The 144,179-nt window shown below is 38.2% G+C and overlaps 1 protein-coding gene and 1 long non-coding RNA gene across 5 annotated transcripts; one reads left to right on the forward strand and one right to left on the reverse strand.

Moving 5' to 3' along the window:
* Positions 1 to 7,742: 7,742 nt before the first annotated feature.
* Positions 7,743 to 108,071, forward strand: CALCRL (calcitonin receptor like receptor). 4 transcript variants are annotated; one of them, XM_077883519.1, is made up of 17 exons: positions 7,743 to 8,157; positions 8,544 to 8,657; positions 27,305 to 27,372; positions 63,895 to 63,989; positions 64,160 to 64,244; positions 65,295 to 65,387; positions 67,644 to 67,779; positions 70,270 to 70,380; positions 70,474 to 70,586; positions 72,218 to 72,309; positions 89,038 to 89,164; positions 92,312 to 92,465; positions 93,927 to 93,987; positions 94,073 to 94,139; positions 99,209 to 99,427; positions 99,581 to 99,622; positions 105,014 to 108,071. In XM_077883519.1, the coding sequence occupies exons 6-17, from the start codon at positions 65,337 to 65,339 to the stop codon at positions 105,227 to 105,229; spliced, it is 1,389 nt and encodes a 462-aa protein (XP_077739645.1). In that variant the 5' UTR covers positions 7,743 to 8,157; positions 8,544 to 8,657; positions 27,305 to 27,372; positions 63,895 to 63,989; positions 64,160 to 64,244; positions 65,295 to 65,336; the 3' UTR covers positions 105,230 to 108,071. The 4 variants fall into 4 exon arrangements, with proteins under 4 accessions (XP_077739645.1, XP_077739646.1, XP_077739644.1 ...); XM_077883520.1 differs by lacking the exon at positions 8,544 to 8,657 and adding an exon at positions 49,629 to 49,799; XM_077883518.1 differs by lacking the exon at positions 8,544 to 8,657.
* LOC144304899 (uncharacterized) lies at positions 47,932 to 49,928 on the reverse strand. Its single transcript, XR_013371887.1, has 3 exons — positions 49,720 to 49,928; positions 48,968 to 49,027; positions 47,932 to 48,692 (listed from the first exon to the last, which is right to left on the reverse strand). It is a non-coding gene; the product is annotated as an uncharacterized LOC144304899 (long non-coding RNA).
* Positions 108,072 to 144,179: the final 36,108 nt, after the last annotated feature.

The following is a 144,179-nucleotide window of genomic DNA, read 5'->3' on the forward strand; positions in this document are numbered from 1 at the left end:
TAGTGGAGTAGCTTTGATGTAAATTTGCTGGACACTGTGCTATGTTTTCCTATCTTGCTAATACTCACTTTTCTTTCTTCTATGTGGAATTATCTAGCTGAAGCCCCAGGAACCAGTATCAGTTGACTTATATTCCATACAAATTTCTTCCAAAAGTATCTGAAGTAGTTCACCAGATAAAATATTTTGCTAATAATGTTATAAAGAAGGACGGGATTAAAAACTAAATCACGTAGGTTTCAAGTTCCAGTTCTACCAATTTCCAGTTGTATAAATTTACCAAGATTCCATTCCCTCATCTGAAGGGTGAGAATAAAACCCTCACAGAGTCAAAGAAAGTAGCTAAAGCCCATAGCATAATTCTGGAAAAACGCCAGCTATCAACGTTAGTTTTCTTCCTCGAGTTCCCCTAAAACAGAACAGGCACTACTAGATGTCAAGAACGTAAAGATAATACTAATTAATCACTATTCGTTATTGAATTTGTCTTTATGCTTTACAATCAACCCAAAATAAGGGAGTCCTTTCCAATTACAGTGTTTTTATTTTCTGAATATCCACAAATACCATAAGAAGGGAATTTTAAGGATACCACATATATAAGGAACCATGGTTAACACCGTGGACGTTGACTTCGGCGAATAACTGCAGAAAGACATGGAAACACTTGAGAGGAGAAGTTTTTGTACTTGTCTCCTCCCAGCGGCCCCAGCACCGCAGCCAGACCCAACCCCACGGAGACAAAGTGTAGGGCCTGACCTGGATGGTGAGACCCATCACATACAGGATGAAATCCCAATTCCTCACCATCATCTACAAGGTCCCACAGCTTATGTTCTGATGTATCCACGTGGGTCTCTCTTCTTACTGCCTGTGGCCCAGACCCTCCTGACGGTCTAGACGTGGCACCTGGACAGATCTCGTTCACTCACAATCGTTTTCCGGCAAACCCCGTGTGGCAACCCCTTCCACCCCCCCTTTACTGAGCCAGCGCCCTCATCCCGCAGTTGCTGGGAGAATGATCTGCTAAGAGCCCTCACCTGCATCCTTCTGCAAATTGTCCTCAGCGGATGCTAACTCTTCCTCTAGAAATCACGTACCCCACTCCCCGAGGGCCTCACACACGGAAGACGGATTCCCTGGCACCAGGGGAGGCCCACTCTGCCAAGCAAATTTCACTCCAGAGCCCTCCCCTGGTCCAGCAATTGATAGTTTGGGTCAAATCCAGATTTTACTCGAGACCACAGGTTTGCTCACCTCATCCTTTTCCCAAATCTGCTCTGTTCCCCTAATGCTTTTGCCTAAAGCCTAAAGATCACTCTTGGAGCAAACCACTGGCATCCGAATCCTTCTTTCTAATCTATAGACTGTCTTGTATTTCTTCCCTTCTAGGTTCCAGGGTCATTATTACCTTCAGAGACGGTGGTTTTCTGCAGGAGATGTGTTCTCCCTCCACCCTGTCCTCCTACCTACCTACTCAGCCTGATTTATGTCAGTCATCAAATGCACTGCCTTTTTTTTTTTTTTTTTTTAAGCAAGCGGAGCATCTAAGCAATATAAACAAAACAAAATAAGTGTATATTTCTTAATGTCTACCTAGGGATAGAAAGCAAACTCCTTGAGATCAAGGACCACGTCTCTACACCAGACCTCGTACTTGCAATATCTTTCCAAATGTTTGGCACATGGTAGGTGATCAATTAATATATGTTTAATAGACGATTATTGTTCAGAAACCTTGCTTTCTTATGATACAAATGTTTATAGAGATACATCTTAGAGGAAATAACTATGCCCTCAAATAATGTCTCCTTCAAATGTCAGTTGTATTAAGCCAAACAGGATCATGGCCAATTAGTGATTGATTTTTTTGTGTGTGACAGATAGTGACAGAACATAGATTTTTTATGCTTGGATACAGTGTGGGACTGATTTAGCACAGGTCAGAGACACCTTCACTCTGTTGTAAGCTCTTGAAGGTCTGGTTTGGATTCCTGGTCAGGTACATGGGAGGTAATTCCCTGTAGCCTAGCCATGGGCCTCAGAGCTGTCTAGCTTTAGATCACTTCAGATATTTAAATATACACATTAAAAAATAAATAAATAAATATACACATTACATGTGTACATGAGACGTATGTTCATTGGAAGACAAAAGATGGTAGGTCTCTTTTGTTCATTGTCAAGACCAATGTTTTTCCTGCTTGTTTGTTTTTAAGATTTTATTTATTTATTCATGGGAAACACAGAGAGAGAGAGAGGCAGAGACACAGGCAGAGGGAGAAGCAGGCTCCACGCAGGGAGCCCAATGCAGGACTCCATCCCGGGACCCCGGGGGTCATGACCTGAGCCCAAGGTAGATGCTCAACCGCTGAGCCCCCCCAGATGTCCTGATGGTAGGTCTTTTTAATTTATATTTTAAAATCTATACTATGTTTTCACATTTAATTATGATTTTGCCTTTGCATCTATTTTATGATGTCTTTTCTCACTATTTATAAATTGATACTTTAAATGTATAGTGCACAGGAAGTCCCTCCCCAGTGTAACTCTAGTTAGTATGTGCGCCAGAATATTTTCTTAGTAATCTTCCCTAGTTGTTGGGATTTATTTTTTTAATCGGAGAGGAAAAAAAAAAAAAAAGAATTTCAATTTTCAGCTAGGGAGCAGCTTTTTGCAATTTGAGAATGCTCAACACTAGATGGCAGGATGAGACTGTAGATACTAATTCCTCAAAGCCCCGTGTAGGATCTGCTGCTTTCTCAAAGGTGTTGAAAATTCTGAGGGAAATCCATTGTATTATCCTTTAATATCCGTACTGCATATGGTTCCACATTCCTTTATGCTTAAAATTTTTCACCGTACGTAGCAGAGTAAACTATTGAGGAGAAAAACATAAACTATTAATAACTTTACAAGTTATAGAAATATGACAATAGCTGAGTAAAGAATCTGGAGTGGGATTGATTTCATGCAATTTGGCATCTTTAGAACTGAAAGCGCGGGCGTTTAATCATACGCCACTTAGGTCCACACACAGAAACTCCAAGTTAAATAAACCATTTATTCTTGTGACCAAGATTGATATTCTGCAAAGCAGAAGCAATATGGCACCAATTCACAATAAATACGTATCCACAGACAAAAAGGGCATCTCTTTCAACGCCAACTAAAACTATCCTAGAAATAGGGAGAACTATTTTAAACTCTTCTGGGAAAGGAGACTTAAGTCTCCTAAAGGGATTACTCACCGTCCATATTTATGTGACGACTTGTCAGTGCCATATGGATAAGCATGGCTGGGGGGGATCATAGATCTATAGTATTTTCTTCATTCAAATCATGTCATTTTTGAGTGTGGAGATGGAAACTGGGACTAACCTAGCAAACTGGGGCATACGATCACCCTAACGAAGGATGTGCACTCTCAGAGAGTCCATTTTGTACTCATTTAAGTGAGCGTCTATAATTTTGTTGTATCACAGCATCAGTTCTGAATTCATCCATGATGTATCTCATGTGCCTGCGTTAGCTCTTTATTCTAGCAAGGGTGACTGCTTCTGGAGGAGGAGAGGCTCAAACAATCATGAGTATCCACAAAAAATATTGATTTTCATGGGAGATCCAAATCCATCAGAACTTAATAAGAATGATTAAAACCACAGGCAGAGTCGTAGCCAATTGTCTTCAGCGTGTTGTTGGACCCTCTTGGGGAAACACCTCGTTCGACACTAAAGCAGATACTACCTCTAGGTTAGGGAAACTGTTTTCTCTACCCACGGGCGGATGTAATGTTACTCATTTCAATTTTGAAGCTTTCTGCCTCTTCCAACTTGTAGTCTTAGTAGATATTTAAAAAAAAATGACATTATAATTTCCCTCGAATATGATCAACCATGTGCACAAACAATTAAAAATCAGCTCTTTGGTTTTAATAACAGAAAACAGCCTGTTCACTCTGCGTGACCCAGCCACTGGATCCAGGCCCTTGTACTGAATGAAGATTCATTTCATGATGTGAAATAGCTTTAAGTACGCTGAGCACTTGTGAGGTAAAGTGATAAAAGGTCAGGTCAACTTATTACCTTAGTAGAATTTCTCGATGCAAAGATGATAAAAAGTATGTGTCTCTCCTCGAATTATTGGTACATTTTTAGTCACGTACGTATGTGTAGCTTTGCGGACGGCGGGGATTATCTCCGTGTAAGTAGTGACTCCAGAGCACCGACAACGCAGACTCACCACCGCAGGGCTCATACCTGAAACATAACTTGCAACATAATCATAGAAACCGTTCCTACAGACCTCTCTAGCATTGTCCCCAGGGGCAGTCTGTCCCTGCTACATTTCTAGTAGAAGCATTTTGTTTTGTTTTTGTCTTGTTCACTTTTGTAGCAAAACCATCCTGCAAGGCTATAGCTGCACAAATTCAAAGTTGCCGGCGCAGCTGCAGAATGAAATGCATCGATCCACATTTTGGTCCATTTGACTGAGTCTGGATTAGTCAGTCACTAATCCGGAGACTGTGGGTTGGCCTCCTCCGGAGCTAGAGTCCAAGTGCCTTTCACCCGGCAGCCGGTGTGCATTCCCGGGGCATGATGGAACTCCGAGCCCGACCCAGGCCATGTGGACAACCCTTGTGCAGGGCCTACCCTTGTGCAACCCTTGTGCAGGGCCTACCCTTGTGCAACCCTTGTGCAGGACAGCGAGGCTGCCGAGCACCATGTGCATCACGTCCCAGGCACAGGTTGTTCCTCAGTTCTGCAGAAAGCCTACTGAGGCGCTCTGCGAGGCGGGTGCGACTCCCCGGGGGTAGTGACAGCGGTGACCACGGAGAGGCAGGTGCTGGAGGCCTCACGGGCGTCAGTGTGTGCTACCCACGGCTACCCAGCGAGGCCCATCTTCGTTTTCCCCAACTCCCCAGTACGACTACTACGCATCTGGCTCACAATAACAAGCTTGGTCGCTAGGATGGGTGGCGAGTGTCTTCAATCTGTGTGGAGAAAGATGATCCTACGTGTGTACGAGGTGCACGATGCTGGCTAACGGAGTCATAGCACACAGCCTAAAAATCACCTCGCTCATTGCCGAAATATTTTCATTTTCTTAAATACGTGTCATCATCTTTCAGCGTGAACTTGAGAAATTCGCATTCTCCATCCTTTGTCCTGTCCCCTGGATCCCAGAGTGGCTGCCTGGAAGCGCTCGAGCCATTTGTTTCGTTGGGAGCTCACGACACGGCGACTCTTAAGGATCTGGTCAGTGGGGCAGCTGGACCATCAGCTCTAGGGAAGGCTTACAGGTGCGCCTGGAAAGCGCCACGCGAGTGTCTGCAGGGGCTCCAGCCACGTGCCCGACGGCTCACTTGGGTGTGAACGTGATAACCCCGCTGGGCCTTGGGGTGGCAGCCGATGACAGCAGAGGGAAGAGCTTGGGTGGGACAGCTCTAGGACAAAAGTTCAAAGCACAGACTCTGCGGTCCCTAGGCTTCACTAGTGTGGGGCAAATGAAGTAAATGAATCTTTGAAAAAAAAAAAGTCAATGCTTTCATGAGCTTATTGGGAAAAGTTTTAGATTTTCATGACTCAGGGTCGCCAGCTGCGTTCACCCTTCCAGGCGTCGGTGTTACACTCAGTACAGAAGGCGAGGACACAGGGACAGGCCCGCTCGGGTAGGACACTCTAGGGTGGGAGTCCGCTCTGACTTTGCAGACGGGAACAGCAAGACCTATGAAAAGCCCCATGAAAGGTCCCACACAGAGAGAGGGTCGGAACCGGGCCTGGGATTTCGGGCCTCCGGGCTTCCCGCTTCTCCAGGGGACTCCTGACCCTGCGCCCTCCCCACGGTGGCAGGACTCAGGGCAGCCGTCCTCAGGGGTTTCGGCCGCCAGCCTGATGAAGGAGCCCTTGTTTGTGGGGTTCTGTGGGGCTGGGCCTAATCTGCAAGGTTGACTTTTCCTCTTAGGGGCTGGAGGAGACGCTCAAACGAAGTGCCTCCCAGCAGCCTGGCGGGGCCTCCCCCCAAAGCGCACCTGCGCATAGTCGTCTGTCACCCGCACCTGCACTCCTCTGCGTGTTCCTCTCCTTCACTGGCACGCGTGCATCACTCCGTTGCTTGCAGGGCTCTTAACTCTAACTGGCAGACATTAGGATGTGCCCTATTTTTATATGCGTGTGTTTTTATTCACCTGGATCCCACTGATCTTAAAACCCAAGTTGTATAATAAGGTTCTTCCATGGATCCGGGTAATAAGAAGTGTGGGCAGGTGCAGACTGCCTCAGAAACATAGTGTCCCTTTAATTTACGTTGCCCTTTCCTCTTTCACTCGCGAACGAAAACCGTGAGCGTCTCATTTTGTTCCCGAATGTCAGTAATCGACTAGTTGTCCAGCGCCTCTGAGCTCGGATTTACCAAGATACGGAGACTTGAATGATTATCAAAGTCTCTTATCTATTTCTAAATGTCGCGTAACTTATCGATTCAAATTCTCAGAGATACAAGCGATTTTAGGTATTATTTGATTCTCCTCTTTTTTAGTCTACAGATGAAGACATTGATGCCCGGAGCTGCTTAGGTTTCAGCAATGATGCTGATTGATGTATCTCACACATTTACTGGATTATTAAAAGACAAGTGCATCTCAAATTTAAAGCATTCTTCCTCGATACTGTCCAACGATTTATTAAACACACTTGGAATAAAACTATGTGTTGAGGGAAAACATTTTCTATAAAATTAGAATATGTTACGTATTTTACATGATCACTCTGTAAGTCATCCGCATTTCTGGTAGGGTTACTCTGAGGGATACAGGTAATAATATCAATCACTTTTTAATTTCATAGGTGATAATGACAGAATGAAGTGCAATATTTCAAAACGTGTGCAGTCATTTTAAATTTATAAATATGTTCTCAAAAAGCTACTTTCCCTAATATACATGCCTACATGTAACGACAAAACAATCCCACGGATCTGTACACACACACACACACACACACAGAGCACGTGTACACACACCGGGGTTCATTTATGACACATACACACTCAGTTATGTCTTGGACAAAGTAAAAAAAAAAAGTGTAGAGACCTACAGGAAAACATTTCATCGTTTAATTGTGAGAAACCGGTGTGAGAATAGCTGTGGTTCTGAGCTCGGTCAGAGTGGGGTCACGGAGCCAATCGTGATGGGTGTTGGGATGGTTTGTGTGTTCACTCACGAAGGCGAGTTAGATAATAGTTCCTCGACGCTTTGCAAAGTGCAGTTCAACACACACGCACGCATATGCACACATATGCACAGATGCACACGCGCACACATGCACACACACACGCACACACCCGCACACGCATGCACGCATGCACACACACGCACACAGATGCACAGATGCACACACACAGGCACACATGCACACACGCACCCACATGCACACACCCGCACACGCATGCACACACGCACACACACACATGCACAGATGCACACATGCACCCACATGCACACAGATGCACAGATGCACACACACAGGCACACACACATGCACAGATGCACACACGCACCCACATGCACACATGCACACACCCGCACACATGCACACAGCCACACCCACACCCACTGCCCTGACGCCTGTGATCCCCGGAGCAGGGGGTGCGCTCGGATTTCCTCCAGGAGGCAGGCAGCTCAGTGGCAAGTTGTGACAGCCCCGTCCAGGTGAGCCGCAGCCCGAGGTGCTGCAGCATCTGATGTCTGTCTGTTCACGCTGCTGCTCCTCGCTCCAGCCCCCCGCGGGAGAGGAGGGCTGCCTGCCTGGGGTATGCTATTTGGGGAGGAAAGTAACCTAACACTAACTGCAGGCGGGGTCAGAGTGATGTAACAGGAAGCTCTGATGTTTCCCTTCGGCTGCTGAGCACTTACAATGTGACAACACTTGCAATCTCCTCAGAACAACCCTGTCTCTGCAGCAGAGAGAATCACCTCCTGATCTGGGGACATCGAGCTCTGCTAACCGGACCCCAGCCTGTCTGCGGGGTCACCTGGCAAGGCTTTGCCTCTTCCTCACCTTGCCCGGGGCAGGGGGTGAACCTCTTCTGCGGAATCTCAGAAAATCAAATTCCATCCTGAGACTATTTCACCAAGAATTTCCCTAGAAGCTGCGCCGGGTAAGTACATTATTCAGAACAAATACATGTCGTGTGAGAAGGCTCATCCTTTAGTCTGGCAGGGTTTCTGTGGTGGGACGTGGTGGTCGGACTAATGTCCAAGCATCTTCTCATCTATTGCAAATGTTAGGGAAACGACAGGGCTTTACTCCAAACTGTGTACAGAGCCTATTACTACGAGGTATTCTTATGTACCGTGACATTCCGGAAGACAAACTGAGCAAGGAATAAAACTCCAAATGGATTAAAAGGCATACTTCGAACAAATCTCTTAATCAGGGAACGATGCCCTTTAAATTTTGCTCTGCTATTAGTTAAGCTTAAATTTTGACAGCTGGAAAACATTTCCCCCCCAAGAAGGGTCTTTAAACTTTTTATATTGTCAGTACTCCGAGGAAGGGGGATGGAGTAACTACTTATGGGGTCCTGCAGCCTCAGTCACTCTGCAGTTGGGGAAAATGGAGAATTAGAAGAAAAGTTGATCACTCTGGATTTATGAGGTTTGTCTCCCATTCGCCTTTCACCTTTATTTACACATACATCTCTGACTATTGGACTAATAGAATTTTCATTGTTCATTGTTGCCAGATGTGGTTAAGTCTCTCCCTTGCTAACCCTGAATGGTTTCCGCTGTATTGGATCAGGGAGTGGGCTACAAAAAACCAAAAAACCGAAAAACAAAAACCCAGCTAGGGTCAAGGAAATGTTACTTCTACATTAACTGTAATTTTGCGATTCTTTAGTTAATAATATATTCCTTCAATTTGTCTGGTATCCCTCTGCAAGCTTTGGGGGGCAGGATGTGAAATAGAGATAACTGTGAATAAAGTAACAAAGGTTTCCCAAATATATATATATATATATATCAGATTATTAAACAGAGAAAGTGTGTATTTTTTTTAATGAATGTCCAGAAAAAACTTACAGTAATGTTGAGATGAAACATCTGTTAATGCTTCCTTCGCCAGTACAGATTGTGCTGGATTGTGAAGGAACGATCGTCTACCTAAGTGGTGGTATAGACACATCACAAATCTGTTGCTAAGAAAGATTAGATGTCAGATTTGAGTTCAGATTATATGGACTGATTTAGTTTATTTATTATAAAAGTTAGATTCAGATATGGGTTCAGATTATATTGACTGACTTAATTTATACATATACATATATGTATATATTCTTATCTACGTAATGATACTCTGCAAAATGTCCTTCAATGGGGAAATCTTGCACTTCATCACCCATAATCTGGCGCATTAACAGTGGACTACAAACTCATTCTGAGTAACTCCCTCGTAATTTTCTACTCAATTTTTCCACAAATTACTCCAAATAATGGAAACGTCAATTAAGTCTTGTTTTTTGTGATTCTTAAAAATATTATGCCTGAGTTCTGATTTCCTTTCAATCATTAATTGTATTGAATTCTCTGATACATGTGCAGGAAAGGAAAATGTGTTTTTAGAAGGTGACTTTGTAAATAACCATTAGATAATTGGGGAAGGAAATGAAGAGAACACATTAAATGCCTAATCCAAAGCCATGGGCTAGTAACAAAAATTAGAATAGCATTTTTTTAATTAGATGATTTTCTTAGCAGGAGGTATTATATTGAGTTAATATCATATTTTATAATAAGGAACTCTCCAAAACTTCTCTAATTGTTACTTAATTGCTAACCAAAACCCCATAATTTTCTTCCGTAACTTAAGTTTTTGCAACTGTACTAATAGTATGATTTATGATTTTTATTTTCAGAAAATACTGTTGAAAACCACTAAGCAATGAATTTTGAAGGTCAAAGACTTATTATTTGAGAATATCATTGAGCGTTTGAAATAAAGTTTGCTTTCTTTGATGATAAGAGAATATCAGAGGATCAATGCATGCTTTCAGCCATAAAGAATTAACTTCTTTTTCTAGATGCTCTAGGATCATAAAATCAACGCAAAGTTTAAGGCCAGTTCTCAGTATGAAACATAGGATTCAGAAATCATAAGAATGGTGTGAGCTGAGGCATGTTCTACCTGTAATATTCAGTTATCTTAAAGAAATATGCTTTCTGTTATTACTACAAGATCTTTTTTTTCCTGATAGATCTTAGCACATTCCAAAATATTCTTTTGTTAGTTAAAATATGTAGACTTTTAGAATATATAAAACTGATCATCCACTCTGAAAAAAGAAGATTGGAAAAACAGGAAAATAAAAAGAAATTAGAACTGGTTCTGTAATTTTTAAAATTGTATTAAATGAGTGACCAAGGTGTATATACTCTACTCACTGGTGATGCCTAGCATAAGTTTAAATGGAACCAAAACCCTAGCATATTTAAGAGAACCTTCATATTCATTCTATGTGTTTAAACATTATTTTACAAATAATGAATTTATTTCAGTAAGAAATTCAAAATAATATCAAGGCAAAGAAAGATGACTTTATATGCTTTATGTTAATGTGGAAAATTATTTGATAAACACATAAAACTAATCAAACTTCAGTTAATATGTTGTCATATATTTTAACTTACATCATTTTTGTGACTACTATAACATCATTTTGCTTTCAATTCTTAGCTCCGTGGTTAAAATTTCATAGTAACTTAATTTTTAAGAATTGTCTTAGAGATATTTATACAAAAGTTACCAAAAAGCTGTTTAAAGGATCAAAACGTACGTTCATGAAACAAAACTGATTTCATACTCTAAGTATGACTGTCAACGCAGCTTTAAAAAATGTTTTTAGAGGTATCATGATTATGATATCAACTTTTCAAGAAACAAATATATTTAAAGGACATTATTTGAAATCATTGGCTTTATTCTCTAGCTTATCTTTGGGATTCAGAGATAGTATTAATCCTAAAACATAAGCTGTCCCATTGCAACGGTGTTAATGAAGGACACTCAGGGTCAAATTTTGTAGCTCCTCTAAGTTCTTGATTTAATCAGACTATCAGAGAATACACTTAAGATGAAAAGTCCGCACATAGCTGTTTAAAACATTTGTCTCTATCTGGGTTTGAAGCCCATGCATGAACTATAAACATTTATAATTTCTTAGGAAAGCTCCCTTTTTCTACCAAAGTACTTCCACCATGCAGCACTATTAAATTATTTCAAGAAATCCTCTCATTTAATATAGGAAAATGTTCTGATGAAATTAGATGGAAAATAAAAATTTATGAGAAACACAGGATCAGGGCTACCTACTAGATATTTCAATCATTTTCCTTGTTTAGAATTCCCACAGGAATTCCTGCCCAAATCCGTCAACAGCAGTTACACAACTCAAAGTATCTGGATAGTTTTCATACCTTAATTTTGGTTTACCTACTGATAATTTGGTTTATAAATTTGAAGATATATAGTCTTAATTAGTAAAGCATTGAAGCAGTGATAGATGGAATATATTTAATTGTAAAATTTGGAATGTAAGTATTGAGCTTGTGTTATTTAGGGAAAAAGAACATATAATTAGATATATGATAATTAAGTCAACAAACCATGGAAATGATAGGAAATATATTTTATACATTATATTACCATTCTAATTTAAACAGAAAAGTCCTCAATAAGTCTAGATTATTTTTTCATGTCTAATTAGTATTATAATATTGTACATTAAATTTGATTAAGTCAACAATCTACATTTTCCAATATTTGTGTAATCTTAAAATCAAATTAGTTTTTAATTTAATAAATTATTTACAAAAAATGAAGAAATGAATTTTATTTTTAACTACACAATAAAAGTCTTACTATCATTTAAAAATAAAATAGAATCACTGGCTGTAACTGAGAGTCTATGTTTATGAGATTAGTAGTATTAATTATCAGCTGATAAATTGCAAATATTTTCCTAGAACAGGTTTCTTCTTTTTTTCCTTTAGTTTGTTTACTTATAAGATGCAGTATTCTACAAAACTAACACACTGATATATTATCGTTTGCAAAAATGATCAAAATAGTGTATTTATTTTTTAAATGTAAAACAAGTTTTATCTTTCATTCCTTTGTGCTTTTAATTAAATGCATGTTTTTTTTACCTTACTAGCAACTAAAAGGACAAAAATCTCAACTCAACCCTACATAAATATAAATAAGTAAATATATATATTTATATAACCAACCTACCACTATGGTATAAAGGCTATAGCTCTGCTTCATTGAGGTTGTTGGGTAGAGCCCAATTTTCAGAGAAATCTTCTTCCCCTTACCTTGGAATGTATTTTTTAAACTAAAAAATGTTAATATGGCATAAACTTTTGTATGAATCTGTCATTATTTTTTGAGTGTAGGTTAACCTGAGCTCAACTATGTTTCTTGTAAAAGCACAGTGACTCCTGAGCATGTCGTTTGGCACAGTAAATAACAGCGCTCTAGTAAACGGTGCCTCTCTCCTCACAGCTGAGTCTCAGGGGGTTCATCAGCATATTCATGAGCACACAGGCTTGGTTTTATCAATCAAAACTAAGATAAATCTGCCTTATATCCAAGTATCAGTTTCATAAATTCTACAATGAGTATTAATTGAATCCATATTCATTGATTAGCATAATACCAGTTGTTTAGGTGTTTGGGGCATAAATCTCAATTTTGTCTTCTTTCCAAGGATAATTTGAAGGGGAACTTTGGTAAGTGCTAGAGAAGAATGAAGCATGTTATAACTGAAAATAAGGAGGATCAAAACTATGTGAAAAGAATGTCAAACAAAATGTGTATGTGTGCACGTGCACGTTTTCCTAACTATGTAGTTGTCTTCAAATGTGAGGCAAGAGAGCAGACTTAACCTCTACTTAAATAATGGATTCTATAATGTGCCCAAATCACACAGCGATTCAAGTGGAGGTGGCAGGAAATGAATCCTGGCAATCCAGACTCCAGAGCTCTTGCTCTTAACCCCTCTGCTTCCCTTTCCAATTAGTGGCTGGAATCTGGTCCCCCCTGGTGTGAATGGATATTGTCCCCGGAAGCTTAGGTGGAAGGGCAAGCAGACCTCAGATACATTGAGGGTTTGGTTCTAGATCATCTCAACAAAGTGATATAATAAACAAAGCTGGTTGAATGAATTTGTTGGTTTCCCAGTACTTACAACAGTTATGTAAACAGTATAGTACAAGAGCATTATGTTTAAAAACAACATATATACCTTAATGAAAAAACACTTTATTGCTAAATGTATATGCTAACCATCACCTGGAGCTGAGTGACCTGTACTCTCTTTGCTGGCGGAGGGCGTTGCCTTGGTGATGATGGCTGCTGACAGATCGGGGTGGTGGGGCCGAAGATTGGGGTAGCCGTAGCTATTTCTTAAAATAAGTCAATAATGACGTCCGCTGCATCCACTGACGCCTTTCATGCATGATTTCTCTGTAGCACGAGATGTTGTTCGATAGCGTTGTATCACAGATCTTCTTTCCAAATTGGAGGCAGTCCCCTCAAACCCTGCAGCTGCTTTGTCAGCTAAGTTTATGGAGTTTTCTAAATCGTTTGTTGTCATTTCAGCAGTCTTCGCAGCATCTTTATTAAGAATAGATTCCATTTCAAACCATTATCTCTGCTCCCCCACAAAAAGCAACTGCTCATCTGTTAAAGTTTTATCTTGAGGTTACAGCAATTCAGTCGCATCCTTAATTTCTACTTCTAATTCTAGTTTTCTTGCTCTTTTTTTTTTTCCTACCACATCTGAAGTGACTTCCTCCACTGAAATCTTGAACTCCTCAAGGTCAGCCTTGAAGGTTAGAATCAGCTTCTCCCAAACTCCTGTGAATGTTGATATTTTGAATCATGTGTGTTTTTAATGGCATCTAGAATGGTGAACCCTTTCCAGAAAATGTTCAGTTTACTTTGCCAAGACCCATCAGAGGAATCACTATGTATGGCAGTTTTAACCTTATAAAATGTATTTCTTAAAAATAAGACTTGAAAGTTGAAATGACTCCTTCATCTATGGGCTGCAGGACAGATGCCGTCTTAGCAGGCATGAGAACGACATTGATCTCCTTGTATGTTTCTATCAGAGCTCTTGGGTGACCAGGTGCATCTTCCATAAGCAGTAATATTTTGAAAGGAATCATTTTTTTTTTTCCGAGCAGTTCTTGACAGTGGGCTTAGAATATTCATTAAACCATGTTGTAAACAGATGGTGCCATCGTCCAAACGTTATCGTTCTATTTTACAGAGCACAGGCAGGGGAGGTTTAGCATAAATCTTAAGGTCTCTAGGACTTTTAGAGTGGTACATGGGCATTGGCTTCAACTCAAAGTCAGCAGCTGCATTAGCCTCTAAGAGGAGAGCCAGCCTGTCCTTGGAAGCTTTGAAGCCAGGCATTGACTTTTCCTCTCTAGCTATGCAAGTCCCCCCTTTTTTTTTTTCAGCTATGCAAGTTCTAAATGACATCTTCTTCCTACAGGAGGCTATTTTATCTACACTGAAAGTCTGTTGTCTCCTGTAGTCACCTTCATTAACGATCTTAGGTGGATCTGGATAACTTGCTGCAGCTGCTACATCAGCCCTTGCTGCTTGACCTTGCGCTTTCATGCCACAGAGATGGCTTCGGTCCTTAAACCTCAGGAACCAACCTCCGCTAGCTTCAAACTTCTTATTCAACTTCCTCACCTCTCTCAGCCTTCATAGAATTGAAGAGGGTCAGGGCCTTGCTCTGGATTAGGCTTTGGCTCAAGTGAATTTTGAGGCTGGTTTGATCTTCTATCCAGACCACTGCAGTGGGAGATATGTGACTCTTCTTTTCACTTCAACACTTAGGGGCCATTCTAGGGTTATTAATTAGCCTAATTTCAATATGGTTGTATCTCAGGGAGTAGTGAGACCCAAGGAAAGGGAGAGACATGGGGGAAGCAGTCAGAGTACACACGACACTTACTGGCAAGGTCAGTGGTGCCCCAAACAATCACTATAGTAATATGAAAGAACACTGATCCCAGGTCCCCATAACAATGTAATAATAATAAAAAAGTTGGAAACACTGAGAGAATTGCCAAAATGTGATACAGAGACATGAAGTTAGTAAATGCCAGAGAAATGGTACCGATAAGCTTGTTAAACACAGGATTACCACAAAACTTCAATTTATAAAAAATGCAATAGCTGAGAAGCACAATAAAATGAGATATACCTGTACATAGTAAGTAGAATCTGCCATTGGTAATTTCCCATCTTTCTTTGTGTATGCATTTCCTTCCACTAAGTTCTTTCATCTACGCCTGCTTAACCCTCACCTTTCTCCACAGTAGTTACCCAGTGCCCAGTAGTTACTCTCCAGCCTCCAGTAGTCAAGATTAGCTTGGAAAACAAAAATTTTGCAGAATTCTTTCTTCTTCAGAAAACCTCAGTGTTGCTCTTACAGCGACAATTGATTGGATGGGACTCAGACACATTATCCAGATAATCTCCTCTACTTAAAGTCAACTGATCTTAGATGTCAATCACATCTACAAAAATCCTCCATGGCAACATCCAGACTAGTGTTTGATCAAACCAGGCACCATAGCCTGGCCAAGTTAATGTATTCAATTAACTGTTACAACACGTGAGGGACATTTACCCATATTTGCTCTGTTTCCCCCCAAATTACTTAGGTTTTTAGATTTTGGAAGTTCTTTAAAAATTTCTCCTCAAATGATAATTGGAATTGCAGTGTGTTCATTAGTTAAATCGAAAATGATTAACATCTTAATAATGTAAAGTCATCTAACTATGAGCATTGAGCATGGTATATATTCTCCAGTGACTGAGGCCCCCCTTTTTTTTTTTGGATGGGGGTGGAGTCTGATTATAGGTAGAAGAAATATTTAAAATATTTAAAACAATGATATTATAATTAAGGGGGCTTACAGGGTATAAGGTTCCTATATTCCAAAAAAAAAAAAAAAAAAAAAAGTAGCATGTTTCATGTTTTTTCTCTACATGACTCATAAAACCTTCCAGAATCGCCCCTCCTCTTATTAAATTAAAGTCTGTTCTTATTGCAGCCTATCTTATTTGGGGAATTTTCTGTTCACACCAGAATTTAATTCTGTCAGAGAACAGTTTGTTTTTTAAGTTATATGACTTATTGTTCTTGAGAGGTGCAAGGGTTCAACAGGATGATCCTCAGTTCAGCAAGCTCTCACAATGTGCCAGGCCCGATGCTTGCTGCTGCAGGTTAGCAAAACAGGACCCCGCTCTGGACCGCCTCAGCTCCACCTCAGTGCTCAGCACAATTAAAATATGCACCCTTCATCTCTCCTGCTGGCTGCCACTCTACTTTTCATCTTGTCACAAGGTCAGGACTGAATGCCTGAAGTAGGGTGTTTTCTAAAATGACAAGATTTGATAAATGAGATATTTTTCATACATATTGATTACATTTTGGGAACCTTGGATTATAGACGAAACTTTTGTAAAACAAAACAAAACAAAACCTCAACCCTGAAAGAAAGAACGACAGTCTAATGGACTCTACTTAGCCCACCATAGTATGTGCTTCGGTGAAGACGTTCTGAAATACCTTATTTTCAACTGCTTCTAATATGACTTTGACAATTCATACTTTAACAGAAAGATTTCCTTGCATCTAAATCAACTGCAAACATCATGGCTGGGTGAGAAATTGTTCACTTTTAAGACAGAAAGAATGTGATTAAAGAAAGATAGTCTTAAGAATAAAGCTTTGAGAGTGCACCTGGATGGCTCAGGGGTCGAGCGTCTGCCTTCGGCTCAGGGTGTGACCCCGGGGTCCTGGGATCTAGTCCCGCATTGGGCTCCCCGCAGGGAGCCTGCATCTCCCTCTGCCTGTGTCTCTGCCTCTCTCTCTGTGTCTCTCATGAATAAATAAATAAAATATTTTTTTAAAAAAGAAAGCTTTGAAGAATGTTTGGTTTCATTAATTTGAACAGGAAAGTCTTCAAATGAGATATGAGCAAGTATTAAGGTCAAAAACAAACTGACAGGGGTGAAGCCCCAAAAATTATTTTCCTAAATATTGTTTAATATTTTAATTAATTGGAACTCTTCACATGAGTTAACCTCCTTAATTAGGCACTTTCCAAAAGGATTTCCTGTGCTGTGTTCCATGTTATCAGTTCAAAATTATTAGAAAACACTGAACTGAATCTTTTTGATCTTAAAATTAATACATGTCCATATTTAAAGAACTAGATTCCAGCTTATTTCCTTCAAAATAAATACACCAAAATTAACAGAGAGTTTATGTTTGGGTCATTGTATAACTCACACATCCTTTGAAAATCCACTAATTGTGTGATTTTTTTCAGGTTAACCCTGAAAGCTGATTATTCACTAAATTCTAACTTCATAAAAGACTACATATTCAAAGTTGCAGGCTCTCAACTCTATCGACTCTGGTACTATCTGTACCATAAAGGACTACATGTTCAAAACTGTTCGTGTTACATATAGTTTCTGAAGCCAGAGTCCTGAGTAAGGTAAATAAATCTAATTAATGAGTTTCTAACTTAGAAATAGGAGACTCTGGCTCAATATGTCTTCGAAGGACTTCATTGAGTATAAATATGATATAGATTCTGAAATAGTGTATGCTTAAAAAGCAAAAAGTTACATTTCTACATTTAGACAACATTCTACTTCTAACTACTCAAAGTCTTATAGACTTCAAGGACTGGTCTCCATTCTGGTCTATGTTTTTATTCCCAGATATAACTGCAGAACTTTATAATCATGGAAGGATGCAGCCTGTAAATATAACGTAGGAGCTTTTCTATCTTTTCTATCAATCCTAACTCAGATAACTCTTTAGAATTAAACTAAATTTGTAATAAACAACAAACATCGTGCATCCTATTTATTGATATAAGATTATAATAGAGATTAATGACAGGAAACCTATTTGAATGAATCAACGGAGTAACTTTCTGAGTTTACCATGTCTCTTCTACTCTTCATCACATACCCACCATTACAGCACCTGAATATGAAAGAAAATGCTAATCTTTCTTATGTGTGGGCCCATAGTTCCTGAATTTCTGATATCAATTGGTATAAAATTTTTAAAAAGATAAGCACCTTATCTGAAGTAAGATTAAAAATTATCCATGGGTTTCCTGCAGGGAGCACAGAATGCTCTTGCTTCAGTAATCCATAGGCCAGCTCCCCCACCCCCCTATAGTCTTTGCTCAGGTACAAACTGTTCCTTGGGACCTAACCTAGACACTATTCAAAGTCAGCTACACCTGCACCACCATGACCCTTTGGCTCATCTTCATCTATTTTGGTTTGTCCTAGCTTTTTCCCGTAACACCAATCACATTTCAACAAACCATCAACTATAATTTACAAATTTTCTGTCCGTATCTTTAACATGGAAGCTCTACAAGTACAAGCACTTCTGCTGTTTTTTCTTTATTCACTAATATATCCCAAGCATCTAAATAAATGGCAGCACCTAGTAGGTGCTTAAGTATTGCTTAATAAGTGATTAAGTGAGTAAATATGTTTCTTTGTCTCCACAGAAAACTAAACAGCGACTCTCTGTGATTTTTGTATGCAGTGTACAAGAGATGCTAGAGCTGAAGCTTTGGAGGTGTTAGAAACACAACCCATGGCGAGGGAGAAAATATTCAGAAACTAATTATCATTTTATTATTCTTAGGTCAACCTAATACTTATCACTCCACTGCTTTTGTAAAGGGAAATAAATTAGTAAAGATGCTTTCTGTAATGTAGTTAGTGTTCAGGTTTCACTGAATTCCAAGGAGTGACCTTTCAAACTAGGGTAAATGAGAAGGTTGCTGGGCATTTTAACACAAAATGTTGAAGCATTTCCCCAAATGGCCAAACAATGGCTGAACTTGGCAGGATTTCTTGTTGAAACTGGCAGACCTGCCAACTGTGGCCTCCCAACAAGAGTCTTGCTCCATTACTGATTGCCTTTCTGGACAATAACCCTAAAAAGTCTATAGAAGGAGAAAAAACTCATAGCAGTGACATTGAAAAAAAGTGAATCAATCTTTTAAAAATATGTATATATGTAGAATCCAAATTTAATTCACAAAAAATTATACAACTGTTTGATAAGTGATGAGTTATGTGTGTGAAAATCTATGATTCATGAAGCTTCTAAGCGTTGATTTGTAAATATTGAAAGACAATTCTAAAAAGAATGCCAACTGTCAATGCCCTTTCATTCTTGTGTAGTTTTGGAAGTTTTCCAAGTGTAGAGCCAAAGAACTATTTTATAAATGGAAATCTATATTTGTCATCAAGTAGAGTCACGGTTTGTTTGAAAACTTCATGGTGGATTTTCACAAAATATATCTTCTGAATGGACTCCTCTCACAAGTTATAACAATATTTGTCTTAAATTTAGATTCTCTATGTGTTGAGATTCATATAGCTAACTTGATTTGCTTTTAAAATGGACTGCTAATCATTCATTCACCTAGAAATACTATAATCAGATTTTTTTTCTTCTGAGCCCAGATATGCATGTCATTTATGGAAACCGTAATCTTCCTTTGAGAAAAAGACTTCTCAAATTATGCTCATAATATTCAGAGAAAATACATATATAAAATATGTTAAAGTTATTTTACTGGTTATTTCAACATATTATCTGACTGACTTTTAAACCTCAAGCAACAAAACTTGTCTGGATTAAACAACCCTCCATCCCAAATGAAGTATTGCTCCAAACATTAAATTGTCAAATAGCTTCTTCTTGGCACCATCCTTTCCTGTTCTTTAACTTTTCTTGAACTTCCTGGCTTTATTGGATATGGTCATTATTGAATAATGTGCTTATAATCAGTTTCTGATTACAAAACATAAATGATACCAATGCCCTAACAAAAATGTATTTCGTTTTAAGGATTAGTCTACATTCAATTTATTTCTGGTGTGTTTACATATAGCATCACAACCCAATATTCTATAACATATTTTCTTTGTCCCAGGTAGCTTAAAATAGACAAAATTAATAATAATAAAATTAAGCTGAGACCAGGAGACAACTGACAACTTTTAATCTAGAGAGGCTTGGCAAAATGGTGGGGGAAAAGCACTTAAAAATAAACTTTACATCAATAAGAGCCAATAAAAGTTTCAACGCAAGTACTCCGTACTAAATTATTGTACAGGGGAGCCTTGTGGGTTCAGTCTGAAGAGCATGTGACTCTTGATCTCAGGGTTGGGAGTTCAAGCCCCATGTTGGGTGTAGAGATCACTTAAAAAATAAAATCTTTTAAAATAAAATAAGAACTTAAAGAATAAGGAACTCATTTAAAAAATAGACTGCAAAAAATGACTAATTTCTTACAGGGAGCAGACACACTTTATACTTTCTCAAGCTAGTAATCAGCTCTTCCCATGACAGATACTCCCAGCAGTCTGATTCAGAAAAAGGCAGTGCCAAACTATTTGTTCTCTCTCATCAAGATTCAGCAGAGACACCACATAATCTTGAGAACTTTTTCTAATAGTGCTACTTGTAGGATGAAAAAAAAGGCTGTTCTGAGGTTTGAATAATTGCCTGACATAAGAAATTGCTGACAATTTAAAAAGGTTTCACTAAATATCACAGTTGGCTCTCCACTGCTTAGTGGATTTAAAGGTATATCCTAATATTCATATATTATTTTAGCGATTTTTCAGCCTTTATATCCGCTAGATCACCTTGACTGTGTTAAGTATCTCTATTCTAGAAGATTCATAGTAACACCAGAGACAGCTAGCTCGCCTACAGGATAAAATATGATCTTAAATCAGCTTTGAAGTTCATGATGTTGCCCCAAACAAATGTGTGTGTGTGTGTTTTTAAGATTTTATTCATTTATTCATGAGAGACACACAGAGAGAGAGGCAGAGACCCAGGCAGAGGGAGAAGCAGGCTCCATGCAGGGAACCTGATATGGGACTTGATCCTGGGTCTCCAGGATCACGCCCTGAGTGGAAGGCGGACACTTAACCACTGAGCCACCCAGGTGTCCCTCCCCAAACAAATGTTATTAACAATTCTCTAATTAGTCCTATTTTAACTAATTCCTCTTTCCAACTGTCCTCACCTCCGATGTCTCTAAAGGAACAAATGTGCTCTCCATCTTCACATGCCTCCCACCCTCGGAGTTAATCCAGAACACGGTATTTTGTTACAGGTCTGGTGATAGTGTCTTTGGTAAATGACAAGATGGAGGGTTTGAAGATTCCCCCAGAAGCTGATAAAACAAGACATGAAAGGAACAAGTTAGGGAGTGAGGGGCCAATCTGGAGAGCAGAGAAAAGAAAAGGTTCAGAAAATTTTTTATCTACAGAACCAATCTCTATCTCTATCTCTATATCTCTATCTCTATGACTGTCAGAATGTAATTGACTTAGAAATTATCACTCACTGCGTGAACATGAAACCAGAGTGAGAGATGGGCTTTAAAAGTAAAAGAAATTAGATCAAGAAAAGGGGAGTGAACCAAAGAGAGAGAAAACGAAAGAGAAGATGAAAGAGGCAATAAAGGGAGATAAGTTGGTTCAATAAGATATATTTTATTGCCATAAAGGTTAGAAAGTAAAAATCCAGCCCTGAACTGCATAAATTAAGATGGGCGGAGACGCTGTGAATACATGGCCATGTCTACGTCGTTGTATGCAAATACCTTCCAGCTGCTTGGTCTAACAGCTCAGATAGCAAGACTTTACCTGCCCTTTGGTTTGGGAAATTAGGTTGAGGGTTAAGCCTAGAAGTTATTCCTTCTGATATGAAGCAGGTGTGAGAAGCAAACACCAGCCCCTGGATGATAATCATACTCTAAGGCTTGGGCCCAATTGGTCAAGATAATGTCTGCACAATTAAGGATTCATGGAGTCTGACCCACTGGCAAGTGTAGTCTGTGTAGGACACTTTCTCAAAAGGCAGCCCAGACATGGAGCTGGGTTAATCACAGCGCATCGACAGCAGCAGGACTGGTTGGTAAGATACAAACGACCGGGCTCATTTCGGACCTACCAATTCAGGCTGATGGCTCAGCGTGTAGAGGGGAGAAGGCTTGAATGAGCCCTGTGTGCCCTGAAATCAGCGTTCCCTCTCCTGAACTCTGGCTATGCTGAGAATGAGACATAAAAACACAATCAGGTCCAAATTTACAACAACAAAATCAAAGCATGAACCAGACACATGTTTAAACCAAATGATTCTCTTTCTAAATAATAAAACAGCCAGCATTGATTGCATGAACTACATACAAATAACAAAACATATATGTTACTTTCTCTTCCAATTTTGGCTTTGAAAATTACTAATTTTGTGATGTGGGGGTGCATTTTCCCTGCCTGAGTCATCCTCACTTAAAAGTCTTGAGAACCTGGTAATAATCCAAAATACAACTTTATTGACCCTTTCTTCCTTGACTGGACTCAGGGGTAAATACACACACACACACACACACACACACACACACACATGCAAACTGATTTATGAACTTTTCACCCCTGGCATTCCAAAATTTCCTCCATATAACTAGGAAAGTAACCTAAAGTCAAAATAAGTCATACACTTAAGTCATATTTGCAAAACTTTAAGCTTTTAAATTGTACATGGACTATGTCTTAAGTGTGAAATATTCCAAGGGAGTCTAATCTGAACAATATTCTGACCGAAGGAGGTAAACTTTCAAATTGGGTTGGTAATGTGTGAGGCAGCCGCATTCCCGCCCCAGTGCCCCGGCCTCTTCCACAGACATTGCATTTTGATATCTTGCTCCATAATTCCACAACGAACACCTAATTCCAGGGTACGGAGTCACACTCTCCATACCGTGCCTACAAAACTATTTTATAATTGTAAGAATCGGGCACACACAGGATTATGCATACCACAAATATATTATTTAAACAAATCGATGCCTGTCTACCTGGAACCCGGCGTGTCCATCATGTTCCTCTCAGTTAAGTCCCACACATGGCCCCAGAAGTTAGACCATTACCCCAAACTTGCACTTGTCATTCCTCTGCTGTACTTTAGGGTACTTTAGGGTACTTTAGGGCTTTGTCACATATGCACATGCTTTAAGCAACGTGTCTTTTAGTTCTGCTGTTGCTATTTTTGTGAAAGTCCCATCCCTCTGAACCAGAGCCTCCAGAGTTTGCTTCTCTCGTTTAGCATTTTGGGGACGCAGCCCTATTAATGCATGTGCGATTTCTTCCTTCCCACGGTTGCAGCGCCCCACACTATGAGGGTTCCAGCGTGCATTTCTCTTTGCTCCCGCTGAGACACATTTGGATTGCTTCCACCATTTTACTGTTACAAACGATGAAGCAACGAGTGAATTTCTCACGAATCTTCTGGTACACATATGCCTGAGTTTCTTCAGGGAATCTACGTAAGAGTGGGATTTCAGGACTTTAGCAATCCAAAGTGCTTGTACCAATTTATACTCTCATCAACAGGGTCTGAAGTTTCCACTGCACCATGTCCTTTCCAACACTTTCCATTATGGTTAAAACTTTTAAATTTCTGCCAGTCTCGTGGGAGTAACATAATATCTCATCGTGATTTTAATGTACGTTGCCCTGATTATGCATCACCGAAAATCGGTACATGAAAAGAATTAAAAATTTTCTCTGAAACATTTGTTTTTAATGGGGTAGCAGTGACTTGAGGCTATAGAATTATGGCCAAGCCATTTTTGCTTATAATTATTTAAAAGAAGGACTAACTATCTCGTTTTTGTTAGGTGGTCCGGGGAAAGGAAAGAGTGTATTTTAGTACATTTAGAACTCCGAGTGTATGAATAGCATTTCTCACCGTGACAAGACCACGAACTGATAATCCCTAGAATCATATCCCTAACTTCCTATTTCCTTTATTCAAAAACCCCATCAAAGACACATCAAAATCTCTTTTAAAAATTGAGAAAGAAAATGACTAATTCCATTTGGATGCATGTGCACTTTTTCTGTAATAGGCTTTATTTTTTAAAGCAGTTATAGGTTCACAGCAAAATTGGATGGAAGGAACAAAGCTTACCCCTACTGCGCCGTCCCCATTCATGCACACACACCCGCCCCCCCCCGCCACTGTCAATGTCCATCACCAGAGTAGCATAGTTGTTACAACTGATGAACCTGAGCATAATCACCCCGAATCCACAGTTCGTAGTAGGGTTCAATCTTGGTGTTGAACATCTATGACTTTGAACAAATGTATAATAACATGTGTTGTATGCTTTTTATAAACTTTTGCATAGTTAAGATCATTTATGGAGCTTATAAATCTCTTGAAAGAGCTGGTGTCTCTCTACTGTGGTAAAAATTATTTCTTATTCATAAAAATATTACAGAATATTGGAGCTTGTGCCTTTCACATAATCCCTCATTTCTGAAACCCTTTGATTGCCCTTGTGCACATCAGCTGAATTTAACCAATATATTTTTTCAATATTCTGATTTCCTCTTAATCAGTATGCTTAGGTTTACATTTTTTGTAGCTCAATTGTTGTGTTAAATCACATTACATGAAGAAGGTTTATCTGTTATTCTTGTTTGCTGTATTTCTTTTGTGTTTTCAGGAGGTTTAGTTGATTTTGATTTCATTGTCTAATCAGTTCAGCCAATGGCCCTACTTGAAGAAGATAGGTGTTCTTTTGAGTTTTATCTGGGCTTAAACCTAGAGGCTTTATCTCTTCTTTGCATCTTTTCTTCTTGGATGTTAATTAATTTCTGGTGCTACAGATACAGATATTTTTCAGAGGACAGTAGAAGTCAGACCATGCTGACATATGCATTATGATATTAAAATGTACAACACAGGGGCACCCCGGGGGGCTCAGCAGTTGAGCATCTGCCTTTGGCTCAGGGCGTGACCCTGGGATCTCAGGATCGAGTCCCCCATCGGGCTCCCTGCATGGAGCCTGCTTCTCCCTCTGCCTGTGTCTCTGCCTCTCTCTCTCTCTCTCTCTGGGTCTCTCATGAATAAATTAATAAATAAAATCTTTTAAAAATGTACAACACATTGGGGTGCCTGGGTGGCTCAGTTGGTTAAGTGCCCAACTCTTGATTTTGGCTCAAGTCACGGTCTCAAGGTTGTGAACTCAAGCCCCACAAAAGGCTCCATGCTCTGCGGGGAGTCTGCTTGAGATCTTTCCCTTTCCCTCGGCCCCTCATTATGCTTTCTCTCGTTCTTTCCCTCTTTCTCTCTAAAATAAATAAATAAATGAATATAAATAAACAAATTAATTAATTAAAAAAAACATGTACAACATGTTTACTAATCAAAATTATGTCATCAGTAAATTTTCTGATAGCCAGAAGAAACTACTGACATACTTGTTTTTCACTCATCCCAAATCACCAAAAGAATGGAAAGATTCTTTCATAGTGTTTTCAGCTGGAGTGAAATAAAATCTCCAGGGCCATGCAGAAGAAAACCAGTCATACTTCACAGTCCTTTCTATTTCATGTGCTATTTTTTTTTTTAAGCAAGTTGGGAAAATGCTCAAAATAAACTTCTTTTTCTTAAAGATTTTATTTATTTATTCATGAGAGACACACAGAGAGGCAGAGACACAGGCAGAGGGAGAAGCAGGCTCCATGCAGGGAGCCCGATGTGGGACTCGATCCTGGGACCCAGGGTCATGCCCTGAGTGGAAGGCAGATGCTCAACCACTGAGCCACCCAGGCATCCCTCAAAATAAACTTCAACTTTGAACCTTCTGAAGTCCATATATAGGCCAGTAAAGCCGAGACTGACAAGAGTTTTTACTTTTTTCAAAATAGCTTGAAGAAAATCCAGATTCTAAAACTGTGCAGTGTTTGTTGGTGTAAAAATAAACATCTACTTAATAAGACAAGATCATGATGCTAATTATAACATATACTACTACACAATCTATAATAATATATAATAAATTATTAAAAATATGTGAAGGTGTATAAATTTACAAAGTAATCCAAGAATCTTTTTTGAGTCACAAAGATTTGATTGCAGAGACTGCATTTTTTTTTTTAAGATTTATTTATTTATTTATTCAGAGAGAGCGAAAGAGAGGCAGAGACACAGAGATTGCTTTTGACATAGCTTTCTTCACATAGTTTTCACGTAAATACCCCTAATGGCTCCATAGACATCCTGGGCAATCATCCAAAGATTATTATTCGAAGTAGCAACAAATTGATGATTCATAAAAGTAAGTTCAACAAAAGCCTCCCGAATCACAATATGAACTAATGGAGATGAATAGTTTGCGAACAGAAATTTAACATTTTTGAAGTTCAGTAAGCCCAATTACCATGTAAATGTGCAGCAGGATAAACAAGTAGCTATATCTTGTCTTCAACATTAGTTTGGGTCTGAAAAGATGCATATAAACTCCATTTATAGGGACGCGTGAGTGGCTCAGTGGTTGAGCATCTGCCTTCAGTTCAGATAGTGATCCCAGGGTCCTGGGATTGAGTCCCACATTGGGGTCCCCACAGGGAGACCTGCTTCTCAGCCGGTGTCTCAGCCTCTCTCTCTCTCTCTCTCTGTGTCTCTCATGAATAAGTAAATAAAATCTTAAAAAATATAGATTTAAACTCCATTTATATACATTAAGTCTTTGTTTGGTGGTGGGTGGATCTTACTTTTTGGTAATGTCCTCTGTTTAAAGAAAGTTAAATGTTAAACTGCCATCATCCAGTCTCTGCTCCCTCATTGACAGGTTTATGTCACTCTTTGCCCATCACTCATTCCACTTGGATCACCCAGAACTCCTCCCTGTACCTTGAACCTGTGATATTCCATCCTCAGAACCACTGACCAATCCTTCCCTTCTGGAACATTTCTCCTGAACATTTCAGGGCATCCACTTCTTCCTATTGCTAAGATCTTAAACAACAGGGACCATCCTTCGTGTTTGTGCCCCTTAGAATCTTCATTATCAAAAAATAAAGTGCCAAGAACAAAGTTTTTGATTACTTCAGGTTAGCATGATGGCAACCTGGCAACCTCAAAGTGCCTGATACCTCTCCTCCCAACTTCCCATTAAAATTCAACATTTAAAATACAGGGGTTTATGGTTTTAACAACAACAACAACAACAAAAAAAACCTCACTAGTATATAACTTTAAGTTAAATTCTAGGGAATCCCATTATTCACTAATAATATTGCCAAATTCACAGGAATGTTCTCTTGTCATCCAGGGTTCTACGATGATACACCAACCACTTGTGCTGCCACCTGTCAAAACTTTGGATGGCCCTACTTTCAGGTATTGCACACATTACAAAAGAACATTCAGGACCTAAAGAAAGGAACATGTTTAATTTCCAATGAAGTTGAAAACAATACGAACATGTAAACAATAATAAGAAAGATTTCACAGAATGATTTATAACTTAATGTCAAATAGCTCCTGAATAAAGGGAATTTTGAAAGGGAGTCTAACAAAATACTGGCAGAGATGGACTTATGGACAAATATACAAGGTCATTTCCTTGGGACCTTTGGATACGCATTGAGCCCCCGAGTTCTTGTTCCCTGGGCCAGAAAACTAGGAGCATTAAATTAATTTGATCGGGTCCTATCAGATTTAGTGATATTAGTGATATGCTAATATTTGCCACAAACATCACACACAGACACACACACACACACACAGGTACACACATGCATGTATATAATATCTGTGGCTAACCTTATTATAACTGTATATATGTACATAGAAAACAGAATTATGTCTGATGTTATTAAATAATAGGGCTAGATTGCTCGTTTGAACTAAATAATGTTCTTCTCTAGAGTTCTTTCTTTTCTGAATCACACTGGTGCTGTTCTATTCCTACAAGTGATTGTAAAACTTGATTAGGACATCACTTATAAATAAGCAAACAGGAAAACGGCGGGGGGGGGGGGGAGGTAAACTGTTTCAAAGATTTAAGTTGTTCTAGGGACTATTTTTAGAACTCCCTGGCCAAAAACAGTTTCCATTTTAATCCCGGGCATTAATTACAAGCTTCAGGGGCAGGGATGCTTCCAAAAAGATTACTGCTGTAGACAGATGTGTCTTCTTATTTATATTTAGCGTTGTACTTCCCTGTCAGATAACATATTAATTATGCAATTATTATTACACCCTAAGGCCCCCTTCCTGACAAAATTAGTTTTCCTGTCCTAACTTATTTTTAGATTGCAAAGTAGTTAACAAGTCAATCATGTATCATCCCGATAAACGATAATAGCATTCATGAAAAAACGCTCCTAAATAATTTTACCTTAAATTCGAAGCTAAGTGGTATAATTCCTTCTTCTGATTTTCAAATTCCCAAGTCATTCGGCTGGACCCAAAAATAGGCCCTCTATAATTATTCTTTTTCCCACAGCACGTCTTTGGGAACTCATCATTGTTGTTCTATCCTTTTATGTGTCAGCTTCCTTAGCACATTACATTTTATATGAGTCACTGTTCCTTAGAGCAAGGTTTGAATGCTCAAAATGCCTACTTATATCTGACAGCCGGGTTTTTTTTCCTGAACTTTTTTATGTGAAGTGGAGCCAGATCAATTTTTATAAGCCCCAATTTTGCTTAACGAAGACATATAGGAAAGAGCATAAAATGGAAGGAAATTCACTTACTAGGCAAAAACCAGTTTTGACCTCCACTGCCTGTGTGTACCAGTGGAAACTATGAGGATGACATGATATTTTTTCTAAGGGTCTTTCCAACTTACAAATTTTAACATTTATTGGATACTGCGAAGGAGATAAATCGGATGTGGCTTGAACATGAAAGGTACTAATTTAAACTGTTTTCATTAGATTGATCTCTGATATGAGTATTGGTGCGTTTCTGGGGAGAAGTTTCCTGCCTCTTTTGCACTTTTTAAAATCTTATGTGTAACAAGGACAGTTTAAGGCGACGTGTTTAAATTCCAGCAGGAAAGCTGCTGAAAACTGTCTCTGGGGAGGTTAAAAAATAGAACTGAGACCCAGGCCTGCCGTTTGCTATGATACTAGTTTGACTCGTGTGTGTGGTTCAACGTGAACCTAATGAAAGAAGCACAGGACTGGGACTTGGGGAGCGACCACGGCTGGAGGAGAGGAGGCACGAAGTCTCCTAAACTCCTACTTTCCAAGTCTGTAGAATAAGCAGCCTTCACTGCGAGACTTGCTCAGGTCCACTCAGCTCTGAGATTCTAGAACCTCTGAAAGCAATTCTGCTCAATTAAGGACCGGGACGACATAAAGTACTATCTGAAGTTCTTCGCGACCAAGTGATTTGTGACAGTTCAAGGCTAACTTCGAATATTTTTGCGCCGCTTTATTTAGAAAATCATCACTTAGGCTCTGAAACATAATCGATGGCTAAGAGGTGGGAAAGAGGGAAAAACTAAGGAGACTATCTCTGGCTGGATTGAATTTTGGCGATAGAAGGATCTGTTTCTAGTTATCACTAAAGGTTAATAATCTGACTAAAAGTTCTTCTATGTCTCAACATAGCAGCAATATTAATTTTTAAATTTCTAATAATGTGACAAGTCCACTTTCACATTTAACTCTTAATCCAAGTGAAACTGAATCTCAGATATAAGTGTTTCCACCAAATTGATAGACAGGTGTATTCACACTTTCCATTAAATATTTAGTCTTTTCTATTACTGATTTGAAATTTAACTAAATTGTTGTATTTATTAAGTTCTATTAACAAAATTATTTTTTGTTTTTGTTATTTGCTCAGTTAAATTTTAGAATTATTTATCACCTTGGGGCGCCTGGGTGGTTCAGTCAGTTCAGTGTCTATCTTCGGCTTACATCGTGATCCCAGGGTCCTGGGATCGAGTCCCGCATCAGGCTCCCTCTCCCTCTGCCTACTGCTCCCCATTCTGTGCTCTTGTGCTCTCTCTCTCTGTCAAATAAATAAATAAAATTTTTTTTCTAAAGAATTATTCATTACCTTAATAGCATGATATTTATAGATTATTTGGGAGATAATTAAGCAATTAAGCATCTTCATATATTTTAGTTTTACATCTACTAACACACAATGACTATTTATTGAAAATTATTTTATGGCTATAAAATAATTATATATTTTCTTCTAAATGGCTTTATCTGCAGGAGGAGTATTTATTCTTGAATATTGGGTAAGACTTCCCCAACAGAGCAGGATGACATTTTTCTCAGAAAATATGAATAGTGCTGAGAATCAGTAGTGAGTCAGTTTGGTTAGAATAGTAAGAAGTAAATTGAGGTAAAGCTGGAACTTGATGTTTGTAAATTGTATTAAATTACTCCAGAAAAGTTGTATCTCTAGTATTTTGAACCATGCTCAACAGATCAACTCCATGCATGATTGTCCTACCATCCCTTGTAAGTGTTACAGCAAACTGTCCCATTGCTCAGAGTTAAAAACAGATGAACTAGAAGACAATTTTTCTAGGAGATATGACCTATTATAAATATAGGTATAAAAACATATAAAATACATTCTTAAATGTAGTTTTTAAAGAATCAAAGGATTTAATTCCTAATAGTTAGAATGTCCCCCCAAATACCTGTTCTCATCTTGCTGTATAATGAGACATGTTTCCAATAAAAATGACTGAAATAAAAATTATGAATTCAACAAAATGAATTTAGCACAACTGATGAGGAACAGTTGTTATATATACTTGTTATTTATGTTAACTTACATATGTCACATGCAAATTTAAGAATGAATCTAAGTCAAACACCCACCTCAAAACTCAGTGTTGCCATGATCAAGTGCCTTGGTATCCCTTAAAAATATGTTTCTCTGAAAACTCCTTTCTAATTCACTTTTAACCTAACTCTCATCCCTGAAATAGCCCTTTCCTTCCTTGACCTTCATAAAAAGTTGTATACATATAAATTGCTTTAGAGCATAGTAGACTTCATTGCAGATTTTCATAATGAAAGACTCAGAAGAAACTGACACGCTAGCAATGCAAACTTCAAATCACTTCAAATTAAATGGTGAACATCGCCATTTTTAAATTTTCACCTATCCCCCCAGTATCTTATATATTTCCAGCCTCTCTCCACTGTTCTGGATCCACTCTGACTTTCTTTATTCTTTCTCTTTATCACCTATTTGCCTGATTCCTTTCCAGAAGAGACAATAATACATTTTCTGATACTGATTTATGGAGACAAAATTTTTTTATTTGAGCACCTGCTAACATTTATGGCCATGTGCCTGCTCCACTCCAAGTGTTACTATTTTATTTTATTTTATTTTATTTTATTTTATTTTATTTTATTATTTTATTTTATTTTATTTTATTTTATTTTATTATTTATTTATTTATTTATTTATTTAAAGATTTTATTTCTTTACCTAATCTCTACACCCCTGCTGGGGCTCAAACTCAAAACCCTTAGATCAAGAGTTGCATGCTGTATCAACTGAGCCAGCGAGGGGCCCGATGTCATCTTTAATGTATTTTATCCAGAAAACCCAGTTCCTTCCATAAGATGATTTCTGATGCCAATGTTATGATAATAATTTAAGTTGTTATGAGAATTTTAATACTCACTTCATATTTAATAGCTAAAAAAGTTGTCATTGAAATTTAATAGAAATCACACTATATGTAGTGTAGATAGTATGAATTTTCATAAATTTATTTACTTATCATCTGTTCCTTTTCACATTTGCTTTACATTAAATTATAATTTAACCCTTAATCATTTTTCTGACTGTAGTACTCAGCATAATGGTTCTCAAATGCAATGCATTTTTATTTAGGTAGAATTGAATTTCATCATCTAATATGTCTTACACTTTAGACCAGTGATCTATAAACCAGGGTGTGGATACTCCTAAGGGTAGGCAGCAACAGCTTATTTTATAGGAATCAATTTTTATATCTTTAACCTTCATTTAAACCCCATTGTAACTCTTGCCATTAGAAAATCCCCAGGGTTCAAGCTGTAGGCCAGTTCTTCATTTTTACCTCTCCTTTCTTATAGTCTTCCTTTTTTTTTTTAAGATTTTATTTATTTATTCATAGAGAGAGAGAGAGAGAGAGAGAGAGAGAGAGAGGCAGAGACACAGGCAGAGGGAGAAGCAGGCTCCATGCAGGGAGCCCGACGTGGGACTCAATCCAGGGACCCCAGGATGATGCCCTGGGCTGAAGGCGGCGCTAAACCACTGAGCCACCCGGGCTGCCCTATAGTCTTCCTTTTACTTCTTTACGCACACACACATGCACACACATGCACACATATATGTGGGCATTCTTTCACACTTTGAGTCTTACTACAAAACATTTCTGCAAAGTGCTAACAATACGTTAGGCCATAAATAAGAGGACAGGGACAATGTTGACATTGATGCCACCCAGGCCTCCTTCAAAATGAGTTCACCCTTTTCTTCATTTCATTTAACTATGTATTAATAATATAATTTTACTTTTGCATTTAAAAATCATGTTTCAAAATTTATAATAAATTTACTATGATTTGATCTAGAGTATAAATCCTAAAGCCAAACTACCTGGTTGAAATCCTGAATCAACCACTTTTTAATCACTTTGTGAAGTTAGTAAACCTACTTGTTCCTCACTTTCCTCATAGGTAAACCTGAGAAAAACATTGTACTTATCATACATGCTTTTTAATAAGGTGATCATAAAGTCCAAAAACCAAATATTACTTTTTAATCTGTTATAAGTGAGAAATTATTAGTATTGTATTTTAGAGAAGGAGGAAGAAAGAAGGGGCAGGGGCAGAAGGAGAGAGAGAATCCTAAACCTAGGGAAGAGCCCATCCTGGGGCTTGATTTCTCAACCCTGAGATCATGACCTGAGCCCAAATCAAGAGTCGGTTGTTTAACCAACTGCGCCACTGAGAAAAATCATCTATGATGCATCATTTATGTTTTCAGACTTGGTGGCCACCCTGTACCTAAATTGATAGAAATAGAGATAGAGGTCTTTAGTACTATCAAGGCTTGGTATTTGGTAAACTTTTCAAAAGTGTTAGCTACTATAATATCAACATCATCATTATTATTATTTCTAATAAAATCATAATGGTAATACAATCAGGTAGGATTTTTAAAAAGCATTCATTGGAAGTCATTTGGATGGGAAAAAATTTTTAATAAAATTTCGCCAAGGTACATATTTTGTTGCATAGAAGATTTTGAGAAACGAAGACTTCATTGAAAATCTTCCTATAAAAAGATTAGAAGAGGCTTGCATAGTAGCCATGTAGTGACTTCAAAGGAAAAGAAAGACAACAAACATTGCAGTCCTTAAAATGTCCTGCTCACTCAGTGATCGATTTTCTGCCTCTCTCCATCTTTCTGGCTTAATTACAGTAAGACTAATCGGATCTGGGGTAGCGTGACTAGATACTACATATATCACATGGAAGTGTGCCGTTGGTGCTACTAGTAAGTAAAACAAATATATGGCTTTACAAGCAGTGGGTTGGAACATAGCAAAATGTTTCTCTTTTGTTATTAAGGATAATAAATCATAGGGAGGTTAAGAAAGTTCCTTTTGAAACCGGGGCTTATAATTCTATGTATAATAATTTATATCTGTAATTTCTGATTATTAACAAACAGCTTACTTTTTTTGATAATGAAGTTTTATTTTTGATAATGAAGAACTTAACACATTCGCAAAAAAACATAAAGAGGTTGCCATTAGCTATGGGAAAACTCCCTAACCTTCTACCAAGATGCATGGACTCATAAAGTCAGCAATCAGCTGTACAGAGAGTATCTTATGGAGGGATTGTTAAGATATTTAACAAGCTTGTTCAGTGGGATAGATCCATCCTTATGACTAAGAATCAGACCCTTCAGGCCAAATTCCAGCCAGAATCTGTCAGACTCCAGATGAATTCTAATAGTTGATGGGATGTGGATTTCCCCTGTCTAGGAAAACCCCACATTAAAAAAAAAAAAAATTGCCTCCCCACCCCCCACCAAAAACATTATTTGTTTTGCTCCGATATCTTATTATTGTTTCATTTGTCTTCCATCCTATCTCCCAGACCCTCCTTAAGCTTCCTTTCAAACCAAATTACTTATCTTTCTTTGGTATATATTGATTTTGACAAAATCTTTCATCTTCCCAGAACATGCACACCCTAGCCTGAGTGTGACAAAGTAAAATTACCAATTACATCATGCCACTTCATTTATACCTATCAGGATTATAAACGAGCTGCTTATTAACTTCCAGCCCGCTCTTTCTAAACTGCCCATATTTATATCTCTCTGGGATTATCTCATTTTCTGTTTATGTTACTCTATTAGTCACAATATACTTATAAATGCCAGATGGGGGGCGCCTAGGTGGCTCAAAGCAGCTGCCTTTGGCTCAGGTCATGGTCCGGGGTCAGCCCAGCCCAGGGCTCTCCTTCCGCCCCTCCCCCTTGCTCAAACTCAAAAGCACACACACAATCTCTCTCAAATACATAAATAAAATCTTAAAAAATAATAATAATAAATAGTGCCAGTTGGGCAAGGCTTCCTCTTAGTGGCTTGCTCCGTTAATGTATAGAATTCTGCTAATGTATTTAATGATATGCTATTTATATGTCTACTAATCATTAAAAAGCTGAAAAAACATTGACATGTATTGCTTCCTGGAAGAGGGAGCAAAATTTCTACCTAAAGCAGTGGAAAAATGCCTAGGACCTAGGAATTAAAAAAGGATGTGGCATATGAGGAAAGCACAGTCATTTATTGTATTTTACAGGAAATTCCTGCTGTGGCTAAAAGTTCTTTGCTCTCTCAGACTGCTGTAGATAGAAGACAAAGGAAAACCAACACAAATTGTTGTAGCTTTTAATATGCTGAATCTGAAGTTTGCCTGCCATGAGAAATAGACTCTGGATTTAAAGGAAACTAACGCTATGATTCAATAAACCTGGCAAATAGACCTGGTGACAATTAGTTAATTCAAGACAGCCTTTAGGCCCACTTTTATTGTTTTAGGCTGTTTTATAGGACATCCAAACCTCCAGATGAAAATTCAACTCTCTGTCAACTGTTTTGTCTACATGACACCAAAGAGTAAGAGAAACTTACGTAACCAATAGCTATCAATTCCCACCATGAAGATTGACCTCGTTGGGCATGTCCACATTTAAAAAAAAAAAAAATTTGGCTACTGTTCATGAGGCTTTCAGCAGGACAGCCCCTATCTACGAGGAAAAATTATGCCCCGCTGAAGTTATTATTTTTTATTATCTCTCAAATAGAGGAGACTTGGTTTTTTTTTCACATTTACTGCAGAATTGGTAACAAATTCTAGGTTTAAATCATTTGGGATTCCACTTTAAAGAGTGTGCTAATCATAGTTACTTATTTCCAGGAAAAGTTTATTATTCCCTATTTACTCTCAATTTTTTCCAAAGTCTTTGGACATTCAGTAAAGGATCCAGAAAACAGTGCTGTGACACATAGACTCCACATCACTGGAAACACTAACACACATACACACATAAGGTCACAAAATACTTTAGAATGAATTTTCTCATCATAAGTGTAAATTTTCTGAATCATAGCAGACCTTAGAATTTATGGTTATATCCTGATCATAAAAATATTCCCCAATAATATCCTATAGGATAAGTTTTGTGTTTTCTTTCCAAGGGAAAATAATATTGGATACTTCTATAACATCTCAGATTCTACATGACGTTTGATAGAATATTCGGTGGAAAATTATGCATAAATATTCATACATACATAGATGTAACCTTGAAGAATGTTAGCTGAACTTCAAATGCGTTCTGAGGGAAAATTTCATGAAACAAAAACGAAGGGAAAGAAGTGTGTTCACAAAGATATACTAAGCTAAAAAGCATCAGACTATCTTTTTGGTCTACATTTTGTAATGCCTGGTTTGGAAAGGCCTGTATATCCTTGTAGCCATAAAAATTCTTCTAGGGGCACCTGGGTGACTTAGTCGGTGAAGCATCCAGCTGTTGATTTTGGCTTAGATCATGATCTCAGGGTCCTGGGATGGAGCCCTGTGGGGGCTCCCCACTCGGCAGGGCATCTGCTTGAGGATCTCTGTCTCTCCCTCTGCTTGTCCCTCTGCCCCTCCCCCTGCTTGCACACGTGCACATCTCTCTCTAATAAATAAATCTTAAAAAAAAAGAAAGAAAAATTATTTTATTACCTTCTATTATTATTGCCTATTACTGTCTTTGAAGGTCAAATTAATCTTTGCTAAATTTTAGCAGGGAATAGGGAATAGCTATGTTTTCTCCCATAAGCCCTCTCTATCTAAATATTGTAATGTAAATAGAATTGGAATTTCTATTGGATTATAAATCTGTAACTTAGAAGTCTTTGCTACCATGTCTGGCACAGAGCTTTCAAAAGCCTCATATTCGATACTCTAAAATATTAGCTTTAAAGCTTTATAGGACCACAGGTATCCTTACAGATTTTTGATACAACCCCCTACATTTTTTAAATGAAAAAATTGAGAAACAAGCAAATAAAAAAACCGGTTAAAAGAAAGAAAATAGTAACCTCGTATCACAACCAAAATTAACATCTGTTTCTTTTCAATATACTTGTATTGACTGTTGTACACAATGACTGCAGATGACATCATCATGTCTTTTAGAAATTATCTATAGATAACACTCCATTCTTCACATAGACTTAATCTTTCTCCATGTTCTTCTGGATGTTCTCTAATATGGTGAACTTGAAACTTTAAGCATTGTCTCATGAAGGATATTGTTATCCTTAGGATATCACTCTCATTAGATTTGATAAATAAACCCCCTTCATTATGCTCCCAAACAGCCACATCCTGTTAAATCTAGACTTCAAGAAATCACACTGTTTTAGGTTTCATGTCCCATCCAATGTCCCCTAAGTTCGTCAAGTTATTTTCTAACTGGGCTCACATCATATGCTGATGCGTCTTAAACTTCAGGAGAGTTGTTGCCTCAAGATCTCTCATGCGGTTTTACAGCCAACTCTGTTCAAATAAGCACTGTGATCGTATCTGTTGAAAAAAATCTGAACTATCAAATTTTTGAAATTGCTCTCCATCACCTGACATGATGAAAATGCTACCCAATGAACAGACAGTGCACACGTGTGTGTAGAGACTTTGTGGCCATGGTGTCTATTTCAGGTCTCGTCATTTTATTGTATTTCTTTTCCCTTTATGTAACAACCTACTTCGCACTAGGGCCTTAAGAAACTCACCAGGCAATAAGTTTTTATGTTGAAAAAGGTTTCAGATAAAATGTATTTTATATGGAAAATAAAACCAGAGTGAGCAGGGGCATCAAGCTGATGTCAAACATTGGTGAAATAGAAAAAATAGAGACAAAGCACAGACTGTTCATTACATATAACTCTTTTAAGTCATTGATTTTTAAATCTGCCTGAACCTATATATAAATATATATTTTTTACTGAAATCTCAGTAATAAAGAACACATGACCATTTGTAGTTATAAACGGTTGTGCACATTCTATCTTGAAAATGCTGTTGGCTCCGTTCACAGGATTTTGCATATCTGGGATGATTTCTCTGACACAGCATAGGGTAACAAATAGGGATTTGAGTTAGGGGGCATGTTGCTAGTCTCTCTTCTGCCTCTGACCAGTTGCATTAATGTGGTCAGAACATTTCACTTCCCTGGTCCTAAGTGTCCTCATCCATAAAGTAAATGTTTTGTACCTATTTGATCTTGTTTTGTGAAATGATGATATTTAAACAAAATAATAAACACAATACATATAATTGGTTTGCGTCAAATACAAGCTTTTATTCCTATTATTATTAATGAAACCATTAGGTTCTTTTAATTTCTATGAATGGCATGGAGTTAAGTTTTGGCGGATTATGTTCTATTTTGAATCATTTCACTACTCTGTTTCACTAGAATTCTATGTAAAATATGGGTACTTACTGTGGGTAGCTAATATGAAGGTAAAATACTGAGTTGAAAGTGTCTTCTATAATTAATTCTCTTCAGCTGTTAACTGGTCATACATGTATGGCTTATAGATATCTCACTACATAATCTTCAAAAAAAATCATGTTACATACTGTTTGGCTTTTTATGAAAAAAAAAAGATACTTTCTGGAGTCAGAAAGATCTCAAATTGTATGTGATTGCTAAAATGAACAACCTCAAGGCAAAAATTGCATAGCATTACTTATTATGGTCCATTTTTTTTCTCGAAGTATATTTTAATGCTCTTAATATAGGCAAAGAAACCAAGTTGAATATAAGAGAACAGTAAGGATTATTTCTTTTCATATCCTCTCTGTAGGATGTACCATGGTGGTGCACACACAGTAAGCAAATGCTCCACGATAATGGATCTTTTAGTGAAGGTTTTGTTCTATAGGGGTGGGAGGGGGAGCATATGTTTCATATAAACTTTGAAATAGTGCTGATAAATATCATAGCCAGTGACTATTTGGGAGAGTGAAATATAACAGGGTCCAAAGGTAGTTCTGGTTAACAGGTATATTTAGGAGCCAGAGAGTCTCAGGTTGGAATCTTAGCTTGCTAACTTCATGAGTGAGATGACTTTGAGCTTTAATTTCCTTACCTGGAAAAAATAAGAGAGAGAATGTAATAAATTGAATGTGATAGTGTGCTTACGGCGCCTATGACTATGCTTAGCAAAGTAAACAATAAAGAGTAGTTATTACTATGTAAATTATCCTATAATCCTGATTGTAATTGTTATAAATAACATTGAATTAAACCTTGGTTTACAGTCATTTATTTTAGATCGTATTTAGATAATATATCTATTTTTGATATTTTGATAATGGATTAATTGAATGCTACCTCAATGAATCCTGATAATTTCTGCTTTCCTTTTATTAATTAGAGGAACCAGGATGAGATGCCCGGTCCAAAGTTTACTTCCTAGTACCTTGCACCAGCATCTATACACTTGAAAAATATACAGAGGGACTTTGAATGTTACTGAAGAAGAAAATAGTAGTTGTTTTCTTTTGTGAGAACTAACCTGTGATGAGGAAAACATAAAGACCGAGTATGGCCTAGTGCCTATACTTTACTGGTCATTTGAATTGGTTTGGGGATTCTAAGGACCTGAAGATGGAAGCGACATTTTCATGAGAAAATTAGTAAAACTCTGGTCAGGAATTGTTCAGGGGGCAGTACAGCAGAGGGTCAAGTTAGAGGCCTTTTTTCTTTAGAGGCCGTTTTCTACCATTTCTGTGCAGAACACAGAAGGATGCTGGTGCCTCTAGATTTGAAGACTTTGAGAGGATTAGGATAGTCTTTGTGATATCATTGCCAACTTGAAGTAGTAAGTCATGGCAAGATTAAGGTCACTACAGTGATTCTTAGGGCAGAGGACATAGACCAAGGAAGTTTGAATGCTGGAGAACAAATGGTGTGGGTTGATCCTTTGAAAGAGACTGGCTTGTGAAGCATCTCTAGGGATTTCAAGGGACACTTGAGACTTTGCAGGATGCTGAAGGACCTGGGTTCTAAGGGGGAGACAAAATCAGAAATTTGTGGATTATTGATAACATGACTTAATATCCATAGGCTTCCAGGGTCCAAGAAGATTTCAGCCACACGAAAAAGAGTGTTTTAGTCTTAGTCTTAATTTAGTCTTAATGACAATTAAGATATTTCAATAGTGTGGAACCAAGAGGTTTCAAGGCGTTTGGATTTATGGAAATAGTATGTGAACTATGGGATTACTCACTTGATTCAAAGTGTCTTGTGGTTTCACGTGAGTCACCTGGCAATAAAGAAAGTGTGTGATGCTTCCTAATAAAGTCATCTTCAGATCGGAAAAAATGAGGGTAGCGACTTCCACGTGGGAGGTCTTGCTATTGCTCTACGAAACCCTAAGGATTAATCTATTCATGGCTTGGATAGCTCTAGCTAAGAAGGCAACATGTAAATTCTTGTAAGTCAGCATTCACAAGTCAGCAGTTAGTGTGTTCAGAGGAAACTCTCCAATGGCTTTGAAACCCTTAACTCAATTATTTCTTAAAACCCATGCAAAGCTTTCAATATTTGCTATAAGTCTACTTAGAGATAAACTCCTAGACGTGTATTATTGATATATTGATGTGGAAATAATTTAAGACTAGATATTAGAAATTTTCTTTCATTTCTTGTCTGAACACAAGCCTTCCCCAACACTCTACTGTCTTATATCCCTTTCAGGTACATTTCAGAATTCTTTTTCTTTTTCTGAATATACCACTCAAACATGTAACACTCTCGAAAAGTAAACTCATATTATCTCCTGTTGGGTTTGGACTCCCAATTCGGTTGTATGAACCCTTAAGGATTTATTTTCCTCTTGGAAGTAGTTGACAAGAATTTATAGTCAGTTTCAATGTATTCTTTTAATAGATGTTTTTTGGCCTGGCGCGCTCTTTGTAGCTGTAGGCAAACACATGAAACTTGGCAAAGGCATCATGCATGCTCTTCATCACAGAGACAGCTGCCTCTCCCTACTGGTCCCCTTCTTTTCTTTTAAAAATTTATCAAAAGGAGAAGAAAAATTATGAAAAAGTATGAGTAGTGGCCTATTTGAGCTACACTTTCAGCCAGGTTCCTTATAATGTTATATCTACACTTTGAAAAAATAATGTTTCTATAAAGAAGAGATTTTTCCAACATACACATTATGAACATTAAGTCATAATATCATGAAAAAACTTTGATCTCACCCAGAACTAGTTATTTAAATGATTTTTTTCGTCAAACTGAAGCTTGATACAAAAGACTGACTTCTATCTTGCATTCATTATCTTGGAAAGATATGATCTTTTAAAAACATGAAATAATAGATTTCATTAACTTCAATCACTCCATGAAAATGATTTTTAATGTTCTTATACTGAAAGCTCTCTTAGAAATGTTACCATCAAAAATTAATAATAATAAAAACAAAACAAAGAAATGTTAGCATCTATTAATTTTATAGATTTTGGAATCACAACTGAAGGTTCAATGATTAGTAGGGCAAAGGTAAGCTGGTATTTGAGCCAGTCTCTGCTTCCAAAAAAGATGAGCATGTGACTCCAGAACTAAGAGTTATTAATTATAGTATTTTTTGAACTGTTATATTTAATGGCTTAATATTATGCTATTCATCTTTATAATGCTGTCAGACAGATACTATAGATCCTTCAGAGGTAGATTTATGCTTCTATTAAAATAATCTAAGGAAGGCCTTTTAATGCCTTTTAATTTAACCGCACGTATAGTACGAATTGTTCTTTTGCAAATTAAAATATATTTCTTTGTTCTAAATTGTGAATAAATGAAATGGCCCATCCATCAATAAGAAAGTGTTTTAAATGAGATAATTTATAATAATACCATTTATAAAGTTCTTGGAAATTGTTCCAAGGTTTCTAAGGTTTCACTTTAGATTCAGGTTCTGAGAACTGACTAAAACCTAACTATGTTAGTCTGCTAGAGCTGCCATAAAAAAAGAAAATCGCAGATTGGGAGGCTTGAGCAAATAAATTAATTTTCTCACGGCTCTGGATGCTGAAAGTTCAATATGAACGTTTTGGCTGGTTTGGTTTCTCTTTAGGCCTCCCTTTTTGGCTTGTAGATGTCCACCTTCTCACTGAGTCCTCACATGGCCTTTTCTCACTGGGTGTGCATCCCTCATGTCTCTTCCAGTTCCACACTTACAACCTCATTTAATCTTAATTTTATCTCCTTAAGGACCCTGATTCCAAATATAGTCACATGGTGGGTTAGGGCTTCAACATGTAAATTTTTGGAAGAAAATTTAGTCCATAAAGCCAACAGTTTCTAAGAAATTATTTCAAAAAAAGATGTAATAGGTAAGAGTTACTTTAAAAACTTGTTATCCTAGATAATAACTGAATTGAATCCTTAAGTAGAAAAAAATCATGTCCTCTATATGCCAATAACTCCCTTATTCATTCATTCATTCATTCATTCATTCATTCATTCATTCATGAGAGACACAGAGAGAGAGCGAGAGAGGCAGAGACACAGGCAGAGGGAGAAGCAGGTTCCATGTAGGGAGCCCGACGTGGGACTCGATGCCAGAATCCTAGATCACACCCTGGGCTGAAGGCAGCGCTAATCCGCTGAGCCACTGGGCTGCCCATAACTCCCCAATTTAAATTGTTGTGTAGGAACATCTTACAAATCAGTCCTTCAAAAAAGGAATTTTTTCAGCCAAATATTTCATGAGCTATACATAATTAAAAACCCTTTAATGACTGAATGTCAAATTCAGATCAGAGATACTAGTAGTTTCCTACCAGAGACACTATTAAATGCCACAACGGTTTATGAAAAAATCTTCTGTATATCAGTAAGCATACTTTTCAGATCTATCTTTCTCAGATTCTTCAAAAAGATTTCTCTGTCCTTCATTCCTCAATATTTTTCAAGCATGCCCCTTTAAAGAACAAATTTATTTTGTTTGCTAATCGTGGCCTGAAGATAGATCTGCTTCCTGACAGACGCATTTTGAGAAATGACCTTGGCTATGCTCATTGTTTCCTAGGGGTTCCCAAAACCTCTTTTCTGGTCAGAAATTCAAAGGCAAGCATATAAGCACTGATTTTAGCCACATTCCCAACATTTAGGAAGCATTTATCTAAACATTTATCTAGATTGTCTAACGTGGAATGGCCTTAGATCCTATATATATATATATATTTTAATAAATTTATTTTTTATTGGTGTTCAATTTAGCAACATATAGAATAACACCCAGTGCTCATCCCGTCAAGTGCCCCCCTCAGTGCCCGTCACCCATTCACCACCACCCCTAGTTCGTTTCCCAGAGTTAGGAGTCTTCATGTTCTGTCTCCCTTTCTGATATTTCCCACACATTTCTTCTCCCTTCCCTTCTATTCCCTTTCACTATTATTTATATTCCCCAAATGAATGAGACCATATAATGTTTGTCCTTCTCCGATTGACTTACTTCACTCAGCATAACACCCTCCAGTTCCATCCACGTCGAAGCACATGGTGGGTATTTGTCGTTTCTAATGGCTGAGTAATATTCCATTGTATACCTAGACCACATCTTCTTCATCCATTCATCTTTCGATGGGCACCGAGGCTCCTTCCACAGTGTGGCTATTGTGGACATTGCTGCTAGAAACATCGGGGTGCAGGTGGCCCCGCGTTTCACTGCATCTGAATCTTTGGGGTAAATCCCCAACAGTGCAATTGCTGGGTCGTAGGGCAGGTCTATTTTTAACTGTTTGAGGAACCTCCACACAGTTTTCCAGAGTGGCTGCACCAGTTCACATTCCCACCAACAGTGCAGGAGGGTTCCCTTTTCTCCGCATCCTCTCCAACATTTGTGGTTTCCTGCCTTGTTAATGTTCCCCATTCTCACTCGGGTGAGGTGGTATCTCATTGTGGTTTTGATTTGTATTTCCCTGATGGCAAGTGATGAAGAACATGTTCTCATGTGCATGTTGGCCATGTCTATGTCTTCCTCTGTGAGATTTCTGCCATATATATATTATAATATATATATATATATATTATATATATATATATATATCCCATATCCTGTCTAGAGCTCGTACACTTTGACCAACAGAATGCACAAAAACCTCGGCTCAGCGGTTTAGTGCCTGCCTTTGGCCCATGGTGTGATCCCGGGGTCCTGGGATCGAGTCCCACATCGGGCTTCCTGCATGGAGCCTGCTTCTCCCTCTGCCTGTGTCTCTGCCTCTCTCTCTGTGTGTGTCTCTCATGAATAAATAAATAAAACCTTTAAAAAAAAAAAAAGGAACTTCAATATACTGCCACTGGGGCTCTTGCTACTTCATTTTTTCCCTGTAGGGCTTGATTTGTTAAATTATTCTGAACTGCTGAGGTTATTGAGACAACACCAGTGTCCACTCCTAAACCAAATCGATCAACCAATCAACGAACACAATATATTTTATTGTCCAGGGAGTGGAATTCTAGAGTAAATGGAGGGGCTGTGGAGCGGGGAGGGGATGCGGGGGTTAGGGATGCGTACAAAAAGAGGAGACTCATTTCTCTGGCTGCTTTAAAAAAAACAAAACCACCCGTACTTACTAATTTCCCGATGAGCACAACTCTCCATCCTATGAGCTTCAGAAAAGACAGCAATTTGGGGATGATGTGTTTGTCAGCTTTCTGTCTGTTGGGTACGTGATAGCAGATGGCATATATACGTTGCCAGTCAGACACTATTTGTAGCCAGGATCCACATACGTACTTTGATTTTACGTATTATTTATTCCATGATGATAAAAGAAAGATCATGTTTTCAATCTCCTGCAGATTTGGCAGCGAATAATTATGACCTTTCTTTATAAAAGTGGATTTAAACGAGTCCATTATGACATGACACTCTCTACATGAAGATGTGAGCAGTGAGTTTAAAATGTGGTCATTTTTTTATAAGTTTATTATTTAAAGTAACTTTTTTTTTTTTATAAGTGAAATATTGTTGACTAGTACTGGGGAATTAAAAAGCCTCCTTGACTAAAATATGCTAATTGACTTTCTTAGGCAACTACAATTATACAGCTTTCCCAAACATGATGGGAAAGATGTTCCTCCCAAAAGTGAAATTTTTGTATGAATAAAATATTTGCTTACTGATGCCCCAATTTAGCTTTCCACTCCTCCTGCTGGGTGACGATGATATCCAATATTAAATTTGCATTATAATAATAACTAACATTCATCAAGTGCCTACTAACGTGCCAGAAAGTGTTCTTTACTTACTACGTCAGCCCTAAATGGGATATAACATCATTATCCATGTTTTATGTAGATACCAAGGTTATGGAGGTAAAAGAATTTGCCTGTTAGATACATAATATCGGTTTATATCAGAACTGAATGAAATACAGACTTCATCAATGACTAACTCCAAAAAAGCAATCCTTCTCACCTCTCCTAAGACGTACATGGGAACAGAGCGAATTCTGGGTTGGCCTCTGTGACACTTCATACCTCTTGAGACGTAAATCAAAGTTTTGTGTGTGTCAGCACAACAAGTTATGGCTTCAATCAAAAAGATTATTTCAAAATCAGGCCAATGACAACTACTTTGTGCAGTTTTCTATCAGAATTGCTGATGAGGAGAATAATTTCTTATTCTTAATCCTTATTTCTTAATCCTAATTTCTTATTCTTGATCCTTATTTGCTGGAAAGAGTTTGCCCCAAATCTGCGTTTATCCTTTCTGATGAAGTTTTGGAATATAGGTGAGGTTTGGTGGATGAGGTCCGGAGCCCACGACCAAGATGGCTTTGGTGCAAAATGGTGGTTTTGTTGAAGCCTGAGGACTGGGCGTCAGGCTGGAAGAGCCCCGGGGTTGTGAGGGGAGGCTGAGCATATCCCTGGGCGTTGCGGGAAGTAAGGAATGGGAGGTTTTCAACAGAATTTCTGTAAGCTAAAAGGACCGACAGGATATGGGAGGCCTTGCCCTGGTCAAGTTAATTTGTTCATCTCCCGAGTGAAGCATTAACACTAAGAAGGTCGGGAGTTCCCTGCTGGAAGTGAGGTTATTGATAAGAATACTTTTTTTCTCGTAATTCACCAAGACATTTTGTGAACGGAGGGGGGGTGGGGGTCTTTGTGGGGTCCTCAGCTGGCCTCCTGTTCCCTCCTCTCTTTTGGTTTGTGAGTAACAGTGTTAAGTAAGATCATGGTCCTCCAACGTCCCCTTGCCTTCCTCTTATGGGAGGGGACAGAAAGAATTTATTTGGTAAAAATGTAACAATGACAGGTAGCCCAGTCATCAGATGGAGCAGTTACCTTGTAAGATTTCAGATAGAAGAGCTGATCCGAATCACGTGAACTAATAGATGATGTCAAGGAAGACAATGAATGTTGGAATCTCTGAAATGGGAAATTCTGATATTTCATTTCCTGCTTTTCTCTCTCCCTGTCTTTTGTTATTTTTTTTTTCCCACCTCACTTCCCTTTTGGGGTAGCCTTTGGGTCCCACACTCGGGGGCTAGTTCTCTCCCCCTGCCTCCATCCCTCCCGCTCTCGTGCCCTCTCCCTCTCCCTCACAGTCCCTTAGAACACAATAATACTGTCCTCCTTGGTCCAGAGGAAAACCCTGGCCTTAACTAAGATTAATTCCTCAATCAAAACAAATGAGCTTGAAAAGCTGATCCAGGGAAGGGAGGGAGGGGGGGAAATCTTTGCTGCTTAAAACACTTTCCCAGGGATTTCAGGGATGTGACCCATCATTGTTTGGTAAACCGAGTCAACTAAAGGCATTCACATGTAAAACACTGCTTTACAAAGAGCTCTCAGTGGCTGGTGCCGCCTTGGGACTTGGGGCGGAAGTCGGGGAGGAAGAATAGGGGAGGACAGACCGTTAGCTGAGTGTAAACACTTTATGGGATCTGAATTAATTTATGTGCGCTCTCTTCAAAATATAATTGCTAAAAATAAAAAAATAAAAATAAATAAATAAATAAATAAATAAATAAATAAATAAATAAATATAATTGCTACTCAATTTTTAGGGAAGAATTTAGGAAAAAGCAAATTACGGATCTCCATGAAACATTTTAATTATGAACTGTACGGAGCATGGAAAATGAAAGGCTAACTTAAAAATGTTAAAGAAAACTGCATTTTTAATCTCTTTTTTTCTTCTTGGTCTAGCTATTGTTATTCTTTAGCTATCCCTGGAGTATAATCACCAAGCACTACACAGTGATTAAAACGCTTAATTTCTTTTACTCAAATTGTATTGGTAGCTTTTCTGAGATGGGGGAATTTGTAGATGAATTATAGTAAAATATAAAAATTGTTCTGGATTATCACAAGAGCAAAGAAAACTAAAACTAGGTGTAGAAGAGAGTTTTTAAATTTTCAGTTGTACAGAAAATAGTCCAGTGCAAGGTTATAGTGAATTCATTTATTTATTTCTGCAGGAGGCCTTTGAGCTTCTGTATCATCATCACTTTTTGAAAGGAAGGTACACAGTACATGATAGAATTTTATGAGCATCATATTAGCATTATTTTGCAAACTGTAATATTTGGTTGTCTGTATATCTGAAATAAATTAGTGGAGAAAAGTTCCTTTTTTTTAGCGTGGCCTTCAATACTTAATATATTTGCATTGATATCTATATATATCTTGAATATAATAACAGTATTTTCCACTCAGAACAATAGAACTAAAGAACAAAAAAGAACCTTAAGAATCTAGTTCAATAGCCTTATTTTACAAGTAAAATACAACTGAGACCACCAAAAATAAATAGGTTTGCTCATATATATATATGAGCCAAGACAAGAGTGTACAGAGGTGAGAATATAAGTAACCTGAATGCACTATGTGCAAGAAGCCTTGGGTCACATCTGCTGCTACAACCAGCCCTCTCTCCATTTCCTCTATAATACTCAGGTTTGGTTAAAATTTGAACCCTGGGTTTGTTCATATTCAACCAGATGCTACTTGAATTTTTTTAAAGTGACATTTTACCTAAATACGCTTACTGCCAAGGAAAGCTTTAGTATCAGTCTATGTCTGTATCTCATGGTATCCCAGTTCTCACCTTATGCCCAAAGACTTCTCAACTCTTTTATTTTTAGATCTGGATTTTTTTTTTCTCTTAGAATACAAAAGTCAATGCTGTCATAAATTTCTAGGATTAACAGGAAAAAATATCCTACTAAACTTGTAAACATGCACCATTTACGAATTAGAATAGTTCATTTGAAACTATTCGTAACTTCCCCTTTTTGATTGCCATGATGTAGTCACGTACCAATCTTTAAAAATTTTTTTCAGAAGAATGAGAGAAGACTTTTTTGACTAGTTTAATAGTGTTTTTCTTTCTTTTACAAATGGGTGGGACAGGCATGCGTGGCCTGATGGGTCAGAAGGATGTGTGACCCTCCATCTCCAGGTTGGGTGTTCGAGGTCCACAATGGATGTAGAGATCATTAAAAAAAATAAAATTAAAACAATTAAAAACCCCAACAAACAGAAAAACAAGTGGATGGGATAAACCATCCTAAATTTTCTTTTATCCTTCCTAAATACACATGAATTCTATTGTGATCAGTTTTTGTAAATCATTAAAATAATGGTAACTTTTAGAACTATGGATACACTTGGTAATGGGTATTGTTTACTTCTTCATGAAGAAGGACCAATACTACGCACCAGGTGAGGCCGTGGAGACCTGGGGATCAGGAAAGCAAGGCCCCCCACTTAGCCCTCACATTTAGTGGGGAAGATGAGGGATGGGGCCTCCCTGAGGCCCGTGTTGTAAGGTGCCGGATGGGGACGCCTGCAGAAGGAGCATGAAGCACAGGGTGGAAGATGCAGGACGTGGGGGCGACTGCGGGATAAGCCCAGAGAGGGCTTCTTAAGGACGCGGGGAAGGCCACGTCCTGCAAGGACACTCGTGAGATCCTTCATAAAGCCTTATTAGCTTCATGGCATAAAATAGCTTATTTTTTCCCCAAAAAACTCTACTCTTTTTACATCAGACTTGAAGATTCTCCAGTTGAGTAGTCACCATGTATTTTTAAGGATGTTGATTCCATCAGTCCTTCCCTGAGTAGGAAATAAAACAGGAAACAGGTCCTATCTTCTCATTTAGCTCCTCCTCCTTCTCCCTCTCAATCTCATTCTCTCTGCCCACCCCCCCCCCCCCCACACACACACACACACTGCAGAACGGGACCAAACCACATTCATTTAAGAGGCTTTTTTTGTTGCTTATTTTAAGTACTCTCCGTGGCACTACAAACAATGGTTAAAAACCCATAGAAGGCAACCAAGGATATTAGGCTCCCCTATACCTCCTCTTTTTTCCTTCTCTTTCTTACCTACTGTTACGCTCTCTCGTCCAGAGGCGGAGTCCTCCTAAGATGCACTTCATGATGAGGCTGGATAGCAGAAAATTTGTTTCATTTGTAAACAGAGTACTCTGTGTATCTTCACTAAAGAATTTATTCCCAATTTTAAATTTTTTTTTTAAATTGGGATTTTAAAAAAATTCCAATTTTTTAAAATTGGGAATAAATTGTTTCCTACAAGTAATTTTTCCTGTTTTCCTACAAGTAATTTTCATAAAATACTGAGAACTAACTGAAAATATATGCAATTTTACACAAGAAAGTAGTATTTAGCTCAAAAATCATTTTGTTGTTTTATTATTTCTTTGCCACACACAGACATACCAACTTTTTATTCCCCCCCCCCCCCCTTGGGAGGATGGTGGGTGGCCCAGAATCAAGCCCTGACAGTAAGAATGAAGTGATAAAGCCCAACTGCTTCACAGCCCCGCACTGGCACTATTTTACAGTAAGGGACCACATTACGGTTTAAAACACAAAACAATGAATTTCACTAATTATTAACAGTATTAATTCAATCATTTTAGTTGTTTTGTATGTGTGTGTGTCCTTATGCTGTATTTTGGACGACGAAATAGGCTTATTCAAGAGCTGCTGCAGGCTTTTCTTTCTCTGACCTTGAGCCTCTTAGGTTTTGCACCTGCCCCGTTTATCTGCGACTACTGACCCCTGGCCTCGCCGGCCGTTAGCGGGCAAATAAGACCCAGCAGCTGATAACGCACCGGGTGGCCCGGGCCGGCGTGTGCAGAACATCAAAGCCTCGGCTTCCGCCCGCGGTGAAGAGCGATGGACTGAACCGCAGGTGTGTGTTCACCTGTTAGAGGGACGTTCTAGCACGTGGAGGAAGGCGCCTCCTCCCGGGCGGGCTGCAAAGGCCTGGTGGGAAGGCGGCGGCCCGGGGGGACCTCGAGCTGACCTCGCCCGTCACCCCCTCCCCCCCACAGATGCTCCCAGGGGACCTCGAACTGACCTCGCCCGTCACCCCCTCCCCCCCAGGTGCTCCCAGGGGCCCCGGGGGACCTCGAGCTGACCTCGCCCATCACCCCCTCCCCCCAGGTGCTCCCAGGGGCCCCGGGGGACCTCGTGCTGACCTCGCCCGTCACCCCCTCCCCCCCAGATGCTCCCAGGGGCCCCGGGGGACCTCGTGCTGACCTCGCCCGTCACCCCCTCCCCCCCCAGATGCTCCCAGGGGCCCCGGGGGACCTCGAGCTGACCTCGCCCGTCACCCCCTCCCCCCCAGATGCTCCCAGGGGCCCCGGGGGACCTCGAGCTGACCCCGCCCGTCACCCCCTCCCCCCCAGGTGCTCCCAGGGGCCCCGGGGGACCTCGAGCTGACCTCGCCCATCACCCCCTCCCCCCAGGTGCTCCCAGGGGCCCCGGGGGACCTCGTGCTGACCTCGCCCGTCACCCCCTCCCCCCCAGATGCTCCCAGGGGCCCCGGGGGACCTCGTGCTGACCTCGCCCATCACCCCCTCCCCCCACAGATGCTCCCAGGGGACCTCGAGCTGACCTCGCCCGTCACCCCCTCCCCCCCAGATGCTCCCAGGGGCCCCGGGGGACCTCGAGCTGACCCCGCCCGTCACCCCCTCCCCCCCAGGTGCTCCCAGGGGCCCCGGGGGACCTCGTGCTGACCTCGCCCGTCACCCCCTCCCCCCAGGTGCTCCCAGGGGCCCCGGGGGACCTCGTGCTGACCTCGCCCGTCACCCCCTCCCCCCCAGATGCTCCCAGGGGCCCCGGGGGACCTCGTGCTGACCTCGCCCGTCACCCCCTCCCCCCCCAGATGCTCCCAGGGGCCCCGGGGGACCTCGAGCTGACCTCGCCCGTCACCCCCTCCCCCCCAGATGCTCCCAGGGGCCCCGGGGGACCTCGTGCTGACTTCGCCCATCACCCCCTCCCCCCACAGATGCTCCCAGGGGACCTCGAGCTGACCTCGCCTGTCACCCCCTCCCCCCCAGATGCTCCCAGGGGCCCCGGGGGACCTCGAGCTGACCCCGCCCGTCACCCCCTCCCCCCCAGGTGCTCCCAGGGGCCCCGGGGGACCTCATGCTGACCTCGCCCGCCACCCTCTCCCCCCCGCGGGGACCCAGCCCTCGCTCCAGGGACAGACACCCTCGGGGCCAGCGCGCAGGTGCGGGTGCAGGTGCGGGTGCAGGTGCGGTGCAGGTGCGGGTGCAGGAAGCGGCCCCCCCCCGGGCGTGAGGCTCACGGGCCCCCCAGGTCACCTCGGGAGGTGCTGAAGCCTTAATTTTCCTCCAAGAAAAAGAGTTGGGCTTATTAGGTCCCCAGGGAGGCTCGCATGTGATAAATCCGGTTTATTTTTAATTTCATCAATGAGTTCGCCCTGTACAGACATTTTTCTTTCCCTTTAACGGGGAAAACAAATCCGACTTCAGTGGACAGATTCCACACTTGAGTTTCTTTGGGAAATCGTCCGCGTCCTCGGGGATTTTGCGTTTTCGTGACGCCGCAGGGCGGGGGCGGCCGGGCTGGGGCTGGGGCTGGGGCTGGGGCTGCGGCTGCGGGCGGGCTCCTGGGGCGCGGACTGGGGGGGCGAGGGGGGAGGGGGTACAGGGGGGAGGGACGGGGGGCTCAGCGCGGCCTGCTCTGCTCCTGCTCTGCTCCTGCTCTGCTCGGGCCCAGGTTCAGAAAAAGTGCCTGACACGACAGTTTAGCAGGAAAGCAGCTATTTTAAAAGTCTTCTGGGAACATGTTTGTGCAACAGGAAAAAACACACAATTGGGTCGATAGCGGCCGCCGCGCGTGGCGGTGCTCAAGGGCCGCGGGCCCTCCGGCCTCAGCCCTCCCTCCCTCCAGCCTCCGCCTACCCCCTCCGCCTCCTCCTTCCAGCCTCCCCGTCCCCCCTCCAGCCTCAGCCCTCTCTTCCTCCAGCCTCCCCCTACCCCCTCCAGCCTACACCTCCCGCCTCCAGCCTCCCCCTCCCCCCTCCAGCCTCAACCCTCCCCCTCCGGCCTCCCTTCCCCCCTCCAGCCTCAGCCCTCTCTTCCTCCAGCCTCCTCCTCCCCCTCCAGCCTCCCCCTCCCCCCTCCAGCCTCCCCCTCCCCCCTCCAGCCTCAGCCCTCCCCCTCCGGCTCCCTTCCCCCCTCCAGCCTCAGCCCTCTCTTCCTCCAGCCTCCTCCTCCCCCTCCAGCCTCCCCCTCCCCCCTCCATCCTACACCTCCTGCCTCCAGCCCCCCCTCCCCCCTCCAGCCTCAGCCCTCCCCCTCCGGCCTCCCCCTCCCCCATCCAGCCTCCCCCTCCCCCTTCCAACCTCCCCCTCCCCCCTCTAGCAGCACAGACTTAGTCCCGGGAGGGAACCCTGACACGGAGCCCTGTGGGGTGGGCCCGCAGGCCCAGGGACAGGACAGGTGAGGGCGCACCCATCCCCGTCCCCATCCCCGTCCCCGTCCCCGACACCCTCCCCGCCCCGCGGGACCTGGGCCAGGGCCCCCTCGCTCCTCGTCCCGACCCCAAGTGGTCCCGCTGCTGCTCCCCGGGGGGCGGGCGGGCCTCCCCGCCTCCAGCAGCCTCTACGCGGACCGGGGTTCCCGGACTCTGCTAAGTAGTCGTGTCCCCACCCGTTACTCTTACTCTCACTTCTAGCCTGCGTGGTTACTGTCTTGCTGCAGGTGCTTGGAAGTCACCGGAGCCCCCACTGGTCTCCCTAGCGCTGCCCTTGCCGCAGCCTTTGGCTTAATCCTTCCGCTCTGTGAAAGGAAAACCTTGCCAAGAGCCCTACTGCTTAAGGCCCCCACTACTACTACCACCATCACTGCCATCACTACCACCACTACCACCACCATCACGGCTACCATCACTACTACCACCATCACCACGGCCACCCCCCCACCAGCACCACCACCACTACTACCACCACCACCATCACCACTATCATCACTACTACCACCAGGACTATGACTACCACCATCACTATTACCATCACTACTACTACTACCCCCACCGCCACCACTACTACTACCACCATCACCACCAACACTACCACTACTACCACTACCACTACTACTACTACCACCACCACCACCACCACCACCACTACTATTACTACTACTATTTTTTGTAGTGGACTTAGCAAGTCTTTGGAATACATGTCATTCATCCGCAGGGTGGTACCCATAGCAGACATCAGTGATGGATCATCAGCGCCTGTCACTGAGTCTAGACCTAAGCTGGTCGCTGCTGATCAGGGTCCCACTTGCCACCACAGCAAATCAGAGAGGCATTCTACCCAAACATCTCTAGCCTTAAACAGCATTAAACAAAACCTCCTCGATGTGACCAAAAAATACCATCTCCAGTCTGCCTCCCTGTGTCTCTGGAAGGCCTAATCACTTGTGTACCTGCATCTTTAAACATCTGTCACTTCAAATTACTGATTTTTAAAAACTGCACTCAAGCGTCCTATTCTTTATGTCTCTCTCACTCTCTCCACGTGCGTCTGCACGCACGCACACTCACACATAAATCACTCCCATGTAGGACGCATCATTCCATTTGATCAGACACTAAAAAGACATTTATTGACTTCCTGTAGCACTCCGTCATCCATATTTGTGCACACCTATTCTTCTAAGGTTTTAACCATCTCTCAGAGCAAAAATTAAAGCACCTCTGGATCCCCAGCACGTAACATTCCTTTGGGAATATACTAGGTTCTAAGTAAATGTTTACAGTAAATGAATACATGAATATATTAAAAAATACAAAGATGGAACTATGTTTAATGGTTGTAAGAAATAGAGATCCTGTAAAGGAACACATTTCAGTATTCTTGGAGTATCTGGGTGGCTCAGTTGGTTCAGTGTCTGCCTTTGGCTCAGGTCATGATCCTGGGGTCCTGGGATCAAGCCCCATGTGGGGCTCCCTGCCCAGCGGGGAGTCTGCTTCTCCCTCTCCCACTGCCCTTACCCCCTTGTGCTCTGTTTCTCAAAAAATTTTTTAATTTTTTTTTAGTATTAAAACATTCTGTTTACTTCCTTAGAAAAATAATGGAAAATGTGGTTAATTTTAAATAAAGTGTGCATTTGCCTGAGACACACCCCATTGACTTTTCTCTTTCCTCCCGCCCTCTTCCTTCCCCCTCCTTTCCTCCCTATTTTCCATCCTTCTTTCATTTTTTTATTTTGCCTAGTAATAACTTCATAGAAGGAAAATAGTTGGGATGTAAGCTTTTTTTTAAAAAGATTTTTTTGATTGATTTGAAAAACAGCAGAGTGAGTGAGAGAGAACATGAGTGGGAGAGGGACAAAGGATGTAAGCTTTTTAAACTTGGGTTAATTTCTAAGAATGACTGAACTAAGTTTCATTCCCTAGCTTTCAGCTGGTTGGCCTCATTTTTTAAAATAGGTTTATTTCCATATGGCAAGGTAGCATGAATGCCTCAGGATGATAGATAGCCCAATAACCTTGTCCCATGCAAATCCCTAGAAATTGAAAATCTTCCCTGATAAGTCTAGTAGAAACGTCCCAGAGAGAATGCTGATGATGTAGCTTGACTGCATTTCCATGCCTAGACCGACCCAAGTCAGAGGATTACGCTAATCTGACCAGATTTCAGTGACTTCCCACCTCTGTGACCAGGAGGACAGACTCACTTGAACCAGAGGGAATAGATTTTCTACTGGAAAGTGGGGTGCATTTTATCAGAGAAAAAAGATATTGTTCTGGATCAACAGTATCTTCAGAGTTCCTGTGGTTCCCAAATGCTGAAATATACCAGGAGGTACTGCATAAATTTGATTTGTTAAGAAAAATTGAAAGCTCCAAATAACAGAAATACAACTTTGATGATGAACTGCTACGTTAAATTAAAATTCCAAGGGAATTATATGTTTTCTGATTTTATTGCCTTTGGAAGAAAACATGTTTTCACATGGAATTTGACTCCTGACTTTGTAAAAGGGAAATAGGTGTAAAGCTCTTCATCCAAAGAGCTGGAAAGATATATTTTGTTTCTATGCTCTTTGAGCAAGCAATTCTTTCCATATTAGATCTCCTGGAGGGAGAGTGTTTCCATCAAGTACAAAGCATTTTTTTTTTCAGTATCCCTCCCACCTTTTACTAATTGGGCTGAGATTTGGCCCCTTGCCTCTTTCAAATAAAAAGAAGGTGACCAAAATCACCGGAAAATGGCTAATCATGCCCACAATGGGAAAATTATTCCCATGAGCACATACTTCAGAGTGTAAAATGAAGCCCCAAATTTAATCACAATTTTATCTGTCTTTAATGGCTATTCAACTATTCAACCTGGAATGTTCATTAGATAAGCAAGTAAACATAGAGTCAATATATATATATATATTCTTTTTTAGTTCCAATATGGTGTCAGTAAAGGCTATCATAGTCAACCTAAGACTAAACTCAAATTTGGGAGATTTTAAATCTTGTTTTTAATTGGATTAGCATGCTATATTCTTTAAGATGCAACTATTTGATTACAATGCATACAATTTGCTAGAGCTTTAGTTTATAGAAGTTCAATATGAGGAGATATGCAGTTATATTAACTAAATGGACATCATATTTGGGAATATGCTTGTTACCATTCACTTTATTTGATATTTTCATAACTGACTTCAATGACAGAATTAAAAAACAAACATTTTTTTCTAAAGCAGATGATAAACTGACAATGCATATGACCAACCCCTTGGAATATATGGTGTTTTTCACTTACCTTGAAATATAGGATAAATTCTCACTTACAATGCTGTAGAAATTGTGGCAAATAACTGAAAAAAAGGTGTATAAGCTTACTTACACTTCCAAAAATTTTAATGTGCTATAACAATAATAACAATAAAAACAATAGCTGACTTTACTGAATTCTAAAATGTCTATGGACATTATCTCATTTCATCTTCACAATAGCCTTCTGGTGTCGGGGCTACTTTGCAAATGAGAGAACTAGTCTTACAGAAGTTAACTTGAAAATGGGAGGCTGAGTTGGGTTTTCAAATCAGAATTTGTAGCCAGTACAACTCCTGCGTCCACCTATCACAGTTGCCCCTCTATTAGGCTAATTATTAAATATTAGTTGGATGTTACTTTATTTGACCGTCTCCCTGGAAGAGGGAAAGCTGTGTCATTGGTTAGTAGGACAATATCTATAATATGTATTTTCTTAGCATGTGGAATTTAATAGTTGTAGTTGAGCTCAGATGTCTCTTCAAAAGTAAAACAGTTTCTGGAGGCTTTTATTGGCTTTTTAAAATTGGCTATTAGATGTGCTTTTATATACGAGGTCATTCATAAGATTCTGATGAATTAAATGTAATCATCTTCCTTGCCATTTCATTGATTACCTTGTTGAGTTTATACATTGTGGATCATTCCCTAAAATGCCCTGTGATTTCTGGAGCTATATAATTAAAATTCTTTTTTAGGGATCCCTGGGTGGCACAGCGGTTTGGCGCCTGCCTTTGGCCCAGGGCGCGATCCTGGAGACCCGGGATCGAATCCCACGTCGGGCTCCCGGTGCATGGAGCCTGCTTCTCCCTCTGCCTGTGTCTCTGCCTCTCTCTCTCTCTCTCTCTCTCTCTGTGACTATCATAAATTAAATAAATAAATAAATAAATAAATAAATAAATATAAATAAATAAATAAATAAATAAATAAATAAAATTCTTTTTTAGCCCATGTCATTTCCTTTAAAATGCAAAAGAGATAAAAACCCAATGTATCTCAAATTCTAGTCCAGGAGCATGTAGGCTGTTATAATATGTTGATGACAATAAGTGTAGCTTAGCTTAAATGAACTAATCAGATCCCATTCTGAAGAAGTCTGGAGGGGGCGGGAGGCTTTATGAAGAAGTACGTTGGCTTTTCTAATTTTAGTTTTCTGCAGTGGAGAAGAGAAAACTAGACTTGCCCCAAATGGCCTTTCAAAAGTAAGAATAGCTCTAGAAAGACGCAGCATATGAAGAAGTGAAATCAGGATATGATTTCTTTTGGCCTGAAGTACCTTTTCCCTGAATTCTTATGCAGCAAAGGAAAAAATCATGGGTCTTGGTTCCACTGCCTTAGATTCAAATGCAAATTCCTCTGGGCCATTAGTAGGAGGAGCCCTAGGGAACGTCTTCCTGAGCCAGAAGATACAGTGTCAGAAATGGGTTGGTTTCCAGGATATTTTGATTTGGATTAAGCTTAAACAAAACTATTCCTCCTGTCTTTTACATAAATTTTGAATCCTTACTCAGGGTTCAAATGATCATATCCTACTCTTTCATTTTACCGATGAGATACCCGGGAAGGTATGTACCTTGCTCAAGCTCATTGAATGGCAACATATTGACTGAGCACCAGGACTAAGTTCCTGTCTCAAATGTTGGTGAAATCTCCCCTCATTAGAACCTTATGGACTTAGTAGTATGGACTCTGTCTAAAAGTAATGAACTCATTACTGTTCTCCAAAATGATAAATATTTTTGTTGAGGAATCCTAACATTCACTTCCATCTCCTGACACAACTCGGTGAAAGTAGATGCTCAATAAATAGGGTATGATGAGTAATTGAATTTCTAGAAGTATTTCTTAAATTAAAACTCATGTGGGTTTTTTTTTTTTTTTTCCTCATGTGGTTTTTAATCTTGGTACTTTACCACAATGGCAAGTCTGGGTCGTGAAGCTGTTTACTAATGTAAGTTTAAAAAAGGAGTAAAAATATCCCAACTTCCCTAAGAAAATGAATCAAAAGGGGGAATTGCAGGAGAAAGAAATGTAAATGTGCCTGATAAACGAAAGTGAAATGAAATGTGAAAATTGCATGCTTTGGTGAAATGAAATGTGAAAATCGGATGCTTTGGCAAAATAACTGAGTAAGCAAAGACAGAGATGTATCCTACAGCACTTTTTTTAGCCTTAACTATCTAAAAAAAAAATGGCTCAATTCTCTCCATCAGTACAGTTGGGCTGTCGGGCTTCAGATGTAGAGCTGGAGAGTCTGAGTTCTTAGGTTGGGGGTTAAGCCCTAAGCATCTGGTTGCCCTTGGCCAAGTCACTAAGATGTTTGCTGGAATTCCCTGGTTCATTCCATCGAGGTTGACATTGCCATGACTAATTAATATTACAGCGTAATAACGAGAGGAGCAACAGCTAGTGCTTACTGGGTGCTTATTAGAAGTTCTTTACATCTATCACCTAATTCAGCGCTTGGAACAACCCGACGAGATGGGTTAGGATAAAAATCCTAGGCAACACTGACCAAGCCACTGTTTGTATCCTCCTTGTCCTGTCGGAAAACAGGCGTAGTGAGTCCAGGTGGCGTGAGGACTGGAGGCTGAAGCCCTGCCCTGTGATGCCAGCACGCCTCTTTTAATAAGTCTGCAGTGCAAAGAAGGAAGCCCAAGATTAAGTCCTCATTTTCTCGTTGGGTGCGCCACGCAGGAAAGAGTTGAAATGAGTTTCTTAAAATCAGCTAACGATTCAGGAACAGATAGAAGCAATTCTGCTGCTGAGGCGAGGGCCTTGCACCATGCGGCATGCGTTGCCCAGTTTTGGGGGGAATGATGACCGGCCAGCAGTGAAGCAGAAAGTCACCCCTTAACATTTGATGGGAAAATGTGATTTTTGTTCAGATGGAGACCTGCAGTCACGGTCCTGTTACGGCTGTAGAGGACCGCCGGGCGTTTGGTAGCTTCAGACAGCACTCCTTCCCCGTGTCACAGAGGTCAGGAGCCCCGGGGGCACGGCCAGTGTCTCCAGTTCAAGTCTTACAAGGGAAAAATCAAAGAACTGTCTTGTGGAGGCTCTGGGAGAGACTGTCGCTCCCGATGCATTCAGGCTGTTGGCACATGAGGTCCTTGAGGTCGTAGAGCGGGGTCTCCGGTTCTTGGCTGGCTGTTCATCTGGGGGCCACTCCTCCAGGCTCCTTCGGGTCCTTGCACGTGGGTTCCCTGGCAAAGCCGCCAACGGGGCCACATCTCTCGTTTCCTCTTCTGTTGCGTGTCCGTGGCTGACTACTCGACCTTACGCTTCCCCTCGGAAGGCCTCAGAGGAGGAGTCCAGCCCACCAGGACACCTCGTGGTGACCTAGACACTCTTACTATTATAAGGCCCACACCCTTACAACATCACATTCCGGGTATTAGGGAATGGAAATACCTGGAAGCTTATGATTCTGGCTCCCTCGGGATTCTCCTGGCGGTACCACCGGTTCTCAATGCGAGCTGCATACCGGGGTCACTTCGCAACCTGAAAACACGCTTATCCCAAGGCCCCATCAAGACGCACTGAATCCAGTCAATGACTTTTTCTTAAGGTGTCAGAAAATGTGTGCTTCATGGGGCCAGAAGCACCCCAAACTCCAGCTTCTTCAACTCGATTACCTTCGTATTGTACGGAATCCTTTCAAAACACCCCATGTGGACCTCCTCGGCACGCCTAGGGTTTGGAGCTTCAGGGTCGGAGCAAATGCGTGTCCTACTCTGACTGTGCTCTCCATCTAGTGGCATAAACAGACACAAAAAGGAATCACAATATTACAGGCTATGTTTGAAAAATAGTTATCTGAGTACTTGGCAGCTCTGCGACGTGCATTGTGTGGGGGTCGTGGCAGGCCGTTTTGCTGGATTTAGACCTGATAGATTTTTTGAGTAAGGTCTACCTCCAACGTGGGGCTCAGACTCATGACTTCAAGATCAAAAGTCACATGCTCCTCGGACTGAGCCCGCCAGTCTCCTTTGTAGTTACTTTTAAAACAGTCTTGCAGGGGTGCATTTGGGTGACTCCATCCGCCAAGTGATCCACTCCTGATTTCAGCTCAGGTCGCGGCCTCGGGGTCCTGGGATCTGGCCCTGGGTCAGGCTCTGCACTCAGTGGAGAGTGTGCTTGATGATTCTCCTTCTCTCTCCCCCTCCCTCAAATCAATCAACCAAATTTTTTTTTTTAAGATTTTATTTACTTATTTATGAGAGTCACACAGAGAGAGAGAGAGAAAGAGGCAGAGACCCAGGCAGAGGGAGAAGCAGGCTCCATGCAGGGAGCCTGATGTGGGACTCGAACCCGGGACTCCAGGATCACGTCCTGGGCCAAAGGCAGGCGCTCAACCGCTGAGCCACCCAGCGATCCCCTCAATCAACCAATCTTAAAAAAAAAAAAAAAATAGAATAGCCTAGTCTGGCAGGACCAAGAGCCAGGGGCGTGTGAGCGGGTCCAGGATTCAGCACGGTCCAAGGAGGCTGCTGTATTTACGTTCTGCTTCCCAAAATTTAAAAGGCCTGAATTTCCTTGAAGTCTCACCAAAAACGCAGAGTCCCAGTTCTCCCAAAGGTTCTGATTCAGAGGGTCTGTGGTGCGGCCTTGACATTCTCACGCGTCCAGCGGGTTCCGGGAGTGATTCTGATGCAGGTGAGGCAAGAATCCACAGTTTGAGGAACAGTGGTTTATGCTACATCAGCGACTTGGTGGTTCCCATTCATTCAATCGTCTAAAAAATCACGGAAGCCGCAAGGGATATTGTTTTTTTTTTTTTTTTTTTTTTTTTTTTAAAGCCCTTGTCTTTGAGTCTCTTACGTGAGTATCAGATGCTGAGGAAGAAGTCCTCGTCTCTGAGTTGTCTTACTGCTTCATGGATTGAAAGTGTTAAGGACATTCCAGACCGAGATGGGGGTGGGGAGTTAAGACCTTATACTGGCATTTATTTCTTAAAGATTTTATTGGAAGTAAAGACAGTAATTTGCTAAAATAATTCCAGCAGAAAGACAGGTTTTGCCAAAAAAATAAGCACTGAAGGGAAAATAAAAGGTAACCAGGATCTGGTACTTGGATATGGTGAGTCAGTGGTGCCTTCTTCGGCCGAAGGAGCTTCCATCTGCCATCCACGCGGGGCCCCGGGCTTGGGGGGGCGGCCCATTCCCCATTTTGATTGAGAAATGTCACCAGTGAGTGTGCCCTCAGGAAAGGCGTGTGCTAATAGGAGACCTGTCCCTGTGCCCACGCGAGGCTGAGGACACTTGATGGTAAACGAGGGGGTGCGGGAAATGCCTCTGCTCGCCCACCTTCCAGTGACGGGATGGATCGAAGGAGAGGGCGTGGCGTGGGGGGCATAGAAATCCAAGGTATTCTGGAAATGGAGGAATGGAAGTTAAAAAGTTGGGTTTTTTTTCTTAACCTTGGAAGTGAACATATCCTTTTAGTATCGGGGTTAGGCAACTCAGCTAAACATAAGAATTGGTAAGAGAAAAACACATTGATGAAAAGCGTATTTAAGAATGATACGATTTTGAGAAAATGAAAAGCAGGTTTGCAAGGCACTGCTATGCATTTACAGGATTTAGGCTTTTGTGTTCTGATAACTTGGTATTGATTAAGTCACCCTGATTTAAAACTTTCTTATGTAGAATAAAACCTGATTTTACACTGAAGTAAGCAAGAAAAGATTGGTTAAAAGTTTTAGACGGACGCCTGGGGGGCTCCGCGGTGGAGCGTCTGCCTTTGGCTCAGGGCGTGACCCCGGGGCCCTGGGATCGAGTCCCACATCGGGCTCCCCGCATAGAGTCTGCTTCTCCCTCTGCCTGTGTCTCTGCTTCCTTCTGGGTCTCTCACGAATAAATAAATAAAATCTTAAAAAATAAATAAATCAAAGTTCTGGACTTGGAAATGTAGGCCCATGAAAATGTCTTGTGGTACAGATCAATGGTAATTTTAGGAAATGAAACCCGAATGAGATCACATAAAAGTCCTGAGTAACTAGGAAACTATATTTCAAAAGTTCTTTGAGGTTTTACGACATTCTTCAAAGTTCTTACTGTGATGAAATAAGTCATTTTTGCTTTATGTTGGCGATGCTTTGGACAAGAAGAATGAAGACTCTTTAGAAATAAGCTACTTTTTTATTCCACGTGTATAGTAAAGAACATTATTTTGCTTCTCATTATAGAACCAAAGCTTCCAGTTTGTTCGGTTTTGAGAAGTGAAAATAAAACAGAGCTGATAGGACCCGTGAGGCTGGCAGTTAGAGAAAGTGCCCGTACCTACTATTAGGATGCTGTGATCACAAATTCACTTAAGAGTTTAAATGAGAGCTTTCTTGGTTTTGAATAAGTCCTTTTCCTCCTAAACAAATCCGAGGACACTTGGAAAGGCCCACTGGTGGATCTGGTCATCTATCTTGACCCCTGGTTGCCTCACCTCTCGGTAGAGCTGACTGGGACCACAGTACGCACAAGGCCACAGCAGCTCAGCTGTCAGTAGAGGATTTAACAAGACCTGAGATTTGCAATGATTTGCTGAAGAGCTTCGGTCAGTTACCATCAAACGTATCTTAGCAAAGATAAATTTGGAAAGAGCCAAACATGGAAGAGAGAAGGACTTGCTCAGCGAACATACCAGAAGCACGCAGAGAACCAGGGAGGCAAGCTGAGGAGCACGACCCAACATACTCTGGTGACCATCGTGCCCTCGCATCCACCGCCAGGAGCCTCGGCCCCACCTGACCTTCGGGTCCATCCTCAGGGGTCTTACCCATGTGCTCAGCGCGGGCCTTGGTTACCAAGTGTTAGGCCGCGTGGAGAGTAGGGGCCCCTCTGGGTTGGAAAGACTGCAAGACTGCCACCCAGACGTGCTGCTGCACCTGACAGGACCAGGGGCCACGGAGCAGGCCCTGGGTGAGGAGCTTTACGAGTCTGCACCGCCGGAAACGACCCTGTCACTAACAACAGGCTTCCCAGGTCACTACGCAATCGGGTGACGAAGGAGGCTATGAAAGCGGAATTGTTTGCATTGGTAAATAATGTCTGAAATGAACGAGGTCTTCTTAAATTGTTGGTGCCAGGATAATCTAGTAAACGCGAAGAGGTGCCTCACTGACATACTTTTTGGACATCTGATTCTGAAGCCTATTGGATAAGCAACATAAAGAGCTGCTGGTGTCGGGTGAAATGTTTTTCAAATACATTGGGTTTGGGCAAAACCCCAAGTGTGTTTGTGAAGCACTTTTCCCTCCAATTTTTGTGCCAGGCATAGAGTACAGTTAATTTAATCCCGACCCATGTGTAAATCGTCAAAGCATTATTTCATTAAAAAAAAAACTTGATTTCCAAATAGAATGATATTTCTTTTCATTCTTGTTCACAGACTTCTGGATTCCATATAGTGAGCACACAGAAATGGGAACTACCAGTGCTTTAAGTCTGGTTTAACGTTTATAAAGACTTCCAAAGTCAGTAAACTACTGTTTATTCAAACAGCCACAGAACTTAAAAAACCTAGTTTTCAGGACGTTATTTTTTAAGAAAGTGAAAATGCTGATATGAGAACTTGATTTCCCGATTTCCATTGTCAGTATAGATTTCAAAACTATCAAGAGCCTTCCAATAGAAGAAATGGCAGTTTTAATAGTTATGCTTATTTTTCTTGAGTGTAAATTTAAAATCCTAAAGCAGCATATTGGTTTAGTTTTTTCATTCATTTCCTCATGCATTTACACAGCAAATGTAAATTAACTGCCAGTCCCCAAAGATACATGGATCAATCAGATGTCGTTTCTGGCTTCCAGAGACCATACCGGCAAGGGAAATGGATGTATGTAACTAGGACTAATAACACATTCCAAGGAGTCATTAAAGAAAGTCATTCAAAGGAAAACTGTAGTGTAATTCAAAATTTCACTATCTTAACCATCGCAGACGAATGGAAATTAATGTAAATTTCTCCATATAATGGAAAACAACAAATATTTGTAAAAAAAACCCCAAATATATTATAAGCCAGAGATTTTTAAAAATTGGAATAGCTTAATAAAAATACTTTAATATTTAATAAAAATACTTTAATAATAATAGCGGTATTTTCTTTGAAAATCTTAATTTTCATGGAAATCATGGAAATTTTGTTGGCTCATTGAAATGACATTAAATTATTACATCAATCAATTATTTTAGGTCATGACCCTTGGATTGAAGAAATTCTTCAAGACAATGTCCAATATGATCCGAGGGAAAATGTGATTTGAGTCTGGAGACAATTGTGTATGTAAGTATTGGAAAATTAGATTTTCTCATAGTAAAATGTAATAAAAACTAAGATATCAACTCATTAATTATTAAATTGCAAAAAACTTTAATTCATTGTTTTCCTTCTGCTTCTGTTTTTAATATCTAAAATTAATACAATGCCTCCTGAATTTTTGGTTATTTTTTTTTCAAGATCAATAATAAAAGCTCAGCATAACTGATAGAAGACAAACATTATCGTGAAGATTGCTACAGTTAAAAGGAAACGCTGTGTCTAGGTGAGTCATTGGTGAGGGCAAGCAATGACACAGACTCTATGTTCTAGAAATTGGTGTGCTCTCATTGCATGTGATAATACAGATGATAAGTATAATATGTGGGAACGGTTTTTGTAATTCTTACTCGAACATTGGCCGTATATTAAGAATCATGACCAGTTTCTTAATAAAATTAAATCTAAGTTCATCGTTATCTGGCAAATAGCTATTAACTGGATTTTTAAAATCTCCCTTGCCTTGAAAAATACTTCTTATACATTCAGTTTAATATTATATTATGACTATATCATGATAATTTCTATCTCATAAAAATACTGTCAAAGTAGGCTGCTCATGGGCCTTGTGGGGAGTAAGCAATCCCACCAGTGTTTGTCTCTAAGAATTGAGAAGTTAGGGGTATTGCTTTAGAGCCATTTTCATGAGCTCAGTTTTATATCTACCGTTAGAAATATTTAACAGAAATACTTAATGTGGTATTGTCCACTTCCTGTAACCTCATTTTAATAACATAGATGACTTGGGGAATCTTTTATTTCCTGATTAAATGATGAATTTCTATCAAGTTATAAGGGCCATTTTTATGACATATGGTTGTTGATTCTCAAGAAATTGGCCTGAGAAGAATTTTCCCCCATAAATTATTGATGAATCAGAAAGTTAAAAATGAGATTAATATTGATAGAAAATAAAGGTGAGCTTTATGGTAAAATACGTTTTCAAAATTTGTGCTTTTATGTTCTGTTTGTGACACTCTTTATTTTGATACTTTAATCATTTTATTCCAATTTTGGTAAAGGCAAGGAAAGTAAGATGTTTTATAATTACTTAGAAATTCATAGGTAAGAAGCTTTCCTGTTTGTAAGACTAGAATGTCTTTAGGTTCTTTAATACTTTAAGCCATAATGTTCTTAACATTTGAAATACAGAAAACTATTAATCAAATTCTTCAAGCAAAACTATTGCATAGTTTAAAAAAATTTACCGTGGAGTACCTACCATCTGTGTCTATTTCATAAATATTAATTATATTTTTTTTTGTTTCATTTGCAGTTTGTTTTATATTATATAGCTTATTTCTTTTTGACTTCAAAGATGGAGAAAAAGCGTTTCCTGCATTTCCTGTTAATCTTGCCTTTTTTTATGGTAAGCATAAATTCCTGCAACTCCCTATTTACGGTTATTGGTTTTAACTTCCAATATGCCAATATTCCAATATTAAGAAGGGTTATGAACAACAGAATAACATGCAGTTATTCGATGCATAAATATAAGCACATTTTTAATCAACAAAGCAATACTTTATTCTCTTGCAGTTCACACTTCCAGGCTTTAATTCGGCAGTGGCGGTGGGGGTGGGATGTCAGAGTGAGGACGGTCAATGATAAAATGTCAAAGACATCAGAGGAAGGTAATTATCAGAGCGATTGAAATAAAAATGAAATGCTCTGTGGTGTCGTTGTACATGGTACATAGACTGTTGATTCTGCATTAAATCTGTTTAAAAAGCAGGCTGCAACCTGCTGGGGTTTCTCTCACTCTGCCAATAGATGAGTCTATATTAATTGAAACCAGGCACTGTTTTTAAATTAATTTCCTTATCCATTCTTTCCAACACGTATTAAGCATCTTTTTCTGACAGGCACTGATGCTGGGTTTGGGGCAGGTGTGTCTGTGAGTGTGCACACTCCTGCACGCCCCTGCCCGCGTCTGCAGGGAATGTGAGGCCACGGCTCTAGTGGAGGGATCATATTCCTTAAACCTAGAACTTTATTTACAGAAATTTTTTTTTTCACATTTTTCTCTGTCCCACGTTAAAAGAGGGACTGTCCTCTTATCTCATTACATGTATTAGGAACCGAGAGGTGTAATCCCACTTAATTCTGTGCCAGCAAATAATTTTCCTGTGGTGTTTTCAAGCGATCCCCATAAAAAGATTCAAACAAAGACACTCAAGAAAAATATAGAAAAACTAGAGGAGTAAAAAGCAAGACTACATTCCTGTCAGCATTTGTATTTGAAAACATTCTCTGGTCTCGGGCAATCCAGACGCTGCACTGCTCAGATGTTATCTTAGGTAAATAGACGAGAATTCAAGAAGCAAGACTCCTGTTTCTTCAGCTCGCTTCCTCCCCGAGTGTGCCAAAGAGCTGCACCTGCCAACTCTGCTCGCCGGCAGATAATTCTGTATCAGATTACCAATCTGATTATTGTAATTTAAGGATTGTGACCATTTTTTCTTGAATTCATTCAGACAGTACGCAAATCTGAGTTTTTAGGACGAAAAATGATACTGGTTTTATGCAATTCTACAAACTTCCTGAAAACAGGAGAAAAATATTAATTTTCCTGATGCTGTAAATTTACATTTATTGCTCGTGCAGCACAGCTGCTGCATCAATCTTTATTAGGAGATTAAAACTAATCAAAGAATTAGAGTAAATGTTCAATGGTGAGCAGGTGATAGTGAAAATGAGGGTGCCATACACTGAGGGAATATTACTATTTAGAATGTATTACCTACAGATTCAGGCTAGAGAACAAGAATCAGGAATAAGGGGGCTTCCTGGGGCACCTGGGGGGCTCAGCGGTTGAGCATCTGCCTTGGGCCCAGGGTGTGACCCCGGGGTCCCGGGATTGAGTCCCGCGTTGGGCTCCCCGCATGGAGCCTGCTTCTCCCTCTGCCTGTGTCTCTGCCTCTCTCTCTCTATGTCTCTCATAAATAAATAAAATCTTTTAAAAAAAAATCTTAAAAAAAATAAAAGAATATGGGGTCTTCATGGTACAAAACAGGAACGAAAAGTCATGAAGATATTAAAACAGAAGTGAGGCCTAAAATAGTGCTACTGAACTGGAAGATCATAAATATATACCTTGTCCAAAACGCTTACTGACGTGTGTACGATGAAAAGTCTCTTTACCAACAGCATAAATGAATATTCTCAATATTTTATCAAAATATGATGATAAAAATGGCAACGATTTTGAATATTTGCCACGTGTCCGATGCTTCCCTCCTGTTACCTCGATATAATTTTATCCCACTTTACGACAAGAAAGCAGCAGCTCAGGGGGCTCAAGGTCTTGCTCCTGTTCACAGAGCAGGTGAGAAAAGTAGAGGTGGCTCCTGCATATCGCTCTCGTGTATTCCAGAAGACTCGTCCTACAACCAGCTCCCACAGGCGTCGGGGAGCCCCTTAGAGACTGTCCTTGCCAGGGCTGCCCTGGCAGCTGCTTGGGGTCACTTGAAATTAGATGCAGTGGGGATATTTAAACCATGAAAACTGGAAAACACTCCAAATCAGGGATTCTCCTCCCAGAGCCAAGCGACCACGTAGCACATCACTGTGCTCTGATCGTCTCCCAATTCTGAAGGTTTTGTTTGTGTGTCTTATCCCTTAGATTCTCGGCGTAGCAGAATCCGAGGAGAACATTGATGACTTAATTCAGTTGGGTGTCTACACTAGAAATAAAATCATGACAGCTCAATACGAATGTTACCAAAAAATTATGCAAGACCCTATTCAACAAACAGAAGGTAAACAGGACTATTTAAGTTTAAATGCATTTGATATATTTTTAAAAGAAAACTACTGCATTACATCATTTATGAGTTTCTTAGGTCCATTAATAAAAATGGGTTAGTTGTTAGCTTTCCTGTATGTGCACATTCTTAATTATATATGAATATTTTATGTCATGATTTATCTGGCTCCTTTTAAAAAAATCTAATAAAAGGTGTGTGTAACAGGAATATTTTTAGTAACTTTTTCTATGGCACAAAGATATTTGAAATATAAAATGTGTGTCTTGAATTAAATCAGTGGCTGTTGATCTTCAGTTTATGTAATCTGTATTTCTTTCTTTTTTTTTTTTCCACAAGCTGCTGGATGGGAGTCTGCATAATAAAATTACAATTTTTTTTTTTTTTTGTAACACGTGCTCTGCATAATCCATTTGTTAGCAATGCTAATGAGCCTAAGTTCTTCTGTTTCAATTAAGATATTCCTTAGACATTTTTGTAACATTACTGAGGGCCTGCTAAATGCCAGATATCTGCCTTGATTCTGACAATCCAAAGATGAGTAGCACAATCAGAGTTGCCAGATTTAACAAAAACAAAATAAAAATCACACACAAAAAGAGGCCCTGTATTTTATCTGGCAACCCTAAAGACAGGGTATAGCTTCAAAATATAAAATGCAAAACTCACAACAAAACAAAGCAAAGAGTAAAGACTTTCAATATTGCTAAATTATCGGTGGAAACAAAGATCTTAAAATTTTTGGAAAAATACTTGATGATATATAATGTTTCTTATATAAATGAAATGCTAAAAGTAAGATATTATTAATATTTGTAATTGACAAATTGAACTTGCTTGTGAGGGAAAAAAGTGTCCCACATTGGGCGACATTTAGAATTTTAAGGAACAATTCTTCTTAATGAAGAGTCTAACTGAACAATGTAATTTGCTGAACTTTGGAGAAATATTTAGATATATCCAACTAGATATTTTTATCATGAGAAATGTATTCAGTTAAAGATATCTTGGAAGTGTATCAGACAATGACAAACTATCTGATGCTGTCAATAGGGGTTAAATTATCAAGTACATGAGTTGTGTACAAATTCTCTATTAATTGATCTGGCTTCTTGCTTTATTCCATTAAAATCTAAGTGTTGTAAGTTTAAAATTATTGAATTAATTTCTTCCAGGTCATGTAGATATATTGAATAGTAGAACTATCTTTATGAGATAATTTTGTGATAAAATAATTTTAGAATCACTGCATAATCAATCTTCCTGTTGGAGCTTCGTACCACACTTTGTGATTTTAAATACTCTAGAAAGTCTTCCAATAAAGAACTGTCTTTATTTTAACGTTGTGCTTCCCAAATCTTTTGACCACAGAAACTCTTAATGGAATACCTACTCCTGTCTCACTCAAATGCCATACCACACAGTGTGGAAACTTCTGGGCCTTGCGCTCTATCATACTGCCAAGGTTGTCATTAACTAAATAGAATCTTTTGGACCAGTGATAAGGACTTATTTGAAATGTTTTCTATCAGGAATTTTTCTCTGATAGTCCACAAAATGCATTTTATTTGGTAATGTATGAGGGCAGACTATTTAAATGAGTGTCTGAAAATCACAGGAGAAAAAACTGACATGGTCTGAGTTCTTTTTTTAATTAGAATTATTTATACTTTCAGGCCAATAGAATTTTTTTTTCCTACTCCCATGAAAGTTAGGTTGATTCTGAGATTGCGGCACAAATCTGTTAAAAATAACAAACATTTCATACAACAATCGGGCTTCTATTTATGAGTGCTTTGCCTGACAAGATGGAAAATTACTTTATTTGATTATAGACTGTTCTAACATTGTAACACTGGTCATTTTACTTCTCTATGCCTTTAAAAAAAACATAATTTTTTTTTCACGTAAGAAGTTCCTTCTCTTCAGGCTGGTAAACGGAAATCATAAGAATGTTAAACACTCTACTCCATTTGAGAAGGAAAGGAAAGGAAGTAAGAGCTAGAATTTGGTAGACGAGTTGAAATATCTGTGAGGGCCAATGTAATGAAATAGGAAACACTGGAGTGTTTTTTTTTTTTTTTCCAGAAAATACTAACTCTTTGCCCTAAGAACACAGTTTCTAAGATAAAACATTTTCCAATTTCCCATATTTTAAAAGATTTTAAGTGGAGGAACACTAAGTAACTACTACCTTTCCGGTTAAGGACAACTATCAAAGACCACTTGATTTATTGAATAAATAGCTACCATTGAGAGCTGAACTTCTAAATATACTTTTATAGGTATTTCTAAATTTAATTTAGCAGTTATTCCAATAATGGCTCGGGGAAAAATTTAAATAATAGCTATAGATTTTATATGAGGTCTTCATTTTCAGTCGGTGGTCTGTATTTCATGTCAGTATTAACCCACCAGTAAGACTTTGTCTTCATGTACAACTAGAGGGACTAGTAATCGCTGTTTTCTTACTCTTCCCTTCAGGCATTTACTGCAACAGAACATGGGATGGTTGGTTATGCTGGAATGATGTTGCAGCTGGAACCGAGTCCATGCAGCACTGCCCTGATTACTTTCAGGACTTCGATCCATCAGGTAAAAGCAGAAATTTACATAGAAATCTGCTTGATATTACAGAAACCTAAGTTGACTAAATTACTGTGTCTTCTTTCCTTTTGAATTTTAAAGAAAAAGTCACAAAGATCTGTGACCAAGATGGAAACTGGTTTAGACATCCAGAAAGCAACAGAACATGGACAAATTATACCCAGTGTAACGTTAATACACACGAGAAAGTGAAGGTAGGGAATAAGTACGAACTGAAATGTAATTTACGTTGTCTGTTTAAAAAGTTAGTTGCTGATGGAGGATTGGAGAAAATTCACCTTGTGTTCCATTCTATTGTAAAGCCTTTTCATGATATACTTTGAGAAAAACAATGGAGAATAATTATTCATTTTGTCGTGACATGGAGGAAGCAATCCTGTTAGGTAATAGTGTATTTACAAGTCAATGTGTCGGTATTGGAGTTTCAAATTTCCCAAAGAAAACATGCTTTAAAAGTATGAGAAAAAGGAACACTTCCTTGGTGTTGGAATTTTGAGAACTAAGTTCAGGAGTTGTGCTCAGGCAAACAAGGTGAGCCCAACAGGGTTTGAACCGCTCCATCTGTCCCTCAACAGAAGGCTGCCTATCGACTGGCTTCTGGGTTATTCTTTTTTTTTAAATTTTTTTTTTTAATTTTTATTTATTTATGATAGTCACAGAGAGACAGAGAGAGAGAGAGGCAGAGACATAGGCAGAGGGAGAAGCAGGCTCCATGCACCGGGAGCCTGATGTGGGATTCGATCCCGGGTCTCCAGGATCGCGCCCTGGGCCAAAGGCAGGCGCCAAACCGCTGCGCCACCCAGGGATCCCCCTGGGTTATTCTCACTCACATTCCTACCTTTAGCCCCATCAGGGAAGTCAAGGTTAGTCACGATTTGTCACAACAGTTAAGATTGGATAGAAAGTGCCTGTATGTATTTGCACTTGGGGGACTACAGAGGCAGGTGGTCGGTGACTGAAGCCGAGTCCTGCAATCTGACTTCCTCTTCCCGCTCTTTACCACCTATGTGACCTGAGGCAAGCTAGGCCCTCTCTCTGCCTCCCTGCCCTTGTGTATAAAATGAAGATAGCAATAAACCCACCCTCTAGGTTGTCATAGGGATTGACTGAATACAAGGAAAAACCTGAGAAAACTACAGGCATATAGTAAGCATTGGCTGTCAGCGACCATTATAATTATAAATCACATACTCTTTGCTTATTCAGAGAAGGGTTTAAAGAGAATTATAAAAATATACAATAAAATAACAAGTTACAAATAGATGGAATACAGAAAAATAAAAAAAAATCAAAGAGGAAAAGTCAAAACCATGCGAAAGAACGGATTTGTATGTTCAGATCAGAGGCTCCTATAATTACTATATCGAGATTCGTCTTGGGGTTTCAAATTTGTCAGAGGAAAAAGAAAAACTCAGTAGGAAGGAAAGCCTTCTCTAAAGTAAACATGCAAAAACAATTCCATAGCGTTTGATTTAATGTGCACAACGTGATAGAGTGAAAAAGGTCAATATCCTTCAAAACGTAAAATGCTAGTTTCACATATTACACAAACTAGATCAATAAAAATATTCCTTCCTATCATATGACTTCTAATTGCTTAAATAAAAAGGATATACAGTTCATAAATTTTGATGTCACTTAATGAGTTTGCATAGACACTCTTCATTCCAGATGTGTTCAAGTATCTACCACAAGCTAAATGAAATGGTAAGGCTATGAGAGCACATATTTTTAAAAATATAATTTATTCTGTTGACTCGAGCTTATACACATGGAGGATTATAGTATTGATATGAGCTTGTTTTTTTGTTCACACAAATTATAGACTGCACTGAACTTGTTCTACTTGACTATAATTGGACACGGATTATCTATTGCTTCCCTGCTTATCTCGCTTGGCATATTCTTTTATTTCAAGTAAGTACATGTAAAATATTTTTTAATTTACTAGTTGTCCCTGGTGAATGCATTGCCATGTGCATGTTTATGTCATGTGCTGATAATATATATGAAATATAGATGATTTATGTTTAAAATAAATTGAATTTAAATAATGTGAAATATATTGATCTTGACTTTGTAAAATATATAGAGCAGAGGTAGATGAAAATTTGAAGCCAAACTTTACAAAATTAGTAGACACATAAGACTGAAGTCATGTCGTAAGAAGAGAGCCAAAATCATTATATAAATATATTTGTTTTAGAAACTCAAACATTATAGGCCTTCTTAATTGAAATTTCAACTTCTAGGTCAATTTTAGTGTCGGTATACATGGTACAGTACAGAAACTGGTGTTTTGTGTGAATAATGGCAATAGGATTTTATATATATTATTAAATCTAATAATCTAAATATAGTGTGGTTAGGTTACTTTTCCTTGTTTGGGCGGTCATCATTAATATAGTTCGCTTATATTTTGAATTTTACTTGAAATTTACTTCCTTTTTTTTGGAAGGAAGCGTCAACTCCAATTTCTTGATTTAACCAATCAATAAGCGATTTTTTTAAATTGATAGGAAAGTAAATTCCAAATCATGCATAGAATAATTTATGCATTAACATGGTTTTCATAATTTTTTTATCAACAATAATTCTAGAATGCAGTGTGTAGAGTGAGTAGCTGTATTTCATTGTGTCTTCATTACCATTGTCATGATCTTCTTCTTTTCTTCTTCAACAATTATCTTGGGACATTAGCAGCCTCAGAAAGAGCTAGAGTAGTAGCCCATCCCAATAATCCAAACCCAGAAATCATCAGGCAGCTGGATGTTAGATGCATGTAACTAGAGCAGCAGCTCTTGGCCCACCGTCCATCAAATATTCAGAGTATATCGAATAATAGATGAACCCACCAACTATTGTCATATCTCATGGCTCCAAAAATCACAGGATCTAGAGATTGCATCAGAATTGCTGTTTTTTGGAAAACTTTTAAAAATTCTTCAAGATCAGTTATTTTGAGGAATCCACATAGATACTTGTTAATGGCACTTTTGATTTATAACATTATGTAGGCACCTCTAGGAACTGATTTCAGAAAACTCCACTCTGAATAAAGCTAATTAGGTATTTGTGCACATCTTTATATTTGACATGTTTTCTTTAGTAAATTGTGTAAAAATGTATCGTTAATCGAAAAGAATTTTTATCCTAAAATACAGAAAACATTTCTTAAAGATTTAAATTTACTATACTATATTTTGCAACAAGTTATCAAAAGGTTCTTGCTCAAAACAAATGGCCAGTTCTCAGTCAATGCCTTTATAATGAGCTATGTCCTATCAGTTGCTTACATATAGCTTATTAAAACTTCATGTCTTTACTCTTAAATATATTCTTACCTCACTTATGATTTTTTAAGTGACTACTGTCTTTGGAGTTGGGAAAACTTTTTTTTATGATTGTATAATAGATTAAATATATCTGTTCTAAGAAGTAGAAAATAAATCATTTTCCAAAATGATAAATTTTATTTTTTTAACCTTTAAAAAGATTTTATTTATTTATTTATTTATTTGAGAGAGAGAGAGAGAGACCATGAGTGGGAGGAGGGGCAGAGGGAACCAGCCTCCCCACTGAGCAGGGAGCCCGATGTGGGCTCGGTCCCTGGATCCTGGATCATGACCTGAGCTGAAGGCAGACACTTACCCGACTGAGCCACCCAGGCACCCAAAATGATAATTTTTCAATAGAGTCCTCTGGTCCATACTAATATGTACTTTATGCTAACGGACAAAGTGAAGAAATGTTGCTGATGCTAACAAACTTATTGGTGAAATATGGCAATGAAAATTAATATTTAGTGACTTTAAAAACAAAATAAAATTATAATTTCAAATTCTCATTTAGTATATTAAAATGACTAAACAGTCTAAGATATGGTTAATTCCTTTTCTTGTTCACGAAGACAGGGTCTTTATGATTTAAAAATACCAACTATCCATATGACTCTCAGCTCTTAGAACTAAATAATGCAATTAATTACCGTTAAATTTATGCAGTACTCCTAGAACTCAGATTTTTAGTTCATGAAAATTTCATATCTATGGCACTGTCCCATACCGCACAAACACACTGAGAGAATTAATTTAAACGTAACTAATATTAGCTAAGCTTCTTTTTTTTAACCATGAAAACTCTTACAACTATGACTGAATCTCAAGGAGATCAGCCTCTATCCTAAAGGTATAAAATAGAAATAATATGAGTTATTTAAGACTGTCTTACAAATCTTGGGAAAAAAACTTGCAAATTTTAACCATTTCTAGCCTCAGGAAAAAGAATTCACTCCTTAATTAAAAACAAATAATGAGAGATAAGACTTCCACTTAAATTTGCAATATTTTTTTAAAACTCAAAATCAATTTAAGCATGTTACTTAAATAATTTTAATACTCTGTAATTTTAATACCCTACTGAGCAATTTCTTATATTTTTGCAGTTTAGTTCATATTCACTTCTTTTACTGCTTTGTTATGTACAAAGCATGTTAACTATTTTTATAATTTAACATTATATAATTCTTTCCATGTCCCTAAAGAGTTTTAAAAACTATTATTTAGTCATTTAATTGGCTGAATAATATTCCATTTAGTAAGCTGACAAAAATTTGCTAAATTATTCCTCTATTTTTGAGCACTAACATTACTTCCAATTTTTCCTATTCATAAAAAACACTGCAATGGACATTTTCAGATACAACCTTTCCCATACTTTGCACTATTTTTTTAGGCTACATTCCCAGGGACTTGGGATTTCTTGGTCAAATGGTATATATATTTTTATGGTTCTTGAAATACATCATCTCAAAAGTGTCTCAAAATAAACACATTTGAAATAAGTTCATGGGACGCCTGGGTGGCTGGCTCAGGGGTTGAGCGTCTGCCTTCGGCTCAAGGCGTGACCCCAGGGTCCGGGGATGGAGTCCCACGTCGGGCTTCCTGCATGGAGCCTGCTTCTCCCTCTGCCTGTGTCTCTGTCTCTCTCTCGGGGTCTCTCATGAATAAGTAAATAAAATCTTAAAAAAAAAAAAAAAAAAAAGAAACAAATTCATATGTACCTCCTAAGCTGATGCAGTTTTTTTTTTTTTTTAGAGTGACCAGGCTTTGAGGAAATACCACCAGCAGCAATCTGTTGCATCTTGTCAATTTTCTTCCCTGTCCTTTTTCCTCATCCTCTATGGAGTCAGCCTTGCAACAGCTCTCCAATCTATCCGCTTAGTTACACCTCTACTGCCAGCACCACCAGCCTTGTCTTATCTAGTCGCAGCAAATCCATATTTCACCCCTTCATTAATTCTAAACAATGCAGCCACAATATTTTCAAAGCTTTGGATCAAATACAGATAGGATATTTTCATCCTTTGCTTTAAAAATATTAAAATCTTTCTACTGTAATTTATATAAAATCAAAATCATTAACGTATCCTCTAATTGAATATCTTGCCTATCCTCCCACCCTCGCCTACTTAAAGGTATTCAACTTTCAGATCTAAGCATCAGTTCCTCAGTGAAATCTTCCCGAATTCCTTAATCCAGCATTTCTAAAACTGCAACTAGTGACAGTGGATGCAGAGTACATTTTTAATTGCCATTAAGGAGACCACCTATCTCTATCGATTTGAAACTAATACAATTGAGACCCTTTATTCATTAGAAACACAAAGAAAGAGGCAGAGACACAGGCAGAGGGAGAAGCAGGATCCCTGCAGGGAGCCCCATGTGGGACTCGATTCCAGGACCCCGGAGTCACGACCTGAGCCGAAGGCAGACTCTCAACCACTGAGCCACCCAGGCGTCCCAGAGACCCTTTAGATTTAATAATGTCTTTTTATTTTCCATGTAATAAGCCAAAATATTCAAGCACATTTAATATCTGAATGACAAAAAGTTGAGAAGCATAGCAAGTATATTTCATGCCAAAATCAGTAGTCATACAAAAAACAAAACAAAACAAAACAAAAAAACAAAATCAGTAGTCAAAACGAGAACAACAGTCTTTTCAAATACCAAGTCGAATGGTCCCAAATAAGTTTGAATTTAGCAAGGATGTAAATAAAGTCCTACACTAATTCCATAAAGTCAAATGTAAAATTAACGAAGCTTCTTCATGAAAGTGTCTATGATTTAATTGAGCAAATGCTTGCTGTGAACTGAGGCAGTAGTGAAAACGATGAAAACTGCCAAGTGAAAACAATGCTACGAGCCAGAATATACCAATAAATGCAAAGTATCCAATTCCAAACCTCTACTCAGACCTGTCACTTACTGTGTCCACTGTGGACTGATTTTGTAAGAGGAAAAGCAGATGTTATAAGAATTGGCTTATTGACAGGGAAGCAATTGAAGAAAATAATGTCTACTGATGAGGGACTCAAGGTACCAAGCCAGAAAAAGACAAGATATAGGGGCACATTAGATGACTTGAAGAATCCAAATGACTATACTTGGGAATAGAGTTTATATAGTAACATAAAAGTAATTTGGCTCAATTTAAAAAAATAAAAAAATACCAATAGCTAAACAAACCAGAATGAACCACCAATTGACCAACTGGCCATCCTGTCACTCAAGACAGAAATTAGAAGTCAATTTATTGGGAATTTTGAAATGGAGGATTCCTATACTGGGTTAGTTCATAGGTAGTCCTAAGGATCCATAATGCTACTTCCAAACCCACATCTCTGAATGAGCAGTAATTTAATAAAGAGGATTATAATGAGTTAATATTTTTAAAATAAAAATGCATAATTTCAATATCAGGGAAGTTAGTGTTTGTGAAAGTATTTTATAAGCTAAAAGCAAATTAAACAGAAAAACTGTACTGTTGATTAGTAATTTAAAGAAAATCTGGTTCAATATTTTTATATCTGTATTTAGGTTTTTTTTTTTTTTTTTGAAAATTATTTATTTATTTATTCATGAGAGATAAAGAGAGGCAGAGACACAGGCAGAGTGAGACTTGATCCCAGGACCCTGGGGTCCCACCCTGAACTGCTGAGCCCCCCAGGCGTCCCCATGTATTTAGGCACTTTACTTAAGAATGCAAACACTATGTAACTAATACAAGTAATTTTAATTTTTACTTGAAGTCTTTAAGTTTAAAGCTTTAGAATCAATTTAGTTTCTCTATGGAAAAACACTTTTTAAAAAATACTATAACTATGTGTGTGTGTGTACGCGCATATATATATGCTAAGTACTTTAGTTTTAAAGATACAATCTGTAGAGTCATACCTCACTTTATTATTTCATAATTTTATTATTTTTTAAATATTTTTATTTATTTTTTAAGAGAGAGAGAGCATGAGCTAAGAGAGGAGCAGAGGGAGAGGGAGAGGTTGGAGGAAAGAACCTCAAGCAGAATCCATGCTGAGTGTGGAACCCTATGCAGGGCTCAATCCCATGATCCCAAGACTATGACTTGAGCCAACACCCACTTGGGTACTCAACTGACTGAACCACCCAGGCACCCCACATACCTCATTTTAAAAGAGAAACTATAAATTTCTTGTTGCCCCAAATGTCGTTCTCATATTCTAATATAAATAAGCCTTATTTTTTTCATAAAGAAAGTTTTTAAAATTGAGAACACTGTATACAATGAATTTATATATCTATTATTTTCTAAAATTTCCATGCTCTTATACATGATATCTTGCATGCCACACAAAATTTTGTTAAACCAAATGAATGTCTTGCCAATATGTGGAATTTGGTTCTTGCCTCCACATAAAGAAAAATTAAGGTTTTCAATTAGTTACATTGCTTAAACTTTATGCAGATAGTACAATTCACTGTTCATTCTCTAATGAACTTAAAAAATCTTTAATGATGAGTTACCATGAGAAATGCGTATCTGATTTCAGGCATAAGTTAGTTTTAACAGATAGTGTAACACAGTAATTAAAAATGTGGGATATATTCAAATTTTGTCATTGCCACTTATTAATAGTTGGATTTAGCCTGATTCCACTTTTCAATAAGCCTCAGTTTGAGTCATAATGTTGTTTAAAATACTGGACAAAGAAGATTTACATAGTAATTGGCATGTAGCAATTTCTCAATAAATGGTAAGAAAGAGGTACTAATGGTATCATTGGACCATATTCATCATGTAGGCACAGAGACTGCACTAAGTCGTCATCTAACATTAATTAGCCCCATCTAATAGTAATATAAAGTGGAAAAAGAAAAAGCTAGTGTGGAGGTACAAAGAGCTACGGGAAGACAGAGGAAGGAAAGACTCATTCTGACTCATAGAATCAGAAGATTCCTAAAGTGATAACCTCACTGAGATCAATGTTAAATGATGGGTAAAAATTTCAACAGGTAAAAATTGTAAACCACAACCAGTGAAGAGATCACCCATCGAGTCCAACACCTGATTTTCTTTATGTTCTAAGTAGTTAACTAAGTTATCCAGACTTCCTCCCAATCTGTGTTCTTTCTACTTGGTGTAGTAATTTTATTTGACTTTGTCTTTTGAAAAATGGAGCATTTGAACAAAAAGAAGTAAAACTACAAATTATTTTTTTTCTTATTATATAATTTTTTTCTTATTATACATTCTCAGGCTTCAGGTTAATCATGAAAAACCCTCTTCCCAGTAAGACCAAGGTACAGTTTTCTAAATATGTTTTTATGTGTCCAGACATCCTGACTCACAGAAAGTGCTTAAGAGTATGTTCTCTAGAGAGGCACCTTTGGTCTCAGATACCACCCCTGTCATTCAAAGAACTTGTGTAGCAAGTTCTTTCATTTCTGCAATCCTTAATTTTACATCTTATTGTATCAGTATCTACATCATAGGTTTGGCCTAAGTACTAATATAGTATATATTCAGTGTTACATGGAATGTCTAATTTGGAAACGTTATCTCTTATTGGCATAGTTGTCAGTCTTATTAGTCCACTGAAACATTTTTATATAAACATTTAGCCCTGATAGGCACATTATACCAGTGGGTGCTTTTAAAACAGAATGAAAAAACACAATTTTTAGTTTTGTATGTGCTACATTTATAAAGAAATTGTCATAATGTTCATGTAGAAAAATAAGTAAACCATGAATGAAAAATTTTATAAACAAATTAGTCGTATAACTATACCAGAAAAATTTATGGTTAAGTAAATTAGTCAAAAATAATAAAACTATGCTCACAAGATACCATTTAGCTTTAAACTCAGTGCTTGAAGCCATATTAAAGAATTTGTAGCCTTTGATTTTAAGACATTTCTATGATACGCTCCTCAGAACTACCTACCAAAACAGTAACAGCTGCTACCTACCAACCATCCCCGAACAGCGAGTAATGGAAAGAACATCACAAAGTTGGTTCCGCGAGAGCACAAATCATCCCTGTTTTGTTTGTTTGTTTGTCTATAACACATTCCAGGGCTTACCTAGCACGAGACTTTGCTCGTAGTAGGCACTCAGAACATTCTTGAGGAGTGAAAGACATGAATTGACTTGGAAGTTTGTTTCTAAGACTGACTTTCCCATGACTTATCTGTGACCTTTAGACAAGTCCCTTGAGTTTATCTGGCCTTCCCTGTTGCCATCAACAAAAAAAGCATTAGAGTAAGACTCGTTAAAATTCTAATCAGTAGAAGAAAATGTATAAAACGATATAGGATACTCTGTGGCTAGACTGAAGGAAGACCAAGACCACTTCAGAAAATACTGACTTGAATGGTTAATGAAGCCCCTACAAAGAGTCAAGAGCCCTAGAAATTTTAGTGTTCTTCCCACCAACCTGGAAACATCCTATAGGAATTGAGGTTTCACATAAAATCATTGTGTGTCGAAAAGCTAGCAGCCTCTTTTTCTGTTTCTTTTTTTCCCAAAGATTTTATTTATTCATTTGAAAGAGAGAGCAAGCAGGAGCAGGGGGGAAGGCAGAAGGGATGAGGGAGGGACAAGGGGGATGGCAGGGGGGAGAGGGGAAAGGGTGGAGAGGGAGGGGACAAGGAGGAGGGAGACATAGACTCCTTGCTGAGCAGGGAATCTGACTAGTGGCTCAATCCCAGGCAGGATCATGACCTGAGCCAAAGGCCGATGACCCACTGAGCCACCCAGGTGCCCCCCTCTTTTCTGCTTCTTAACCCAGCTCCCCGCACTGCAGTCATTCTTGCTCAGTCTTTGGTAGAGGTGACATATTTTGTCTGTTAATTCAGGGTTACTGACCCATCCTAATAAAAAGAACCAAGAACCAAGCAAAAAAGTTGATTTAGGGTGCTGCTTATTATTTAGAGAGAGAAAAGAAAAAGTCTCCTACTCATCCATGCTTTAAATTAGAAACAGAGAACTCAAAACACTATTTACCAGATATACTTCAGTTTTATATTAGAACCAATTAAAGGAACGAGTCAGAGCGAGAGATAAAAAGAAAGGGAACCAAAAGGGAGGGGAACAGAGAGACAGAGCTTTGGGATTTGCCAAGCCCTGAGAGGCAATGACTCTTACTCATAATGATCCTTAGAAAAACAAAGCACAACCCTTTAGATAAAAAAAATAAATAAACTTTACCAGAATTAGTTATAAATTATATTTTAATTACTGTTTAAAATTTGAGAGCATAACAAATCTTGCTCTTACTTTCAACCCAGATAAAGGGCTCCATCTTCTTGCACATAAAGGAGCACATGTAACATCTGAATTGTATGGGGGCGGGGGGAGAAATGGCTCTTTTTTTTTTTTTTGACATCTTAATTTTTCTGACATTTCAGACACTGACTCCAAGTAATTTCAAAGCCAAGTTGCACATTTGCAACTATATAGACAATGATGTCATTTCTAGGTAGTTAAGGTCCTATATAAAATTCAGCAAAAATTCTACTCAGTTGATAGGCCAAACTTTCTTTCTTTCTTTTTCTTTTAAATATTTTATTTATTTATTCATGAGACATACAGAGAGAAAGAGAGGGAGAGATAGAGGGAGAAGCAAGCTCTCCACAGGGAGACTCGATGTGGGACTCGATCTCGGGACCCCGAGATCATGACCTGAGCTGAAGGCAGACACTCAACCAGCTGAGCCACCCAGGCATCCCTAGGCCCAGCTTTCCTAATAAAATAATCCTTTAATGCTTATATTTATGCTTTTCAGGACAAGTGATCCAAATCTCATCTTTGTTTTCTTAGATTGTTCTAAATATAGTCAATCAATGTTGTGAACACTTAATCTCAATTCCAGTTTCTTCATATATGTCTTGAACTAGAACAACGTGTAGTTTTCTTCTTTAAGCTAAGAATTGTCACCTAAAAACTGTTCATGATTCAACCTTCAAGTCAATTTTAAACAAGGCTAACCATGTAAAGAGATCCTACAGAGGAACATAGAGCACAGAGTCTTACTCTACAGACCATATCCTGACGTGTTTGTTTTGGGAAATCAGAACTTTGACTTAGTAAGTTGTTTAAAACCTGGCAGATGTGCCCCATCAGAGGTTTGACAATGGCTGAGTTCAGAAACAGTCATCACGTGGTCCCTGAGTAACATCTGTCTCCGGGCCTCCCCAGGATCATCCTGGCTTTCTCAACTCTTTGGTCCATTTCACTCCTGGTAAGTTCCTTAATGCACTAGGGTTCCAAGACACATTTTCTTCTGCTTTATGTATCCTAAGCTCCCTTCAGCTTAACACTGAATATTGGTTAATTAACCATAGTTTTTCATGTAATATTTTATTAGATCATACTCATTCTATTTCCAAAAAAATGAACTTTGATCAATGTGGTGAAAAATCCATCCACCTCAAACTAAACATGGTGAGAACAAAAAACATTCCTATTCAGTAATGTGAGTCTTGGTTGGAAAGCTTTTTAAACATGTCCACTGTAATTATATAATAAAAGCATTGTATTCCCACATTAGAGTATCAGATTTAAAAAAGGAGGGAGTAGTACAAAAACCAATAGATTTGCTCTAACAAAAATCAGTTCCACTCTAATATAATTGCTATTACTGGTTTACGGAGAAGAGTCCCAGGTATGGAAATACAAAGTAGTAACTGAATTAAAGATCTTGGGCTTATTTTCACCAGCAAATTCATTATTTAAAGCTGTAACTAAATGTTAAGGATCACATATTTCTGTTAATATTTTTGATAAATATGCAATTTCTTCATAAGTGTAATCTGTTTTGCGTGAGCAAGTTAAAACATTAGTGCTATTTAAGCATAGCTAAATTTTCACGGAAATAGAATGACAAATCATTTTAAGAAAACAAATGACCCATTGCTTGATGTTAAGACTATAGGCACTTGAATGGATTGAAACTTCATGATCTCGGGATCCCTGGGTGGCTCAGCGGTTTGGCGCCTGCCTTTGGCCCAGGGCGTGATCCTGGAGACCCGGGATCGAATCCCACGTCGGGCTCCCGGTGCATGGAGCCTGCTTCTCCCTCTGCCTGTGTCTCTGCCTCTCTCTCTCTCTCTCTCTGTGACTATCATAAATAAAAAAAAAAAAAAAAAAAAAAAAAAAAAAACCTTCATGATCTGAAATAGCATAAATAATATAACGTTCCCTCCTCAAAGTCATAATATATTTTGCAATTTGGTTTTCCACTCTTGCGGGCCTCGTTTATTTTGCTAGACTGTACCCACAGATATGACTATATATTAGGAGAAAGCCAAAGTAAACCCTCCGACGTGTACCATCTTCTTAGTAGTTAGGAAAAACAAAAACCAAAAATGACTGGATAATACGCTGTTAACATTTGCTAACAGAACATTAAAATGTGATACAAATGAGTATGAGCTTCAGAATCAAAAATTCTTTTAGTAAATTATGCTCTTTAACTTTCTTCAACTTGGAATAAATAGAAAACAAGGTGGAGTCTTGCCTTATGCCTTTATTCACATTGTTCTTTGTGCCCTGTAAAAACTCTAAGCTTAATTGAAAAAAAAAAAAAAAGACTTTGGCTCAGGGTATCTTCTTAATCTGCTTGGAATGGTTTTCTCCCCTATCTTCTCCTCTCCAGTTCTATCTTGAGTCTCCCCATCATTTTGGTCATAGTTTTTATTTCTTAATCCTATTTTAGTTTCTAAAAAACATGTAACACTATCAGGAATCCCATGACGTAACTTATGTGTGTATTTACCCTCTACTCTCACATGAATGACATCTGTATTATTCAGAAGTGTTTCCTCAAAAATCTAGAAATAGTGTAAAATATACTACTTATGCATCAAGAAACAGTTCTGAGTGATGAAATGTATAGTAAAAGAGACAAAAACCTTAATTATGTTCTTAAAATTCAACATTCAAATTCGACAGATCACTTAGTAGGATTGTGATCGGAAGCAACCTACTTCCATTTTATTAAAAGATAATGACACTGCAAGGGCTTATTATGTGACATAATGAATGTGAAGTACTTATCTCTGTGTCTGGGATGTTCTAAAAGCTCAATAAATGGTGGCAGCTACTGTTATAAATTTTATCTCTAAGGGGGGTTTTTTGAGGGGTGTAAGAGGAGGCCTGACTGTTCCTACTTTTGGTTTCCTGCCCATTAGAAGACCACGAAGCGGTCTTGCATGGGGCAGCTCACACACGCGAGAACACCATTTGGCCACACAAAATACGCCCATTTGTTCGTGCACCTGTACTCATATGTTATGGTAAATGAGCAGTCTTGGAAGGAAGGCAGGGGCGAGGGAGAAGGCAGTCTCATGGAGCAGGAGCTTCTTGGATTCATTGATCACCTCGGTTGAAACACTCTTGTGGTCTTCCTAGTGTGACCAAATGGACCCGCCGCAGCCTCCAAAGAGAGCTACTGAGAGAGTGTATCACTGTGTCGTACCTAACCTGCTGAACCCATCCAGTCCATGGTCCCCTCCGTAGACAAAAGATAGCTGTACTCCTTCTCCTTGTAGTAGATTTTTTGCTTTCTGCCTGCTTTTCTCGCAGTGTTCCAGCTGGCATGAGCTGTCCTCCCAGACACATGGTTAGTGTCTTGTTGGGGAAAGAGCTAAGCATTAGGGAATTAAATTAGACACACTAGCATAAGAAAGCAGTACTTGGTAGACCGGGCTGTTCTTCTATTGCTTATATTTCCTCTTTTCATTACTAGTTTTGCTCAGGAATAGTAATGAGTGAAAGTAGTTTGGAAATTTCAGGTCAAAACCAAATGGAAGACAAAGGCAAGTACTCTGTTGATACTGTGGCTGAACCTTGAATGTGGGGCAGGGTGACATTTGGGGCCTGGATGGGACCCCTGGGTGGCTCCGTCACTTAAGCGTCTGTTGATTTCAGCTCAGGTCATGACCTCAGCCCTGCATTAGGCTCTGTGCTCAGTGGGGAGTCTGCTTGAGATTCTCGCTCTCCTCTCTCTGCCCCTCCTCACCCACAGGCGTGCGTGTCCTCTCTCAAATAAATATGTAAGTCCTTAATATTCGGGGCCTGTATGATAATGAAAATGGTAATTTGGAGACAACTCTGGATAGGATGAAATTCCTTGGGAGATAAATCAGGTCGCTTGATCTATTGCTCTTCATCACAGGACACTGTCTTTCCAACACTAAATTCTTTTACTTTGTGACAAAAAGACGGCAATTCACCGTTTCATTGTATTACCTAAAATACGGACAGTTTTAGATTACTAAGGTGAGACTTGATGCTGTTTTATTATTTGTGAGAGAAGACCATTAGGAAACTTGATTAAAGTCAGCCACGTGATAACTGTGTTAAAAAATAATAGCTCACTTAACATGGATGAGATATTATGCTAAACTCTAGACGTGATTAATAATCTCACTTCAGTTTACAGCTAATCCTATGAAGTACTATTGTTACCTGGATTTTACAGATGTAGAAACTAAGGGTTAGAGTTTTAAAATAACTTGCCCAAGTCATAGTGTCAGCAGGTAGCACAGGCCAGGTGTTTGTAATATTAAATTAAAATTAAAATTAAAAATTAAAAAATAAAAATTAAATTAAAAACCTTCAGGCCACGTTTCAAAACCCACTTTGAAGTATGTGTACAGATTGGATGGTTCCTCCTCCTAATCATTCCAAAAGAGACCTGAAAGGCATAGGTCCCTTACACACGAAGGATAATGGGTTGTTGACATGCTTCCATCAGCTGCCTCGATCATTCTGCTCATCAAATTATGTACTGAAATAGAATTCTAAAATAATTATATGTAAAAATATGAGGTGGAAACAATCCAAACCCACAAGCCACATCTTCTCTTCTGTGGCTATGCTAGGGTAGAAAGGGACATTATAACTTACGAAGAAGGCAGAGGGACTTTGTAAAACATTCTCCAAGTGTATGAAACAATTGTTTTAATATTCTGAGTAAAATAGGCACATTTTAAAACTTAGAGTAGATGAAACTGGTTTTAGGTTGACATATGAAAAAAAAAAACCTGGATATTTGTAGGGTTTTATGTAAACAAACCAATGTGTTTAACCATGTACGTATTTTGGTTTTCATTTACCAATTGATTTTATTCATGCTGATGAACTTACATGTGTCAATGAATATGTTTAGAGAAAAACAATATGCATCACTCGAAAAATGGGAACATTTTTTACCCCAAACGTTGATAGAAAACATGTGTCAGATAGCATCTGTCTGCATTTAAGTCGCACAGGACCTGGAGGAAGAATTGGAAAAAAACTAAAACCACAGCCATAGGCGAATGTTGTAGATAGTGGGACATATTTACACAGCACAAGGTGAATTTACTTTGCAGTGGTTCAGTTCAACACAACAACATGAACAGTTAAGCTGGATAGGAGGGTTTCTAAAGCAGAAGTATTTGGCTTGAATATGTATGTGGACCGTATTGTCTAGATAATTTTGTAAGACACTCAAAATAAGCTTTACGTCTCTGTATTGAAATGATTTCATGCATCCTCTTAAGGATTGGTTTGGCTTTTATGTTAGATATTTTATTTATAATAGGATTTCATTTTATTATTTCAAAATTTTGCCCATAATATGGCATTATTTTGGCTCTCCAAGGGGAAAGTGCGGAATATCCATGTATCACAGAGTAAGAGAGTTAGAAGCAATTTATTTTTGCTAGTGGACTCTTGATAACTCTATCTTTAGAAGAGAGTAGATGCCAGCAGGTCATTTTTAAAGTTCTTAACTTTCAAGCCAGATTGAGGTGGGAGCAGAGTCATCAGAAAGGTGTATTTCTGTTCCCCAGAAATGTCTGTTCTGGGGAACAGAAATACACGCTCTCCTAGAGTAGAAAAGGAAGTTTAAGTGTACACGAAGAAAATAAAAATTTAATAAAAAAATTAAAATTGTTTTCAACTAACTACAGTTAGCATTTCATCTACTTATTTTTAATGTTCGCACACATGAATATTACAAACACCAATAGTCAATATAAATGCTGTTCACTTAGTGTTCCTTAGCTCATCCTTTGGCTCTTCTATCATGAATTGCTATTTTCAAAGGCCTCCTTTAGTGTTTGTTTTCCTTCATTACAACTTACTCTTTACAAACATTTCTTATTTGCTGTCTAAGCAAACCTTCCCAGTATTTTGGTCATAATTTGAACACTATGAAGCTTTGTTGTTTATATACATGTCTTAACCAAAGGACCTAAATATAAGTGTGCTCAGCAGGAAAGGGCAAAATAGGCCAGCTAAGAAAAATATTTTTTATTTCATTTTTCCCATGATGATAGTTGAGTTATTCAAATTCCGTTCTGAAAAAAAAAAAAAAAAAAGTGTCTATTAAGCAGTTTTTCCCTAAACAATAGTTGGCACTGCACGGACACAGGGTAAGCTCAAGGAAGGCATTTTAAAATAAGACCACGTGGACATATTTTATGTGTTCATAGTGTTCATCATAAAAGAGTGATTACCAAAAAAAAAAAAAAAAAAACCACTCATGATACAAATGCCTGGAAAAGAATATTCTTTTCTAGACCTATTTCTCACATTCATTGATTTTCTTCACTCTCAGGGAACACAAAGCTCTCCTCCCGGCTGCTGTATTTTGTCAAAATAGAGCCACCTTTGCATCGATGTTGACTTTACTTAAATAGTAACAGCCATCATGCCACTTCTCTGTTAAAAAAAAACTTGTGAAGATTTTTCTTTTCCTATAGAATGTCATCTATACTCTGTTTGGTCCCTGCCTGCCTCTCACTGCTCTCATGCGCTGCGAAGTCGGACCAAAGACACCCTAATATGAAAATACCAGCATCTTCCAGCTGTTTCTGTCTTAAAGGACTCCAGCTGGACTTGGCACACTTGCCCCAAATGACTGTCACACTCAGTGACTGACCCAGAGCCATCCCACTCATAGTTTCCCTCTTAGAACCCACTTCTGTGGAAGCCATGTATGGAAAATCAGTAAATACTAGTTTGGATTGAATTCACTTCTAGGCCCTTTAAAATACTAAAGCTGTGTATAAAAATCGCAGATCTCTAGCTGGAAGAAATTTCAGAGCCAACGCAGCTTAAACCTTGCATTTTTAAATATAGACAACCCAGGCCTCCAGCCTAGCTATAATATCCCGGGCACATAGTTTATTTAGGGTAAGGTGATGCAGTGATAAAATTAAATTATAATCTCCTGGAAGTTTCCAGAAGAGAAGTCATTAGTTTGTGTTACGTAGGGGGGGATTATCTAGGTTGACCATAGTAATATCGCGTAATTCTGTAAAAGTACAAAATGAGCTTTTAAGTCTCTTCAATGAAATCGTTCCTGTCTTCCAACAAGTGTTTTGTTTTGATGTTAAATATTCAGTTTCAAATGGATTCCTTTGTATTAGTTTAAATATAAGTGATCGGATAAAATGCTTCATGAAGGAGGGAGAACTTGGGTTGATCTTTGAGCCCAGGTAAGGCGGTCGTACGTGGGCAATCTGGTAGAGGCGATGTGGGTTCGATCCGAGGAACGGCATGACTTATCATTAACAGTGACTTTTCCTAAAATTCATTTCTATATGAATTCCAAATGGCCAGTTCTTTAATTTTGTTTTATGTGGGAGGACCTCCAGCCCAAGGTGGTAATATTTTTATACCCTCGTGTGGCTGGCTCAAATAGAAAAAAATTGAGGAAAGGTGAACAAACATCATTGGTTGCTGAGTATATATTTTTTATCAATTTATCCATCCTGAACACAACGTTATCTTTCTCAGGGTTGGTGTGCTAATCACTACCACCACCCAGAGACTCCGTGAATAGAACCACCACAGACAATCATAAACAGGCTATTTAGACAGAACAATCGACGTGGCATGATGAAAAGAGCATGATCTGTGTAAGATTCTGATACATAAATCCAAAGTTTTCAAATTAATTAGCTGCAGGATTATTTTTTTTTTAATTTTTTTGATCAATTAACCTCACTGAATCTCAGTTTCTGTGTTTCCGGAATAAATTAAAACATTAATCACATTGAGAGAGTCACAGAAGAAATTTACGTAAAAGTTTGGCACGAGCAGATTTCTATTCCCACGTGTGTCTACCTGCACTGAAGCAACTCGTCTGTCTCTCTTTAAGGAATCACAAGTTTTCCCTAATTAAGATTCTATTGTGAGTGAATCTTGAGGAGAAAAAGAAAATGATTCTCGCAGATTTGGAACAGCTACTAGGAATTGTGGATGTGTCTTATTCGGATGATTGTAAATAAAAATAAAATATTTGGTTTCTCTTGCCTTTTAGGAGCTTAAGCTGCCAAAGGATTACCTTGCACAAAAACCTCTTCTTCTCTTTTGTTTGTAACTCTATTGTAACGATCATTCATCTCACCGCCGTGGCCAACAACCAGGCGTTAGTGGCCACAAATCCTGTAAGTAAAACGAGGTTGTTCCCTTAGGTTCAAGAGTTTAGAGGGAAAGAAACGTGTCGGGGGTGGTGGGAGGTGGGTGCGTAGGGTGCCCTGATATGTGTGAATGTGTGTCATGACTCTATGTTGATATTTTAAGGTCTGGCATATAAAGACTACGTGTATCTATACTCCAGCCTATGAAGGCAGACGCATCTCAGCCTTTCCCAAGTCATAAAGGTTGACTATCCAAAGGAGGAACGTGTCTCTTCGCTTCCATGATTCATATACAACATACATACCCCCCTCCCCCATTTTATGGCTGGAGTCCCGCTGCTGGTAGGACAAGAAGGGCTTATGACCATGTGACATTCACTCTATCGAATTTAAGAAACCAGTCGAAGCAACTGACTACAGATGTAGCTCGAAAACACAAGGCGTGAAAACAGAAAGTCTTTAATATGACATATTTGGGATCGGGTTGACTTTCAATAGTTAATAAAACCCCGGGGGAAAATGAATCATACACCCCCTGGGTAATGCTAACGTCTCCTAAGGTTGGACTTTTAAAGGACTCCACCAGGTCCTCGGATCTCATCCAATATTTACGAGTTGTTTCCTTCTAACCCCTCTGGAAGCACAATTTGTTTTGCTTTTGGAATTTTTTTATTGAGGTATAGTTGACATACGATGTCACAGGAGTTTCCAGGGCGTGACCTAGTGACTCCACAGCGCTCTGCGTTGCTCCCGGGGAGTGTGGCTCCTGCCCATCGCCCTGCACCACCCCGGCCCCGTAGGCCCCGTCAGCGATGACATCTGCCCGCTGCACCTTGCGCTCCTGTGACTCCTTCCTTCCGACCCTGGAGGCCTGTATCTGCGACTCCCCTTTCCCCGTCCTGCGCACCGCCCGCTCCCCTCCATCCCTGGTTCCCTAGCAGCTTGTTCTCAGTATTATGGGGTCTGTTTCCAAAAGCATAATTCTAATTATGTCCTAATACAAAAGACATATTTTCAAAACATAAACTAAAATTTATGTACATCATCAGTGTATAGCTTTTATGCAAACTAAATGCACATCTGAGCTATATTTAACATTATCGGCGTAAATAACAAACATATTTTCAAATATTTAAGATCATCTGCTTTCATAATGTTTGTGGTATCCGTATGAGAGCTCTGGACCCGGATTTGTGCAGGAGCGTGTATGCAGGGTGTCCATCACGTGGTCTTTTGAAGATGAAGTTATCTAGTTACTGAAATCAGGAAAGGGAAGGAATTTGCACTGGGGGCATCAACAAACAACAGTCTATGCATTTTACATGTGTTTTAGGGTAATTTCCATAATCCTGAAATTCCCTGCACTGATTGCCCATATGTACCCGGACTGCGTAACCCTGTGTATGCTCCACTCTCGCTGTCACAGGGCCAGGAAAGGCGCTGGGACAGAATGAGCAACAGAAAAGATGGGCGGGCGGCCTACCCTATGAGAGGGACTTTCTCTAGAGCGAAGAGAAGCTTTGTCACGAAGCTGCAGAGCCAGAGACTCTAAATCTCACATTTACACGTGTTTAACGTACAGATGGCGAGCTGTACTGTATTTCTGGGGTGTTCTCAGAAAATTCATTGTTTGTGTCAGCAGTGCCCTCCGTAGAAATACTTCTATGAAGCATGTTTAACTTTTTATCATAGTGGCTTTTTAAATATTTTATTTATTTATTTATTTATTTATTATTTATTTATTTATATCATTCATTCATTCATTCATTCATGAGAGGCAGAGACACAGGCAGAGGGAGAAGCAGGCTCCATGCAGGGAGCCTGACGCGGGACTCGATCCCGGGACCCCGGGGTCACGCCCTGGGCCCAAGGCCGACGCTCAACCACTCAGCCACCCGGGCTGCCCATATCACAGTGGCTTTATAGATCAATGTTTTAAGTGAAATCAGGAGTAAAAAGCCCATTAGATATGCATGTCTAAAAACTAGAACATATAAAAATTGGGAGCGAAAGTCTCTTATTTCTCTATAATATAGTTGGATAACTCATTTGTACCCTTGAGAGGACTTTGTTATGCTTGACATCGAGAAACTTTATTTAAAATTTAATGCGGTGCTCTCTGCCGATGTATTTAATGGAAGAACAGGTTTTATAAATGTCCGCGGGAAGAAGGCATTGTGTAGAGTCATGAAAACAAAATTGGAATTGCAAGACTCGTGTTCAGGGTGTAGCTTTGATCGATGTTGCCCGAATATTAGCACATCACTTAACTTCTCCAGTATTGAGTTTTCTACCCGTAAAATACGTGACTGGTGATAAATAGTGCTCCACAGAATTAAAGATTAAATAGAACGAGCTCTTAAAAGTATTTTAAGCTAACTAACATGCACATCACAATTACTGGTCTAGGAGATCCTGCTATGTATTCTCTAGTGTATCTCACTTCTGGTTTTCTCTTTAATGGAAAAAAAGTTTACTTAGAAAAATAATGATAACTGCCACCAAATATTTATTGACCAGACTGGAAATTGGAAGCTGATGGGAGTAATTGGCTATATATTTCTGGGAGAGGTTTAAATTTATTCTCCTTTCTAAGGGAGCAAAACATATCTCTGACTCATGTTTACTCCGTGCTTGAACCTTCCTCTTCTGATCTCCTTTAGAGAAGAGAAAGTGGAGATCTCAGGAAAAGGGGAAGGAACCCTAACTTTTTCTTCTTTGCACTTACATGAAATCTTCAAACCTCATATTTGAATAAGATAAAATATGGGCTCATTAGATTATTATTTGCTAAGTAATAATTGCATTGGTAGCAGTCAAATGTGGGACTTTTGATTATTGGGCACTCCTCCTGAAAAAGCGTATTTGGAAAATACACGTTCATCCCTGTAATAAATTTGGAGTTCACACATTTCCCGGGGTGGGTGGGGGGTGGGGGAGGGGCATATATCATTATAAATCTTCAGGGTCACTGGTTAAAGACTGGATGAAGATGAAGACTTGCCTTTTCCAAATCTGAGTCATGAGTGTATAAGACTTTGTGGAGAGGAGAGAAAATTCCATGTTTCTGTATAACAAAGCTACACCAGGCCGTTGCGCTACATGTGAATTCACACACTAACTATTGGTGACTTGCTTTTTTTTTTTTCTTTTTTCTTTTCTTTTTCGTCACAGGTCAGTTGTAAAGTGTCTCAGTTTATTCATCTTTACCTGATGGGCTGTAACTACTTCTGGATGCTCTGTGAAGGCATTTACCTCCACACTCTCATTGTGGTGGCGGTGTTTGCGGAGAAGCAACACCTGATGTGGTATTATTTTCTCGGCTGGGGTAAGTGCCAGCGCGCGTGTCCGCGGACTCACGTTTTCAGAAAGCTCTTGGAGGATGGAGAGCTCCCTGGTAATCAAAATATACTTGCTCTTAATCATCCTTAAACAACATCAGGTGATTAACCTTTGCTTATTGCTGTAAATTGAAACATATATACACTGAGAACCACTGACTCATTGTTTCCAGGAGTCACAGGTCAATAACACAATGTTGGGCTTTTTTTTTTTTTTTTTTCTATTTAATATTCCAGTGTGTATCTTGGCTAAACATGCAGTGGCTAACACAATAGAATTAGAAGCATGAATCAGGGATTCGGTCTTCATCTTGTTAGAATTTCCTTTTCTCTATGTGCAAAAATCCCTACGCACTGGGCTTAGCCAGCTTTGAAATTCCAGTCTAAAAAAGTTTTTTTTTTTTTTAAAATAACGTTTTATCTCAAGAATAGAGAGATCAGTGGTTGAACAAAGCCATACAAAAGATCTATTTTTTTCCACACAGTCTCCTGCTGTGGTATTATTCACGCAGCAATTAACGATACACTTCTAGCATATTTTTTTTCTGCGTTTTTTTTTTCAGTTTTTATTTTAATTCCAGTTAGCTAGCACACAGTATTATATTAGTTTCAGCTGTGCAATAGAGAGCTTCAGCACTTCCATCCATCACCCCGTGCTCATCACGAGTGCCCTCCTTAACCCCCATCACCTATTTCACCCCCCAAACCCCCTCCCCGCTGGTGACCCTCAGTTTGTTCTCTGTAATTAAGAGTCTGTTCTTGGTTCGTGCTTTAGTGTATTTTTAAAAAAACAACTAGAATAGTGCAAAATATAAAATGCTGAAAATGAACTCAATTAGACTAGTTTCCAGGACATAACTGAAATTATAGTTATGTACATCAATCTGCCTGTCTACCCAGTAAGACAATAGCTACGGATATACGGAGGCACGGGCACACGCACACGCTATCGCCAGGGTACGTGGAATATTTAGTGTAGGTCACCTTTATAAAACGTTTCTTCATGTTGGAAAGATCTGAAGTAGGAAGCTAAAAACATGCAAAACCTCTAATACATAGACCCTCTCTCCTCCTTCACTTGGTCAGTCTCCGCTTCCCACCTCTGACCGTCTCTGAAATATTGGCTAATTCCTTATCACAGAAAATACATATAAATCCTAAGCCTTGGGGCTTAGGCAGCGCATTTATGGCCTTTGGCTCTGAAGTCCACTGATTCGGAACGACTTCTGTTAGAAGAAAACACACACACGGACACACAAACCTGAATATATCAACACCTCATACTTTGCCATATTTACTGCTTGACCGTACAGATGATATTTACTCATATAATGACCAGTTATTTTTGCTCCTAGAGACCCCTGAGTTTCATATTTTATGACACATTTTAGGAATTCCATCTGTAGAGAAGGTTGCCTGTTTATCTTCTTTTTGTCTGCTATTTACAGGATTTCCACTGATCCCCGCCTGTATACACGCGGTTGCAAGAAGCTTGTATTACAATGACAAGTAAGATCATCTCTCTTTCCGTTTTCTGTTGGAACTAAATAAAATGAAAATCTTTGACATGATTTTCCTGTTTCTTCTCCCCAAGCTGCTGGATCAGTTCTGATACTCATCTCCTCTACATTATCCATGGTCCGATTTGTGCTGCTTTACTGGTAGGTAACTAAAATTTTCCCTTTTTCCATCATGGTTCATATTTCAACTTTATTCCCCGAATCATCTGACCTATGGGATCTTTCGGGATCCTGGTGGACATAAATGACATGTTCACAGTGTTTAATTGAAGACGGTTTAACAAAAAGTGTTGTAGCTGAGGAGTTGGCAGGAAGGGCAAAGGAGCTAACTGGAAAGGAATGGCCCCGCACCAGGGCCCTGTAGCGGGAAGTCGTTAATGGTTCTAGACCTACGAGGGGACGAGAGTGTTACTGGGCTTGGGCTGGTGCTGGGAGGGCTGGTCCAAAGGAGCGGTGGCCCCGAGTAGAGGAACACAGCCACTGCCCCAAACCACAGTCTGGCAGGGAAGACGAAGGAGGAAGAAATACTCTAACTTCTCTCTTCTTGGCCCTGATTACTTGGCCAAATGCTGTAAATGTCAGAGAGCAAGCAGCCTGGGCAGGGAGGCCGCCCTTAGAGAGGGAGGCTCGGGCTTTCCTGGGCGCAGAGCAGAGCAGAGCGTTGAGCTAACGACAGGGAAGGGCAAGTGGGAAACCCTCTACACCTGTGATGGTAACGAGAGGGAGTTTTCAATAAAGAAAAGAGTCTAATTTGGAAAAGAGAGTGTTGGTTAAGCTGTTGTTTTATTATTATTAAGTTTTTATTTATTTATTCATGAGAGAGGCAGAGACACAGGCAGAGGGAGAAGCAGGCTCCATGCAGGGACCCCGATGCGGGACTCGATCCCAGGACCCCGGGGTCACGCCCTGGGCCGAAGGCAGACGCTCAACCACTGAGCCACCCGGGTGTCCCTGTTGTTTTATTATTATAATGATCATCACTTAATACTAACACACCAATTGGATGTTTTCAAGTGTGGTCACAGGGAAACAGTCACATTCAGTGTTTTCATTACATTATTTCAATGGGGAAATAAATTCACATCAATATGCTTTTTTTTTTCCCATAGAGCATTAGAGACCAGAATGCAATTAATGTCTGAGATTATGATTACAGCTGACATTCCATCATATATAAAAAGATAAAGGTGGCATGTTTCTCAGTCAACATTCAGAGCTTCCTAATCCTTGTTTTCAAATGCTTTTTTTTTTTTTTTTTTTTACACAGAGATTCTTCTATTGTTTTGCTATATTTGCTAGATGCAGTGTAGCGTACGGTGGTGTTAGAATCCTGGTGAAGGGGATCCCTGGGTGGCTCAGCGGTTTAGCACCGCCTTCAGCCCAGGGCCTGATCCTGGAGACCCGGGATCGGGACCCACATCGGTTCCCGGCATGGAGCCTGCTTCTCCCTCCTCCTATGTCTCTGCCCCTCTCTGTCTCTCTGTCTCTCTGTCTCTATCATAAATAAATAAATAAATCTTAAAAAAAAAAAAAAAGAATCCTGGTGAAGCCATCCTCAAAGGCTTGTCCCAACTAGAAGGGAAACTCCTGGAGGCTGAAAGCCTGGCCTTGAACGCTCCTTCCACCTTCTACTTGCTGTATGACCTGAGACAATGGGATTAATCACTGTTTCAAGTGCCTTATTGGTAAAATGAAGGATAAATAACAATAGGGACCTCTAGTCCTTTTAACAAGGAGTTCAATGACTTAGTACAGATAAAGGGCTTAGCCTGGCACGTGGGAAGCACGTGGCAAGTGTCGAACTTCTGAGCTGCGCCTGGCTACGCAAGAGGCAGCTGGAAAATTAACGCGTGGGATTCATCGTATCACTATGGGAAGTTTAAAATACCTTAATGTAGACTCTAGTGAGAATCTCACAGGCAGAGGCGTTTCCTTCCTTTCTGCCCTGCACACCCTGGGGACACGGTGACATACTGCACCTAAGCTGCACCTTACGATACCCAGGCCTCGTCGTCCTAGAGAGTCGGCGATAAATCTAGCTCACCCACATCAGGCTGTCTATATCGGAGCCAGTTCTGCTTTATTTTTAATTTTAATTTTAATTATTTTTTTTAATTTCAATTTTATTATTTTTATTTTTATATTTTTATTTTTATTTTTATTTATTTTTATTTTTTGGTGTGTGTGTGTGTTTTCTGGTGTTTAATCTCTCAGTGCCGTTGTGCTCCCTCCCGCGATTAGGGAATAAAAAGAACAGATACCTTGTAAGGTTTCTTAAGGACTAAATGAGATGCATCTTGTCAGCCCGGTGCATAGAATACAATAAACTCTCCCAAAAAAACGCTTTTTAAAAGTTTCTTGTAATTCCCACACAATACCGTGATTCTGCTCCAAGGCGTGTTCAAAGCACTTAGATGCGTTGTTCGGGCCACACAGGAGCTTGCAGAACAAATATAAGGCAAAATTTTAGTCCGAGAGCTCTGATTCTGCAGGGGGGTAAGTAATTCAAATGCCTACGTCCGAGAGGGTCAGGAAGTAAGTCAAAGCACTGAGCAAGTGAAGAATGTGATTGCAATGGACACGGTCCTTGGAAAAGCCCCTGCACGTCAGCTCGGGAGGCGGGAGTCAGTGGTGCAGTCAAGGGTCAAGGGTCACGTAGAAACAGAGCCCATCAAGCGGCTCCGCAAGAAGCGAAGTGAAAAACCACAGTGTTTGCATGAGACTTTTTCCATTTTCTTGGCTTGAACACAGGGCAGGAGCCTATTTTTCTAACAGGATAAATGGTTGTGTCTTAGTTTAAGTCCTAGGGCTCCTCGCTGGTTCTGGTTGATTCCAGGGCCTTGGGAGGGGCCTTGGCCGCCGTCTACATGGTCACATGCTTCGGTACAACTTTGACACAGAAAATATTTCGGCCTCAATCAGTGTCTTTCCCCTCAGACTTCCCCTGTCCCGTTTCCCCTTGGGCAGGGTGGTATTCGAGTGGCCACAGCACTGTTGGGATCTGGCCAAAGGGAAGTCGACAGAAGACACATTTAATTTGTGTTCAGGGAGAGATTTTTGAGTCAGTTCAGCGTGTAGTTAAGTGGGCTGTCCCGGTCCGGGGATGGCTTCTAGTCTTCCTGCATCCCTGTGCTGATGTGCACCGCCTCCTTCCAGGGACCCCAGGGCGGTATCGTCACATGCAAACATCCTGTGGTGCCTCCGTCTACGGGGTCCTTATGAGTACTGGAGTAAACACGAGTTTCTTTTCTCCACCTTCACTAGTTCTGCTCTCAGATAAATGAGATTTCAGATATAGCTCATCTGAAATTTAAAACATCTATTCCATCCTTATTCAAAATAAATGGTAATATTTGCAGACATTAAAGTAGGATGACTTTCCGGTTCCTGGGTTCACATTTTTAAGTCAGATTTGCCATTTTGGGGAAGGCCTTTGCATTTGGAAGTTTCCATATCACAGCCATCTAAACTGCAACATTTCTGATTTTATAATTTTTTGATTTTTGCACATAGAGATCATAAAATATTTTATATTCTGAATTTATAAGCAGAAAAAAGGGCATTATTGTATTTTCTTCTAGGGGCTGGTAATAATTTCCACTTAGTCAAAACTTTAAAACAGCAATGGGCGCTTAGGAAGGGTTTATAATAAGATGGACGGAATAACAGCTGCTGTGTTGATTTGTCATATTTCCTTCTCACACCTGTTGAAATGGCTTATTCTGCTTTTGTCTGTAGCAGAGACATTCCTGTGTCTATCACCATGTTACTTTTCATAGATGTGTTTCCGTCAGGATCGCAGTGAGCCGTAGATCTCTGGAGCATATGTTCCGTTAGATTCTCTAAGAATAGTAGTGGAGTATTTTTAAGCCCGGCTCTTTTCATACCATATGCCTTAAATCAGCAAATGTATGTTACTTGTTCATTGTTGTCTACGTGAAATGAGACACCATCGTTGTTATTCCAATTTATGAAGGCGGGCAGATATAGATCACTCATCAGCAGGTAGTTTTAAAAGTTTTAGAGGATTAAAGCACACATGTTAGAAGTGAGGGTGAAGAAAAAGGAAAGAAAATATCGCATAATATAGCCCCCGTCGGGCTCCTCTGCAGTTAAGAGCCATAATCTTATGGAAAGTGTAAAATATGGGACAGGAAAAATAGAGAAGCACAAAAAAGCACAAAAGGTATTGATTTGGATAAAGATAAGCTAGCTCATATCCAATGTGAGAGAGGGAGAGAGATTAAAGCAGAACTCTGTTTCCTAACTTAGTAACCACACTATGTTTTTGAAGCTTTATTTTTAAAACGATTTTATTTATTTATTAATGAGAGAGCGAGAGAGCACGTGCACACAAGCAGGGGTGGGGGGAGGAGCAGAGGGAGAAGCAGACTGAGCAGGGAGCCCGGGTGGGGCTTGACCCCAGGACCCCGGGGATCATGACCTGAGCCGAAGGCAGACGCCTAACTGACCGAGCCACCCAGGCTCCCTATTTTTGAAGTTTTACATCTCCCTTTCAAGGAGAATGATTTCTCTTGGGGAAAATTGTGAACACACAGCAAGTATGTAATTACGGAAAGTAATTAACAGAAGGCCCCTTGGGATGCCAAAGCTGCCTTAACTCTAGGATGATCTGGGTTGAACATCAGCTGGTGTAAGTGTACCATCAGCCTCCTTAGAATGATAAAGTGCTGTCTCGGGGAGTTGTGAGGGTTACAAAAGAGAAAGACGGGAAGGAGAAACCAAAAGGATAAAAATGGTTATTACGGTATAATATGTATTTGGAAAGTACTAGTTCGGACAGTGATACAGAGGAGACACTTGAAAAATTAGTATTTGTTATAAACAATTCTTTATTTGAGCTTTTTGAAAATGTTCAAAAGATTTAATTTGGGGGCCATAGCAAAATTTAAAAAAAAATTGCATAAGAAAAAGAACTGAGAAAAACACTCAGATATTCCTTAATCTGTTCCACGATGATTCCACCATGATTTTATTTTTCTGAAACCTAACTCCATTAAAACTGACGTGCTTGTTAACAAATAACAATTCTAGAAATATAAATTAATATATAAGGCGTATATTCTCTGTAATAGAACGTATTCTTGTGCAATGAAAATAATCTAAGACATAAAAATCAAAGATCCTTCGATAAGCCTTAATATTAAATATTAAATAATTTTCAGTATGCCATTTTATTTTTTTTTTAGGTGAATCTCTTTTTTCTATTAAATATCGTACGTGTTCTCATCACCAAGTTGAAAGTCACTCACCAAGCGGAATCCAATCTCTACATGAAAGCTGTGAGAGCGACGCTTATTCTGGTGCCATTGCTCGGCATTGAGTTCGTGCTGATTCCGTGGCGACCTGAAGGAAGGATGGCCGAGGAGATCTATGACTACATCATGCACATCCTCATGCACTACCAGGTACGGTGTCCTAGAATCAGGAAGGCAGCTTGTGAAATTTGGTGTTAAATTGCACATAGCTTGGGTTTGGTTTTGACTATGTACGTAGCATGTGGGTTACAAATAATGTGTCTTTTCCGCTTGGAATCAGAGAATTCTATTTTTCTTTTACAGGGTCTTTTGGTTTCTACAATTTTCTGTTTCTTTAATGGAGAGGTATGGCGCTTGTTTTTTATTCCTTTTATCCTTTTCTATTTGTAATAGATCTTTTTCTTTAAAGAAAGAAAATCATGCGTTCTCTAGGAACAACAATTTCAAGTTCCTTTTTGATCAGGATAAAAACGTAGAATGCAATTCTTCTTCCCAAAAGCTTGGGTCATCCTGGAGTTCAAGAGTAGGGCAAATCCGGGCTCACTTTAAAACACTCCATCAATGACTTTGGTTCATGCAGCCTCTGTCCTACCTTAATTAGGTAGGACATTAATCCTATTAAGTCTGTCCTTTGTCCTAGGTGTAGTGCTAGGCAATCCTTGACCCCATAAAACATACACTCTAATAGAAAAGAGAATTGGTTCATTTTCATGTTCTCCCTTTGTCTGTTTTTTGTTTTGTCTCGCTCATAATGTGGTCTTCTTGGAAAACAGTTTTATGGTGGTTACAAAACGATTTTTAAAAAATTAAACTCTCAGTTATGCAGGGAGGACATGCAGTAAGTTAGAAAACTTAGGAGAACAGAGTGCTGTCATTTGTAACACGGTGATGTGCTCCTGGATATTTCAAGATTTTTATCCATGGCTTGCCTGATTAGAAAGTTTCAGGTGTTTTAGGAACTGGGACTGTGTTTCTTATGCATATGAACAGCGTTAGAGCTCAGTGGTTTGGGCGATACTGATTTAAGCCCTTCATCTGTTTTTTAATCCATTTGACAAATTTTAACCTGTTGGAGGATTTTGGTAATTTCAACAAAGTTTAGAAATCTAGACAGCACCCGAGTGAGACTTGAATACCTGGTAACTGTGAAGCTTATCACAAAGCTTCAGGAGGGAAACGTATGAACCAGTAGGTGTAACTTTATGTGAACTATTCCTAAAAAATACATCGACATTGGAAATCATGTACACATCATAAAAAACTATAAAATATTGCTTCCTTTTGCAATGGTAGTTTACTTCTTTCCCTTAGCGTATAATGAAGTTTCACGTTTGCTTTTATTGATTTTTAAATTTTTAAATTTCATTTATTTATTTATTTACAATGGAGCATAGAACTTTCAAACGTAGTAGGCTATCTTTCATATGTTTAAGTGGTGTTTCCATGATTCTTCCGCTATACGGTGAACGAGAGTGACTTTTTCTGAGCCGACGAGAAGTACAAATGGATAATCCAATGAGGAAGAACAGAGAAATCATTTGTTTTGATACTAAAATTTAAATAGCATTTATTATGGACCTCTATAAATCAATGATCGTCTACTCGATGAATAGACAGTCTTATTGGTTGCCTATATGGGGTTTTATAATTACATGTAGGTGTGAGAGAAATGGCCTCCTTGCCAAAGAACATGCATACAATGTGAACTATAACACCTCTGTTCCTACAGGCACAGATTTCATTTTTATAAAGGGTGATTTCTAAATGTAGAAATCATCACCCCCAGTAAAATGTTTTGTGGCGGGAAGCAGTGCAGAATAAAGGCATAGACCCGGCAATGCATTCCGACCCCAGAGACGCCACCTTGTTCCTGGCTGTCATACTTGGGGGGCAATGTTCTGAACCTCCTGGAGTCTCAGAGTCCACTTTTATTCAAGGGAAATAAAAGCACGTTCCTTACACAAGTCCCACAACGATTAGTGTGAGCTAGAAACCCAAAGGTCTTAGCACCGTGCACCCCCCATCGATGACCAGGACAATACAGAGTCCTTATTAGGTCCATCAAATCATTCATTTTCAAAAATACACGTACAAATGGGAGTGATATTTGTATTGGAATCTATCTCAAGTTGGACTTTTCATTTGGAAGAGTTGCCCGGGGAATATCTGATGCCAAACCCTCTTGCTGCACATCCCCCGTGGAAGCAGAACACAACAGACCTTGATCTTCTGCCATGCTCTAAGATTGAGAAAATTTTGGCAGTAAAAAAATTACAATAATACAAAGTGTTTGAGCCCAGTTGTTGCCAAGTCCTTTGGTTCCTCGTAACATCTCCAATATGTGTCCCCCTTTCTTCTCCTCTCAAGATACAGTCCCTATTTGTGGATGACTCATTTCTCATCTTAAGAAATACTATCATCCCTCCTTTCTTGTCTCTTTGCCTCTTAGTCTTTCCCACTCTCATAACATTAAGGTACCAGCTGCCAAATTCATTTTGTGCAGTTCCAACTATGTCATGTACTTCTTAAAATCATTTGCTCAGGCTTACGTTTCCTGCTTGCTTTCCACAGAGGTCAAACAGCTTCCCTTTAGCTTAGTCTCTACTCTTTTTTTTTTTTTTTGACTCTCACATTTTGTTTATTTTCTTTTTTTAGCCCAAATCTTCTTATTTGCATTTATCACTATTTAAATAACTGTGGTGGGCCAAATGCTCAGGCCACATTCATCACATCTCTAGCCCACTCAGCCCAAACTGTGGACCCTTAGCATGAACGAGAGACCTAGTCATGAGAAGGGCCCTCCCTAACCTCGCGGGTAAATCTAGCTACACCTGAGAGGGATGCTTTCGTAAAGTGAACAAAAAAGATTTATTGAGAATAAGCAAGCCAATATTCTATGATGAGAACTAGATAGCATTTTTATATGGAGCTCTATGAACTATTATTTAATTAATTTAGGTTAAGGAGTATAGAGTTGATTCCTTATCAAGTGCTAAAGGGCATATAAAGTTGTAATGTCACATTCTAAAAACAGCTGGCCTCACTATTTGTATAATACTCCTGTGTAAAACAATGAAAAATGTTTTCATATCTTTAATAACATCAGGCTATCTTCCCTTCCAATGGCAATTTCCCTTATCTTTCCCCATTACAGTTTTCTCACTAAAAGTGTATCGTAAGTGGCCACTTTAATGTTCTGTCAAACAGGTAGGACATTGTATTAGAGGAAGCAGATGAAAAATATGAATCCTTATAGAGAATAATATAAACAGATGCCTACAAGCCCCGTGGGTCTTTAATTAGGTTCATTTTTAACTTCAGTAAATAAGTCCACACAGTTCAGGAAATTGAACTTCCATGGGTTTTCTGACGATTTAGTCATAAGGAAGAAATAGGGTGATGATTGTAATCAAAGCAGATAGTTTAAGAGCAAACAGATATTCCAAAGGTCATTTTGACTGCTGGAGTTGAATTTAAGCTTTCATTTTTAAGAACGTAAGTATTACATTCACAGCTAAGATATTTCTTCTTGTCAGCTGCTTCCCTACATTTATGTAGAATCTTTTGTGTAAAGTTACCTTCCACTTCCTTTCAAGCAGAAACTATATAGTAAATATATTTAGTCCATCATTTAGTAACAAAGTGAAGTGAATTTAGCAGAAAATCAAGACAAAAATAATTCCCATAAGAAATATCTAGATAATTGGCCAAAAGTCATTTTTGTTATAAATCTTTTAGTATTGTTTTAAAAAGCATCCTCTAAAGACATTCCATTTGTCACTTACTTATGCTTTTGAAGATATTACATATGCAGATATTATTTTAAATTACTTTAATTAACATGCTATTTAGAGAATTAAGAAAGGCAATACTAAACCATGAAGGAAGCAGTAGTATTTAATTTTTTTTCAAAACAAATATATTTGTTGTCCTATAAATGCTTTTATTTCAAAGAAAATTCACAAGAATTAAGCTATTCCCTTCAGATGCAGTTAATATAGACAAATAAGCTTGAAAGTCCTGAATTTCATAAAAATACAACTTTTAAAACACTTACTGCATTTCTAATGCAGTACCTGAAATTCTAATAACTCATTCTGAATTCTAATTAAAGAAACCTATTGACTTTGTATATGTGTCTTTCACTTTTCTCCATGCTGAGACAGAGTGAGACAGTAAAAACTTTGTGTTCATTTTAAGTGACAGAGTACAAGAGACTCTAAAAGGACTTTGAAGTATCCCATAGAGTTCTCTCATTAAAAGATCTTCTAGGAATGACTATTAGTAATAGATCGTTCATAATTTGGAGAAGTTCTCTTGATCTATTAGACCAAAAAAAAATGAAGAATGAAATAAACCAGTTCTAAAAGCTTAATATTAATCTTTACACATGAATACAGTGAATGGAAAGTTGAGGAATTCTATGTAATTAGGAGAAAGTTAAACAGTTATTGTATGAATACATTTCTGGTACATGGATTACTGGAAAATTGTTCCTAGTGATACTCAGATTCCCTCTGAGGAAGCAATCCAAGTGTCAGAGAGCAGTAGAGAGCTTGGGGAAGACCATTCAAAGCTTGACATGGTTTGGACAGACCTAGCTTAGGTCACAGGGACGTGGCCGGTACGCTCACAACGTAGGAGCAGATAGGCCCACGCTGGTCTGCCCGGTCATCAGACACCCGGAAATATCCAGGTTACCATGTTGGAGATACATTTGAATATGCTCATTTCTACTCCCTGACGCAATATGAAGAAAATCATGTTTTTCTTTTCTCAGTTTTGAACATGAGACATATTTAGTGTCTCTGTATATGGCCTACCAGTCCCAATCTCTACTCCTAGAGAAGGGAGTCATTAAGTATCAGAGTCATCCCGTCAGAGGGGAATCCAAACACAAAAAAGTGGAGCGGTGACATTCCTGCACGTTTTCACAGGCTTATCCCATTTGTAATTGCCTGTTCACACTTTCTTCCTTTTGGGTAATAAGCTTCAGGAGGACAAAATCCCTGATCATTCTTTCAAAAGGTAGCACAATACTTGGCACATGAAAATCACTCAATAAAAAGTAGTTGCTGCTGTTAATGATGATGATGATTTATATTCCCTGTATCCCTAACTTCTTTTTATATCTTTTGTCTCTTCTTTTATACTCAATTATATTCTTATTCTATTATTAAGATACTGATATAAAACTGTTACACATGCAAGCTTGCAAATGGGGGTCTAGATTAACTACTTACTTGACAATAATACATTCATATGCATTATTAAAGCTTCAAAGATAAAGCATTGAAAATATTAATGGGGGCAGCCTGGGTGGCTCAGCGGTTGAGCACCTCCTTTGGCCCAGGGCATGATTCTGGGGTCCCGGAATCAAGTCCCATGTCGGGCTCCCTGCATGGAGCCTGCTTCTCCCTCTGCCTGTGTCTCTGCCTCTCTCTCCCTCTCTCTGTCTCTCTCATGAATAAAACAATAAAATCTTAAAAAAATATATTAATGGCATCTAAAAATAAGAGTAATGCAGTGAATTTCCTAAATATAAATTTCCTAATGTTCCCAATTTAATTTTTTTAATTAAGAAAATAAAGCAATATTATTCACTAATTAACATCAATGCTTTGAGGTTTTATTTTTTTTAAGTTTTACCTAAGTTATTTTATTGTACTTTTAAATACAGCATCTTTATTTCAGATAATGGATTGCTCTTGTCGTTTGTTTCTTTTTGATTGACAGGTTCAAGCAATTCTGAAAAGAAATTGGAATCAATATAAAATCCAATTTGGAAACAGCTTTTCCCATTCAGATGCTCTTCGTAGTGCATCTTACACAGTGTCAACAATCAGTGATGGTACAGGTTATAGTCATGACTGTCCTAGCGAACACTTAAATGGAAAAAGCATCCATGATATTGAAAATGTTGTGTTAAAGCCAGAAAAGCTATATGATTGATAATCGAGGGACTACTGCTTAACTATTTTGTGCCACTCCTAATTAAAGGACTTGGATCCATGACTTTACAACCAGAAGACTTCAACATTAAATGAATTTCTTGAATGCCACAAAGAAAACCCGCACATCGATTCAGTAGTGTGTTGTCAAATGTTGAACATCTAGCTCTTTGGGGGAAAAAAAAATCCTGATCTGTAATATTTTCCAGTTTCTATGGTATATTCCCACCATGGCTGATTTCAGGCTACCAATTTGACTTTACCTAATGTGAAATGGGGAAAATACGAGCACAGTCAACTCATACAGGCTGGTATGTGTCAGCTCTAGTACAACACTGCATGAATTCACAGACAAATAAGACTAAAAGTTCATACACACCGTGGGCGCGATTCTACTCTTGTTGACTAGAGAGCTAGCTAAGGCCTACGGACTCAGAGGAAAAATTAACTTTTCATTTGTGCGTTTTTAAAATCTTTCTCCCATATTCATTGGTGCAGTTTTTTTTTTTTTAACACAGCAAGTATTCTAGCCCTTTTTCTAGTGACACTTTCCAATGGACTTGATAAAGAAGTAACCATTTCTGTTGACTTACCCTTTTGTCTCCAAGAAAAGCGATTGAGCGGAACTGCTATTGGCTACTCATTGGCTGATATTTCACAGTTATATCCAGTTCGTATCTGTTTTTTTTAGATTAGATGAATAGGATGTAGGACATGCAATCCTACTTTGGTATCGTTATGGAGACGTGTTAGTTGATGTTACAAACACCTTCTCAGCTACTTTCCTATCTTACTACACAAGTGGAAGGGAGTCAGTTTCCCTGTACCTGTAAATAGAAGTGTTGCCCCTTCCATTTCTACTGTGTAGACAACCTAGCAATTATTTTACATGAAGGAAATCAGTGAAGGATTTCTTACTTTCTTGGAAATTTGTAAAAAAAAAAATTGTTGTGAAAATAAGCTTGTAAATACTCTGTTGTTCTATTTTATAGTCTCAAATCAAATACATACAATCTAGGTAAGTTTTTAAAAGAACAAATGCATAATGTAACAATGTATGCTTGTTAATATCTGATACTGTGTCTGGGCTGATTTTATAATAAAATAGAGTCTGGAATTCTATATTTGGTAAATATTTTAAAGACAACCAGATGCCAGCATCAGAAGTTTGTTTGAGAACCAAGAAAATGGAAATATCTATGATAAGATATAAAATATTTATTAAAAAAAAAACTCAAGGCCATTGTTTTATTACATTAGCTTAGGTGACTCTTTCATAACTTAATAATAGATATGCTTGATATATTTCTTTTATTTTGACGATGAACTTGCATTCTAATCTAGAAGCTTTAAAGGATTCCTAAGTAATAAATGCCAATCTGCCACTCTTATGGTTTTTATACCATTAAAATATTACTTTTCTCTTACTGTATAAATATATATGGCTTTGGAAATATTCCAGATTATTTTTTTAAAAAAAAGACCTAGAAAAAATATATATATATTCCCCAATACTTTACTAGAGCTACCATACTACACAATACTAAAAATCAGTGAAAGACTTGAATATATCAGTGAAGAAGAATTGTTATCAGAACATTTAAGGACTAATTAAGATGAAAGCAAGCCTTGCTAATGAATTAAAGTGACATTTAAATAGGATTCAGTTTCCCTAATGTTATTTTCCACTCAAATTTCTGAAAAACAAAAATCCCTTTAATTAGTAAAAGTCAATTTGATTAGAAATCACTTTATGTTTGTGTATGTGTGTTAATTTGCTTAAAATGGATTAAACTAATGACTTGGTAATCATAGTTTCTTTCTTAAGCTGTCAATAGAGCGTGAGTTCAGAAGTCATTTGAAATTGTCCAGGAAAATTATCTAAATTAGTGAGAATTAACTAATGTCGATAGTTTTACAATTTATCTGTGTACATGCAAAGATTTTGCTGTCAGTGTCAGATTTATGGATTTTATAGCAAACTGTCTTAAGAAGGAATGCAGGCTGTTCTCTACTTACTACTGTCCAAATTATACAAAAATTCCTTTAAATAAACTCATTTTGTAGCTTATTATTCAAAGACACAGATTCAAATCCTTCGCTTGATAAGGTGCACATATTTCCACATTCTTCCAGACAAACTGTCAAGTCTCAACCATAAGTTACAGTAGAAAATTTCAAATTCTCCATGGGCATTCTATTTCTAAATACTGTAATTTTCCAGTATTTTTTTATTGTGATTTTATCATATTAAGTTCAGAGCAGATTTCCTTTCTGACCGAGAATTATCTATTGCAGTCTTCAGGTGAAAGCATCCAATAATTACTCAGTGTTAGTTTTATACCCATATTTTTTTACGAGTAATATTTTTAAATATAAGACTTCTCTAAAGCAGAAGTGCTAATTAAGATCTCCTTTATGTCTTACGAAGAAAAGATAAAATCAATACTTTTTAAGAGGAAACTTTTTTGGTATCTAAAGACTAATTAGGGGAATTTCTAACTTTCAAAATATAGATCTATTTTTCTGTAAGTACTTGTGAAAGTCACATTTTAATTAAAAAAAATTCTAATCTGTCCTTTTTTTAATTTTCTAAAGTTATCTTCCAGTGCACTTATTTGTAAAATATCCATTCTGGAACTTGGTGTTTGCTCAAGTGTAATCCAGTGTACATAGAATTAGTGGTAGGCATAGTGCTGTAATTACTGCTTAATAATTTTTTAAAATGTGAACTTATTTTAATTTCTTTGGGTTTTAATCTGCTAATAGAAACCACCATTTCTTTTATCTGTAAGTCATAAACAAGATATTCTGATCAATTAAAATAAATCATGTTATGTCGACTTAATGTTTATCTCTATTTTCTGATCATATGAAAATATTAAAGGTATGAGTTAAACTTGATTTTCACTTATGTATACCGAAACCCGAATAATTTACAAACCTAATTCTTTACAGTGGTCAGTGGAATGCTACTTAAAATCAATGACTATATCTCTTTTACTCTCTTTAAAATCTCCAGTAAACCAGAAAAACACCTCTTAAACTGTTTTTTTTAAAAATTAGGGATATGAAAAAATATTATGAATTAGTGTTTCAAGCTACAATACTCCACACAAACTGCAATATATTCAAATTCCTTCCTTGGATGAAAGAAGGGAAAGGATGCCCAGAAATAGGAAAATGTACAGGGATTTCTCTCCTCTCTCCAATATATTCCATTGTGTAGTTTTGTATTGAATAGCAGAAAGAAAAAGAAGGAAAGAAACTATTTAAAGACAATTTTTAAAAGAGAACATAATCATGACTCACAAACATAAGATGAAACCACGTCAAGGATTTTGTTTAGTTCATTAACGAGGGGATAAGATGTCACAACTATTCATGGAAGAATTCAAAATATCACACATATAGAATATACGAAATGCTGAAATGAATTTATAAAGAAACGCTCCCTTCTTAGGGCAATAATCAGTTGCAGTCTACTGAATAACTAATGTTTATTTCTATGATCAAGAATAATGTATCTCATGATCAGTTTTCTACAACTAATGTATCTGTAAAATAGTTCAAAATAATGAAAGGTAAAGATAACCCTCAAGGACATACAAGAGAGCACTAGAAAGGACACTTTAATGACTCTAACCTATATCTTGCCCATTCAATGAGAGAACAATATGAGGCACATGCAATAAGTATAATAAATACATAAAGAAATGATAGACATGGACGCACCTGAAATGCTCGTCTAAGCAGTGGGGGGATTCAGAAATGTAGCAACCCACACAGTAAATGTACACAGGTCAGTATTTCCCATATGTAGATAAAACCACCAGGTAGAAGGTGCACTGGGGTAAAAAGGAGCAAATTTGTAGCAGCATCAAGAAAAGGTAAAATATATAGGAACAAATTAAATAAGAAATGAGTGAAATATGTTTCAACACTATGAACAATCACAACAATCAATCAGATCATGGAAAGACACCCAATGTTCTTGAAAAGGAAGATCTCCATAAAGATGTCAATCTGCCCCTCGATAAATTGTAAAGTACATATGACCCAAATAAAAATAATGGTAGATAATTATTTTGAAAACAGACGTGATGATTCTCAATTTCATAAATAGTTATGAAAGCTCTAAACAAGGGGCAGGGGTAGATAGGAGATATGCCTTGCCATATTTTGTAGCCTAACAGTTAAAAACAGTTTTACTAGCACATGAAGAAAGGTCAGAGAGAATGGGGAGAAGTGTGTAGACTACGCTCTTAAATAGTTTGCTGGAGACAGAGCCAAAAATGATAATCCGGATAGGGAGCGAGATGACATTGTCACCAGAAAATCAGTAATTCTTTTCCTTTCTCATCTTTTCTTCTTCAAAAACATGCCATCCCTGGAATACCAGGTGTAAGAAATGGGCTTATTAGCAAGTCACATGACTGGTATGGTTGCCATTGTGGCTTTAAAAGGGAAAATGCGTTGAAATGATCATCTGGTAAGTACAGGAGTCTGTAGAAAAACAGCCATCCTCCTCATTAATTTTCGCCTGGGAAAGGAGTGGGCAAGCCAATTGTCTGTTTCAAGTTACTAGTATAAGCAGAGAAGATTATGCATATAATTTCACTGATTTAATAGATTCAGGGATGCAAACCGCACTCAGGGACAACGTAGGGGCACCTAAACCCCAAGGAACACCATTCAGCCTACATTTATAACAAAGTTGGCTGGATAGCCTGTTGTTTCTAAATTCCATCCGCATTCGTTTCTTTCGACCCCAGTAAGAAGGCATTTCTCTGGCTTCCTGAAAACTCAAATATTTTTATGATGTAATTTTATTTTAAGAGGTTTCATAAAATATTTTTGCTTTTTCACTTTGCCCTTCAAAATCTATTTTTAACTTTCCTTTGACTTCTTTTTAAATTTTAATTTTATTTATTTTTTTTTAAGTAGGCTCCAGGCCTAATGTGGCGCTTGAACTCATGAATCTGAGATCAACAAAGTTTTGTCAAGAGTTGCAAGCCACCCAGGAGCCCCTCCCTTGACCATTTTATCTTAGTTCAGGCTATATGTCATATTCTATCCCATTATGGTCCAACATTTCCTGTAAACATATTTATATATCTAATCCTCAGTCTCTATTTACTCCATGTTGTAGTCTGCTCAGGCTCCATAACAAAACTACCATAGACTGAGTGGTTTAATCAAGAGAAATTTATTTCTCACAGTTCTGGAGGCTGGAAAGTCCAAGATCATGGTGCCAGCAAGGTACCAAGACCAAAGTTCCATTCTGAAACCACTTTTCTAGGCTTGGCCACCATCTCACTGTGCATTCACGTGACTTCTTGGTGCGTGTGGAGAGATAATGAGTGAACAATTTGCTATCTCTTCTTATAGGGATCCTAATCATATTGGATCAAGGCCCCACCTTTATGACCTCATTGAATCTTAATTACTTCTGTAGAGGCCCCGTCTTCAAATAGAGTCATATTGGGGGTTAGAGCTTCAATGTTAATTTTGGGGGAAACACAAACATTCGATTTGTAACACCCCATTGTTTCCTCTCAGAAGTTCCCGATGTATTGTTCATCACCTAATAAAGCAATAACAAAACTAAAATTTACAGTCCTCCTATAAATCTGATACTGTTTCCTTTTCTGAAATAAGAGTTCTGTAAAAGTTATCTTAAGCCTAAGTCTATGTCCAGACGGTTGTTGATGACTGTCTTCTTGATCTTCTTTCTTCATGGGACATCCAGTTTCCTCCCAAACTTCGAAATTATCTCTCCTTAAAGTTCATTTAGGTCACTTTAACCTTTTATTTTTTTCATGCTCGTGTAACAAATGCAGCCAGAATCATTCTTCCCCTTTTGGTTTTGTGTCCAGAAAACTTGCCCAGCTCTATCTGTTTCGTATATTTAGTGTTACTCACACAAAGTTTGCATAAGGATACTCTTCACCTCCAATAATCTACAAAGAGCTCTTTTTAGAAAACACCTGTTTGATACAGATCTAGGTATGCAGGAGTTTTCTAGACTGCAGTTCATCCTTTAGTATGTGCTCCATAAATTTAAGCTAACAATACATTCCAGTTTTCTCAAGAATCTAGGGTTGTTGCATGTTGTCCTGGTGTCATTTCAGTTTAGCATTTGCAGCATTGGCCTCGGATCCATGAGAAAGGGGCTGTGCTCTTGTCCTGGTGCTTTAGAAACCCCACCTCTGGCCTTATTCTAGATTGACCTCTTTCCATGTGATTGGAAGTTATCTGAGCCAAGAAAACATGTCCACCTAGAGCTTACTCTTCCCCACCCCCCCAATCACATCCTGGGCACCTTGGGACCCCAGAGCTTCCAGTCCAAATGGCTTATGCTCATGCCTTATACTCAGGAACTATACAAGTCTTTGGGCTGGATGTCCCTGTCTGATGATGGACCTCGGCTCTTCTATGCCCACCCCTGGTCTCAAGGAGTAGCCGTAGCATCGCTATTTATGTTGAGAAGTGGATAGATTCAGATGTGCAGGCTGAGGGGTGCACTTAGATCTGCATGAGCACAAGTGGAGCTGAGGATGGACGGAAGGGCTTTCTGAGGCCAGGGGCCAGTTCGCCCAATACCAGCACATCCCTGCACAAAACTCTAAGAATTCTGAGAAATCTAAATTTGAAACTAATCTTCTTGAGTGTTTGTCATATCTTGTTGTAAATATAGAAAGAACAAAACTACTTAATGTTCTTCTGGCTTCCTTTAAATACTTGAAATATGTCAAATATAAGGGCTTCAATTTGTACTCTTGCCTCTGGCTCCACAGATATTAAGGAAGGAGCCTGAGCAATTTTCCTAGATAAACATTTCTTGGTTTGGATAATGAGTTAGATGTTCCCTAATTGAGTTCTACCCTTAGCTTTCACTGACCCCAATTGAAAAGTACTTTTTACATGGTTAAGACTTTCTCCATTTTTACAAGAGATCTATTTCGTGCTTTTATTATGTGTACTAAACTCTACATTTACCTGCTATTTTCAGTCAGTCACAATTCAATAATTCTTGGCAATAGCCATAAAAAAATAGCTAGTTGGGCAGCCCGGGTGGCTCCGCAGTTTAGCACCGCCTTCAGCCTGGGGCGTGATCCTGGAGACCTGGGATTGAGTCCCACATCCGGCTCCCTGCAGGAAGCCTGCTTCTCCCTCTGTCTCTATCTCTGCCTCTCTCTCTCTCTCTGGGTCTCTCATGAATAAATAAATAAAATCTTTAAAAAAACAACAACAGCAGTTAGTTGTACCAGTTGATAATAAGCCTATTGATCAACTCATGGTCCTGCCAAGCATGGGCCACTCCTGAAAGTAACTAACAATCTTTATCTCCGACTTGCTAAGTGGAATTGCAATAGGATTCCTTTGGAAGTCATAAAGCTTCTTCCACTGATACATTTTGGAAACCAGCTTCTCACTGTTGTTCTAACGATCATTTTAATTGTTTCCTGGCACTAACATAATAAATATCGACTGCTTTCCCAAACTCTGAATTAAGCGTCATAGTTGTGGGGCAGTTGTTCTTTCTTTGGAGGTACTACTGGTTCCCACGAAGAAGCCCCTCCCCGAAGGGATCCTCATGCTCCCTTTTGCACAGAAGCTCTGTCACTTTTTCTCCTCTCTGCTTTTATTCAACTCTTCAAATGTAGAGATTACGGGTGATAAATAGAAACAGAAAACACTAGTTTCCTTCCTCATTCTCTTTTAAAAATGCAGTCAGTTCTGTTCCTTATGAGACAGATCTGCTCTGTTTTCCATCTTTCTTAAGTTTTCCATCTGTAGTTGCCTACAGACCCTTCTATACCCGTAGCAAACACCGAAGGAGAAAACGCAGCATTCTGCATAACTAAAATACTTTGGTTGGTTCCTGCTGCTGCAAATTTTTTGCAGACACTTCAACGTCACCGAGATGCTCATGGTGAGCATCACCAAAAGCTCATGCTCCTATACTGTCCTTTCTCTTCTGTGCCTTCTCACTGCAAGCCTCTGGCTTCCTGAACAGCTATAACATCTGCAGATATTTATTTTCTTCCTCCCCCTCCTCTTCCTTTCCTCCACCTGCCCAAGTGGATGTGTTACCCCCTTCCCTGTATTACACAGCTTCTTCTATATTGCAAGAGCTTGGCACATGGTAGGCACTCAATAAATATTCATTCTTTTTTCCTTCTCTTATTAAAAACTATAGTTGAATCAGTAGAGCGAATGTAATCCTCAGATAATTAATAAAACTGAGCTTTTGAAAACTTATGTTAAAGTCAGTCTGTTTCCAAATGATAAAGTTAAGACCAGAAATCATGGTCAGTCTTTGATCCCAGAAACAGTATCAAACTATTCAAACCAACAAGAAACAACATGGAAGAAAATATGTTATAAGAAAGCCCTTCAGAAGACCTTTTAATGCCCTTTAATAATTAGGGTGTGGGAGAAGAATTTGTCAAGTAAAATGGGCTGAAAGGCAAAGACAAGACTTCAAAATAATGGCTTCTGAAAAAGGGAGTTGGCAAAAAGTCCTTGAACAATGTCCCACCTGCAAAAGAGGGGCATGTTCCTTTCCTGACAGTCTATTGTCTCTTCTGTCCCATGATGGAAGTAGATTTATCCTTTTATACTTTGATTATTTCCTGCTTGAGCAGTCTGTCATCAGTATCTGGAATAGAAAGAATCTCTTTTTTGTTCTTTTTATTCAACTGATAGCACCGCTTGGGTATCTCACATGGTGGCCAGGCCAGGTCCTGTTGGCTCCCCGCCCCCTGCAGCCATGCCAGCAAGGCCAGAATGCAGAACCAGAAAAGGGGAACTGAGTGGAAGTCCAGGCCCCAATTTGTGCTCCATGATTCCATGACCTTGACTTGTTTATATGCTCTTTGAATGCCCATTTCCTCAAATGGGGCTTGTGGGGCAAGGGAAGACTCGAAAATACTCTGTTCCTAAGAGGTTCCTAGGAGGTCCTAAGGAATTGTCAACAATACATAAGGTGACAGGTAAAGATCTACAAAAAGCATGTGGAAAAAAATGTAAAATGATAATGAATACAAAGGTTTTGTATGAATAAGCAGGAAAATATGTAACACAGTTGGTAATTTCCAGTAAACTATTAGATCAGCTATGCTTTCGCTGTCACAGGTGTTAGACCACGAGGTGCCCTGGGGGGGGGGGGGGGGGCAAAACATTTATGGCTTTCAGAACACATTTGATTCACATCCTGCCTCCTATGTTGTTTTACAATGTATTATATTTATCATATGACAAGATAAGCATTTTTTTTTTAGATGGGCTGCAAACCACCCATTTTGCAATGCTTCTTCTCTCTGAAGGGATTGTGGATAGGATGCAGGGGATCCATGAATGCAGATGCACAGAAAACTTATATTCTCATCAACTGCTGGCTGAAATCCAATCTCTCCTTCAATTATGAATACAGGGATAAACCACAATAGCATTACCAATATCTGTGACTTTGTCACCAGTATAAATCATAGGTATAGTCATACCACACCATGATGGTTGCAGGTATCTGGAAACAACTTTTTGATCACCAATATTTTGATACTATGATAGTTCTTAGACTCACCCATGAACCTTGTTAAATGTGTTAATAGATAAGCACACGTATTACTGTATCACAAATTTGTTTTTTAATATTCAGATCATGGAATGTCAATATAACCTGTTTCCTTAGTAATCTATGTATTTTATTTTGGATATTTAAAAATATTCTGGCAAAAGATCCATCAGCTTCACCATCCTGCCAAAGGGGTGAAGCACACAAGACACAAGCTGTGGTTGAGAAGAGAGCGGTGGTTCTGGGAGCTGAGTGTGCGTCAGAGTTCTCTGGGGAGCTTGTTAAGACACTGATTACTACCACCCATCCCAGGAGCTCCTGAGTCAGCCCCTCTGGGGGGACCTGAGGATGTGCAGTTGGAGTGAGCTTCCAGGAAAGCTGATGCCACAGGTCCAAGGACCACGCTGTATAAATGACCGCAAAAGCACTGCTTGGAAGGAAGGGAGGGCAGCTCTTAAAAGCAAAGCCTAGAATTGTTTTTAAAAGATCATATAGATGTAGGCAAATAATAGTTCAGAAGAATGTGAAATCCCTACACGTTATAAAGAAACGCTCAGATGACTTCTTGCTTTTGGAGCATAGTGAATCCACTGTATGAAGATTTATACCTTAATCAGTTGGCCCCGTCTCACAACGATAATGATATGAATCAATAGAAAACGTCAACCTCATCAAAGAGGAACACATTTTTACCTCAAGGAAAGGAACTTGCAGGTAGTCAGGATGCTGTCTTCGAGAAACCATACCCGAGGAGATGTGTCTAGTTTTGATATCTTCAAAGGTACATTCCTTAACACTCGGTGTCTCTAAGTGGGGCAAGCATGTGATGGACGGTTCATTGTAACAATAAAAAAAAAAAAAGTTCTATTTCTTTGATTCTTCCTCAGGTCACTTCCCAGAAACTTGTCCAAGATAGGAATTTTCCAAGTCCAACCGCGTAGATGTTAACATGCATCGATGAATATAGTAAAGGCATCGTCCCGCCTACAATTGATTTAAATTATGAAGGTTGGTGTTGCATTTATCATTCAGTTAGTCTTGCTCCAAATTAGCATAGTTGCCTCTGGAATCTTTAATTTTCTCTCGACCAAGTCTCTTTCTTCTCAGGCAGAAGAATTACAAAGATGGTGTGGTGATAGACTCTCTTGTTTTATAGCCTCTCCCCCTTGTGGCTGCGCATTTTTGATTAACATTAGCCCCTGAGTTATATTTGTGTTCACGGTTTAGATTATACATTTAGCAACCCGTGGTATTCTCGACACACCATGTTCTAGAAATTGATGTGCAGCTCAGAATTCTGACATCACTCCACTCCATATACACACGTTCTTTGCTTAGACAACCGTTGTATTCTAAGGCTTAGCTTACCCATTAAAGAAAAGGTAATTTTGGAGCATAGAGGGAACCAGAATGACAAAAAGTATGGTGGACCAGCATTAATGTTTGTTGGGTAAAAGGAAATGTGTGTTCTCAACAATACTCTCAGGATGGGGGGCAGCTGGCCAAGCTTGAGCTACATTGCTACCTGTGTGGGAGTATCAGCAAACAGGCTTGGTAAATTTAAATAAGTCCACCAAATTTGGCTGGGGGCATTTCAAATTTGAGAATCCCAAGTAAAAAGGCACTTAGGTTTCTAAAGGATAAGGCCTGGATCATTTCACTGTTTATTATTATTATTATTATTATTATTACTACTATTGTGTCTACTACTACTATTACTACTACTACTGACAAAAGCAGCAACAAGGAGAATGATTGAAATACAGATGCTAACCCACGAAAGAAAAAGATTTCTTAGTTTATTTTTTATCAAAATAAATGAAAGCTTTCATTAGCATCCAGGATCTCTAAGACATTCCAAGATTCATTCCAGTTCAGAGACGAAGCAGCTGACAAAGTGTTAGCAGAACCATCATCATCGCTCATCTTTTCTAGTGTACAAGGAAGGACGAACACTTCTTAGGTAGTAAATGGTAACAGGCAACCGATATTGTTCTCTCTTGTGTCAAAAGTGAAAAAGAGATGATATAAGGTAATATATAAGGTATATATATAAAGTATATAATGATATAAGGTAAGCTCTAAAACTTACATTACTACCTCTTTAATTGTAATTTCATATTTTCCATTTTCTCGTCCATGACATCAGCTTTTTATAGAGTCACTGCTTTACATTAAACAAAGAGAACTCAATGGGTTTCCCAGGAAGGGAGAAAATTTTAGTCTTGGTGAAAATATTTTGAACTGATAGATGTATACAATTTTAATAACTCTAAGAAAAATTATTGATGCCCCAGAAGGATTTCATATTACTGGTAGCCCTGTGTGGAATAGTAAGCTGAGGCTCCCAAGTGACTGATCTTGGGAGCAAGTAAGGAGTTTCAGAAAATCAATTGCTTTTCTGAATGCCTACTAGCAATTTATGGGAAATGAAAAACATTTAAAAAAATAAAATAAAATCAGAAGATGGAGGAAATGTGAGGAGAAGCTTTAAAGGAGACACAGACTGGGTCATATAATGTTTAGTTGCATAGGATTCTGAGTTAGAAAGGCCAAGGTGCAAATGCTAGTTCCGTCATTTTCCACCCTAGCCAAGTTGCTTACATTGCTATATCTCTGTTTCTTTTGCTCCTCAGCAGGAAGGCAAAAAAATGACAATTTTCAAAACTTTGTATGAACTAAACTAGTTGAGATATTTATGATGTCTAGAGGGATACTAAGAAATGCAAGGAGTTTTGATGAACATAGTTATAGGATTGAGTCTGTTAAACAGTTTTGCTAGATACTTTAGGAAATTAATAATTGCTATTTATCAAAATCCCATTTGACAAACTCTTTCTTAATTATTTCTTTCATATTTGTTCATTTCCTCTTAATTCATGACTCTGCAAGGCAGATATTGTAATTCCTACTGTGGAATTGAAAAGAAATTAACACATTTGTCTAAGAATCACGCGACTGTAAGTGGGAAAGTGAAGGACTATATCTGGGTCCAGGCTTTTATGCTGTTTACAACTGGCTGCGTCATTCATTTTTAAAGATTAATAGGGGAGCCTGGGTGGTTCAGTCAGTTAAGCCTCCGACTAGATTTTGGGTCAGGTCATAACCTCAGGGTCATGAGATCAAGCCACAGGTTGGGCTCTGCATGGAGCATGGAGCCTGCTAAAGAGTCTCTCTCCCTCTGCCTCTGCCCCTCCTCCCCTGCTCCTATGTGTGCACGTGTGTGCACACTCTCTCTCTCTCTCCAAAAAAAAAAAAAAAAAAGATGATTAAGAGTTAAAAATGCAAGGGATGCTTGTGTTTCTAATTGAGAAATTAAAAAAAAAGTTCACTTATATAATTTCCATTTTATCCAGTGATTTTAGATAACGATGTGTGGCTGTTAATAACAAGTGTGTGGCGGGGATGATGGGGAGAATTTTTTACTGATTTGTCATTTCAAGTAAACAATATCTAGTAACTGTTTTGATAGAAATCTCCATTTGGTTCATATCTTTGATTCATAAAAAGGAGGTTACGAACCTGTTGGTGACAGATGCTGCGTAACGAGATGCCTCTTCGATAGAATCACTATTGTTAGGGAGAAGATTGCAAAGTAAAGCCTAAGTGGAACCATGATGGTCTACTTGTAATGGAATACTTTCTTGGCAAAATTATTGGTAGTGTAAAAATCTGCAATGTACATCGTGGTATATATAGTTGATATTTGTGTCTCAAGCCCAAGTACAGAGAAGACCTTTGAAAAATACTTATTGAATAAATGAATAATTAAAATCTTTCACACTTAACTGGTCTTATCAAAGGCGCCAACATCCTGTTACTCCTCAGCCTCTGCAGAAGTTGCTACACTCTCCCCACTCTCCCCTTTATCTTTCAAGACATCATTGACTTCTTTTTGTTTCCCTAACTATCTTTATGATCTTGTTTTTTTTTTTTTTCCTCTGTCATCTTTATTTACTGTCTTCTTCTAACCATCTCTCAAATGCAGGGAATTTACTGGGTGCCCCTGATGACTTTCCCCAATTATACTCACTCTCTCCAGGAGATCCCAATTAATGTTATGGCTTCAAGTATCATGTTGGTATTGAAGAAACAAAAAGAGAAGGGGGGAAAGTTGAAAAAGAAAGAACGGAGGAAGGAAGGGAAAGAGGGACGGAGGGAGGGAGGGAAACTGGCTTTGGAAATATCCAGCTGGTATCCCACAGTCTCTTCATCAATTTGGCAAAAGTAGAATTACTCACTTATCCTGTTAATCCTCATCTTCCCAGCATTTGGTATTTAATGACCATTGTCATATTGTGTCTGCTTACACTCATATTTGAAGAGTCCTTGAACACCCTCTTTTTTTACTGCCTGTCTGTGCTCAATCAGTCTCCAGTACCTGTTCATTTGTTTTTGCCCGTGTCTCAGGACTATCATTCTGTTTCCCTCGTCCATTGCCTTAGCTCAGTTTCTCAGAATCTTTCCATCGGAGCAGTATTTCTTTCTCCTGTCTGGCTTCCTTCTGCTGATCTTTCCTTGCTCCGGGCAATTATCCACATGCTGCTCCCAATGGTTAATATTCTTTACTCGGGACGAATCAGACCATTTCATTTTTTCCTCCTGAAAACTCGCCATACCTGTGGTGTGAAGCTCAAAATCTCTCATACGGAAGATGAGGTCTCTTGTAACCCGGTGCGACTTCTTTCTCTACCCATCTTTCCCTCCCTTCTCCATGGTTTTGGAGCCAAGCACGCTGACCTTCTCCTCATTCTCTGAACGCACAACACGCTTTCAGAACATTGTGCCCTGAATACCCTACCCCACCTCCTCCTCTTGGTAAACTTCCACTCATCATTCAGTGCCAGTTCGAATATATCTCATCCATGGCTTTTCCACACTCCTTCAGGCAAGCAGTTGTTCTGTTTTCTTTCCTAAGGGACTCAAGTTCACATGGTGATTATATCAGTGCTTACCCCACTATTGTAGTTATTGGTTTGGGTATGCCTTCTTCACTATACTGTTTTATTCATCTGTGCCTCCGTTCCTAATAAATTCACAATAATTTAAATTTATGCATGCATATTTACATGCTGAAATTTCATTCAAATATCCTTTTAAATTTATTTCCTAACTCCTTTTAGCTTAATGTTATAGTCAGTATAATAATGATTTATTCTGGTTTGAAATTTTGGTAAAACCTAATTTTAATTATTTAAAAGAAATAATTTATTTAAATACTTTTTTTTTTTGAGAGAAAGAGAGTGCATACAAAGTCAGGGGCAGCAGGAGAGAGAGAGGGAGAGAGAGAGAATCTTAAGCAGGCTCTATGCTCAGCACAAAGCCAGATGTGGGCTCAATCTCATAACCCTGAGAACATGATCTGAGCTGAAATCAAGAGTTGGACACTTTACCAACTGAACCACCCAGATATCCCAAAACACCTGATATTGTTTAAAATGATGATCACTAATATAATCAGCATGCCAGCTTACAGGCATGTGTAACTTCATCAATATGAATTCCTTCTCTCACTCTAGACCTGCTCCTTAATCTTAGTGCCACAGGCCTTCATGATTGGCCGTTATAGTTTCTCTTGTCTTTTCTAAATCTACAAATAACAACCTGTCTATATATAATTTTTTTAAATATGATTTGGCTTGGAGCACCTGGGTGGCTCCATCAGTTAAGAGACCAACTCCTGATTTCAGCTCAGGTCATGATTAAGATGGTGAGACTGAGCCCTGTGTTGGGCTATGCACTCTCTAGGGAGTCTGCTTGAGATTCTCTCTCTCCCTCTCTTTCTCTCAAATAAATAAATTAAAAAAAATATGATTTGTGAAGGAAAAATAAAGTAAGATGAAAATTGAGATGGAGGCAAACCATAAGAGACACTGAATTCTAAGAAACCAATTCTAGTGGTTTCTGGAGGGGAAGTGGGTGAAGGGAAAGGGTAACTGGGTGATGGGCATTAAGGAGGGCACGTGATGGAATGAACACTAGGTGTTGTATGCAACTGATGGATTGCTAATTTTTACCTCTGAAACTAATAAAGAATAAAAAATAAATATTATTTGGCTTGAAGATTAGAAGTATGTTATAACTGTGTTATAAAGAATAAATATCCCCCAAGGAAGAATGCATTGGTTGGCCTCTCTGAGAGAATAAAATCTATGGCTTTCATGATGAAATTTTGTGCAAGATATCACGGGTATTTCGATCTGTTTGGCTTCCTTGCAAGAGTAAAGGGTATATTCAGGGACACTGAAGTTTACTAGGAACTAATGCAATTAACTTCTATTCAGTGGCAATTGTAATATTGTACCTAATTTGTAATCATGGTCTTTTAAATTCATTTAATCATTTGACAGATATTTATTCAATTCCTGTAGTGTGCAAGAGGTGCAGTCAATGTTGAATAAGCACAGACAGCGCACCTGCTTCACAGCACTTACACTCTTCCATTAGTAGGTCTCTAACGTCCAAGAGGTGTGGCAAGCATTGTGTTACTAAAAGCACATCATGAAAAATTCCTATAATAAATTGTAGATGAAAAGAAATCAGTATGTTATGTATAATGAAAAAGGGAGTTAGAGAACTTAGTAGCTAGCATAGCTAATAAATAAGTGGATGTGAAAGTTTTAAAGAGTATATAGGAGAGATTGAGAAAATATTATTTAGGCAATACACCATCAGATTGTCTAACTTGCAGAAAGTGCCAATTTCACATATTCAATAAACTATATTAGAAATGTGGAAAAGGAAAAGGACTTGCTTAGTCTTTGCCCCAGAATTTTCAGTGTTTCATGACTGTATGAATATACATGTAAAACACAGGCCAGAACTAAACTACAGAAGACCTTTAACAAAAGCATAGATTTCAGCTCAGTTGCAATGAACATGATCATCATGCCCTTTCACCACAAAGCTGATATTATTTTGACTACTAATAGGCATTTAGGTATACAGATGAGAAAAGAGAGCAATATAGCAAAACAAGTGATCTTAATGTGCCATCATGAATGAGCTTCAGGACACGAAATGATTTGCAGTATATTTTAATGGAAAAAGAGTCAATAACATTCATCAGATCCTCCAAGGAACCTATAATTACCTAAAAGTTTAAGAACCCAAAAAGCAGGAGGGAGAGAGAGAATGAGATCACAAATGAAATAATTCCAAGGCAGTAATTAAGAGTACTTTTGAGGCTCCAAATTAAAAAAAAAAAAAAAAAAAAAAAGTTTAAAGAATTCTGAAATAAAACAGGATATGTTAAAGACTTAAAGACTTCTCAAAAAAGTTGCTATTTTGTTTAGTATTTGGAATGGAGATAAAAGGATAAAAGAAACAGAAATTTTCCTTATTGTTTAGATGTTTTAGTGTTTACTACAAACAATTTTGGGGAAAGTAATTTTAGATCTACAACCCTCAAAATCATCTGAGCCAAGACTTGCCTCTGGTTTATTCATATAAACTTTACATTGAATTCTGTTCTGAAAGATGCCTGAAATTGTGGTTGTGATCTCCATTACCATTTGACTTATTATTGAAGAAAAATGATCTTTTAAAATACTCATATATCTCCTTTGCTCTTAGGTATTGTACTAGATCAATAAGATGTTTTAAAAACAAAAGCAAAGAGATTAAAAAGCAAATACATTCATTTCACTATGACCTTATTTCTCCAAATGATTTTTTAAAAGTGTAAGTCAAACTAAATGCAGTGAATGTCTACATATACAGGTATTGAAAGAGTGGTTTTTGAATATAGCGTATGTGCCATCCTTTTCAGAGTTTTGAGAGTTTACTTAATAAATGAATTACAGCTCTTTACTGAAGTCACTTCCTGATAAACAGCCAACATGAAGAAATAAATAAATATAAGGCGGTTTGTGAATTCCAGGCTTCTTGTCTAGTCATAATCGGTGTGTTGTTATCTTGGCTTGAGGACAATAATCATAATTTCTTTCCTCTAAAATAGCTGAATTCAATCCAACTCAGAATGTCATGAGTTTATGCATCTGTTTTAGCGAAAATTAAGGATAGCAAAGATGACAAATGCCACTGGAATAACTTTTTGAGACCTTTCCTTTCGCCCGTTCCCCCTACTTGTTTCATCAAACTGGAATCACTGCCAATTTTAAAGGATTCACAGACTGAATTGTACTTTCCCAGCCACTGTTTGTCCAGTGAGTTAAACAAACACATATGTAGCCAGAAAAATCCCTCTTCTGTATATGTGGCGTTTTATGTGTATTAAAATAATAAATTTTATTTTTGACTAAAAACTATGATTGTTACATCTTCATAACCTTATTTATGTAAAAAAAAAAACAAAAAAACCTTATTTATGTATATTTATAGTAGATGGCAATTTCTAAGACGTATTTAAATGATGTTATAATGATAATGCCTCATTTAAAGATTATGAATTTTTAAAAAATTAACTAGATTTGAACAAATAAAAATTATTGATCTTTATATTGCTCAATTTTCCAAACAATATTATTAGTTCAATAATACAAATTAAAATCATATTTATATCATTTGTTACTGTTCAAGATGGTGAATAATCCCAAGGATTCTTAAAATTATTCAATTTATTAACAGAAATTTAAGAGGCTGTTGGGTGGCTCACTGGTTGAGCATCTGCCCTAGGCTTGGGGTGTGACCCCAGGGTCCTGGGATCGAGTCCCATGTCGGGCTCCCTGCAGGGAGCCCGCTTCTCCCTCTGCCTGTGTCTTTGCCTCTCTATCTCTCTGTGTCTCTCTCATGAATAAATAAGTAATATGTGCTAAAGTAAAGAGAAAGAGAAAAGTCCTATAGATCAGAAGGTATCTGAGGACCTTCAGGTCCTTAGCAATGAACTTGGAAGTTCAAGTATAAGAGAATCTGCAGGTTTGGTGGAGGATTTTTATCAAAAACAAAGGAGCATTGATTTGAAAGAAAACGACATGATGTGACTAAAACTTTCACTAGGGATTATCCTATTTGGGTAGATAAAAGAAGACAAATGAAATAAATTTTTTTCTCAGAGGAATACAGAAGAATATTTTGCAAGATTTTGGTTATGAAGAGTGAGAGGAGGAGGAGATGGGGAAGACTGAAAATTGTGCCCAAGGGCCTGGAAAGATGATGGTTGAAGTCATTCAAGAGAAGGAATAGTGAGAGAACATTTAAAGGAAAACAGATGGTGTAAGGTCAAACATGATAATAGCCATAGTAGAGAAGTTATTAATGCAAATCTTAAAATTATAACATGTGTATAGTGCATTTTGTGTCACCAGTTTTGTCATGTGCATGTTACCTCATTTGACTTGATAGATAAGAGGAATGGCCCTATAAAAGCAAGAACAGCTGAAAGTCAACCAAACAGCAAATTATAATTTGGATTTAGGAAAGATTAGAAAACAACGAATGCCATTTATTTAATCCTACCCTATGTGCTTGACATGATGCTAAGTTTTTCAAAATCTGTTATTTTAACCTCCACAATAAATTTTCAGACAGTCATTATGGCTCCATTTTGCAGATGAGGAAAGTGAGATTCACAGAGATTTTGTAACCTGCCCAAAATCACATAATTAGGAGCAAAAGAAGTGTCATTCACCCCAGATGTGACTGGCGAGAAACAACATATTAAAAAGATCCTAGATCAATAAGAGCTGAGGGACCCATCTGAAATAGTGACAAAAGATCAAATTTGCTAACTACTCATTTGCCATTCTGCACTGTGCTTTTTAAATTGAAAAGTAAATGAATCAAGATCAATCTACATATTGTTATAGTCATAAAAAATTTTAACTATGTATGATGACAGTTATTAACTAGACTTTTCACGGTGATCATTTTGCAGTATATACAAATGTTGAATAATTATAGTATATAACGGAAACAACCATGATGTCAATTGTACCTCAATTTAAAAAAGTAAAGTAATCTATAAATTCTACGAACTAAGGAAAAGGAAAGTTGAGTACATTTATGGAATGTGTTCTATCGGGTGGTTCTCTTCTAAGTACCCTACGTTATCTCCACAATTTCTCTGATTTTACAACTTCATTCCCTTACTTGTTCTTGCATTACGTAGGGGTTCAACAACAGAAGATACATGGCCTACATATTCCCCTTCCTACAGATGGAGGGAAGTGAGAATAATAATAGCAGCTAACATTTTGTGTCCTGTTTCTACATTATTGTAAGCACTTTACATACATTAATGGAGTTGGTCCTCACAGTGGCATTATGAGGGGAGTACGTTATGATCGTCATTTCATCAATGAGTGAAAGAAGGCGCATGGTCAGTAACTAGTTTCTAGAAGTTTTCAGGGGTAAAGAGGCAACAGATTCAGGATTTGAATGGAAAACCTCTGCCTCTGCAACATGTGTGACTAGTTGATATGTTGTACTGACCTTGTACAAGTTAACAAAGGACATTGAGTGCCCCTGCCACAGTTTCAGAAGCCTGCAGAGGTCGGGAGTAGAAAAAAAAAAAAAAAAAGTTCATTAAGCAAACAAAACAAAACAGAAAAACCAGAAAATAAAAACAGGGTAAGAAGCCACATTTCTGACTGCAGTCCAATCTCCACCAATAAAACAAAACAAAATACATAACACAGAAGCAACTTACATATGTTCATGTTTATATTTTATGAATTCTTAAATGCATGGGAGAAGAGAGATTTCACAAATATCAAAACAAAGAGCGGTTAAATTAAGAACATAGATAACTCCTGCTGATATTTTCATATCTAGCATTGAAATGCCAAGAAAGACTGTGAGAATGTCTAATTTTAAACATTCAAAGGGTGAATGTACCTAAATATTCAGACAAACGGAAGAGGAAAAGAGGAAGATGCCCTTTTGTTCCCTGATACAGTCTGAAGAATTTAGTTCTTGAAAATACAAATATCAATGAAATAAACAAACATATAAAATCATTCCAGGATCTTTTTTTTTTTTTTTTCTAACTCTGAAGGTAAAGAGATGTGGTTTTAGGCTTACCTCTATACTTCCTCATCAACTGATGGCTTAGGTATGTGATGTTATTCTAGTTTCCTGACATTGCTACAATTACCTACCTATATTTTCAGTGTCACCAGCTATTGGAGGCAACTCACAACAATGTGCCAGTCAAGTAACATGTGTATAAGCGTGAAACTAAAAATTAATATGACAGATTGAATTATTACAATAGTAAGGTCAAAATTTTAATTAATTAATTTATTGACTCAAAAAAATTTATTGAGTACCTCATGTCAGTCAACTTGCTAGGTGCTAAGGATACAACATGGAGAAGCTGAATAGAAATTATATATGCGTACCATCATGAAACTTGCAATATGTTAGTGGTGACGTAGAGGAGAACTCAAAGAAATAATTAAACTGTATTGTGTGTTATAGAAGGAGAAATATAAGTCATATCTCACGTAGCCTTGGTAAAAAGGCAGAAGGATCAGTGAGGTCTCCTTGGGGAAGACACATCTAGAGAGAGCTCTGGGCAGCCAACAAGCAGGGGCAGTTAGGGAGATGATTCCAAGAAGAGTCATCTAGATTTGGAAATTCAGTTAAATATGAAATCTGCTTTACCACACTGCACTTACTACATACCTATGCTACATTAAAAATATTTCCCTACATGTTCACGCATAGATACAAGTACATTACAGGTAACTAAAAAAATTTATCAGTAGTATCCTCCCACTACCCTATAGAAGTAAAACGTTGGTAAGTATGACTTAAAATCCTTTTGACCTGATTGTACTACGATGCTTTTGTAGTCAAAGAATCATTTAGTGGCATCGATTTTACCACGATTTTACAAACCGGAGTTTTCCACTCTGTTCGGAAAGGTAGCTATTTTTCATTTTCACGAAGGCAGGGTATTGGCACTTGAAATTCCCACAGAAAGTACAGGACTAGATAAAGATCCTCATTAGGACTGAGCAGCTTTATGAAGCCAAACTCAAGACAGGAGAATGGTAGTTATCAGGAGCTCTGGGGTGGGGGGGGATTCAGAAGATGTTTGAGGATAGCAACATGCAACCAGAAGATAAAAATAAGTCCTGGAGACCTAACACACAGCACAGCGATTACAGATAATAATACTGTAAGATAAACCTCAACGTTGGTAAGACTAGATCTTAATTGTTCCCACCACAAAAAAGAAATGATAATTATGTAAAGTGATAGAGTGTCAGCTCATGCTACTGTGGGAATCATACTGCAATATGTCAAATCTACTCATGTACATCTTAAACGTATGCAACGTTATATGCCTATTCTATCCCAACAATTGATTTTTTAAAGATGGAGAAATTTATCAAGAATAATCAGCTGGACAGCAATAGTTTAGGAAGACAGACACTTCCTACTTCATGTAAGGATCTTAGTGCAAATTACCAAAAAGGAAATGGCCCAGGGTGGTGATTTAAATGGGTTATTTCTTTCACTTTGAGTCTACTCTTCTTATAACCAAATGGTTCCAAGCCATCAGTAAGCTAATTTTGGCTAGTGGGAAACTCGTCTCTTTGCTCCCTGACCAACAGGAAAGCCTTCTAATAAAAATAAATAAATAAATAAGTATTTGGGGAACAAAATAATATTTTTTAGTATTCCTAATTATGACTTAAAATGAATACATGTTTATTTAATACAAATTAACATTAATTTTAAATAATTATTAACTCTCACTCTGAAGTATGGAGAAAAATTAAGGTAAAACTTTCAAATAGTGCTTTTTAGTCTGATACATTAAAATGTAAAAGCGTTCTTATCTAAGGGAATATAAAATCTGAAAACACACTGTAATTCAGTAAATATTGGTAACATTTTTCTAACACATCGGAGCACATTTCTTTTTGGTTTAAGTATGGTCACCATTTAAACACAAGAAAACCCAGAATTAACTCAAATATTTTCATATCCAAGAATTTTAACACAGATTTTTATATGGAAGATATAGTTCTTTTAAAGCAGAAGTGCCCCATTCCCATTCATATTGACTAAATATAATATAAAGTGTGGGCTACTTCAGAAAGTCACATTTTGTTTTTTTTAAAAAAAAAAACAATCTAGATCCCTTACACAGCACAGCAGAAAGGAAATAAACTTAAGGGGTAATAAAATTAGGAGATAGCCTAATTTTGTCTTTTAAAGATGATGTTGGAAAAAAATCTGAAAATCACAGTTTTACTCAAAAAAAAAGTGCATATATTCCCCTAAATTGTGTAAGATAGAAATATACTTCCTCCCCAGACTCCTTCTGCTAGTTTATTTGCCTCATCCTTTATGATACACAGAAATAGAGGCTTTATCATTTTTGTTCTCTTTTTTGGTTTGGAGCACTGGGGCACTCTGCAAAGATTCACAGCTGGCAAATCTTTCCCTAGCTTCATGAATATTCATCACCATTTGCAAAGACAGAATGACAAGGAAAACTCAGTTCTTTTAATATATAACAGAGTCTGGCCTACTCCTAGTGATTGCTTCCTGCTTTCGAACATTAAATTACTCTAGTAGGGAATTAATGAAAGAAAACCTCCTTATGAAAGAGAAAAAAAAATAGCTGGAGGAGTGTGAACTGGTGTGATCATAAAAATCATTCAAGAAGTTTAAGCTCAAAAACCTTTACTGTTCCAATTAATGTTCTGTTTGCTCTGGAGTTGTGTTGTTACTCACAAATACAACTCACTGCATTATTAATTGTATCTATTCATCTTAAATCAGTTTAGTTTACTTGCACCTGAAGTAGACTAAAGGAATGGTCACGTTGGATTTCAGTACGAAAAACTACCAGGATGATATATTCTTGAATATTGAAAATAAGACATGCTTCATTGTCAACACCCTCAGCTCTTGCTGACATTGAAGTTCTTATTTGTTCCTATTTGTTTTACTGAGTCTTTTTAAGATGAATTCTGATTACCAGAACGAGCTGAGTGAGAAGTTTTTTTTTTTTTAAACACCTACCACGTAGATATTGTATCTAATGTTGTTCAGGCTTTTGGTTCACAGTATTACTGAATTCACAAAAGAAAACTAAAAAAAAAAAAAAAAAAAAAAAAAAAAAAAGCCTTCTGCTGCAGTAGCATACAGCACAGTTTAATTAAAACAAAACAAAAACACAAAAAAAGTAAAAGAACCCCAAACAAGTAGTCACAAACATGAGGAATTTCTCATTTTATTTCTTTGCATTTTCTCAGTCTTTTTCTTTTATACTTAAAAAGTGTTAAAAGTGAATAATCATTGCAAGATTGTACGATATGCAGTAATTATGGGAAACATTAAATGTAGAAACACTCCCCAGTAGGATATTGGTTCACCTAAAACATACAAAAGGTAGCATGCATGTAAAGAGAAAACAATATGAAAATTTAAAAGTTTATTTGTAATCTGACCACGCCATATTTAAAAGGTATTACATAAAATGAAGGAAACTATGTTCAATTATTAATACAAAAGACTAATATTTAAATCATTTACCACTATAGCTAAAAACCAGTGTATCTTCATGGCCTTAACATCTCAAGCTACTAAATAATTTTTCTGCATATAGTCCTTTACTACCAGGTGATTCTTTAGCAATGTTATGAGGCTGCTAAGTTTAAAACACACACACACAAGGTCTTTAGACTTTCCTGAATACTACAACAACAAACTATTTTTATTCAGACACTTTATAAGGGAGAAAGCTATTTTTAGGATGAATCACATCCTGGTCTTCAAAAACAATGGGATAAAACTGGGTACTAAATACAGGGGGAATATTTCCACTGTGAAAGGAAATGTGTGTGTGTGTGTGTGTGTGTGCGTGCACACACGCCTGCACACATCTCTCCAAAAAATTATCAAATAATTGAATGCTCTATATATTTTGTGATTCATTTTATGCCATGAATACTGTGCTTTCTTTTCTAATGATTGCAAATTATTCAGTTTTACTTGCTTTTCCTATATTCTTTAATAAATAACCCTACCCTAATTACCAGAGGTTGTGTTTTGTTTCCAAAGTCGAGTTCTTATTATTGCCAAATAAAGGATTATTAGGTTTACTACTGTGTACCTATTTCTCCTCCTGAGCACCATCAAAATTTCCCTTCAAATCTAGAGAAATGTGCCCTTTACCAAAGGGAAATGGAATTTCTGTGAATCCAGTGGTCCGGGGCAGCTTGCAAACAGATGGGAGAGTCCTGCTGCTTTTGAACTTTTGCCACGCCGGGTTAGTACACACAGAAAAGCACTCTTCCATGGTCACTTGTTTGTGTTTTCTCTAAATAGAGGTGTTGTTGTCCGGATGCATGGCCTAAATGATTTTTTTGCTTTTTTAAAAAATACAAAGAAGTCTTGCCAAATCAAAACTCTAAAAATAATACACATTGTAATGAATGGGTATCTGTTTCTAATATCAACATGACATCTGCAATATTTACGCATTTTTTTCTAGCAACAGAAAATACTGAAATTTACTATGGAAGTCGTGAATGAAAAGAAACTCTAGCAGGATTTTTTTTTCTTCAGGTCAATATTTAACTTTCATTAAAAATTATTTTGCGATATTAAAAATACAGTTCTGATATTAACAAAAAATATGAATTTACCGTATGATGCTCTATAGAAAATGTAGGTATCAAATATAAAAGATTTTCATTCCATTTGGAAATATTTTTCCTAATGGATAGATATTGGAAGTGGAAATTGTAAGAAGTGTTTTTAGAGTATGTATATCCTTGATTCATCAAATAAATCCTAGGGCTATCATGCTTGAACATTTCATGCTTAAACATACATTTATAAATGTATTGTTATTAAAATTAAAATTCCTTTTTTTGAAACAACATACAGATTTTGCTCTTGTCATTTGAGAATCTTAATTTCATGGCCATTATCCAGATAATTACTAAAAGAATTGCAGACTAGGTTAAAATAAAAATATTAGAGAAAAATTTTGTTATGTACCACAATACTACTTTTTAGAAATCTCAGAACTTTGTTACAACAGCTAAAAAGAAAACAAAATTTCCCTAGAGAAACTGAATGTATAATATCCTGTGATATGCTTTTAGAATATAGAGATGAAACTAGACAATGACCTTAGAAAGTTTGTTTTTGTTACTGGCATGGTTAAAATAATACTTCTCAGACAAATCTTTCAACCGACGTGTTGGTAAGGAAGCCTGTTCTATCAGTGAACAAAGGGTCGGGCAGTGCTTATCTTCAGTAATAATTCTCCTAATCAAGCAATGTTGATTTTTGATCTTTATATCAGTAAGATTTAGAAGTGCTGTTTTACTGGGCATAATACACATTATGGTTAAATTTAAGAAAACCTTAAGAGAAGTATAAACAATATATTAATAATAGAAAGCATGGAATGTGACTCAAATAATCAAGAAGGTAAATTGTGTAAGGCCAAGGGAAAAATGTGTTTATAAGGAAAAAGGAAATGATGAGAATTTCATTTGGTAGGAGAAATTTTCTGCCTATAGGGCTTCAAAAAAAAAAAAAAAAAAAGAGAGAACAGGGAGAGAGATTGGGGATGGGTAAGGAAGTGAGAGGCCTTCTGATTGTGCCCTTGTGCACACGTGACTATATGGCAGAAATTCTTGAGATTCTCTGTGTTGGCAGTTTTCTGACAGACTCTTGGGGTAGTTGAGGGTTTTAGGCACCTACTTCTTTTAAGGATAAGGCCCCAATTCAGAGAATCCCTCTGCCCCTGCAACAGCAAAACAGTTGTGTTGATTTGGCTGTAGTGATCACCTCAAAGACTACCATCCAAATGCAAGGTAATAGAGTACTAGTGGAGTACTAAAAATATCTCATCTATGTTAGGGCAAGTACAATAGTACACTCATTTAATAAAAATTGCTTGAGAGCTATTATCCTATCCTATCCCTACCCTTGAACAGTTCAAACTCCTGTAAAACTGTCATAGGTTCACCAAATAGGGAAAAAGCAGTAGGACTACAATGACCAGGTTATAAATACACCAAACTCAACGTTAAATGCCATGCTACAACCCTTGGCGATAAAGAGGGTCAGAAGACTTGGGTTCCCACAAGTCATGTAAGGTCTCTGCCGATTCTGGGCATAACAAAGCATCTTTTTAACCTGGAGGAAGGCTCTCCAAGACTTCAGAATCCATCCCCAATATTCTTTTAAAGACGTTGTGTGTCTTGTGGAGACTTAATGTCTCCTAATTCTGGTCTTCTGCTGCTTTCATTTTGCTTCTGATTCTTAGACTCTGCTCTTGGCCTTTGCTTTCATGGCTGAAACCTTACTGGCTCTGCCTCTTGTCAATCTGACTTGCTCATGCTCATGTTGGCTGGATTTTCTGAAAGAAGCCGTGGCTCTACTGTTGCTTGGTTGGGTGTTATTTCCCTCAGGTGGTGTCTAGTTATTCATACTGCAGAGAATTGTTTCAAAGCTTAAAAAGTGGTAAGGAGGGTGAACACAGTATCGTTTTCTTACTCATTTCATCAACTTTCTTGTCTACTCTTCCTGCTACAAAGACAGCAGATTAGTTTCTTGGGTCTATGCCTCTCCACTGCTAAGTGCTGCACCCACCTCGATGGTTCTTTCAGGTATACTTTTCATCTCTTCTCAGGCCATTTTGTCAAGTCTAGATTTCGGAAGGGACTGCACTTTGCTGCCCTCTTCTGACCCACAGTCATCATGGTTTTGATTTGGCAGAAACGAATCTGTTTCTAGACTCTCTCTAGAATTAACTCTTTTTCAGGTACTACTACTGCCACTTTTTATATTCCTACCTATAGTAATAATTGTTATTTCTATCATATTTATCAGGATGAATATATACAATTATAACACAAAGCACTGTAGTTATCTATCTTTAAACAAACGGTAGCAATAAAAGTTAACCTACTTCCTTAATCGTTTCAACTGTGCCAAACTCCAGAAGTGATAATTAAATGAGGATTCAAGATAAGAGCATAACCAGACATGGACTAGTTATTATAAGTACATATACGTTTTTTATTTGTCTAGTCACCCCCTGGACAGATATTTTAAGTTTATTATATAGCCACCACTCTTCTGTAGAATGGATAATTCATTCATTCTATCAATCAACGAAAAGCAAAATGATGAGAGAGTTATGTGAAAAAATCATAGAGGAGGGTTAAGTAATTGTGTCTATAGAAGTGAGAAAAAAAATCCTTCCTGGATACTTGCAGCTCATATGAAGGAAGAAGAGAAGATATAAAGGCAAAGAGGATAAAAATATTTTGGGCAGAGACAATGGCAAATTCAAAGACATAAAGGCATGTCATTGAAAGAAATTATTTCCTCATGACCATGAGATAAAAAAATATGCTGAAAGATAAGGGAAATAAAGCTAGAAAGAAAGGCACGAATCAGATCATGAAGGTATTTGAATTTTTGGCAAAAGACTTTGATTCAAACCTTCATGCAACTAAGCAATTGGCAGCCATTAAATGATTGTTAGTGGAGAAGTGATGTGACCCATAGAGCATTCTGGAATTGCATCTCTAACTACTCTGACTGACCGTCTGAAGGAGAGGATGATAGGGCAGCAGCAATTAGAACAGGGTGCTAAAGGCAGAATAATTGAGACTTACGTTGAAGGTACATGGAGTCTTAAATGATGCAATGGACAATATAAAATAAATGGAGACACCAGAATTGCATATTTGACCACAATGCAATAAAACTGAAATCAACAAAATAATGAACAGAAGACTCAGACCTCTTGGAAACATTCCATATCCACCCATTTCCATGCCATTTTCTAAATGTTGAAGATACAAAGAAAATTTCAAATATTTTAAAATCAGGATTTTCTAAAATTAATACCATTTTTCTTGCTAGTATCACAACAGTCAAACTCTTCATATATTCCCCATTGCCTTCTGAAACTGAGGCTGGGTTTCAGGTTTCCCTAGGATCTGGTTTCATTTTGCTCTCTTACTACTCTTCCTCATATCTGACAGCCAACGTGGCTTTCATTAGCCCCCCTAATATCACTATGCATGTTCCTACATCTTTTTTTTTCCTACATCTTTTCTATCTTCATTAATTGAATTTCCACCCTTTTATTCTGAACTAATTTTACTTCTTTCTTAATCTTGTGTTATTTCTGCAAATGCTCTCTCTCTTCTCAGTGTTCTCATACTCCTTTGTTTATTCTCTACTAAGATTCTTAACATCTTTAAGTTGTATATATAGTTTTTGATTTTTCTTTGGTTTTCTTTTGTGCTTGTCTGAACTCTCTACCCTTAAAGTACACTTGAATACGTAGTTCACATAACTTACTTTGTTTACCACTTGAATTTCCTAGCACAGGTCTTTGTCCGAAAAGAGTTTTCAGAAAATAACAAAAACAGAGAGAAAAAGAGAAAAAGCAATGGGAGCAGGCAAAATTACTTATTTTAAAATAATTTTGAACAATAATTTAATATGAGAAGATTGAGAAAATAAATGTCTGTTAGCTGGAACTTTTCATTGTTTTGATAAGACCTCATTTTGTGACTATTTTCTGGCACGCAGGATCCCATATATTATGCGATTGTGGTGAAGCAGGGTAAATGAAATTCAAGGTGAATTACATAAGAAGATCGCCTTGGAAGCAGAAACCTAAAACATGTATCTCGTGAAGAGACCATTTATAACAGATTCCATGAGGGCTCGATTTGAAAATACGATGTTTCTGTTATGATGAAATGCTATAGCACTGCCTTTGATGAATGAACACAGAAGCACATTCTCATACAAGAACAAAAAAAGCCCTAGGGGTCCATCGAGTCAAACTGATGTACCGTTCAGGCTCTGTTTTCCTTATTCCCATGATATCCAACTCCTGCATTCTTGATCAGCGCTAGTAACAGGAGCTCATTTTGCTAAGACGTGTCCCTGGATAGTCTAACTGAAGCTATTCCTCCCCTCTCCCTCTTCCTCTCTCAGTTGTTACTTAAGAGTATTAGAGTATCTTATTGGTTTTTTCCAAGAAAGCAATATCCAATTTCTCATCAGTTCCTCATGTGCACCTCTCAAACCAAGTCCATCTCTAAAACAGTAAATAAATAAAAATATAAAAATAAAACCAAATCTTTCAGATTGATAGGAATCTACTGTATTAGCCCAAGATTATTTATAAACAAACGCTTTGTTGTTTTAAGTCACTATAGTGTGATTTAAGATATCCTTGCTTCATCCTTTTATAACTGTGGGATATGTTTCAACAGTTAAAATATCCCTGAGAAATATTATAAAGCTTTTTATTTATCTGGTACACCAAGTCATAAACGGCTGAACTTTCAATAGAAGATACAAATACACATTTCTTTTTCAAAAGGTGATTTAAACACACATATTGAAAAATTAGCATCCTCATTTATTACACCTAGGCACTAAGTATGGAATTTCAAATTTAGTATGTAAAACAATATATGTATGTATTCATTATAGTTTCATAATACATACAAATTATAACAGGCAGGGGAATGATAAAGGCCAACCTCACTTGCTACTTATAGGGAGAGGAAAAGGAAAAAGACTCAAGGGAGTTTGCACTACATATATTTTAATTCTTAAAAATGAGACAGAGCTAAAGAAAATATGGCTAAATATAAAGACTGGACCAAATGGAATAATTTCTATTAAAACCACTTCTATTTATTGAAGTTCCATTACCACCATTAAGTCCTTTACACCTATTATTATAACAACCTATAAGAAGAACACCGTATTCTTTCCATTTTATGGGATAAAAACTGAGACAGGGAAGTTAATTAAGTAAGCTTTCCAAAGTTACACAGCAAATAAAGGTTGAACTGGGTTTGAACCCATGCATTCTGTCTCTTGAGGCCATGTTTTTAATCACGGCATTACGTAATTTGCTTTATTTTGTTCTTTTACTTTTCTATGTGCCTAAAGTAGTTCAGAATCTTGTAAACAAATACAAAAAACAGAAAAATAAGAATGAAAATGTCAGTGAAGCTGAAAAAAATCCATTTTTTTAATGCTTACATAGAAGCTTCGGCAACTTATGTTATGGTCTGTGACCATAGCATAGAAGATGAGTAACAGACATCTGTAATAACAGTTATTCTTATAACGTTATTTTTATAAATTAGGTACTATTTCACAGAATTATATCTTTAAGAGACTTGAAGAGTAAGATTTTGACCTTTTTCATAAGAAACGTCTGAATTCTGGCTAACATATTGATACAGCCATCTTTTGGACAGAGAGCATTAGTATATTTTTCTCTCTGTGCATAGGTTTTTATAACAAATGGTTTGAGACTCTCTGAAAGGTCAATGTAGGAGTAAGAAGTATGATATTTAAGATGATCCAAATCCAGAAAGATCAGAAGATTGGATATTCTGAAATATTTCAATGATGCCCAATAGAAAATTGTTCAAATATATTTTTCCCTATAGTACATGATAGATTTAAATATTTGGAGCAAATTACATGGCCAATGGTACAATATTTGCAACCCTCAGTTCTCTGGTTGTTTCTCTGCAAAATTTCCTGTGCTCTGGTATTCCACCTATTTCAGCCACTTCAGTACCTGTAAATGACCAATCATGTTTTGTCTGCTTAGCATGACTGCAGTGCTTGCACTGGACTCCCCCTCTCTGTGCTGACATCCAGAAAATGCCTCTAGGCCAAAAACTGACTATTCTGGGGTTTATCTCATTGATTTCCCTTATGTTAGGTATTATCGCTTTGTAATAGTCTTGTTGAAAATCTGAAAATATCTCACGTATTTAATCCAGTTTTTTAATATTTATGGTGGGCTGCTACTTCAACCAGATATTCGATTATCTTTAGACACAGGAGTTGCCACTATAGATTTGAGGCGATCAGAAAAGACCCATCCGCAATATGCACTATGTATATATGTATATGTAACAATTATTAAAATTTAGATAATGATTAGTAGTAGTAGGTTTTACCATCATCTGTTTTGGCATATAATATTTCTATTAGTTTTATTTTTTCCTTTCTGTTATGAATTAAGATACTTAACCTAAAGGAGTCAGTACAAGTAGCACTTGCCCAAGATCAGCAGATGAGACTGGAATCTAAGTATTTTAATGCTAATTTCTGTGTTCTTTCCAAAATGGTGCACCATCTCCCTAGATAATGGATAGAAAGAATGGGCCCAGGCTATTAAGGAACATCTTACTATCCCTCAAAGCTCTGGTAAGCTTAGTCCTCAGTGCATATACTCATATTCCATCATCAGGCTTTAATTCTGACAGGCTAAGCTACAGAAGCCATCTGGAAAGAAGAAAAGAACTTTCCCCACCCATCGCTTCTTCCCACTGACTTTAATATGACCCATGAATACTGTTAACAAATACCAGCTGTCTTGACTCCATACGACATTTAATCCCTATTTGTTTGCCTTAGCTTCTTGCAACTATTTCAGGAGGGAAATTCATCACTGACTTTATCCTTGACATACTGACAAATTGAACTACAATAATTAGACTTCTTTTATTTTGACTCTTCAGTGTCACTTGTATCCTTTTACTTGCAGTGTTAAATATCCAGCCATAATAATAATGATAATTAACATTTCAGATATATTATTAAAAACCTACTGTAGTATAGGTGAAGAAATAGGTGAAGGAGATTAGGAGATATAAACTTCCAGTTATAAATAAGTCACAGAAATAAAAAGTACAAGATAGGGAATACAGTCAATAATATTGTAATAATATTGTATGGTGAAAAAACACATACTTGCACACATACATATACAATCATAAAAGAATAGTAAGAGAAGTTATATATAATAGAATCACTGAATATTGACAATTTATGTTTTCTCTGAGAGTTTTATGTAATAGATTAGGAAATTTTTGTCTCCTTGGTGTGTATTTGTGATGTTTTTCAAACTGCTTATAACAGTCTCTTTGTCTGTAAAATGAGTGGGTTGGATCCTTGAAGTCTTTCTGGTTCTTCATAATTTATAATTCCATAGGGAGATATATTTCTATTAGAAGCAGTGGGCAGGCCTCAAAGCACCTCTCACCTCAGTGAATGTTGATCTCTCCTTAGTGAACAACACAGAGTCTGGGATTCACTTAAGAAAATGTGAAATGAAACCTCTTCTTCTCAGTTAGGTACCCTTTTGCCCTCGGAAAAGTTATTAAATATATATGAAAAAACTACATATATATTTATATATATAGTGTAAAACTGTGTGTGTGTGTATATATATATCTCTCTCTCTATATATATATAAAATATTAGTTCCATTAGGAAGATTAAAATACCTACTTCAAAATATGCCTTAGAGACAAAGTAAATATATGAGAGAATGCTTTGTAAACTGTGAAGTATTACACAAATGTGAAGAAGCCAATATGATAATAATTAATCTCAAAAAGAGACAATCGCTTCAGCTAGACTACCCATAGGCATGTCTTAGCAAAATAAGCTGCTGTTATTAGTGCTGTTCAAAAGTACAGGAGACAGAATCACAGAAATAAGAAAAATATTTCATATCAACATGACAGTATTGATTTGTCTAGCAGAGGGATATTTAGAACAGCATCTGCAATTTGATTTATTTTATGACAAATGTACGCAATTAATTTATTTTACGACAGTTAAATGTCATTTTTCATGGTTTTCCTACCTTTTGCATGTATTTATTTTGCAGGTAATTATTTTGCATGCTAAATAATTAAGTAAACCTGAAATGCAACTGTAATCATATATGAATCTTTCAAGTTTTCAATGATGGCTTTGATTTCTGTAATCCCACCACAGACAGAGTATTGTTTTGGTTTATTCATGGAGGGAGGTTCATTTCAAAGCTTTTTACATGATCTTCTTTTTTTAATAGCTCTTGTTCCATGGGTCAGGAAGCCATGTGGGTGTTTTGCCGGTTGCTAAATATGTGTCTTCTAACAACTCATTACAGAAAGGGAAAATAGCCACAGGTTGTATCCACAGACCCACTGGATCCATTATGAGATGGACTGGGTTCCAATCAACATTAATCACCTGTCATCAATAACTCCCCTCTTTTGATCAGTGTACTATAATGACAGTTCAGATCTTCCATCATTAAAGCCAATTCAAGGTTATTGTTTTAGTAATCCCATAAAAAGATCTGAATATTTCCATTTTTCCAATACACAATAATTCCAAAAAATGATTGTTGGTTCCTTTGGAAAAAGGATGAAGGAAAATTAACAGTACATAGTTGTGATTGCTCACATCCCTTTTCAAGGGAAGAGGCCTCACCATCATTTAAGAGGTCCTGGGTCTTTGGCAAATGTAGAGAAAATGGTAAAATTCTTGAAACTGAACTTTGCCTATTTTGATGATGTATGACAGGTCTTGTGTTGGTTGCACTTTGTGTTTTTTTTTTTTAATACAGATCAATAATATTTTAGGAGGCTACCCATCTATTTCAGTCACAGAACCTGAACAGTTAGCCAATGCTAAAGAAAAAAATCATTCTGACTTTGATTGCCACCCAAACCCTCTGTCCTCCAGCAACTATGCCCACCTGACTCTTGTTCTTTCAGCCACCATAGCTTATTTTTTGCCATTGCCAGAATTTCCTCTGAAATCAAGAAATACATTTTTTGACTCAATCTTGTATCATCATCCTCAAATTTCAGGAAACAAGCAATGCAAAGATTTTCTAGATTTTTAAATACATTGCTAAAGGGAACATCTTATGGGCCAGCTGGTGGATAGGAGGGAAAGTCACACGTAATAAAATCACTGTAATACTCTTATTGCCATAAGCCTTTGGGTACTCTCTTTTACGTAATTTTAAAGAGGCATGCAGGAGGAATATTCTGGGATCTAAACTTCATGAATATGAGTTAAAGTTTCAGTCAATCAACTGGGCAAAGTATTAGATCTACTCCTAGTTGCTGCTCAAGATAACATATTGATCCAAGAATCTCTGGCAAGTACTCAGATATTGATAAATTTGACTTAAATGATATGTTTTACTCTCTTTAGTTTAATATCCTTAGAAAAATTCCCATTGCAGAAATTAGTGACATTATATGGTGTATACCTCTTCCTGGGTTATACTTTAGAATAAAAACTGGCAATACTATGAATTCAACTCACTTTGTAATTTTTCATCCACAGAATCAAATTTGGGGTCTTATTTTTATCTGCAGCAGCCTTGCAGCTATTAGAGAAAATAATTAATTTTAGGGCAATACTAGAAGTACTCTGGTTGTCTGACAATGACTTGAGCTGATTAAAATATTCAGCTTGACATTTTATTTCTATAATTTCTCCAGTTAAGTCAAAGACAGCTGTGGTAACCTACCATTTAGTCATCATTTACTCATTATGATCAAATGTAGCAGATCCTTGGTCAGCAGATCCAAAATTTTGTCTTCAATAGGCACTTCATACAAGATGACTGCAGAAAGGAACCTGAATGACTATTTTTCCACTGCATCATTTTGACTTCCAGCCTCCAATTTTCCACTATCACTGAGGTCATCACTGCATTTCAATCCAATTAGATCAAGTCACGAATCCTAGAGGCTTATTTTTGTGGATTTGTTTCCTGATTCCATTCCTGATAGCAAGAAATCTATCAATCAGTGCTCAGTCAGAAGAAAAATAAGTCTGGAAATGCAGCCGATGGCCATTATTTAGGCCATGAAATTTGTTATAAAGCTCTTGATAGTGCTGAAAGGCCGAGTGCCATACATGGTACTGAAATAGCAAAAGGGAGTAAAGGGCTTTCCGAAAAAATCAAGACGCTGTTAACAAGTCTGAGGCTGAATTGCTGGAGAGCTGCTATTTTTCTTTGGTTCTCCTGGAGGAACATAAGAGTTTTCCATCTTATAAACAAATGAAAAGAGATGGCTCTTCTTGCCTTGTTCCAATCTTTCATCAGTGCCACCTACTAATGTAACATAACAGGAAGGTTGGGAGCATTAAATTAGATTTCGGTCTTCTAGCTCCCGTGACAAAGAGGAGGAGTATCATGAAGAGTGATAAGAGACACTATTCAGTGCACAGAGTAATTTTTAGATCCTTAGCTTGAATTCCTTCAAAGTCTCCATTCTATCAAAATCATTATTTCTAGATAGTCTCACTAATGTCATACTCAGACTACTATCTGGATACTACTACTACCTATTTAATGCTCAAAGGTGTAGCCACGAGTTGTAACTAGTACTCTCAGGTGTAACTGCAGCTAATATTTGTGGTGAAAGAGAACTGATGGAACCTAGTTGCCTAGGAAGTCTGGTAATAATGGAAGGTCTCTATCTTCAAGACTTCGGAGCTCTTGTGGAGCTATTAAGGCCTTGCAAGGGAAAGGAAGACTCACCTGAAAGTACAGCTATTCTCAACAATGGCTGCTGTCTGAAAGACTGAGGAAGTAATGCACAGCAGAAGTCTAGATCATGAGGTTTGGACCGACATCTTTGCAGTGATGTGAACTGATAACAGATATAATATGACTGGAGGCTCCAAAATTGATTTGCTTTAGATGGTTTCTTGCTTATTATTGTTACTCTTTTCTGTATTTAGACATGACTGAGGAAATGGTATTTTTTCTCTGTTGGGGAAAAAAGGCCCTAATACTAAAGGAAAAAAAAAAAAAGTAGATGATGGAAAAGGATGGTTATAATGAAAATTAATCAAGACACAGGCAACTAAGTCTGACCAAGAGAAAGATCTTGGGAGGAGGCAATGTTTCTTCTCATTAGATTTTCCTTTGAATCCCTCAGTTTGGGATGGCCCTATGGAAGCTGCCTGAAATTGAGACAGTGTGTGGCTTCTATGGAAGATAATCAGCTTTTTTTTTTTTTTTAAGATTTTATTTATTTATTTATGAGAGACACAGAAAGAGGCAGGCAGAGACATAGGCAGAGGGAGAAGCAGGCTCCATGCAGGGAGCCTGATGTGGGATTCGATCCTGGGTCTCCAGGATCACGCCCTGGGCTGAAGGCAGATGCTCAACCACTGAGCCACCCAGGCATCCCGATAATCAGCTTTTTGAATGGAGTTTTCTCCCAATGTCATTTAAACCAAGACATTATTATAACATTTTGACAACTGGCATGAACTGACTGGTATCCCCAAAAGGCAGAAACCAAGAAGCTTTCCATTTTTGTTTTGTTTTTGTCTTCCATGCTCTCTACAAATTCTCTTCTTTCCAAATAGCTCTGAGCCTTAGCTGTGGCCTATGAGTGATTAAAGCAAGAAGCGATCCAAATTTAGGGTCACGGGGCTTGGGTATATTATTCTTTATTGATATAATGAAAATAAAGCTTAGATAATGCATTTCTATATCCTCTAGTGATTTTTAAATTTATTGAGTGCGGAGCTATTTTTATTGAACTTGGTGATTCTTGAAATTTTGAAAAAGTAGAACATGTAAGAAATGGGACTGAATAAAACAAATTTGGATCTGCGGTGATGGCTGCAGCCATTCCAGCGAACATGAGCACGCTACAAATGCTGGGCAAGGGATTCAGACCATCCAGACATCCGCATGAAAATCCTTCTGAGATGAACAAAGTAAGACAATAAGAAAGAGGAGTGCAGTGGACTTTAGTTACTTTGGAACTTTATCCAGAGAAAAGAGGTTTCATTTTGAGAACTTAATGTCTCTGTATGATATTTGGGATTTTTTCCATCTTCCCTATTAGTTTAGAATGCTAAAAAAGAGGTGATTATAGGCTTTCTGGTTGGAACATATAATGGTTTACTTCTGCAAGTGCTTAGAAATGGGGTTTATTGGCAGTGGCTTAGCTAAAAATAAAGTGATAATTTGTTTCCCATTCTGTATTATTTCTTGGGCCTCTCTCATTCAGAAACTGTTATCAGGAGAGAGATGACTGGCAAGGCAGGATTCCAGCATGTCAGGAACTTAGTCAAATATTCTCAAATTCCACCAAACTGCACACATACCAAATAGTGATGGATGCTGCTAAGAATTCAAAGGATGAAAAATAAGGTAAGGCATGCTAAAGCTTCAGGAAGAGGTGTCAATAGAAAAGTGGTAGTAAAAGCCAAATTTAAGAGGGAAACAAGTAACTGTAGACTAATAAGTGACTTAGTTAAGAATAAATATTTTATTGAAGTTTAAGTTTAAACTTTAGTTCAGTGAAAATTAAGAATAAAAATTATTATTCGTTGATAATAAAAGAATGGTATTTTTTATAAGCATAGGAAGAACAATGTTTTTATAGGATGGAAACCCTCAAAAATGTCTTTAATCTTAGATAGCTAGAGAGTGAGAGGTTGGAGATGCTGATAAGAAGATAACTGGTCTAATGAATTTGGAAGAAGGTGGGATTAGATGAGTTAAAACATTAACAAAAATCAAAAGATTAGCAATTCTTAAGTCAGATGAAGAGAAAAATAAAAAAAGACACAGGGGGAATATTTAAGGAAAAAATTGGCAGTTCCTTTAACAGGTAGTTAAATACTTAGTGCATAAGAGTTTCAACTTACAGATGTGTTGATATGTCCAAGACTTACAAATCAGATTTGTTTTGTAATTATTATCATATTTTTTTCTGTCCTCATTAGAGGAAATGTTGGAATGGAAAAGGTTTGGATCATCTCTACTGACCTAATAGGTTTTGAGAAACAAAGCATTAATTCATACTTATTATTATAATTTCTGCTTGGACACTATACCTACCACAGCAAAGGTTAACAAAGGCAAAAGATATTTTGAGCCAGAGTTTTCATATTATCCTTCAGATTAAGTAAATCCCAATATCCCTGGATGTAATAGGAACAAATTGATTAAAGATGGTAATAAAGTCAAATTGAGCTCATCTTATAAACAAACAGCATTGCATTATTCTCAACAGTCATGTTTTTCAAATTTTCTATGCTTTGAAACAGCTTTGTGCAACATTTTCTCCACACATCATGTAAAGACAACATGATTTTGTTTATGCTTGACAAAAAGCTAATTTATTTTAAGCAAGAGATGCATTTGCAATAACTCAGAGTCTTATGGAGAAAGAATTCATTTCTGTATCGTACTTAATTACGATAGGTTCTCACAATTCAAACTCCACTGCATCGCTGTGAGGTAGGCACCATTACAGATACAGATAAGGAAACTAAAACTCGAAAATTAAAAGTGACTTGTCTTAAGATCATATACTTAATATAGTATGACCGGCGACTCGAAACTGGTTCTGTGATTCCAAACTCAGTATTAATTCTACCCTAGTATATGTTTGTAACCACGTAGTAAAGAAAAATAGTTGATCCTCTACTCTAATCTCAACCTCTGATTCAACTTCCATGGTAATAATAAAACTGAATTATTAAAACTGAATAGGGATACTTTGTTTAACTGAGTGCATTAAAAAAATTTTTCTAAGATTTGAGGGATAAGTTCAGCGAGCCTCTT

This window comes from Canis aureus, chromosome 34 (assembly GCF_053574225.1).
Source record: "Canis aureus isolate CA01 chromosome 34, VMU_Caureus_v.1.0, whole genome shotgun sequence".
NCBI lineage: Eukaryota > Metazoa > Chordata > Mammalia > Carnivora > Canidae > Canis > Canis aureus.

Excerpts from the sequence above, each read along its gene's own strand:
- CALCRL (XM_077883519.1), top strand. The coding sequence starts at position 65,337 with ATGGAGAAAAAGCGTTTCCTGCATTTCCTGTTAATCTTGCCTTTTTTT. Across the intron at positions 67,780-70,269 it reads CCCTATTCAACAAACAGAAG|GCATTTACTGCAACAGAACA; the intron begins GTAAACAGGACT and ends TCTTCCCTTCAG. Across the intron at positions 93,988-94,072 it reads AGCTTGTATTACAATGACAA|CTGCTGGATCAGTTCTGATA; the intron begins GTAAGATCATCT and ends CTTCTCCCCAAG.